The 114,478-nt window shown below is 47.1% G+C and overlaps 5 protein-coding genes, 1 long non-coding RNA gene, 1 other non-coding gene and 1 pseudogene across 13 annotated transcripts; 4 read left to right on the top strand and 4 right to left on the bottom strand.

Moving 5' to 3' along the window:
- Positions 1-14,400: 14,400 nt before the first annotated feature.
- Positions 14,401-19,620, top strand: PCSK1N (proprotein convertase subtilisin/kexin type 1 inhibitor). Its single transcript, XM_047843394.1, has 3 exons — positions 14,401-14,610; positions 18,343-18,809; positions 19,255-19,620. Exons 1-3 carry the CDS (start codon positions 14,497-14,499, stop codon positions 19,448-19,450), a joined length of 777 nt encoding a protein of 258 aa, XP_047699350.1. The 5' UTR covers positions 14,401-14,496; the 3' UTR covers positions 19,451-19,620.
- A 963-nt stretch (positions 19,621-20,583) lies between these two features.
- On the bottom strand, positions 20,584-24,029 carry ERAS (ES cell expressed Ras). Its single transcript, XM_047843395.1, has 2 exons — positions 24,003-24,029; positions 20,584-21,506 (listed from the first exon to the last, which is right to left on the bottom strand). Exon 2 carries the CDS (start codon positions 21,462-21,464, stop codon positions 20,763-20,765), a length of 702 nt encoding a protein of 233 aa, XP_047699351.1. The 5' UTR covers positions 21,465-21,506; positions 24,003-24,029; the 3' UTR covers positions 20,584-20,762.
- A 1,297-nt stretch (positions 24,030-25,326) lies between these two features.
- HDAC6 (histone deacetylase 6) lies at positions 25,327-48,619 on the bottom strand. Of its 7 annotated transcripts, none has more exons than XM_047843387.1 (29): positions 48,485-48,619; positions 47,275-47,397; positions 47,065-47,193; positions 46,838-46,926; positions 44,115-44,199; positions 43,977-44,017; positions 43,219-43,315; positions 42,976-43,073; positions 41,683-41,787; positions 41,491-41,559; positions 33,585-33,711; positions 33,414-33,479; positions 33,262-33,321; positions 33,093-33,182; positions 32,650-32,756; positions 32,499-32,566; positions 32,099-32,267; positions 31,873-32,001; positions 31,534-31,702; positions 31,107-31,240; positions 30,460-30,528; positions 30,150-30,342; positions 28,599-28,748; positions 27,183-27,357; positions 26,629-27,074; positions 26,438-26,545; positions 26,157-26,303; positions 25,931-26,059; positions 25,327-25,724 (listed from the first exon to the last, which is right to left on the bottom strand). In XM_047843387.1, the coding sequence occupies exons 2-29, from the start codon at positions 47,365-47,367 to the stop codon at positions 25,656-25,658; spliced, it is 3,411 nt and encodes a 1,136-aa protein (XP_047699343.1). In that variant the 5' UTR covers positions 47,368-47,397; positions 48,485-48,619; the 3' UTR covers positions 25,327-25,655. The 7 variants fall into 7 exon arrangements, with proteins under 7 accessions (XP_047699343.1, XP_047699346.1, XP_047699347.1 ...); XM_047843390.1 differs by lacking the exon at positions 48,485-48,619 and adding an exon at positions 48,443-48,465; XM_047843391.1 differs by lacking the exon at positions 48,485-48,619 and adding an exon at positions 48,131-48,217 and having other exon boundaries at positions 26,629-26,717.
- Positions 42,009-42,115, top strand: LOC125157978 (U6 spliceosomal RNA). The gene has a single exon (XR_007149116.1). It is a non-coding gene; the product is annotated as a U6 spliceosomal RNA (small nuclear RNA).
- Positions 48,620-50,380: 1,761 nt separating the features above from the next.
- On the top strand, positions 50,381-56,358 carry LOC125157133 (uncharacterized). Its single transcript, XR_007148866.1, has 3 exons — positions 50,381-53,226; positions 53,357-55,104; positions 55,497-56,358. It is a non-coding gene; the product is annotated as an uncharacterized LOC125157133 (long non-coding RNA).
- On the bottom strand, positions 54,444-61,224 carry GATA1 (GATA binding protein 1). The gene is made up of 6 exons (XM_047843393.1): positions 61,121-61,224; positions 57,256-57,492; positions 56,371-56,748; positions 56,123-56,268; positions 55,428-55,553; positions 54,444-54,961 (listed from the first exon to the last, which is right to left on the bottom strand). Exons 2-6 carry the CDS (start codon positions 57,473-57,475, stop codon positions 54,590-54,592), a joined length of 1,242 nt encoding a protein of 413 aa, XP_047699349.1. The 5' UTR covers positions 57,476-57,492; positions 61,121-61,224; the 3' UTR covers positions 54,444-54,589.
- A 600-nt stretch (positions 61,225-61,824) lies between these two features.
- LOC125156957 (mammalian ependymin-related protein 1-like) lies at positions 61,825-91,077 on the top strand (annotated as a pseudogene).
- GLOD5 (glyoxalase domain containing 5) lies at positions 74,618-80,928 on the bottom strand. The gene is made up of 4 exons (XM_047843396.1): positions 80,846-80,928; positions 77,979-78,116; positions 76,026-76,181; positions 74,618-74,743 (listed from the first exon to the last, which is right to left on the bottom strand). Exons 1-4 carry the CDS (start codon positions 80,906-80,908, stop codon positions 74,618-74,620), a joined length of 483 nt encoding a protein of 160 aa, XP_047699352.1. The 5' UTR covers positions 80,909-80,928.
- Positions 91,078-114,478: the final 23,401 nt, after the last annotated feature.

The raw sequence follows: 114,478 nt of genomic DNA, 5'->3' as shown, positions 1-114,478 counted from the left end.
TTATGGGAAAGAGATTTTTCTGGATGGACTTTAGCCCCAAACACTGTTTCTTCCATGCAGACCCCTACATACGAGACAAATATCGTCACCACTGGGGTACCAATGGCCTCATGGGAGACCTAAGAACGGTCTTTTCTGTGCAAGCCATTAAAAAGAGGTTATGTTCTTATCCAAAATTGCTTCCTTGGGGCGAAAGTACAGAGTCCCTGACCTCCCAGTGGCTTCAAGGCCTCAATGGTAGCAGAACAGCAACACTGCCTGCTTGAGTGCCTCAGTGGCAGACATTTTGCAGCCACCAGGCTGAAGACCTCCCGGGAAGCAAGGTGAGGGTGGACCACCAGCACTATGCACACAGCCCTCGCAGGGCCCTGGCCTCAAACTCAAAGCTGCACGAGCAGGCATATCAGCAGCAGTGGCACACACAACCTTTACGGCCCAGGTGCCCATCAGGCCCAGGGTATCCCAGGCTGTGGTCCTTTCTGGGCCTCTTTGGTCTTGCCACTTCCATGCAAGACCCTTCTTCCTTCACCACCAGGTGCCACCCCCCTGCCTCGTATTACCAGACCCCATCCAGCCCCTATCAAATACTGCCCCACTAACACCTCCCAGCCTTTCCCGTCCACCCCACTCATGTGGCCGTGGTATCCACAGACCTGTCCCTCCAGGCCCTGGCTCCTTATCTTTCATCCCTGTCCTCTAAGGCTCGTGCAGGACCTACCTGCCTTATGTATCAGCTCTGGCTCCTCTGAGGCCCCGTCCCTACTGTATCTCCTTGGTTCCCTCCAAGTGGGTTCCGCTGCTATAGGCACCTTACACCTGCAGGTTCTTCAACCTCTAGACTGAACCTCTTCCCACCTTGAGGCCCCACCCCTCCTTAAGATCCCTCCCCTTCAGGTTCTTCCAAACTCCCAGGCGCTCTGCCCTCCTCTCCCAACCCCGGGACTCTGTTCACTGTCTCTGGACCTGGAAGGCAGCTGGATTTGCGGGACCTCAGCACAGTTTGTGGCAACCTTCAGGCCTTTCTGCTCTGGCTCCTTGGGCCGCTGGCTGCGGGGGCCAGGCCAGTGCTGTCTTTCGTAGCGGAGGACCGGGCTTAGCAACCGAGGCTCAGGGCTTTGGGTGAGAGTGGCTCTGGGCGGTATCAGGCCTCTATGGGGGCCTGGCATCCACGGAGCCCCTGGACTCCTAGCTGGTCCCGGGGCGCCCAGAGTCACCCAGGTCTCCGGAGCTGGAGCTGGCCACGGGGCAACGGCCAGGTCGGGTCCGGGCCCACAGACAGCTTCTCTTTCCCAGAGAAGGGAATATGGGTTCAGATCCTGGGCGGTTTCCATCGGGAGGGACTACAGAGACCAAGAAAAGGCAATAGGTGGAGAAGGTGAGAGGCAGACAAACAGATGGAGAGATGAACAGAGAGAAATAGAAGCTTAGAGACATACACGTAGGGAGACAGACACCAATGGAGAGGTAGAAAAAGATGGAGGCAGAGAGGGACATACAGAAGATATGGGAAAAGAGAGGAGAAAAGGCAGAGACAAACTGTAAGATGCTATGTGAGGGTCAGAAATGCAGGTAGGGATGTGGGAAGACCGTCAGCACTAGATGGAGGGAACCGCAGGAAAGGTGAGGCAGCCGTTGTAGTTGTGAGCTGCGCTGAAGGGCTATCAGGTCCCCCTCCCATAACCCTCTGGCTGAGGGGCCTCAGAGAAGCAGAAAGGTACCCTTTCCTCCCTCTGGCTGTCTCTCACTCTCATCTCTAATCCCATCTGCTTCCAACGAGGATTTCATGCCTCAAGTTCTTCCTTCCTATCTTCTTATCCTGATCCCCCCACGCCCACCCCCTTAGCCCCAAGTCACCCTCCATATGCTTTCAGCTGCCTCTCAGCCCTCCTCCCCCATTTCTCTGCCACCATCCCTGGCTGGTGGCTCCCACACTCCCTGTGGCCCCTGGTTTTGCCACCCACTGATGTGCATGGGGCAGGCGGTGGGGGGAAATATTTGGTGGACAAGAAGGGTTAGAAAGATGGACAGAATCAGGGAAGTACGAGGGGGTCCAGCCATGACAGTGGGGTAAGGAATCACTGTCTAAGGCAGAGACCCTGAGAGGATGGGGAGACAGACATGGGGAAATTAGACCCAAAGAAAATAGAAAAGGACAGACACAGAGAAAGGCAGTGAGACAAAGAGAAGGCAGAATTTACAGAGACATCAAAAGAGAGACAGAGATACAGAGAGAGATATCAAGAAAGAAAAAACAGTATGACAAGTGAAAACGATGGGAAAAGAGTGTAAGTGGGGAGATAGACATAAAGATTAGGAGAGTCAGTGCAGGGGGCAGGGGTTGAAAATGGGCACAGAGAGAACAAAACAAAGCAGTGAGAGAAAGAGCAGAGAAAGGCAGAGAGAAAGCAAGAGAGATGAGAGTTGGACACATACACCTTATCCTGCGTCTGGGGGTGCTGGTCTGAGTGTTCTTATTTCCTTTGTTTTCTTTTTTTTTTAAGTTTACTTATTTATTTTGAGAGAGAGAGAGAGTACAAGTGAGGAAGGGGCAGAGGGGGAGAGAGAGACTCCGAAGCAGGCTCTGTACCACCAGCATAGAGCCCAATCGCGGGGCTTGAACTCATGAACCTCGAGATCATGACCTGAGCCAAAGTCAGACGCTTAATCGACTGTGCCATTCAGGTGCCCCTGCTTTGTTTTCTTAGTGGCAATCAGAGAACAGGGCCTGACTGGGCAGGGCAGCTCTACCAGCCCCAGCTCCCAGCACCCCACGTCATCGAAGTGGGTGGGAGGGCAGCTTCCCCTGCGGATACACCTTTAGAGAGCAAAGCTCAGATGGTGTCAAGGAGCCCATTTGGGGCCAACCTCCGCAGCGGACAATGGGAGCCACCTCTAGAAGAATCTGCAGTGTCATCAGATTACCTGCGAACATGTGGAAGAGGAAGGATGGGCCAACAATCCCTTCTGAGGGGACAGAGAAACCTTCCTTTTGTTACCCTCATTATACATAGGGAGAAACCGAACGCACGAAGAGGTAAAGCAACTCACCCATGGTCACACTGACTTGAAAGTGGCAAAGCTGGCATTTATTTATATCCTTATTTATAGCACTTAGAGTTTCCGACATGTGTTTTGCATCCTAATTTCCAACACATAATTATCAGTCATGACAGGTGTCATTTGAAGGTTTTCACAGGCCATCGTAACAATTTCTGAACTCCCTTTGTTAAAGTAATAATCTCAGTAATCTCAGTGACTCCGTGGAGATGAAGTTGGCAGCAATCTTGGGCATTCACACAGTCATCTTAGATGATCATGTGCATTCAGTTTAAGAACATTCATGGGGCACCTGGGTGGCTCAGTCAGTTAAGCCTCTGACTCGTGATCTTGGCTCATGTCACGATCTCACGGTTTTGTGTGCTCAAGCCCCGAGTCAGGCTCTGCGCTGACTGAAGAGACTGCTTGGGATTCTCTCTCTTCCTCTCTCTCTTTTTTTTTAAATTTTTTAATGTTTATTTATTTTTGAGTGAGAGAGTGTGAGCAGAGGAGGAACAGACAGAGAGAGAGGGAGACACAAAATGCAAAGCAGGTTCCAGGCTCTGAGCTGTCAGCACAGAGCCCAACGCAGGGCTTGAACCCACAAACCATGAGATCATGACCTGAGCCAAAGTCGGACACTCAACTGACTGAGCTACCCAGGAGCCCCTACCCTGCTCTCTCTTGCATGCGTGCTCTCTCTCTCTCTCTCTCAAAAAAAAAAAAATTCATCAGATTGGACTCTTCTAACATTGACTTTTATGTATGTATATCTCACTAAAGAGTTAAATTCGAACTAGAGATGTGTATCAACATGGATCATTCTCAAGCTTACAGTATGAGACAGAAGAAGGAAAGTCAAAGACTGCTATGTAGAGTATGATATTTGTTTTAAACACATGCAAACAATACATGCAGTTCATGGATCCCTAATTATATAATAAAAGAATAAAAAGATGCAAGGAAATGATCTGTAATAAACTCAGAATTGCACTTACCTCAGAGGATGAGGGGAGGATAGAATTGGGTGGAGGGACAGGTTTCAGCTGGAGCAGAAATATTTTGTTTGTTTCTTTTTAAGTTTACTTATTTATTTTGAGAGAGAGAGCAAACAGGGGAGGGGCAGAGAGAGAATCCCAAGCAGGCTCCTTGCTGTCAGTGCAGATCTCATAAACCGTGAGATCATGACCTGACCCGAAATCAGGAGTTGGACGCTTAATCAACTGAGCCAGGTGCCCCAAAATATTTTGTTTCTTAAAGAAAAAAAATTGAGGCAAATGAGAAAATGATGAGAGTTCCCAGGCATCCATTGTATCAATATCTTCTGCAGATTATTGTCCATTTGAAAATATTTCATGATTTAGGAGATGAAAAGGGATTCTACTGGTGTTAAATTGAATATATAGATTAATTCGGGGATCCATTTCTCCAGTGTTGATTCTTCATGCCTGGAACATGATACCTCTTTCCATTCTTTCAGACCATTTTTTTTTCTTCTGTAAAAATGTGTAGAGTTCTTACTTTTCTCGCTCAAGGCATTCCCAGGAAGTTGATGGATTTTCTTATCATGAGGAACAATGTCCTTTTCTATTACATTGAAAAATGTTTTAATGTCTATAAGGGAAGGCTATTCAGTTTCACATTTGATCTTATTTCTGGTCACCTTACTTTTCTTATTAGGTCTAGAAGTTTTTTTAGATGATTCTCTTGGATTTTTTAAGTAAATAATGTTATTAGACTTCAGCCAAAGACCACCAGGAGCACACCAATGATTAAACAAAGCTGGGTGTATTAGCTCATTGCAACAAGGGAGAATACACACACCATGGGGAACCATGAGCATCTCAGTTAAGGGTGTTAGGAAAGACATTACAGGATTTGGATTTGTGTTAGATGTGTTTGTGTCGGATCCCCTGAGGTGACAAGGGCTGCACAGTTGCCATTTAACACTCTGGACAGGATACATACGCCAAATGCACAAGCAGTTACCAGAAACAAGATAATGATTAGTCTTCACAATAAACCTTGGGAGACAGGGGCCTAGATGACCAAACTCAAGCCATGGAAACATGTCCCAAAGTCCAGCTGGTCTCTAAGGAGCCAGGCGGCTTTTTCTTTTCTTTTGAGAGAGAGAGGGCGCAAGTGAGCCAGGGGCAGAGACAGAGGGAGCGGAAGAGAGCGAGAGAGAATCCCACGAGGGGCAGAGAAACAAAGAGGGAGAGAGAAACGGGGCTCAACCGATGTGGGGCTCAAGCTCACGAACTGTGAGATCATGACCTGAGCCCAAGTCAGATACTTAACCGACTGAGCCGCCCAGGCGCCCCAGAGACTTTTACTTTTTTTTTTTTTTTTAATTTTTTTTCAACGTTTATTTATTTTTGGGACAGAGAGAGACAGAGCATGAACGGGGGAAGGGCAGAGAGAGAGGGAGACACAGAATCGGAAACTGGCTCCAGGCTCTGAGCCATCAACCCAGAGCCTGACGCGGGGCTCGAACTCCCGGACCGCGAGATCGTGACCTGGCTGAAGTCGGACGCTTAACCGACTGCGCCACCCAGGCGCCCAGAGACTTTTACTTTTAGTCTCACTAGAATTTGAGATCATGACCCGAGCCAAAATCAAGTCAAGATGCTTAACCAACTGAGCCATGCAGGCGCCCCAAGAGGAAAAGATTGCTTGAGTGGAGTTAAACATAGCAGCCCAACAGGCTGGAGTCTCTGAAAACAACAAAATGTCCCAAGGCTAGTTCCCATTCCTGATGGTCTAGGTCTTGCTGATAGGGTTATAATGACCTCAGCAGAAGCATTCTGTGAAGTCAATGTCCAATTTTTACAGGACCAGGGGTTGAGATTAGTTTTTTGAGGGAAATGTTAGTACCAGAAGGGACCTATAAGAAAGAAATCTACCTTCAGAGGTATTTTAATTTCTTTAATGCTTACTTATTTTTAAGAGACAGACAGAGACAGCATCAGCAGGGGAGGGGCAGAGAGAGAGAGGGAGACTCAGAATCTGAAGCAGGCTCCAGGCTCTGGGCTGTCAGCCCAGAGCCCAACACGGGACTTGAACTCACAGACTGTGAGAACATGACCCAGGCCAAAGTTGCATCCTAAACCGACTGAGCCACCCGGGTGCCCCACTTTGGAGATATTTAAAACAATAGCTATGAATGGAGCGCCTGGGAGGCTCAGTCTGTTGGGCGTCGGACTTCAGCTCAGGTCATGATCTCGCAGTTTGTGAGTTCGAGCCCCGCATCCGGCTCTGTGCTGACAGCTCAGAGCCTGGAGCCTGCTTTGGATTCTGTGTCTCCCTCCCTCTCTGCCCCTCTCCTGCTTGCATTCTGTCTCTCTCTTTCAAAAATAAACATCAAAAAAAAAAAACCACAATAGCTATGAAATTTTTGTCAGGTGGATGAGTGTGTGTGCCTGAGAGAGAAATCACATTCAGAGTAGTAGCCATGGTCTGAGAAAACAACCAAGAGCCCGGGGCCAGGCTCTGCACTGACAGTGAGGAACCTGTTTGGGATTCTCTCTCTCTCTCCCTCTCTCTCTCTACCCCTCCTCCACTCTCTCTCAAAAAATTTTATTTTTAAAAGAAGTTTTTAAAAATGTAAAAAGTCAACACGCTTCTTTTTTTTAATTAAATATAATTTATTGTCAAATAAATTTGTTTGACAGTGCTCATCCCAACAGGTGCCTTCCTCAATGCCCATCACCCACTTTCCGCTCTCCCCCACCCCCCATCAACCCTCAGTTTGTTCTCAGTATTTAAGAATCTCTTATGGTTTGCCTCCCTCCCTCTCTGTAACCCCTCAAAACTGATGGCAATAAGATCTATCTATCCCCTCTGGGGACCATCTCTTGTTAATTATTTCTGAGTTAATAACAGACCAGCCCATGTGTTTTGTAATTTTACTTGGAATTCTGGATTCTACCCTATTACAGGCCAATTTAACTTCATACCACTAGAAATTCATTTGATGCCTCCAGATGTCTCCCTAACAGGTTCGAGCTGCATTTACAAAATATCCATGTAGGGGGGCGCCTGGGTGGCTCAGTCCGTTGAGCGTCCGACTTCAGCTCAGGTCATGATCTCACAGTTTGTGGGTTCAAGCCCCGCTTCAGGCTCTGTGTTGACAGCTCAGAGCCTGGAGCCTGCTTCAGATTCTGTGTCTCCCTCTCTGCCTGCCCCTCCCCCACTCACACTTTGTCTCACTCTGTTTCTCAAAAATAAATAAATGGAAAAAAATTTTTTTTTTAAATCCATGTAGGGGCGTGTGGCTGGCTCAGTCGGAAGAGCATGCAACTCTTGATCTCAAAGTTGTGAGTTTGAGCCCCACATTAGGTGTAGAGATTACTTTAAAAAAAATTCAAAATATCCACCAGAACAAAGCTGGCATAATCAGAGGGCAAATCTCCCTCAAACTTGTTGAAAAAGACATATTAATAGGCATTAAACAGGATTCTTAGGAATTCTCCAGAAGCTGATGACTGCAGAGGTGCAGAGCTTGTCCCCAAGGTGATGAAACAAGATTAACTTTCTGATTTCTACAGCACTCCTTTTTTTCTTTTTATTCCACTGTGGATCTTGACTATTATTGTACCATGACGCCCTCTAGTATCCAACTAAAGTATCTCTCAGGATGATCTCCTTTATTCTCACCCTGTTACTTTTTTTTTTGTTTAAAGAAACACAGAGGTTTTTTCTTTAATGTTTATTTATTTTTGAGAGAGAGAGAGAACGTGAACAGGGGAGGGGCAGAGAGAAAGAGGAGAGAGAGAATCCCAACAGACTCCTCATTATCAGCACAGAGCCCGACCCAGGGCTCAAACTCAGGAACCGTGAGATGGTGACCTGAGCTGAGATCAAGAGTCAGATGTTTAACTGACTCTGCCACCCAGGTGCCCCAGATTTTTTTTTTTTTGAAGTATAGTTGGCACACAATGTTATATTAGTTTCAGGTGTACATAGTGATTCATGGTGATTCAACATCTCCATATGTTATGCTATGCTGAACACCTGCCACCATACAATGCCATTGCAGTACCATTGACTATATTCCCTATGCTGTGCCTTGCATCCCCATGACTTTTTCATTCCATAACTGTCAGCCTGTATGTCCCTCTCCCCTCCACCCCTTTTTGCCCATCCTCTTCCCCTCTGGCAACCATACAACCATCAGTTTGTTTTCTGTTGCTTCTACTTTTAAAGATTTTTTTTTTGTTATTTTTAAGTCATCTCTACACCCAACATAGGGGTTGAACTCACAACTCCAACGTAGATGAAGAATCACATGCTCCACTGACTGAGCTAGCTGGCCCCTGCGGGGAAGGGGCAGAGAGAGAAAGTGGGACAGAAGATTCGAAGCAAGCTGTGTGCTGACAGCTGAGAGCCCAATCCGGGGCTCAAACTCACAAATCTTGAGATCATGACCTGAGCCAAAGTCATGCTTCATTGACTGAGCCACCCAGGCGCCCCACTTTTATTTTTAGAATTCTATTAGGTCTCTCTACTTTTTCTGAAGATTATGGGTGATAATTCCTACCCTTACAGCAAAAGCTCCCTGGCGATGAAAGGGTCAGTTCACCTGGAAGATAAATCACAGCCAGAATGTGCTCATAGCCACTTTGGAGGTGTTCAAAGGGGCCTCAAGTCTTTGGTTCCTATCCATGTCCTACCTTTACATTCTTTGCCATGATTGTCTCATTGGAAGTGTGACATTCAAGGGGACCATCTCAGCAAGACCCTTAAATTTACCCCATCAATGTTAGTTCAGTGTCAAGGCCAATTTCTCTCTGCTACTGTGGCTAATATCATGAAGTATGTTTGCCAACCTCCAGTCTTCTTATGGTTATCTCAAATAATGGCAAGCTATGTAGAATTTCCTTCATTGGTTTGTCCATTTTGATAAGGGTTCCCATAGTGGCTTCAGATGAACATGAAATGAACACTGTAAAAAGCTAGTCATGTTCCCTCAGAAAGCAGAGGGGAAGACTTTTGGCTGCAAGAAAATACAATTTGACATAAACATACTGCAAAGAGAGTTATTACAGCTGATTTAAACAATAAATCAGGCCCTTGACAATGTCACTGAGGCATACTATTAAAAAGTCAGCACTTTTTTTTTAAGAGGAATTTTTAGGGGCACCTGGGTGGTTCAGTCAATTAAGCATGTGAGTTTGGCTCAGGGCATGATCTCATGGTTTGTGAGTTTGAGCCCCATGTCTCAAAAATAAATAAACATTTAAAAAATAAAGAAGAATTTTAAAATATGTATGTATGTATGTATTTATTTATTTTGAGAGACAGAGTGTGTGCACATGATCAGGGGAGGGGCAGAGAGAGACAGGGAGAGAGAGAATCACAAGCAGGCTTCACACTGTCAGCACAGAGCATGATGTGGGGCTCAATCCCACGAACCATGAGATCATGCCCTGAGCCAAAATCAAGAGTCGGACGTTTAACTGACTGAGCCTTCCAGGTGCCTCGAAAGTCAGCACTTTGTAATTCCCAAATACAGAAATGAAGAGAAGGACGTCTCCTTTATTAAACAAAATGATCTCTCTCTTAGATAAATGAAACAAACCATCTCTTCATATGGATTTCTGCCCTTTCGGTTCTAAGGTATCCATCAAATGAATTATCTTTTTCATAGCAAAAGTTTGGTTACTGCAATTCTGAAATCTCCCTGGTGAAATTATGCCAGTTAGAGAGATAAACATAGGTGTTGACATTTCACTGAGAAAACATGAAGGAAGCAGGTATGTGGCCAGGAGGAGGCAGTTTTAGACTGAGGAGATCCCACAAGAATTGCAATGCACCATAAGGATGGTGCTTGTGTAACTGTGTCTCCAGATTTTGGCCAAAGGCCAATCGTCACTGATCATGGGCCAGGAATAAAAACTCTCCTGACTCTGGGCAGATGAAACTAAACAAAACAATTCTCAGGGACACAAAGACAAAACTGACGAAGAAATTCATGTAAGTTTTGTTCGTTTTATTGTGGTGAAATACACATAACATCAAACTACCATCTTTACCATTTTTAAGTATACATTTCAGTAGTATTAAATACATTCATAAGATTGTGCAACTATCACCACCATCCATCTCCATAACTTTTTTTATCTTACAAAATGGAAACTCTGTACTCATTGAACACTAACTCCCTATTCCCCTTCTTCCTGACAACCCACCATTCTACTTTCTGTCTCTGTGATCTTGACTATTCTAAGTACCTCATATACGTGGACTCATACAGTATTCATCTTTTGGGGACTGGCTTATCTCACTCACTTAGCATAATGTCCTCAGTGTTTATCCATGTTGTAGTGTGTGTCAGAATCTCCTTTCTTTAGAAAAAAATATTTTAATGTTTATTTTTGGGAGAGAAACAGAGACAGAGCTTGGGTGGGGGGAAGGGCGAGAGAGAGAGTGAGACACAGAATCCAAAGTAGGCTCCCGGCTCTGAGCTGTCAGCCCAGAGACTGATGTGGGGCTCGAACTCACGAACTGTGAGATCATGACCTGAGCAGAAAGTGGACACTCAACTGACTGAACTACCCAGGCGCCCAGAATTTCCTTTCTTAAAGGCTGAATAATATTCCATTTTAGGTATAGATCACATTTTGCTTATCCATTCATCCTCTGATGGACATTTGTGTTGCTTCCATGTTTTAGCTGTTGTGAATAATGCTGCTATGAACATGTGTGAACAGATACCTATTTGAGACTGCTTCCACATAAGATTTTCTAATGGTGATCCAAGCCTTGTTTGTCCAAAGGATGCTGCTCTGAGGAAACCTGAGCTCCTTAACCTCCCAGGGCCAGCTTGAGAATAAATGTGTCAGGGCCATTTTTTTTTTTGTCTTCCTATAGACTTTTCTTTTTGTTGTGTAGTAACAATCAACTATGTAACTAAATAGAACACTTATATATTTACTATACACAATTAGACAGACCATAGGAAAAGGTGGTAGAAAGCTACAAAACAATTTTCCCAAGTAACAATACATATCTGATCAGATAACCACAGTCCCAGGGATCCTTATTCCTAGGAAAACAAACAAAACAAATAAACCCAATGCAGAGGGCCTCACTGAAATGTCTAGATTCAAGTCACTGTGAACTTCCTTCCAAGCATGGGCGGGAGGTGACTTAATTAGCTGGAGACACAAGGGGTTGCAGATAGGAACACTATTACTGAGTTGAAGGTCACAGAGCAGGGAAGTGAGGGTTTCTGCTGAACCTCCTTCATTTATGTTAATGCACATCAGTCAAAGACCATCAGAACACAGCTGCAGTCAAACCAAATTGGGTTTATTGGCTTGCTGCAATGAGGGAGCCCACACACCATGGGGAACTGTGGAGTATCTGAAAAAGGGGTGTTGGAAGTGAGCGATTATGGGATTTGAGCTTATGTTAGATGGCTTTTGTAGTTTTCAGGGTACAGTCTTGCACTAATTTTGTTAAATTTGTTTCTAGTGTTTTTATTCTTTTGGATGCTATTGCAACTGGAATTGTTTTCTTAATTTCAGTTTTTGGATTGTTCATTGCTAGTGTATAGAAATACAATTGAGTTTTATAATATTGATCTTATATCCCACAACCTTTCTGGTCTCATTCATTAACTCTAATGGGTTTATTGTGGATTCTTTAAGATTATCCACGTATCAGATCATGTCATTTGCAAATGGAAATAATTTCACTTCTGCCTTTCCACTACGGATGCCTTTTTTTCTTGCCTAAGTGCCCTGGCTAGAACCTTCAGTACAATGTCAAATAGAAGTGGTAGAAGTGGTGAGGGAACATCCTCATCTTTTTTCTTATTTTAAGTAAGCTCTACGCCCAATGTGGGGCTTGAACTCATCATCCTGAGATCAAGAGTCACATGCTCTACCAACTGAGCCAGCCAGGCACCCCTGCAACATCCTTGTCTTGATCCCGATACCTGCAGGAAAAATTTTCAGCCTTTTACTCTTAAGTATGATGTTAGCTGTGGGGTTTTGTCCTTTATCAGGCTGAAGAAGTTCTCTTCTATTTCTCGTTTGTTGATGATATGTTACTTCCCACCTTAACACAACATACTTACAAGGACATTAGCTCACAGTTCCTTAACTGGGATCTCTGCTTAGGGTCTCACAAAGCTGAAATGAAGGTGTTGGGAAGGGCTGCAGCCTCATCTGAGACTTGACTGGGGAAGGATTCAAGCCCACTCAGGTCATTGGCAGAATTCAGTTCCTTGCAGTTGAAGGACTGGGGGCTTTGATTTCTTGCTGGCTGTCAGCTGGTGGCCACCTTCAGTTCCTAGAGGCTACCTAGAAGTAAGGGAGTGGGAATCACCTCACAACGTGGTCATTTCAATAGAGTAGGCAGTTAGTTAGACATCAGCTGGAGGCAAAGACAGTGATAAATAGGTGACACATTAGAAGCCTGAGGGCAGGGGTGCCTGGGTGGCTCAGTCAGGTAAATGTCCAATTCTAGATCTCAGCTGAGGTCATGATCTGACAGTGTGAGTTTGAGCCCTGCATCAGGATCTGTGCTGATGGTGTGGAGCCTGCCTGGGATTCTGTCTCTCCTTCTCTCTTCTCCTCCCTCACTTGTGTGCGCGCTCTCTCTCTCTCTCTCTCTCTCTCTCTCTCTCAAAATAAATAAATAAACTTCAAAAGAAGTCTGAGGGCACAACACCCTGACTTTGTGGCTTTTAGCATCCTGGCCTTACAGCTTCCAATACCCCAGGGCTAACAGACCAAGAGCCTCAGGTGCAGAACATGCACTTTTCTATTCAACCTCTGCCCCAGGGTAACCTATAGCTCCATTAAAATATATTTGCATTATGGTTTCAACCCTCACACCAACAGCCCCTCCTCCCTGGGGAAAGATGGCTGTGACAGTTCCATCAAGAACCTTGTAGGGCCAAAAACTTCCCCTCCCAACTGGTAAGAGGAGTCCCTTAGATGAATGGAAAAAACCTCAGTTGGAGACCACCCAAGCTATGACCCATAACCTCTGCAAACATAAAAAGAAAAGACACCCCTAGCCCTGGAGCAGTTGTTGCCTCTGGGCTTGCCCACCCTCCCTTCTTGACAGTGTATTGTCCTTAATAAACTGCTTTGTGGTTGCTACCTTCCTTCTGGCTGTCTTTCTTTGAGCAAGGATCCTCACATGAGTCTTTCCTGGGGAATCCAAGAACCCAGACCTCCATTCACACAAATGCAGACTCTCCCATCCGTAACAGTGTCAACCTCATTTCTAACATAATTATGTACACATAAGCCCATATATCTGGTCACCTTTGGTTATGCACAATTTCAAAGGGAAGGGGATTACACAACATTGTGGACACCAGAGGGCGCCTGGGTGGCTCAGTCAGTTGAGCATCCGACTTCAGCTCAAGCCCCCCGCCCCCCTCCCCGCTGTCTGCTGTCAGCGGGGAGCCTACTTCGGATCATCTGTCTCCCTCTCTCTCTGTCCCTCCCCCCTCTCAAAACTAACTAAACATTAAAGAAAGAGAAAAAGATTGTGGACACCAGGAGGCAAGGATCATGGGAATCACCTTAAACATGTGTTCATCACACTGTGGCTGGGTATATCATCTTCAGGTCCATAAAGGGATGTGTATAATGATTTTCATTGTAAAATTGTTATACTGCAGAGATGGAGACAGAATCAATGGATTAGATATACTCACAGCAACATAAATGGGTCTTTCTTTTCTTCACTTTTAATTTATGCCGTGTTAGCATACTTTGTTTTAATTCCAAAATGAAAATAATCTTTATCTTTTTATCTAATTATAATAGTAATACATATCCATTGCAACATTTTTCAGACAGCAGAGAGAAGTGTGAAGGAGAAACTGACAAACCATTATTTATTGCCTCACCCCGAAATAACTACTAACATTCCTTTCCCAACATTTTTTGCCCAATGGATACACAAATTTTACCAGTTTTGTTTCTTTTGATATATCATTTTAAGTGACTTGAAATCCTTTCTTGAGCAATATATGGGTGAAATCTATGTATCTATGTATCTATCCTCGCCCACAGTAGCGACTAACTGTTTATCCACTGAACAAGTCATATATCTCCTCCCAGGGAGGGAGAGGTGGGGACCAGACCCCCATTCCACTCCACTGAGTCCATTTTTCTTGCCTGTCTGCTAAGGGACAGCAAGGTCTGTTGCCCCGGCAACTGCCCTCCTACTGCCATGGCAACCGCCATCGCAGGCTCCAGCTTTCCACCTTGCCCCTTGGGCATCTCCATGGCAATGGGCTGGATGGAGGGGCTGCTGGTGCTCCCAAGCTGCGCCTGCGTGGAGTGGCGGCAGAGGGGGTGGGCAGGGGAGGGCCGGGTTCCCTGGTGTGCGCAGCCGCAGAGCACCGCAGCCTTGCCCGCTAGCCCAGGTGCTGCGCATTTGCCAGCCAGTCCGCCCGTCCGGAGCCCGGCTCGCTGGGGCAGCATGGCGTGGTCGCCACTGCTCGGCGGGCCGCGGGCCGGGGGCGTCGGCCTTTTGGTGCTGCTGCTGTTGGGCTTACTTCGGCCTCCCCCTGCGTTCTGCGCACGGCCGGGAAAGGTGGGACACCAGTCGGGTTCGGGGTGGGGGTGGGGAGAAGGGTGCTGCGGGCAAGGGTCTGCGCTCGGCTGCTGGCCCTTCATCTTCGCTTGCCCTTGTTCCCGGACGTGCGGGGAGGTCGGTCAGGGTGGCCTGGGGTGCAGCCGCCAGTCGGCGCCCAGGCCATGCCGGACTCGGTCTCTGGCTGTGTGGGTGGCGGTGTGCGGGGCTCGCCTGGCAGCCGCGCCCAGCCCATCCTTGGCACTTGGCGCAGGCCGGGCCTCGCCCCGCCGTCGCCTGTGCGCTGTCCATGGGACTAGCGCGCATTCGGGAAGGGAGTGCGCGCACCGGTCTGTGTGCACGAGATGCGATGACAGGGGCGTGAGAACGTGATGGCCCTGTAAGTGTGTGTCCTTTGATGTCAGCGCTTCCAAGCGTCCATACGGAGGTGCGGTTGTGGGTCTGAGTCTGCATCGTGTGTGATGCCGGTGGTGTTCCTGCGTGTGACTTGTCTCAGTGACACCGTGTGTTGGTGAATCCTATGGTGATGACTGACCTTTGGGCGTGTCTATGTGTGTGTGAGACAGAGAGAGGGAGGGAGAGAGAGAGAGAGAGAGAGAGAGAGAGAGAGAGAGGCGGGGGGAGAAAGATTTCATCTTTTGAGAGGGAATACTTTTTGTATTCCCATGTGCACATCCCATTTGGGTTCCGTTGGACCGAGTGACTAGGATTTTGTATGGGTGTTCATGAGGCTGTTTCTCTGTCTCTTTGTGGAGCTGTGTCATTGTGGGGAGAGGAGCCATGATGTCTCTGTGCTGCATTGTGTCTTTAAGGATGGTGCGTGTCCACACATCTGGGTAGCTTGGCGATCCTAACTGCATGAGCAGCCGTGTGTGTGAACGTGTGCGGTTCCTTGTGTGTGGATGTGGCAGTGTTGCATTGCACATGTGACATCTCAACGCCTGCTAGTCCATGTGAGTGTGTGTGAGGTTGTGATTGCTGGTGAGTGTGTGGTTCCCCAGGGGCTAAGGGGTTGTGGCGCACAGGGCGCTTGGAGCACAACATCCTCCAACTCTTCAGCGCTGTCGGCGTCAAGGATGGGGGATTTAAGAATTATTAAATATTTTACATATGGCGTAATATAGTTAACATACATGTATGATGTAGCGAATAATGATAAAATAACCCCCATGTCTACCCACCACTCAGTTTAAGAAATAGAGCATGATCAGTAGTTAGAAACCCCTGGGTGCCCCTGTGCACAGCAGCCCTCTCCTCCAGAATCATTATCCTGTATTTTCTGTTCATGATTCCTTACTTTTTAAAGGAATCCTCATATAGGTATATATGTCTAAACAATATGTTGTTTTAGCCTTTCCTCATAGAAATGGAATCATGCCAGGCATCTGGCTCCTAGTTGTCACTAGGGGTCACTAGGAAGTCATCAGGATGTCTTAGGCCGCCTGAAATCGAATTCCAACCTCCTTTTTGTTTTTGTTTTTGTTTTTGTTTTGACTGTGCATCGGTTGTGAGATATGTCCACCATCCACATTTCCACATTGAAGTGCGTGGCTGTAATTCATTTACAAAAGTCAATTGCTACATATTATTTTATTTTCTGAGTACATTGCTAGTATATGAGTATATCATGGTTTTTTAAATGCATTCTCAATAAGCCCGTAGACATCTGGGTTGTTTCCAGGCTTTTGTCCTCCCCTTCTCCACTTTTGTGCTGTTTCAAACAGTGTACCACCCCAGGAGTGGGTCACAGGATTTGTGCGTCTTTTTAGACATTGCCAAATTGTTTTTTCAAAGTTATTCTGGCAATTGAATTCCCACCAGCAGTGTATGAGAGTTTCCATTTTTTCCACAGCCATGCCAACATTGGACATTATTAGTTTGATTTTTGGCAATCTTTTGGACGCACTGTGCATAGTAGCTCATTGGCATTTTAATTTGCATTTTCCTGATTACTAATGAGGTGCCCTATGACTCATATATTTAGTAACTGTTTGAGTTCACTTTTTTGTGAAATATTTGATCATCAGTTTTCCCTAGGTTTAGTTTGTTTGCCTCTTTGCTTTTTAGGCATTATTTGTGTATCTGATGCCAATCCTTCATTTTATTTGTGTTGCAGGCATCTTCTCCCATTCACTCTATTTGTGGTGTCTTGGGATAACAGGAAATCCTTAATTTGAATGGAGTCAAACGTATTCATCTTTTCCTTTCCATTGCTCCCGCATTAGGATCATTTGTTGTCCCTGCATGAGTCTTTGAAGGAGTTGATCCTGTCTGCTCTGAGTGTCCCTTCCATTGTGTAGCAAGTGTCAAGATCTGTTTGATCTTATCACTTCCTTCTGCTCTATCGAATCTGCTATTTAACTGGCCTGTTTTAAATTTTTTTTAGCATTTCATTTTCAAGTAATCTCTACAGCCAACGTGGGGGGCTCAAACTTACAACCCCAAGATCAAGAGTCCCACGCTCTTCTGACTGAGCCAGCCAGGCGTCCCTTGCCTGTTTAATTTTTAATTTCATTTAAAACATATTTCTAGGGGCGCCTGGATACCTCAGTCAGAAGAGCTTGCGACTCTTGATCTCGAGGTTGTAAGTTCGAGCCCCCCACGTTGGCTGTAGAGATTACCTAAATAAAAACAAAAACAAAGAACAAAACATATTTCTAGATGTTCGATGTGTTTCTTTTTCAACTCTTCACGGTCATTTTTATGGTCTTTTGTTCCTTACTCGCACTTGTGATACCTTTTTAAAATTTCTTTAAACTTTTTGAAATTGTTTTAAAACTGTCCAAATTGAAAATTAGTCATTGGGTAATTTATTCTAAAGAAAGACGTACACACAAGCCAAATAATATATGAACAAGATTATTTATCCCAACATGATAAAAACAGCAAAAGATTGGGGGCACCTGGCTGGCCTAGTGGGTGAAGCGTGAGGCTTTTGATGGGGCTGAGTTCAAGCCCCACTTTGGGTGTAAAGATTACTTAAAAAATAAAATATTAAAAAAAAAGAATAGCAAAAGATTGGAAACACCCTAAATGTCCATCAATTGAAGACTAGTTAAATAAAATATGTACATCCACAGGAAAACAATTCAATGCAGAGGAAAGAAAAGGAGAGGGAGAGGGAGAGAGGAGGGGGAGAAGGAGAGAGGGAGATGGAGGAAGAGAGAGAGGAAGGGGAGGAAGAGAAGGGAGAGAGAGAGAGGAAGGGAGGGAGTGAGGAGAAAGAAAAGGGATAGGGAAAAGATGAACTTAAAGGTACTGATCTAGATATAGATTCCAAAGTTCAAGGTGCAGAGCAGTCTGCTATCTCTTGGGTAACACAAGTGAACAATAAATAGAAACCCATAAAATGCAGATATGGTTCTTATAGTCCATAACATCAATATAGAAAAATCTATGGCTGTCATGTCTGCCATCACCACTCCTGTTAAAAAAAAGAAAAAGAAAAAGAAAAACTGTTCTTCAGCAGCCCTGGGGCAAATTGAATCACTAGGAAACCATTGCGGGGTTGAGGATCTATAGGAGGCTTTGGTTGTCTTAAGTGTGTCTGGAGATATTTGGGGGTCTCCAGTGGCCTTAGGGGTGTCTGGGTATATTTGCGGGGCCACAGTGCCTTTGGTGGCATCTGGGGATTTTCGAGGTCCATGGAGATCCCCTGGGGGGGGGGGTGGTCCCTGGCCTGACGGACGCTGACATCTCTTCCCCCACCTCCTCGTCCTCGTCTTCTGGCAGGAACTCCGCGGCCTGGGCGCAGCCTCGTCGCCCATGGCGGAGGCTGGAGCTCCCCGCCGCTTCCGGCGAGCAGTGCCCCGCGGCGAAGGGGCGGGGGCTATGCAGGAGCTGGCGCGGGCGCTGGCGCACCTGCTAGAGGCCGAAAGGCAGGAGCGAGCGCGGGCAGAGGCGCAGGAGGCCGAGGATCAGCAGGCGCGCGTCCTGGCACAGCTGCTGCGCGCCTGGAGCGCACCCCGCACTAACGACCCCGCGCTGGGCCTGGAGGACGACCCCGACGCGCCCGCCGCGCAGCTAGCCCGCGCCCTGCTCCGCGCCCGTCTGGACCCTGCAGCCCTCGCGGCCCAGCTTGTCCCTGCCCCTGCCGCTGCTCTCAGACCCCGGCCCCCAGTCTACGACGACGGCCCCACGGGCCCGGATGCAGAGGACGCCGGCGAGGAGACGCCAGATGTGGACCCGGAGCTGCTGAGGTAGCCCAGCAAGGGGCGGGCAGGGGGCGGTGCCTGCATCCTGCCGGGGGAAGGAAGGCGAGTGGGGACGGCTGGGGCCTGCCTCACAGCGTGGTGCCAACACCTAGGCCCTGGGACCCTAGGAGGGAGTAAGGAGCTGGACCCAGGGTGTAGGGTCAGAGATGTCTGGCTGGGGAGAAAGTGGGGGGAACGGGACTCTCGGTCCCGGGAAGGGGGCTCCAATGTCTGCTTCCTGGGGGAGTAGTGGGGGGCAGGGAAACTATAGTTTCTGGGATGGGAGGCAGGGACAGCTGGAAAGCAGTGGGCTGGGGACGACTGGGTTGGGAGGAGGCTGGTGACTGCCGGGTCCCCAGGCAGTATGGGGTTGCAGGGTCATCTGGGACCTAGGCCCGCGATGTTGATGAGCGGGCATATTCTCCGTGCCTTCCACTCGGCTCTCCTGCAGGTACTTGCTGGGGCGGATCCTGGCGGGGAGCGCGGACCCCGAGGCTGTGGCTGCCCCGCGCCGCCTCCGCCGCGCCGCGGACCAGGATCTGAGCCCGGAGGTGCCCCCTGAGGGTGTGCTGGGGGCCCTGCTGCGGGTGAAGCGCCTGGAGAACCCTTCGCCCCAGGCGCCGGTGCGCCGCCTCCTGCCCCCCTGAGCACCGCCTGAATCCTGCGCGCCCTCCGGCCCAGGACCACCCACCCCAACACCCCACCTGCTCCCCGTCGGCACACTGAGAGCGGCTTACCCCGTCAGCTGCAGTTGCTGCCCTTGGACTCCCAAGATCGCCGCCCTTGCCCCCACAATAAATGCGATCTAAAGCAGCTATTTGCTTGTCTGAGTGGCAGTTTCTAGGGGGCTGGTGGGCTGTATGGTGATGGCTGCCCTTAGACAAAGGCAGAGGGACCCCTGCCCTGGGGCGGTAGAAACACCCTCCCCCACTCTAAAGCCTCTTCTCGCAGGAGGAGGCATCCATAAAGACAATGGTAGTAACCACCCAGATCCCATGCCCCACTCCGGAAGGCTTGGAGGACTCTTTCAGGGGCCCGCAGTAGCATCTTTCTAGGGTCCATCCTTCTGAGGACCAAGGGGTGGCTGTGAGGTGGGAGCAGAGTTTGGGCTGTACGGAGGGGGGGGTGTCCAAAAGCACATGTGAGCGCTTCCAGATGCAGGGAGGGGCTCCCAGTGGGAAGAGAGGGAGCAAGCTGAAGGCCTTATCCTGGCTTGGAACTCCAAGTCTGAGAAATTAGAACCTGGGGCTCCAGGTCATTAACAAAGTGTCTTTGTCAGGGCAGAAAGCTAGGGTGCATTTTGAGTTAGCTTGATTTCTAATGTTGACATACTGAGTTACACAGTACAGAGGCTCGCTCTACCTGTACTCTCACCCAGCCCTGCACTATTGGGAGTTGGTGTGGTGGTAGCTGGTTTATGCTCCTGCCCTTTGCACTGGCTATTCCCTCTGCCCCAGGTTACCTGCAAATTTTTGCTCAAATGTCACCTACTCGATAAGGCTTTCCTCGACCTCCCCCACTTTTTATTCCTACACCTGCCTTATGTTAGATCTAGGAGGGCAGGGATTTTTAAGTGTCTGTGCCTCTCCATCCTTTGCATTCAAAGCAGGGCCTGGCACACAGTGGGCTCCCCCTGCCAGCATTTATTGAATGAAAGAAATCTCACAAGTAACATTCTCCCAGTTTCACTCCCACCCACAGAACACTTGGCACAGAGGCAGCTTTGAAACCTGAGAACACCATTTATTTTTGCACAAAATCTCTTAGCTCAACAGTAACCAGTACTATGCCCTACATTATCAGATGCCCATCACCAAAGAAAAAACTCCCCGAGAGAGAGGGATTCATCTATCCCCAGTACACCAACAGTGTCCCCACACAGCTAGCTGCTTCCGAGGTTGCATGTCTAGGAACCACCACCCTGGCCTGGGGGAGGGCCACTTTTCTTGACCAAGATCTTTAGGCCACGGAGCAGCCGCAGCGGCACATGGCCTTCTCGTGCCGGCCCTTCTCCCCACCTGGCCCTGCCACGGCCTCTTTTGCCATGGCCTCCCGGACCTTTTGGATCTCATGGATGAGCAGGGTGAAGGCCTCTTCTACACCTTGCCGCGTCTTGGCTGAGGTCTCCACGAAGGGGGCTCCCCAGCTCTTCGCAAGGGCTGCAGCGGCCGCACGAGCGTCTCCGGTGGTGGTCACAAGGTCACACTTGTTGCCCACAAGGACCAGGGGCTGGGTGTGGTGAGGGCCCCAGGTGGCCCGCATCTGCTGCAGCTGGGCTAAAGACGAGGGGTCATCCAGGGCGAAGACCCCCAGAACACCATCCCCGATCGCCACACACTGGTCACGCAGGGCCCTATGGGTGGCCTGCCCTGCCGTGTCCAGGACATTCAGAATGCAGCCCCCGTGGCCCAGGGCCACCTCCTTCCAGTAGGAATCCTGGATCGTGGGGTCGTGGTCTTCCACGAAGCACTGGTGGTTCAGCTGGATGGTGAGCGCACTCTTGCCCACGCCACTCGCGCCCACCACTACCGCCTTGTACTCAGGCAGCTGCTTGCTGACACCCTTGGGGGGTCCCTGCGCCCTCTGGCTCTCCTCCTGGGAGCTAAGGCTCCACGTGCCCAGGCCCAGATCAAACATGTTAGGCTTTCTTGGCAGTGCCATTACCCCGTGGGCAGCTCAGGGAAGGGATGTGAACACCAGACCCTACGAGGGAAAGAGAAGAAAAGACAATGGGGGCGGGGGTAGGTTAGGCAAGACCATTTGGGGGCAAGGGGACAGTTGGGTGGCATCGCATCACTTTCCCTAAGGGCCTAGGTGTGTGCGAATCACCCTCTAATATACTATATACATTATTTATGTTGCTTAATTTCTTTCTCATTCCCTCTATGTGAAGGCAGTGATTTTAAAAAGTTTTATTTACTTTTAACTGATAGACCATAAAGCCAATCCAGTTAAAGTGCACAATTCACTGTTTTTTAGTATATTCAACTGTTCTGCAACCATCACCATAATTTTTTTTTTTTTTTTTACCCTTTAAGTAATCTCTACACCCAACGCGCGACTCGAACCTACAACCTCGAGGTCCGGAGTCGCATGCGCCCCCACCATCACCATAATCTACTTTTAAAATATTTCCATCACCCGGAAAAGAAATCTCCTGCCCATTAGCAGTCCCTCCCTGTTCCGGAGGAGAGCAGGGATTTTGGTCAGTTTTTATTTGGTTTTGTATCACTGTTGATTGATCCCCAAGCCCCACATAGTGCCCCATCGCATATTATATGCTGAGCAACATTCCTGCCCCCAGGGAGTTTGTATTCTAAAAGGTGGAGACAATAAACCAAGTAAATCAGCAAATTATGAGGTCAGCTATCCATTAACATTAGAATTTAGCCTTTATTACCTATTCAGCATACAGCTATTGAGAACCTACTGTGTGGCAAGGACAAACAACTGGGAAAATTGTTACCAAACCCTGGCTGCCAGGAACTTGTCATTCTAGTCAGGAAAACAGACAACAAAGGGGAATCAGCAAAATATATCTCAACAATAGGTGATAAACATGCAGAAGGGGATTGGTTAATGTTAGGCATTCTTATTATTATTTAATTTTCGTGCATTATTTCCAGAGTTTTCCTGGCGTGCCAGGCATTGTGATGGGTGTGGGGAAGGAAGGTGGGAGGTGTGGGGGTGGGGAAGTGGCAGCGAACAAAATAGACTAAAATCCCTGCCCTTGGGAGGATTAGATTCTGGAAGTGAGAAGGAGCCGATCAACAAGATAAGCAAGTAAATTATCATGCAGTTAAGGAGAGGATGGGCACACAGCAGGCGCTCAATTAGTATTAGCTATTAATAGCAAATTACGATTAAATTTATTCAATACACATTCTGGTCTTGGTTCAGTGTGTGGCCTCAGGAAATGCATCATAATGGCTGCTACCTCGGGTCTTTCTGGAAACCCAGGGATGATGGCAGTTTGGGGACAGAGGGTGGGTTAGAGGTATCAGTGGGGGGTTCTGTTGAGTTTGAGCTCTGGAGGTCAGGGTTGGGGGGCGGGGCAGATCCCAGATGGGGATCCACCCGTGGGGTTCTCGGTAGATACGCTGGCTCAGAAAGAAGAGCGGGGGGGGGGGGGCATGATAAAAAGGTAAACTGAGGATGGAGCTCTGCGGTACCCGAAGGCTTGGGGGACAGAAAGAGGGAGAAATGTAGCAGCAAAGATAGACTGAGGGGAGAGATCGGATCGGATTCTGGTATGTGCCGACGGTGGAACTCATGGAGAGGATTTGCTCTTGAGTAAAAGGCGGGAGGGGGGGCGGTGGTTCAAGGATAACTATCAGGATTGGGGTCCGGGCAGCTGGGAATCTGAGGGTGTTCTCGCCTGAGGCCAGGGACCTATGAGACGGGCTCTGCCCCGTTGGCAAAGGGCACCAGGAGCGATAAGAGGCAGCAGCATTAGTTCCTGGGAGCTCAGCAGGTGCCAGGGGACCCGCATGACGGCCCACTCGACTCTTCCCGCCACCCTGGAGATGCTGGGCCATCACCACCATGGCTGCTTTGTCAGTGCAGGAACAGCGATGCCGGGACAAACGATTTGGCGGTGGCGGTGACCGGCCCGAGATCACAGGGCCCACGGGAGATCAACCACAGAGGGGTCTCGCGCTCCCTGGGTGATACCAAGTCACTTGCGGTGGGCCGAGACCTACGAGTGTCACCATAGGGCTTTGAGACGCTGTGGCCCCACTCGGAGCCGGCTGGCCCATGGTGTGTGGATTCGCCCAGTTGCCAGGGGTGTGCGTCGAGGGGCGGGGGGCACCTGAACTTGAGCCCCTACAAGCCAACACCTGCGCCAGGTCACCCTCCCCTGGACTAAGCTGGGGAGGTGTGGGTGGGGGACCCGCAAGTTTTACCCTAAACTGTCCCCTAACTGTGGCCAGTCCCACTCGTCCAGTTCCTGGAGTCACCCCACTCCCGCCTCTCGGGACAGCAGCCCACTTCCCGCCCGGCGCGGACACCGGCACCCAGGACTGTCTCCACAAAGGCGGCTGAGTGAGGGGCTGGAGGTGGCTCCTGACCCCTGAGAATGGGAGGCGATAGGGGAAGGTTCCCCCTCAAAGCCCACCTCTGTTGCGTCCTCACAACCCACCGGGAAAGGGCCTCCCTGCCCTGGGCCGGGGCTAGAGGCTTGGTGGCCCGACTCACCTCAAGTCCTGAGAAAGATGGTTGCACTCGGGATGCGCTCGGAAGCAAGCCGTCCCAGCTCTCACAGGCCTGACAGATGAGATGCTCCAAACCCACCCCCCCACCCCCCACCCTGGCGAGGGGGCGGGGAGTGGGAGGGTGGGGGTGGGAGCTGGAGGGGAGAGGGAGAAGCATGCGCAGTAGTCCGGGGGGGGGGGGGGGCTTCGTGGACACGCCCCCGCCTGGGGTGGGGGGCTGAGTGCGGGAGGAGGCATCCAGCCCCAGCTTACCGTGCGCAAAGGCAGCGGTCTTGGGAGTGCGCTGCTAGAGAGCTGCGGGACCTCGTGTACCCCTGCGTCCTGCTGCACCTCTCCCTTACCTTGTCCCCATCTGGGTTGTGACCTCAAGTTTTCAGTGTGCAGAGGGTGTCAGAGTTTTCACCTGAGCAGCCAGACTTGGGGATATGTATTGAGGGCCTCGTTGAGGCCATCGACCCTGGGCTGCCTCAAGCAGGCTTTTTCAAAGTAACTTGGGGGAGAACGTTGTGCCCTTGTGCCCATTTCTGAAGGGAAGGTGTTGCAGGGGAGGGATTATTCTGTCAGGGCCTTAGGAATCCGATTTGAAGTGGACAGCTGTCAAAGCATTTCCCAGACTCCCTTGCAGCTATGGCAGTCATGTGACACCATTCTGACCAATCAGATGTATGCTGAGGTTTGTTGGGGTGGGGCATCCAGAATGCTTTTTAAAGGGGGATGGCGGAGCTGGCGGCTCAGCCCCCTTCCCCTTCTTCTTTAGTTGTGGTTATCTTGGAGTCATAAGGTGGCCACGAAGAAAAGTCTAAGAAACTTCAGCCCAGACTCTGTTCTGAGTTCCCAAAGCAATTCTCATTATATGGGAGAAATAAAACGTCCAAACTATCCTCCAATTCCTCATCCCTGGTCAATGGTAGGAACTCCTTCCCCCCAGGAAGTTACCCATGACCACCAAGTCTAAGTATGTTAAACCTAGACTCCCCACCCCCAAATCAGGACAAAAAGAGAGATGGGGAGAGAGGCCTGGTGAGGACATTTCCTGATAGTTTTCTTGCTCACTCAGCCCAGGGTGTAGCTGTGACTGGCTGTGAGGCTATTTCTGAGGCAGGCACATATTTTCCTAGGGATTCCACCATTTAATCTATAGTACAACTAGCTAAGCCACCTGCCCTATTTCCAGTTAGTTCTTTGGATACTGGATGGGCAGGGGGTTGACCAGAGACCCATGCCCTCATTGCTTCGTTACTCATCAGACCCGTTGGCCAGGGGTGTGGGGTTCTGTACCCACTCAAGGTTAAAAGGCTCTCTCCAGGTTTTGTAACAGCTTGTACTTTATTACATATGCAACTCTGCTGTATCTGCCAATTGATCCCCCTCTCAACAAAGCATCAGCTTAGTGTTATCAGCCCCTCTTGGGACCACTGAGCTACCCTCCTTTCCTTCCAGGGCAGAGTAGATAGAGTCCCTCAAGCAGGCAGTGGGCAGACGGAGATTTACAATTGATCATCACAATCATCTTACAAGTATTTACGCTTAAATCAGCACCCTTGGGGAGTTGAAAAGAGTCTTCAGGATGGGATGGAGTGAGGCTGCCCTTCATCCAGGGCCTCAGAAGGTAGAGAAGAGGAGCACATCCTGGGATTCAGTGTGAGTGGGGCATGTCCTCCCCAAACTTGTTCTGGTGGGCGATGTTCTTCACTTCTAGGAGAGCCTGAGGAGGCAAGAGAGGGTAGGTAAGAGAGAGTGAGGACCCCTCCTCTACCTCAGCCAGGAGCTGCCCCTGCACCAGCCTTCAACCACCCTTCTGGGCTATCTCACACGCAGAAGGGTCTCCATTCTCCCCTTACCCAATCGCAGAGGGTATGTGTGTGAGGGTGTATGTGTGCGCATGCGTTAGAGGGTCTGCCCAGGACCCACCTGGTGGTGGACATAGGCCTCACAGCTGTAACACCAGGTAGACAGATCGGCGTAGCTGAGGACCAGCGGGTGTCCTGACCCTTCGTGGTGTTGCAGCATATGGGCACTGACATAACGACCACAGTAGACCTGGGGTTGGGGAGAGTATCGGGCAGGGATCAGCACTCACCTTCAGTTTGCTCCTGGGCCAACCTCCACTCCATCCCCTTCCTCCTCTGCTGCCTACCTGATAGCAAGACAGACACACCCAGTTCTCCTGGAGTGTTCCACAGTCCTGACAAGGTTGGGTCACGTCCAGGCCTGATTCAGGTGTGGGACATACTGCCACCAAATGGGGACACCAGGGCAGTGGTGTCACGGCATAAAAGATGGCCTGGAATGGGTGCAACTGAGTAAGCTAGGGACTCCATCTCCCTACTACATGTTCCTGCACCACATGCTCCTATCTGGAGGTGCAAATGGGCAAGAGAAGGAAGTCACAGTCTCCTCCCTGGTCCCTGAGCTCACCTGGTCAGTGTTAGCATGGACCCCAAAGCTCTGAATCAGCATGTCCTGACCTCCAGCTGCCTCTCCCAGTAGCTTATCCTCTTCTGGGATCTGAGATTCTGGTGCCTCCTGGATGTACAGAGGAAAGAGATGCATCTGAGAGGCCAGATTCTTGCCCCTTCTTCCCCCTACCTGGGTGTGGTGGGTCTTACCTGAGCCTTGCAGTTTAGTTCCAAGGTCCTGAGATTCTCAATCAGCTCACTGGGGGATATTTGGGATGTGGCACCTTGCTCAGGTGAGGCTGTGGGAGTCTGGTTGTCAGTACATAAAGCTGGAGGGGTTTGGATCATCTCAGCTCCCCCAACAGCCTCCTCTGAGGTGGTCTGGCCTGCTGTGGCCTCCACTGTGGCTGCCTGTGAGGTGGTCTGGTCCAGTATGGCTTTCTGTGTGGGAGCCTCCAAGGACTGGTCCTGACTGAGCTCCACCATAGCAGTCTCTGACTTAGGTTGGCCTAGAGTGGACTCTTCCACAGATGATGCTGAGACAGCCTTCTCTGTGCCTGCATCCAGAATGTTCCCTTCTGGTGTGGTCATCCTCTTAGCTGACCCAGGGTTGGTGACTGACTTAGAAAGGGAGGGTTCCTCCTTGTCTTCCACCTCTGGAACCATGGGAGGGAGATCCTTGAGTGTGGGTGCTATCCCTATCCTACCTCTGATCCCTGACCTCCCCTGAGCCCCCGTTGCCCCAGTTCCCCACGCCTACTCACTCATGACCCGTAAGCTGCGCCAGTATCTGCGATGGACTTGGATGGTCTCGGTGATTGAGGCCAGGGCCCCTGATAGTGGAGGCCGCGACAAGGTCAGCAGTGGTGGTGGGTCCCCAAGGAGGGAGCGGGTACAGGCAGCCATGGATTCCGAGATGGATGTCAGGTTATAGCCACCCTTTAAGAGAAAGGGGAGGAAAAGGTATGATGGGGGGCCCTCATGGAATCTGGGAGGCAAGATGTTCTGTCTCCCAATCTCCCTTTGGGGCCCTGCACGACTGTCAGAGAGGCAGCACCCATTGTGTGAGGTGGTTGTTGAGGGTGATGTAAAGTACAACATGATAATTACCACAATAATACTGAGGCAACATTAATAACAGCGGAGATTTATTAAGTGCTTGCTGTGTGCCAGACCCTATTCTAAGCACTTTATGTGTATCAACTCACTTAATCCTTACAACCACATGTGCTCAATCTGTACCGGAACCCCCTTCTCTCACATTCTATAGGAACCCCAGTCTCTGCTCTTTCTACAGATAAAAAAACTGAGGCTTAGGGTGGCTAGATGATGCATCGGAGGCCCTAACAGCTGGTTAGAGGCAGTGCTGGGGTTGGGGGCTGGGCTATCCGATGGAAGAGTTCACGTTCTTAACCATTCCCTTGCCCTGCCACAAGCATTCCTGGGCACACTGTGGGACTTTATAGCAGCCAGTTAATCTCTGTGAGTGATTGCCCTTATCTGCAAAGTAGTGAGTGATTGTCCTTATCCGAAAAGTAGTGAAAACAGCAGCACGTAAGGCTGCCAAGAGGGTTAAGCTAGTGTGTGATGACTCACAATGATGAGAAACTACTTATACATTGCTCACCATATGCCAGGCACTTTTCCACAAGTAGCCGGCCCTATCTTACAGATGAAGAAACTGAGGCATGGGGGGCAGGGGCACTGAGTAACTTACAAAAGGTCAGTGAATTTACTTTGTCTTGGGAGCTTGCTAGAGGCAGTTCAGGTAGTGATAAAAAGCTTCAATGCTAGAGCCAGGCTGCTTGGGTTCAAGCCCTGGCTCTGCCATTATTGAATGTATGACCTCTGGCTGGTCACTATGCTTCTCTGTGCCTCAGTTTCCCTGATCTTGAGAGAGGAAAATGACGAGCAGACTACTTCAGCAGGCTGCTTGGTCAAATAAGTGAATTAACAATACACACAATATTCCAAGAAGAGTGTTTTGCACATACTGAGCACTCAAGTTTGTCCAGATACTGGTATTATTAATGCCTAGTATGTGCCAACAATTCCAGGTGGGGATACTCAAAGCAGATTTTAGGAAATTGTCCCGAGTGTCACAGCCAGCCAGCAGAAAGGGCAGGACTTCAAGTTGTCCAAACCACCCTCCCACCACAGGAAGAGGGACCAAGAGTTACCTCTAGGATTAGGATAATGCGGCCATTGGCAAGGCCCATCAGCAGGTGGGTGAGGTGGGCATAGCCCTCAGGTGACACCTGGCAGCCCCCCAGTGGGTCCCCCCATGCGGCGTCAAAGCCCGCTGAGACCAGCACCAGCTCTGGGTTAAACTGGAGCAGGGAGAGAAGAAATGCATGAGTGTGAAGGTGGAGACCTGGGTAGACGGTAGGTGAGGGCGACCCAGACACACAGACACGCAAGTCAGAAAAATGGAGACACGGGACCTGGAGACTGGGAGACACAAGCCCGGAGCCCTGAAAACAGGAAGGGGAGGACGTGGAGACACAAGACAGACAGACTCAGGGTCACGGAGACACAGAAACATGGAGACAGATCAACAGAGCTACTGTGGACACACCAAACACAGACTTAGAGACACAACACAGACATGGAGACATTTCCAGAAATGGACACTTGGGGACGTGAGGCAGAGTCATAAGACTGAAACATGAAACTTGGAGACTCTGATGTCAAGAGATGGTAAAATGGGACATATGTATACAACACGGGGTTTTATACACGCGGTGGCAAAGAGAGATGCACGCATACTTCCATCACAGAAGGTGACAACGCAAGTGTCACACACAGAAAATGGTCACCTACCCACATACAATCACACAGTAGCATACAGACTGAACTAACATCGTAGTAATCGCACACACACAAACAGTATCTCACAGAAGGGACAGTGAGCTACAGCCATCCCTGCACAGATACAACCACACACCTGCCATTACCAAAGTCACAACAGGCACACACGTGATTGTGCCCACAGGAGGTGGCTGCTTGCACACACACACAGTCACACACGCACAGAAGGGAGTCACAGCTGCTGTGCACAGCCAGACACACGTACACATCTGAACATGCACGTCTGCAGAGGTCATGGAGCTGGTACTTCATCTGCCCCCCCCCCCCCACACACACACACTGCACACAGACAAGTTGGTCACCTACAGCCACTCAGGCAGAGTCAGGCAAATATATACAGGCCACTGCCAGTCAGAGACACACGAACAGCTGTGGCAAACAGGCAGAGAGATGACTGTCACATGCATCCTCCCACATGCAGAAAGCCACACACCAGCTGTCACACGGAGAGCAACGTGCAGTGACATATGGTATCACAGCCATCAAAGAAAGAAACGGTGGTGACAAAGAGCCATTGGTGCAGCCTCATGCACATACTTAAGCTCCTTCCCGCCTTGCACATTCAGTTCCACAACGATGGCTGTCTCATGGGGCCGCCATCACACACAGACAGGCACTAGTGATGCTGTATGCCTAGGACACGTATACGTATACAGCTAGGCACACGAAGACGACCCCCATGTACCCAGAAGTCCCTTACAGTTATGCACAGAGAAGGCAATCACGTGTGGCAGAAACATGCCAAGGCCATCACGATGGCCACCCGCAGGCTGTCCCACAGGATCAGTCACCCAGAAGTCAGACATGCACAGATCCGCTGTCACCCACACTGTCATCGTCGCACACATCCTGTACTGTACCTCGTAGGCAATAGGAAGCACCAGGCGATGCCACGCGGCCAGGTAGTCAGCGTCACCCACACGGGGTCCATTCCAGGCCACGTTGACAGTGAAGCCAGTGCCTGCGGCCCGGCCTATCTGGCTGCTGGCACCCTCCTCCCCCATGGGAAAGAAGGTGCCATGGTCATACCGGTGCAGGGAAATGTACAGTACGCTGCCGGGTGGGAAGGGAGACCGTGGCTGGTTAGTGCCTCCCCACTCCCCTGCATGCCTGAGGCATGGCTCACCCACCTTCCAGACCACACCCCAAACCCCTCCCCTAGCCCCTCACCTGGGGTCCTCCTCAAATATGTGCTGAGTTCCATTACCATGATGGACATCCCAGTCCACTATCAGGATCCTGGGGAGGGAACGGCTCCTCAGTTAACGTGGGACACTGGCCCCCTGGGAAAGGGCAGGGGCTACACCCGTGGGGTCTGTCTGCAGGGGCATTTATTGCTGGTGGCTGAACTCTGGGTACCTGGGGAAAGCAATGGGTGGCAGGCTTGCGGGTCCTATCAGAGTAAGGATGAAAGCCAGAGCCTGGGTCCTGATGTCTTCACTATGGGCCCAAGCAAGTGCTTAGGGCCAGAGCCCTCCCCCACCCCACCCAGTATGGGTAAGTGTGGGGAGCTGGGATCCTGGGTTTCCTGAAGTAAGCACTGGGGACCTGGACCCCAAATTCTGTCAGGATAGCCGTCAGGGGCCAGAAATGATGGAGCAGGGGGACCCTGGACCTTGTTTTGGAACTACCTGGGTGCCACAATCTGGGGGTCCTATTTGGGTAAGCTGTGCAAGGCTAGATCCTTGCTCCTTTTAGGGAAAAGTGCCGGGCAATTGTACTCTTGGGGATGTCTGGGTAAGTCCTGGGGGGCTGCACCATAGGGCCTGCTTAGTAAGCACTGGGCTGGTGGTGGAGGGGTCCCAGGGAGCCCTCACCGCAGCGCCTGCCCACTGATGGCCTGGGCATGGCGAGCAGCCACAGCCACAGAATTAAAAAAGCAGAAACCACAAGCAGCATCCCGCTCAGCATGGTGTCCTGGGGGACGCACCACAGCGGTACCATTCAAAACCTAGGGGAGGAGCAGGAAGCAAAGATTAGACCACCTGCCCTCACGGCTTTCTCTCCCCTTTATTCTCTTCTTCCGTCCTGCCATTACCCCTGGCTGCTAGGGGCCCCCAGCCTGCAGCCCCCATCTCCCCCCACCGCAATTGCCAGTAAGCAAGGTCTCTGGTGAGCAGGGGTCCTCCTCCCCACTGCAGGCCCCTCCTCTGTGCCCTCAGGCCCAGCCTCACCTCTCAGAGCCACCTCTCTCCACCCCCCCCATATCTCCAGAGCTGGCACCCCACCCCAGGGAGAAGGTACCTCTCCTGCCAGCACAGCCTCCACCAGGCGGCAGACGGCGCCAGTGGCCAGCTGCGCACAGGCAAAGGTGCTGGGGCAGATGTAGATGGAATCAAAGTTGGAACCCTCGCGGTGCAGCTCCCGGGTTTTCATCTTCTCTGTGGCCCGCAGACGACCCACGTACTCAGCACTGGAGGCACAGACAGGGCACAGGGGACAGCCAGCTGGTTCCGTCCCCTCCACGGCCCCTCCCGTGTCCCACAGCGGCTCTACCTACCAGAGAGGGAGAGCCCGTGCTCCGGCCCCCAGGAGCCTGTGTGCACTGAGGACCCACCCCCACCCCAGGCATGGGGGTCTGACCTGTGGCAGGTGAGCAGTTCGGCTTCCGTGGCGGGACGTGCGGGCAGCGCGAGGCAGCGCCCCGCAAGGCCCAGCTCCTCCAAACGCTGCATGATTCGTAAGACTCGCTGAGGCATCTCTGGGTGGTGGCTGGGGTCGGGGGACAGGAACCAGACGCAGGGCTTAGTGCTTGAGGAGGGGGAGGGATCTCCCCAAGCACTTAGCTGGTGGCCCTCCGACTGCATACTTGTCCCACAAGTTGTGGTGACCCATCATCCGCTGGTCATAGACCAGCCCTGTGCGAGCCTGTAGCATGGGCCACGTCAGGATTGGGAGCGCTGGGGGCCGCCACAGTCCCTCTTCATCCTTCTCCTCTGCGCTATCCTCCTCCAGGATGTCCTCCTCCGGGGTCTCAACTGCAACAGGAGGCCACATTCACCCCACTCCCCCACCCTGGATCCCTGTGATACTCTGGAACTTAGTTTACCCAAATGTATAAGGGGTGAGAGGCCTGAAACGGGGGTCAGTGAGAAAGGAGGGCTGACCCTCCCCCACCAAGGGGCCCCAGGAAAGGGTCTGGAAGAGAATCTCTCCCAAGGGCTCATGCCATGCTTGACCCCCCACCCAGCCCCCTCCCTGCCTCCTACCTGATCTTACAAGGACCTCCCAGAAGGGCTCCAGGGCTTCCAGAGCGCAGCACAGTGACGCCAGGGCACTAGAGGGCAGGGGAGGAGAAAAGTGACCAAACAGCTAATGGGTAGACAGTGAGGGTCCTGCTTCTCCTCCGCCTGGGCTCACCTTGGGCAGGGGGCGCCAGGGGACTCCAGTATGGGGCAAGGGTCTCCCAGAAGGGTGTGGAGTGAGGCACTGACACCCTCAGCCAAGGAGCGAAGGTTGTAGCCACCCTGGGAAAGAAGGGTGTTGGGGGGGTATTAGGAAAGAATCAGGTGTTACCAGGGAAGAACAGTAATAGTAATACTAGGGTGCTGACTACGTATCCAGCAATGAGGAATCTGAAGGGTGACTTACATTTTGTACACCAAACAGTGCTATGAGGTGGTCACAATTATCATGCCCATTTTACATAAGGAAATCAGAGGCACAAGGAGGTTCAGGGACCTAGGTGAGGTTGTCCAGCTATTAAGTAGAAATGCTGGGACAGAAACTCCTGCCTGACCTGAAAGCTTGGCTCTCACATCCTCCTGGATCCGTGGGCTGAGAGATGAAGTAATGTCACTCACCTCCAGAGACAGGATCAGTTTGCCTTCTGCCAGACCCATGAGCAAGTGGGTTAGCTGAGCGAACCCTGCTGGAGTGGTGGCCATCTCGCCCTGGGGGGGATGTGGAGGGTCAGACTGGCTCCATGCAGCCCCCTTCCACCCATGAATCATCCTAGGGAGCCTGCCTTACCTTGGGGTCCCCTTGAAGGGCATCAAATCCAGCGGCCACCAGGACCAGCTGGGGCTGGAACTGAGGGGGAAAGGGACCACATGAGGCCAGGTGCCCTCACGGCCCATCCCTCAACATCATTCTTGTCCCAACACCCCCCAGACTCCCAGGACCTCAAGGGCGACCGGCAGAAGGAGGTGCAGGAAAGCAGCAATATAGTCGGCATCTCGCATCCCCACCTGCAGACAGAGCGGCATGATGGGGACATTCTGCCCCCTGCCCCGAACTGGCTGAGAGGCAGGGGTGGGTCCAATTTGGGGGGCAAAGGGCAGGCAGACACTGACCTGGTTCCAAGGCACATTGATGGTATATCCCTGGCCATGACCAAAACCTATGGTGGACCAGTTAGAGGCCTTAAGGTGGGGCCAGAACCGACCCTGCTCATAACGGTGGATGGAGAAATAGAGGACGCTGGAGGGAGAGGAAAAAAAAAGAGGTGGGGGGCAGTTGAGAGTCAATCTCCCCCCAGACACCCCCAACCCACAGCTCCACCGTTCACTCAGCCACTTGTTCATTCTCTCATTAATTTCCTCATTAACTACTTAATCTATGCATTCATTCATCCTTCCATTTAGTCACCAACTTACCGATCCTCTGATTCACTAATTCTCCCATTTATTCATTACTCCACTCACTCATTCATTTTGATCTACCGAATGCCTCCCTTGGCAAACACTGCTGCCCTCCTCAGTGCCCACTCAGTTCTAGTTCTGAGACCCTGAGGGCTCTGGGATCTCTCCCAGCCCCCAAGGGCTCCTGCTGTGGGGGACTCAAAAATCATACCAGCCTGCCCCTACCCCTGTGACCAAGGTGGTGGCAGCAGGGCAAATCCTGTGATGTTGGAGGCCCACAGGGGACATATAGCTCTTAGCTGGCAGGATCCAACTAAGGTGGAAAAGCATCAGGCCCAACTGGGAAACTTAGCGTTTCCCCTGAAGGAAGTGTGGGGACTCAAGGGCTAGGGGCTAGGAGGCATGGGACTTGGTTCTGTGTGTGTAGCTGAGCTCAAGGGGGGTGCTGGCGGAGGCTTCCTGAGGCCAGTGAGGGGATCTGTTCCTTCTCTCCAATACTTTACAGGGCACCTCTACTACTTCTTGTATTTTATTTTATTTTTTAATGTTGTTATTTATTTTTGAGAGAGAGAGAGAGAGCGCATGCACATGAAAGAGCAAGTGGGGTGGAGGGGCAGGGGGGAGTGGGAGGGAGAGTCAGAGAGAGAGGATGATAGGATCTGTCAGAAGCGGGCTCTGCACTGACAGCAGACAGCCCAATGTGGGCCTTGAACTCACGAACTGTGGGATCATGACCTGAGCTGAAGTTGGTCACTCAGCTGATTAAGCCACCCAGACGCCCCTACTTCTTGTATTTTATAGGTGAGAAACTGAGCACCCAGAGGAGTGAGGACTGATACACGGAACGGACACTGAAGACATGAAGGTACATGTTCTGATAGAATGCCTAGCAGGAGGCTTTGTGTGGGAGGGCTTCATTCTGACTGGGGTGATCAAAATGAATAATCTCTCCTCTATCTATCTATCTATCCATCCATCTATCTGTTCATCCGCTCCCTGTCTTGTTCCAGAAAGAATTTAAAGCAGCAATTTTTTTTAGGGAAATACAAGAAATAGTGGTAAGCAATAAATCTAGACCAACTTAGTCACATTTTAATAAATGTGGTGGTGAAATTTCATGCAACCGATATAGAGACATTTTTGAAACTGAATTAAAATATCTAGGAATTAGGGAATGAAACCCATGTCAATGTTCTAGTCTTGAGTAGGTGGGAGATGACTGTTTTACTTTTAGCTCTGATAAATATCGGTCTAAAAAATTTTTTTAAGTTTATTTTGGGGCATCTGTGTGGCTCAGTCAGTTAAGTGTCAGGCTCTTGGTTTTGGCTCAGGTCATGATCTCATGGTTTGTGAATTCGAGCCCTGAACTGGGCTCTGTGCTGACAGCGTGGAGCCTGTTTCAGATTCTCTCTCCCTTTGCCCCTCCTACTCCCTCCCTCTCTCTAAAAAAAACCAAAAAAAACACTTTAAAGCTTATTTATTTAGAGAGAGAGAGAGAGAGGGAGAGAGAGAGAGAGAGAGAGAAAGAGAGAGAGAAAACATGAGCAGGGGAGATCATAACCTGAGCCGAAATCAAGAGTCAGATGCTTAACTGACTGAGCCACCCAAGTACCCTCTAAACTTTTTTTTAAAGTTTATTTATTTTGAGAGATAGAAAGCGAGCATGAGTGGGAAAGGGGCAGAGAGAATCCCAAGCAGGCTCCAAGCTGTCAGCACAGAGCCTGACTATGTGGGGCTGGATCTCACCAATTGTGAGATCATGACTTGAGCTGAGATCAAGAGATGGCACTTAACCAAGTGAACCACCCAGGGGCCCCTAAACCTTTTTTCTTTTAGTATGTTAACCAGTAGAGGAAGAGAAATACACAGTAGGACAAAAAGATGGTTATCAGGGGAAAAAAGGAATAAAGAAAATATTGGAAGAAAGCCAACCCCATGAGAGCTACCAGAGCCAAAAGAAGAATGAACACCCAGGAAAACTAAGTTTATAAAGCAAATAGCAGGAGGAGGTTTTAAAATAAGTTCCACTAATTTCCAATGAAAGAATGATGGACTGATAGCACAGGTTTACCTCCTTGCTCTCCCACAATCCCAGTCAGAAGATAGTAAAGGGAATTTTAAACAGGTATCCCAGAAAGACAGATAATGGAAGAAAGGATGTTAGACAATTAGAGACTTCAACAAATCTCTGGAAAATAGTCTTTGAGGCTCCAGGGGCCCTGGGGGGCCCTCTCTCGTGCTGAGCAGGCCAGCGAGGGCACCCCAGATAACCTGAGGTTTCCCTTCTGGAGAAATCAAGTACAGATCCAGGTCAATGCACACAAAATCAATTCTGAATAGCTAATTCACTGAATGACCAATTCACTAGGTTTACTTCTTTTTTTAAGCATAGTTTTTTATTTTGAGAGAGAGAGAATGAGTGGGGTAGGGGCAGAGAGGGAGGGAGAGAGAATTCTAGGCAGGCTTTGCACTGTCAGTGCAGAGCCCTACACGGGGCTTGAACTCATGAACCATGAGATCATGACCTGAGCCAAGTTCACGAGTTGGATGTTTAACCCACTGAGCCACTTAGGTGCCCCTCTTTATTTCTTTTAACTACTTAACTTTAGTTTACCTGTTTTTGTCATCTCTGTAATAGTATTTTAAGGCCTGATCAATTTGTCTCCATCCAGGACTCTGCTGATGGAGTTAAGAGCCTGAGGGATGGGGAACTAGGAGATTGAAGGGGATGAATAAGTGGTTTTTTTCATTTATACATTCTTATTCATGAGAAAGAATGCATTGAATATATTCACAATTTTTCATATCTGTGGATATCATCAATGATATATCCACAAAAGAACACAGTTATAGCCTCCAATGCATTTACTAAAACAAAAAGAATGATTAATGACATTAGAGAATTCTTGTTAATTTGCTTAGAAATGATACTATGGCTATGCTTTTTTAAAAATTCAAAATATATGCTCTATGTTTTAAAGGTACACTCTAGAATATTTAGAGAAAAAATGATATGGTATCTGGGATTGACTTCAAAATATTACAGGAGGATGGCAGTGAGGGCAGGTACTGATGGCCAATTGAATTGATAAATGTTTTTTCTTAAGTTTATTTATTTTTTGAGAGAGCAGGGGATGGGCAGAGAGAGAAGGAGAGAGACAATCCCAAGCAGGCTCCACTCTGCCAGCGTGGAGCTCGAGGTAGGGCTCAAACCTTGAGATTATGACCTAAGCCAAAATCAAAAATCAGAAGCCCAGGGTGCCTGGGTGGCTCAGTCAGTTAAGCATCCAACTTCGGCTCAGGTCATGATCTCACAGTCCGTGAGTTCAAGCCCTGCATCGGGCTCTGTACTGACAGCTCAGAACCTGGAGCCTGCTTTGGATTCTGTGTCTCCCTCTCTCTCTGCCCCTCCCCAACTTGTGCTCTACCTCTCAAAAATGAATAAATGTTAAAAATATTTTTTTTGGGGCGCCTGGGTGGCGCAGTCGGTTAAGCGTCCGACTTCAGCCAGGTCACGGTCTCACGGTCCGTGAGTTCGAGCCCCGCGTCGGGCTCTGGGCTGATGGCTCAGAGCCTGGAGCCTGTTTCCGATTCTGTGTCTCCCTCTCTCTCTGCCCCTCCCCCGTTCATGCTCTGTCTCTCTCTGTCCCAAAAATAAATGTTGAAAAAAAAATATTTTTTTTAATATTAAAAAAAAGAATTGGAAGCCCAACCAACTGAGACACCCAGGCACCCCAAGTTGACAAATCTTGAAGCATTCGATTCAAGAAGACAGAAATGGACAAAAGAACACAGGATGAAGAAATTAATAAAGATTAAACAGAAAAAAAAATGAAATAAAAAAAATAAAACAGTGGAGATGGCCAAAAAAGCCAAAACCTGGATTTGAAAAAATAAGTACAATTGACAAGTGTTTGGCAAGGCGGAGGGTAAAACAAAGAGATGCCATCTCAAGACCAGACCTCCTTTTCTCTCTCTCAAAAATAAACTTGAAAAAAAAAGGAATTATAGGGGCACCTGGGTGGCTCAGTCAGTTAAGCATCTGACTTCAGCTCAGGTCATGATCTCACAGTTCGTGAGTTCCAGCCCTACATCCAGCTCTCTGCTGTCAGCTTGGAATCTGGAGCCTGCTTTGGATTCTGTGTCTCCAGCTCTCTTTGCCCCTCCCCACTTGTACTCTGTCTCTCTGTCTCTCTCTCTCTCAAATAAATACATATTTTAAAAAGATGAAAAGAAAAAGAACAGACCCCCATTTTTCTGGCATTTGGAAGGACCCCATCTAATACATGGCTTCCTGCCCACACTCCCTAAAGTTGAGACTTGTCAGTGGACACTTCCTGCCCCGATCCTAGGAAATACCTTTCAGGAAACAGACTCCCATGCACCACAGTAGAGCAGCCCCACGACTGCCACCTTCAACAGTGCTTTATTCTTTGGTATAAATGCCCATTAAGAATTGCTAGATATTCGAGGAAAACTGAGGAAATCTTAAAGCATATCTTTCTCTTTCCTTATAAAAATTTTTAAAAGTTTTATTTTTGGAAGAGAGAGAGAAAGAGAGGGGACAAGGGAAAGAAAGAGAGAGAATCCCAAGCAGGCTCCACGCTCAGCATGGAGCCCAATGTGGGGTTTGATCCCATGGCCATGAGACACAACCCAAGCTGAAATCAAGAGTCAGATGCTTAACCAACTGAGCCACCCAGGCACCCCTCTTTTCTTTCTTTTTTTTTTTTTAATGTTTACTTATTTTTGAGAGAGAGAGAGACAGAGACAGAGTGCAAGCAGGGTAAGGGGAGAGAGAGAGGGAGACATAGAATCTGAAGCAGGCTCTAGGCTCTGAGCTGTCAGCACAGAGCCCAATGAGGGGCTTGAACTCACAAGCAGGGAGATCATGACCTGAGCCAAAGTCAGATGTTTAACCAATGAGCCACCCAGGTGCTCCTCTTTCTTATTTCTTCTTTATTTTTTAAAGTTTATTTATTTTTGAGAGAAAGAAAGAGCATGCACAAGTGGGGGAGGGGCAGAGATAGAGAGGGAGACACAGAATCTGAAGCAGGCTGTAGGCTCTGAGCTGTCAGGACAGAGACTTACATGGGGTCTGAACTCACGAATGGTGAGATCATGACGTGAGCTGAAGCTGGATGCTTAACTGACTGAGCCACCCAGGCACCCCCTTTCTTTTTTTAAAAAAATCTTTAGGTTTTATTTTTTATTTAAAATAGGCTTCACATCCAGCATGCAGCCCAGTGTGGGGCTTGAACTCACAACCCTGAGATTAAGACCAGAGCTGAAATAAAAAGTCAGACACTTAACCGACTGAGCCACTCAGGTGCCCCAAAGCACTTCTAATTACTATTATATAAAAACATGCTAAGAGGGGTGCCTGGGTGGCTCAGTTGGTTAAGCATCCAACTTTGGCTCAGGTCATGATCCCATGGTTCTTGAGTTCAGGTCCGTATAAGGGAGCTTGAGCCCTGCTCTGGGTGAGCTCAAGCCTCTCTTCAGGCTCCATACTCTCGTGATCTTTCTCTCAAAAATAAATAAAAATGAAATAAAATAAAACAAAATTAAAAAGCATGCTAAGGAATGAGAGGGCATAGAAAGAGAGAGGAAGAAAGTGCTTTTGGAGATTAAAAGAATGTCTAAATACCGAATTCAACAGAAGGGCTTGAAGGTAAAATTGAGGAACTCTCCCGGGACACAGAGCAAAAGGAAAAAAAACACACAAGAGAACACACACACAAAACAGACCAGACAGAATACAGTAGAAGAAAGCATCAAAGAACTAATAGAAGAAAACGTCTAAGGATTTCAGAACAGCATGAGTCTTCAGATATAAACTGTCTACCTACTGCTAAGCAGAATGAAGGGGCCAGGGTGAAACTTCAGAACACTGGGAATAGAGAGAAGAACCTATAATCTTTGGAGAGGGAAACAGATTACTCAAAAAGGAATAAAAATCAGACATCTGTCAGCAACATCGAATGCTGGAAAATAATAAAGCAATGTCTAGAGAACAGCCAGCCTAGATTAAGTAATGGGCCACAGGAGCTCAGAATCTATGGGGGAAAGGGGGATTTTAGGTAGTCGGTATGAAAGAAGGGAGGATAAAACAACTATTTAGCAGTGTCCCTACTGACAAGGACCTGCTCAATCACTTTCTGCAGGAAGGGTGAGCTGGTACCACCTTTCTGGAGGGAAGTCTGGCTGTAGACCCTAGACTTTTAAAGCACACCGACCCTCTGACCCAGCAATCCATTATTGGAAATTTTACACTCAGAGAAGTATAAAATTATGTATTTTTAAATTACATATTATAAAAATTACATATATATGTGTATGCATATGTGCATACACACATATACATGTGTGTGTGTGTGTGTGTATATATATATATATATATATATATATATATATATATATAGTTACATATTTTGCTGTAGAACTGTTAGTAGCAAAAAATGGAAAGCACCATAAATGTCCCAGGGATAAATGACCAGAGGTACAGCCATAAAATGGAATACTCAACAGCCCTTATAAAGACAGAGGTGTTTTTAAGAGGCACTAACCTGGAGAGGTGTGCATGACGTGGCTAAATGCAAAAAGCAAGCTGCCACAGAACACACAGAGGATTGTCCCATTAGGCAGTGTGTTAATGATAATAATGAATAGTCATACATCTAAAGGAAAAATTCTGTTTTAAGAATATAACCTAAACTATCAACAGTTATTTTGGAGGTTATAGGAATTATAGGAGACTCACTGCTTTAGACATTTCTAGATTATTAACTTTTTAAAAGTTTATTTATTTATTTTGAGAAAGAAAGAGCATGAGTGGGGAAGGCACAGAGTGAGAGGGAGAGAGAGAATCCCAAGCAGGCTCCGTGCTGCTAGCATGGAGCCCAACACAGGACTCTAATTCAGGAACTAAGAGATCATTACCTGAGCCGAAACCAAGAGTTGGATGCTCAACTGACTGAGCCACCCAGGCACCCTTGTATTATTTAGTTTTTTAAATAATTTTTCAAAAATGTTTTATTTATTTTTGAGAGAGATAGAGACAGCATGAGCAGAGAAGGGGAGAGAGAGAGGGAGACACAGAATCCAAAGCGGGCTCCAGGCTCTGAGCTGTCAGCACAGAGCCCGACATGGGGCTGGAATTCATGACCCGTAAGATCATGACCTGAGCTGAAGTCAGACACTTAACCAACTAGCCACCCAGGTACCCCTATTTAAGTTTTTTATAAAAGCACGTTGCAGTAGTCATAATCAGAAAGATAAAGTACTAATTTGAAGTTTACTCCAGCTCCAAGGTAAACTGGTGAACAAGATCTCCCAACATCTGTTGACTCAAATCTCATCTCTTCCACTCCTTCTCTGTGTGACCTTGTAACCTGTAAGCCTCAGTTCCCCCAGCTGTAAAATGGGGGACCCAACAGATCCTGCCTCAGACTGACCTTAAGAGAGAAAGCAGACACGCAGAGAGCAGCACAGAACCTAGTTCCAAGTTGGGCCCAATGAGTATGAATGCCTTCCCTTCCTGGGCCCCTTCTGGCTGGGCCCGTAAAGGTGGGGGGTGGCTGGGAGTCTAGCATCTAGGGTGTCACTTGTGGCATACCTGGGGTCCTGGTCAAAGGTGAACTGGGTTCCTTGACCGTGGTGAACATCCCAATCCACGATAAGGACCCTGTGAGGAGGACAGAGGAGGATACTATGTAAAAGAATCAAGATGTATCTGGGGAGGTGCCCAGACCAGAATACTCTACCCCATGCCACCCCCATCATACTCTCCCTGCTACTTGCTGCTGACCTCTGAATGTCATGCTTCTGTTGAGCGTAGCGGGCAGCCACGGCCACGTGGTTGAACATGCAATACCCATCCATAAGACTGTGCTGGGCGTGGTGTCCAGGAGGCCTGGGGAGGACAGGGAAGGCCACAGATTGGGGGTAGGGGGTCCTCCTCTGCAGAGATGGACTCTTCCCCCCTCCCCAATTCTGGACCACCAACTCCCCCAGTGTCGATGCCTGCAAATCTGCCAGGAACTGAGTAATTGGGGCCCCCAGACTCTCACCCCCACTCTACTGCTCTCTCCCTAAAGGATATTTGACAACATTCATTAAAATTATCAGTGCATAGTGCTCACTTCAGCAGCACATATACTAAAAGTGGACCAGTACAGAGAAAATTAGCACGGTCCTTGCACAAGGATGACACACAAATTTGTGAAGTGTTTCTTCACTATATTGTACACCTGAAACTAATATAATGCTCTATGTTAACTACACTGGAATCAAAGCTTCAAAATATAAATAAATAAATAAATAAATAAATAAATAAATAAATAAAGTAAAAATTGTCAATACAGACACCCTCACACCCATTCTGCTCTTGGGGATGTAGCCCACAGTTCATATAACAAAAAAGGTGAAATAACATATTTGCCATGACGTGTTTTGGAAACAGCAAATGATTGGGGAGAACCAAAGTGCCTATCGCTAGGGGGCTGGTTAACTTCCTGTGCATTTGCAGTGGCATTCTATGCAGGTCTAAGCTATCTACTGTTAGAGGAAAGCTTTCCAAAGTGTAGAAGTGAAAAATGCACAGTATGGAAGGAAGCGTGTTTATGGAAGGGGGCATGTTGAGTGCAACTCCATTTGTGGCTAAAAAAGGGGAGGGAGGGGAAAGGCTGTATCTTCTGCATTTCATCAATTCTAGGATGCCAACGATGCTAAGATGTGCAATGATTTCACATGCCAATGATAAAACAAGATGCTGCTAACTGAATTCTGAGATACCATTGTTAAGATGAACCGGGATTTCAAGATGATAAAATCTAGATCTTAGCATTGATGGAATATGGCATTTACTCCATGAACAGGCACAGAATGTTTCTGGGAGGACACATGAGTCACTGGTTACAATGACTACCTCCAGGAGAGGAAGCAGGTTGTGTGGGAGGATGGGGGTTGAGGACTTTTTGTACCCACTTTTGTACCTTTTGACTCTTGAACCATGTGAATATACTACCCATACCAATACATTTTACATTTGAGGGAAAGAATTTATTTCAAATATACAAAGCCAAATGCTGGTGGGTCCTACCTGATGATGGCCATGCCATTCCGTATCTCCTTCCCCAGGACAGCATCCACCAGCCTGAGGACAGAGCCTGAGGCCAGGCAGGCACAGGTATAGGAGTTCTGAAGAGATAATAGGAGCCATAGAGAAAGTAAGGGGGAGGGCAGTCCTGTCCACTCAGCTGCTCCTCCCCCGGATGGGATGGGCATGGGGATGGGAAACCCCAGGATTGCCACCATGCTCCGTCCTCACAGCTCTCATCCATACCGGATGTAGATAAACTGAGTCATAGGTGTCTGCTAGGATGCGGAGCTCTCTCTCATTCATGTACTGGGTCGTCTCCATCAGATCAATGTATTCTAGGCTGGCGACAGAGGCAGAATGAGATTCAAGCGCCTGCCTCCCTCCTGGGCCTGAGTCAGGGCCCTGTCCCTTCCCCATATGAGCCCTGGTCAAGTCAGGCCCCCTCAAATGTCAATGAAAGGGAATAGCTGGGATATAGGACACATCCCCTCCTTCTTCCCTAGCCTGCTTAATTTCTAGTAATAGCCCTTGCCCTCTGCTCTAGCCACAATAAATCCTACTCCTAGGCCACTGGCCATACTGTTCCAGCTGTCTATACCTCCCTTCCCTCAGCTTCCCTCTTCATCTGACTCACTCTTTTTCTCAGCTCAGATATATCCCCTCTGCCAAGCTAGCTTTCCTTGAATCACATCACACGAGAGCCCTTACTCTGGGTTCCTACAGCTCCATGGGGGAAACCCCTGATCACCCTGTCCACACATCCAGCATATGTTTACACACTAGACTATAATAACAACAACAGCCTATCATGGGCTGATGACCTAGCAGGCCCTCTGGAAGAGCTTCCATTTACTAGTTCCTATGTGATCGGCAATGACTGTGAGATTAGGAGAGGCTCAGCCACTTGCCCAAGGCCACAGGGCCCATGACATTCCTTCCCAAAGAATCCAGCATGCCCTGGCAGCCTCCTCCCCATCCCTACAAAGTTCCGAAGCCTTCACCTGTGAACCAACATCAGTTCGTCCTTTTCAGCAAATCGAGCCTAGGGAGACATAAGAAATAAAGCGCTAAGGCACTGGCCACACCCAGGCTCTACCAGCTTCCGCCCACCACCCAGTGTGTCAGCTGGGGGGACTCACCTGAAAGGACACACAGCGGTCCAGGAGGCCCTCCTGGATCAGCTGTTCCTTGATGGCATGGAGCCGTTCAGGGCCTTCAGGGAAGCTGGGTTGACAAGAGACACAGTCATACACACACACACACACACACACACACACACACACACAGGGACACTGGTGAGCACCACATCTGCTCCTGTACATCTTCCTCATCTATCCTTCCACAGCTGCTTGTGCCAGAATCTTCAGAGTCATCCCTGGCATTTGTTGGCTCTGCTCTTGTAATATATCCAGAACCTGCCCTTCTCCTTGTTGCCCCCACTGCTGCCACCAGAACCTCCCACCTGTGCTGCTACACTCAGCTCCTCACTGGCCCCTCTGCTTCTGCGCTCGCTCCCCCAGAAGCCCTTCCTCCACACAGCAGCCAGACATTGATTAAAACCCAAATCAGGTCACGTCTCTCCTGTACTTAAAACTTTCTCATGATTCCCCTCTCATTCAGAGTCAAAGCCGAAGTCCTCTCCATGCCCCAGAAGGCTGTGAAACACTTGCCCCATAGCCTCTCAGATGCTAGGCTCTCCCCCCACTCTGCTTCTCCTGCACTGGTCTCCTCCCTGTTCCTCACCCAAACCAAAGTACTTTTCAGCTATCTTCTTTCCCTGTGTTTTTAAAAACACTCTCCTCCCAGGAGAGTGGCTGGGTGGCTCAGTTGGTTAAGCACCCAACTCTTGATTTCGGCTCAGGGCAAGATCTTGCAGTTCATGAGTTCAAGACCCACATCGGGCTCTGTGCTGACAGTTCAGAGCCTGCTTGGGATTCTCTCTCTCTCCCTCCCTCTCTGTCCTCCCTTGCTCTCTCTCTCTCTCTCTCTCAAAAAATGAATAAAAAACCAAACCACTCTTCTCCCAGATGTCTCCATGGTTCACTCCCTCACCTCCTTCAGACCCCTGCTCAAAGATCAGCGAGGCCCTCCCTGACCATCTTATTTAAAACCGATTCCCCTTGGGCACCTGGTGGCTCAGTCGGTTGAGCGTCCAACTTTGGCTAGTGTCACGATCTCATGGTTTGTGGGTTCAAGCCCCGTGTCGGAGCCTGGAGCCTGATTCAGTTTCTGTGTCTCCCTCTCTCTCTGCCCTCCCTGCTCACTCTCTCTCTCTCAAAAATAAGTAAACTTAAAAAAAAATGGATTCCCCTCAACCACATTTTCTGCCACTCTCCTTCTTGCATCAGTGTTTCTATGCAGCACCTCTTTCTAACACACTCGACATTTGCCTTTTGTTTACTGTCTTCTCCCTTCAAAATGCAATCCCCATGAAGGCAGGGGTTCTGTTTGTTTTGTCTACTGTGGTGTCCCTAGCTCTTCAGAAGATGGTAGGTATGTATTCAATAGTGAAGTCTTTTGCCATCATGAGTCTTCTGTTGGGACAGAGGAGACCAATACTAACCTGCTAAATACATTAAGTATGACAGTGAATGAACGATGACACAAGCTGGGAATATCCCAAAGATCAGGTGGGTGGCCAGGCAAAGCCCTCCGTGAGGAAGTCTCTTTGAGAGGTGAATGTTAACAGGGAGAGGAGAAGGTGGAAACGAATCTCTGGAAAAGGGACCAGCCAGGGTAAAGACCCAAGCTGAGAAGGCCTGGCATGTTGGAAGCCCAGCAAGGGGACCAGTGTGGGTGAAATGAAGAGAAGCGAGTGAGGGGGAGGATTGGCTAATGAGGTCACAGAAGTGGTGTGGAGCCAGATCATGTGGAACCTTAGAGGCCAGAATGAAGAATGTGGACTTTACCTTGAGGGCAACGGCAAAATCCTGAAGGATTTTAAGAAGGAGAACATCACTGAAACTAACATAACATCGTATGTCAAACGTACTTCAATTTAAAAATGTAATTAAAAAAAAAAGAAAGAGGGGGCACCTAGGTGGCTCAGTTGGCTCAGGTCATGATCTCATGGTTCATGAGTTTGAGCCCTGCATCGGGCTCTCTGTTGTCAGCATGGAGCCTGCTTTGGGTCCTCTGCCCCCCTCTTTCTTTCTGCCTCCCACCCTCACGCTAAAAATAAATAAAAACACTTTTAAAAATTAAAAAAAAAGAATGATAACATATATTTTTTTTGGCTTCGTTGTGAAGAACAGACAGCAGGGCTGAGGGCTGAGGATGGAAGCAGGGGGCCAGTGAGGAGGCCTCCGGAAGTCTAGGGGAGTGATGGTGATGGTGGCAGTGGAGGCAGTGAGGAGAGGTCAGATACTGAATACATTTCCAACACAGAGCCAAAAGAATTTGCTGATGGATTGACATGTGTGTGCAAATTGGAGGTATAATTCTTCCAGTTCAGCATGAGTGTCCTTTCTTCAACAAAGCCTTCTGTGAACCCTGGATGCTAGTCTAGGGACCTCTATTAAACACTCTTGAATACCCTGGTCTTAGGTCATCCTTCATTAAACACCTCACACCACTGTTGGCTGTTTAATGATTGGCTCTCCTACTCAGCTATAAGCTCCATTAGAAGGGACCCTGTATGTCTTGTCTGATGTCGGTGTTACCAACTCCCAGAACACAGTGAATACTCGGTAAGTGTTGGCTAAATGGAATCTTTTCAAGCCTACGCCTCACCTCTCTAAATCATGGGCTTCCAGTCTCTAGGCTAGCATAAGAATGGATTCATTCTTGCTAATGGGCTCTAAGTGTGTCTATTTGTGTGTTTGTGTCCCTCCAGGGGACAGCCTGGAGGAGCCAGCCTCACCTGTCATCCCAGAGGCAGTGGAATTCATTTAGCTGCTCATCGAACACCAAACCAGTGCCAGACAGTGTCTTGGCCTCAAGGTTCAGATCCTGCAGGGAAAAAAATGGGAGACACCAATCCATTCAGGGCCTGAGTCAGAAGGAACACACTATACTGTCCAGGAGGGTGAATCACAGGGTTTTGATTGTCACAAGAGGTGAAATCCATTGAGGCCAGGCCACTCTCACCAGCCTTCGCAGGTCCATGATTAGGTCTTGCTCTGCTGCTTGGCTGAGCTTCTTCATTCTGCCTTTCTTCTTTACCTCTGCTAGACTAGGGCTGGAGGAGAGTATGGCACCCTTCTTAACACCTCGCTTCTGCCAAACAGAGAGAAGGGTCAGATTCCAGTGCACGGCCCACTGCTCCTCCCCCCGGATCGGGCAGGTCTGGGGCCTCACCGAGGTGACGCTGGAGTCGTGGGGGGGCGAATGGGGGTTATGCCTACTCCTTCGCTGCCTGGTTGAGGTGGAATCCTGGCCCGTGGAGGTCATGGTGGGGGAGACTTCACCCCTGACGCGGTTCTGGGCGGTGGGATGGAGGTGACCATGAACCAGCTGGAGTGCCCGGAGGACCCCACACCCCAGCCCCTTCCCAGGCCCCGCCCCCTATACAGTCTCCATCCCTTCTGCTATCCTATTCCCCACTGCCTTCTAAGCTCCGCCCCTTTCAAGGCCCTCTCCTTCCACTGGGTTGTCAATTCCACCTGGTCCCGCCCATCCTACCAGGCTCCACCCCTTTAACACTATTCTTTCCCCTCGAAAAGTATTGCCCCTTCGCTGAGCAATAAACCCCTAGGCTCAGTGCGTCTTAGGGCCGGCCCTTTTCAGCTAATCACCACCCCTTCCGCTCCCCCAAGCCCCATTCCCAGACTCTCATTCCTCCAAGCCTCGCCCAGACCCCACCCCTTCACAAATCTGCCCCTTCCAGCTAATCTCCGAGGATAATCACCCACCCTTTCACTCAGCCAGACTCAGACCCAGCTCCGGCCCGGACTCCACCCTTAACGATCCACTTAACTCCACCCCTTATCGGGCCGGACCCACACCTTCCACTTGGCCAGATCCCGCCCCTAACGTTTCCACAAGCCCCACTCCTCAGGGGACTGTCCCTTTCCAAGATCCCGCCCCCTGCCCAAATCCTACCCCTAAAGCTCCATCAAACCCCTACAGCCAGTTTCGGGCCGCCTACCGTCAGTCCCCTCCCCCTTTCCGCCCCCTGCTGTCGACGCCGACCAATCGCTTCAGCTCCACTCACTGGGCGCGGCCCTTTTCTCAAACTCCGCCCATGGCTCACGCTGCGAAATGTCTGGCGACCCGCCGGGCAGCGAGTGCTTGAGGCCCGCTTTTCCATTGGGCCGGTTTCCCTACTACCCGCCCAATCCCGCCCACACTGCGTCCCGGAAAGCAGGGCTGCGCCTCTCCTGCAGGCCACACCTCCCGCGAGCTCACAAATGCCGTCAGCGCGTCAAAGCGCCGACGCTAGCCGTGCGGCGCCTGCGTAAGCCTGCGCCAGCGGTTCGAGGCGGTGCTCAGGCTCGCCCCTCCCCCAGCCACTGCCGCCGTCGACCTGGTTGCCGTAGGTGCTGTGCCTCCGTCCTTGTCCAGTCACCTTAGGAGTCCTCCGGACCCGAGCCTACTGTGCCGTACGATGACTCGAGAGCAAGCAAGCAAACAAGCGAGAGAATTAGGAAGGGGCGTCCCGTCTTCTCCCGGCGGCTTCCCGCGTGGCGCGCTGTGATGACGTAGCGCAGGCGGACTGGCGGCTGGGTCCCGAGCGCGGTGGAAACTGGACGAGGGCTGGTGGCGGCCAAAATGGGTGTGGTGATGATGTTAAATATTGTGAGGGTTTTCTGAGTTAATATTAACTAAGGCGGTCCACAGGAAACACTCAATAAATGTTAGCTATGGATATTCTGCCACGAAAATGGGGGGGGGGTAGGATGGAAGGATTCTTAGTGGGGGGCAAATAATTGTGATGATAGCATGTAATATGTGACAGGCATTATCGTAAGTCACAATTTTGTGAAGTAGTTCCTATTATTTTTAAATTTTATTTTTTTGAGACAGAGACAGAGCATGAGCAGGGGAGGGGCAGAGAGAGAGGGAGACACAGAATCCGAAGCAGGCTCCAGGCTCTGAGCTGTCAGCACAGAGCCCAACGCGGGGCTCGAACTCACGGACTGTGAGATCATGGCCTGAGCTGAAGTTGGACGCTTCACTGAGCCACCCAGGCGTCCCGAGGTAGTTCCTATTATTAATGTTGCTTCGCAGATAAGGAAACTGAGGTTACACGACTTAGCCATGTGACCTTGGGCAAGTTGCTGAACATCTCTGTGCTTCAGTTTCCTCATCTGGCAAATTATGATAATAGTGCCCGGGGCTGGAATGGACTCAAGGAGGGGAGTTGTTCTTGCACAGCAGTTCTTTCTCCAGCTCCCTCCACTGGGCAACCTCTGCCCCCAAATTCTAATATAAAATGTGTGCCTGGGAAGTAGGGGGAGTTTCACCCGTGTGCCCCTCCAGCTCCCTCACATGCCTTGTCTAGATGTGTAAATATCAGCCCCGCAGGAGGCCCGTTTGCCCTCCTAATCTCCCTCTCTCATTCTTCACCATTTCCTACCGGGCTGTAGGCTGGGGCTGAAGAGATAAGCCGTCTGGGGTTCAGCATCGCTGACTAACAAACAGATTGACAGCCCCATCGCCCAGTAGCCTGGCCCTATGACCATTTTGAAAACCCCAGTTCCACCCTTCTCCTTCCTTCCACTCTTTTCCTACCAGAACATGGGTTGTTTTTTTTTTTTTTTTTTTTGTCCCAGTGGAAGAGGATCAAGTCCTAAGACCTTTAAACCCCCACATACACCAAAGAAAACATTTGATACACTGGGAACATTCTGGGGTTTTGATGCCTGCAGACTAATAGAGTAGGGAACCCTGTAAGACCCATGGCCCATTTTTCTGTATAGTCAGAAGACAGGTTCCTGAAGAGCAGAGGTCAGTAAACTTTCTCTGTAAAGGGCCAGATAGATAGTAAATATTCTAGGCTTTGCAGGCCTTATAATGGCCTCTTTGGCATATTCTTTCTTTCCATTTAAAAATGTAGAGATTGGCTGAAGTCTGGCTTTGGCCTGAAGGCTGTAGTTTTCTGGTCCTGCTGTAGAGTGTCAGTCTTTGATTTCCTTTATCTGGCTGGGATTCTTTTACAGGAGGAGTGCAGAGTTTCCATGCATCCTGAGGAGAGGTACTCCTTTTGTGTGAGGACTGGGATTCATGGACAGGATCAGGTCACTTCTGGTGTTCTACTGGGTCAGCCTGGACATAGTGTTCCTGGACATAGTGAAGACAGGGATTCCTGTAGTTTCTATAGTTTTGTTCCTCTACTGAACCAAGCAGGGGTTTCTCTTTTTCATTTTTTTTTATGTTTATCTATTTTTGAGAGAGAGAGAGAGAGAGAGAGAGAGAGAGCGAGCAATCAGGGGAGTGGCAGACAGAGAGGGAGACACAGAATCTGAAGCAGGCTGCAGGCTCTGAGCTGTCAGCACAGAGCCTGATGTGAGGCTTGAACCTACGAACTGTGAGATCATGACTGAGCCAAAGTTGAATGCTTAACTGAGCCACCCAGGCGCCCCCAAGCAGGGGTTTCTACAGGACAAGACAGTTGTTTCTGGAGAGCTCCAGACTGGAGGATCCCGTACAAGTTCAGGATGGTACTCCTTAAACTGCATTATGACAGTGTGCTACAAAGAGACCAGGTGGTCCAGATCAGGGTCAGCACAGGTGTTTCTGTACAGGTTCAGAGCTGTGTTAATGTAGACCATAGGAACAGGTGTTCGTGTCTAGATTCAATCAAGAAATTGTTATCAATAGGGCTAAATTATGCTAGCTCCTGTAACAAACCCAGAATTTTAGAGGATTAACAAATAAATGTTTATTTCTTGCTCGTACAAAGTCCAATGTGAATATTTATTACTGGTCATTCAGGGACTCAGGTAGCTTCCATTTTGTGGCTCTGCTCTCCTCTGAGTCTTTGGGGTTCTCACTATTCAACTGGTATATGGGGAAGGAGAGAGAGTGGGGGATTCCATGAGAGGTTTTTATGGGCCAGGCCTGGAAGAGGTGTATATCATTGCCCATATGCCATGGATCAGAACTCTGTCACATGTCCACATCTAACCATAAAGGAGGTCAGAAAAGTGAATGAGGTTAGGAAAACAGGTTTGATGAGCCAATAGCAGTGCCTGCTACAGGATTCTATAAACCCCAAAGAGCTGCAATGTCCAGTGTAGTAGCCACAGTCAGAATAGTGGTTCCTGTACTGGGTGAGGGTGGGACTTCCAGGGCAAGGCCAGGGCCAAGGCTGTCAGGGTCACATCAGGGCTTCCTGTTCGGAGTCAAGAGAGTATTTCCAGAAAGCAAGGTTAGAGGTTCCTGTGAGTCGAGTTATGGGTTTCTATTGATAGGAAAAGGTTTTCTATAGAGTCCAGTCAGAGGGTTCCAGTATAGTTGTGGGCAAGGCTTCCTGTAGAGGCTCAGGGCTGTGAAGCTAACACATGGTAAGGATAGGAAGCCCTGTACGGTGTGTGTGTGTGTTGGGGGGGGGGGGGTCCTGTGCCAGGTGAGGCTATAGGTACCTGTAGAAGATGAGGTCTGGGCTTGAAGTAGAGGGTCAGGAAAGGATTTTTTTTTTTTAAGGAAGGGGATTTCTATGTAAGTTCAAGACTAAAGTTCATGTTAAGAGTGGGAACACGGGTTCTTGTGAGATCAGGAATTGTGTAGAGTGACATGGGGGTGGGGGCGCTCATTGTCAACAATGGAGGCAAGAGATCGTATATTCAGTCAGTTCCTGGAGAGGTTGAAGATGGAATTTCTGCAAAGAGAGCCAGGTAGGGGTTCAGAACCAGATTTTATTGGGGCACCTTTTATTACTAAGCCTAGGTGGCTTAGTCGGTGAAGTGTCCAACTTTGGCTCGGGTCATGATCTCATGGTTTGTGAGTTTGAGCCCGGCATCGGGCTCTCTGCTGTCAGTACAGAGCCTGCTTTGGATCCTCTGTCCCCCTCTCTCTGTTCCCCTTTCCTACTCATCCTCTTTCTCTCTCAAGAATAAAAATTAAAAAAAAAACCTTTTCAGAACTAGATTTTATTGTGATTGAAGCGTTTCTAAAATGTTATCTGGAGGGCTAGGCTCCAATACAGTGTGAAGACAGAGGTGTCCTGTGCAAGGTCAAGGCAGGATTCCTATAGAGAGGTCGAGGCTAGTGAAGAGGGTCAGGACAGGTGTTTCTAAAGAGATGGTAAAAGGGCTTCCTTACAGTATGAGTTCACAGATTCCTAACTAGGGTTAAGTCAGAGGTTCCTGTGCCATGGGAGGACGGGGTTTCCTCCTATTCAAGGTGAGGGCTGATATTCCTATCCAGGGTCATGATGGGTTTCCTGTTGCTAAATAGAGAAAGAGTTCCCTTAGAGTATCAGACTAGGGCAGCCATTCTTCTAGGAGGTGAGGACTGGGGCTCCTGAACAAGGTGGGAGCAGGCACATTTCCAGCACAGGTTCTGAAAGGGGTTTCCGTTCAAGACGAGGACAGGGGCTCCTACAAGGTGACAGGGCTGAGGTTCTATGGGGTGACCAGGCAGGCAGGAGGCTTTTATAAGGCCAGGGCAGTTCTGGACAGCCCCTGTAATGAGCATAGCCTGCTGTGATTCCGCAGTGGGCTGGCATGGCGACTAGCTAAATAAGTGCTGTTCTAAGGACAACTGCTTACTCCCTACTGTGTTTAGGACATGTGCCCCCCCCCCCGCCCCCGCTCCTTGCAGCCCTTTTCTCTGGGGCTCTAGGAGAAAGCCATAAAGAGAAGCAGCCCAAAAGCAAATTCAGCTGAGTATATTGAGGAGTGAGTGATGAGAGGGAGAGAGAGGCCAGTTAAGTGTGAGCAAGACTCACATCAGGGGAAGCGGCCCCATCCAAAATCCACTCCTTAAACTCAGTGTGGTCAGGGGGAGTTACTCCAGTTCTGAGCCTTACTTTTTCATTAGTAAAATGAAAATGTAAAATAAGTATCCTTTCTTTGGAGCATTTTTTTGCAGGCGTTCATGAACTAAAGCAACTGAAGCCTCCCAGCCATTGCCCGATCCACACAAACACTCAGCAAGTGGTGCTGCTTGCTGTCAGGAGCTGCTGGGGAGTATGGACACTAAGGCTCAGAGCCTGGCTTTGGCCCCGTGTCACCAGTTGTGTGGCCTCAAACGAGCCACTTAACCTCTCTGGCTTAGGATGCCACCCAACTCAGTGCATGTTCCTATGTAAGGGTTTCCTTTTTGGAAGAACAGATCCCACTCTGGGCAGAGCCATTCACCCAGGTGAGTAGGTGTGTTAGAGAGGGAGTTGGCACTACGGGGAGCTCCCCCACCTATGGGGTCTAAATATTCACCCCCAGATGCTATTTTGTTCTCCTAATCTTCCCTTCTCCTTCTCTTCCATTTCCCACAGAGCTGCAGGCTGAGCTGGGCCGAGAGAGATAAGAGATGAATGACAGGGAAGGCCCACGGACAACCCCATGGTCCTGCACTGGCCATCTGACCTTCTTGCCAGCTACCATTCCAGCCCCAGCCCTCCCCCTTTCCTGTCCTGCACATGCCTTTTGTTCTCTGGAAGGGGGTCCATCATTTAGACCAACTGAAACCATACATGTTGATACTTCTGTGAATAAGTATACACAGAGCTGCTTACATCGTCAGGCACTCAGAGACACTGTGACATGGCACATACCACATGATATATGCTCACACACACAGAGACTTGCGTAGGAATACTTACCAGCCCCACAGAGATACCCTGCCCTGTGGACCTTCATCATCACATTGTTATGCCACCACACCCCACCACACAGTCTTTGTTCAACATTCCAAAAGTGTTTATCAATCAAGTTCTCTTTTTTTAAGTTTATTTATTTATTTTTGAGAGAGAGAACAAGCTTTGGAGGGGCAGAGAGAGAAGGAGAAAAAGAATCCCTCACTGTCAGCGCAGAGCCCGATTCTGCTGGAACTCATGAACTGTGAGATCATGACCCGAGCCAAAATCAGGAGTCAGACACTTAACTGACTGAGCCACCCAGGCACCTCTCGATCACGTTCTATGCCCCCTACGTGTGCCATCATACTGTCTCAAAGATCACAGCGGTGCACAGTCACACCAGCACAACACCACATGTTTCTTCTGCATTTGCCATCATACATGCACTTCCACATCCTCTCATGCAGTCACCTGTGCCCTGCCTCTCTCTGTCACCTGGTGTCATGCACACCATATTGCAAAGCCTCACCCCCTTGGTCACACACTGCATCTTATGCCGTGGTGTGTGACTATCTCACAACCCAGAAGCTGTCACACAAAGTTTCCTATACACTATTTACAACTGCACATCATAACGCACCATCGTGAAGTGTCACATATGTTACCTCAGCCTCACATGGCCATACATTGTAGCCCTACACTGTCATCAAAGACTCCCAGACAGTGCCATGCACCCTATCTACCATTGCCCTTTATTCAGTCCCACACAGACTCACATCTCCAGTTTTAGGACTCCAGTGGTTTTATTTTACAAAAGCTTTGAAGGTCCAGGCTGGGGGATGTCTTGGGGCCCAGAGGGTTGGGTTGTACAGACTGCTGGCTACATAGGAGAGGGACACCACCTCTGCCCCAAGCCCATGATCTGTGTCCTCATGAGCTGAGTGGGGCCACCACAGTGGTGGTGGTGGTAGTAGGGACAGGGCCTGTGGGGAAGGAGCCTGTGGGCGAACCCAGCAGTGGTCCCGGGAAAGGCATGAGGTGGCTGACAGGCCCTGACAGCACCACGGGGCCCAGGCCCTGGTAGAGATGGGCAGTACTGGGTGGGCCCAGTGTCAAGCCTGGGGCCACCTCCCCACAATTCCCACTACCGCTGCCCCCGGCCACCACCATGAAGCCACCAGCTGGTCCTTCAGCTGCTCCAGTACCTCCCAGAGTTGACCCTCGTTTCTTTTTCCCTTTTCCAGATGCCTTGCGGTTTCGAGTCTGAATACCATCCTTCCGCATGGTCAGTGGTCGGTTCACCTGCCAAAAGGGAGGCCATGGATGTTTCCCAACTCCACATCTTTGCCTCTGTGTCTTGACAAGGGAGGCCATCTCTACTGCACTTCTTTAAGGATAGAGAATTGGTTCAAGGACTAGGGAAGCATGACCCTGGTGTGGTACAGGTATTGTCCTAAGAAACCCCAAGGTTGTGAAGCCCTGGGCTTGGGAAAGCCTCTGGGGTTGATGGAGCTACAAGGCAGGGGAGTGGCAGCTGATGGCTGGGGAGGAGGAAGAGGGAGATAAAGGAGGGACAGGAGGGAGTGGAAGGGAGTGAGGAGATGAAGAAATGGAGCAGGGAGGGTTGAGGACCAAGGAGGAGGGGAATAGAGAAGGAAGGAGGGGGGAGAAAAGAAAAGAGAGAAGGTTATGAGGGGAAGCAAAGGTGGGGGCGGAACAGGAGCAGGGAGGAGGGAGGCTCTGAGGGGCAGGGCAGGGCAGGGCGAACCTGGTGTAGCTTGTAGTAGAGGCCGCAAGCATTGCACACAGGGTCCCCACTGGCATTTCTTCGCCACAGTGTCGTGGTGGTTGTCTGGCAGTTGGTGCACTGGGTACCTGCCCGTTTGCTGACAATCTGGGGGAGAGAGAATATGAGGATCAACCCACTGCGGGGTGGAGGACCCAAGAGGTAAGGGTCAGGTTGAAGGCCGGGCTTCCTGTGCAGGGCGAGAACAGATGTACTTGCAGGGTGATGACTGTGGGTTCTGAATGGGGCAAGAGCGGGGCCTCCCGACCAGAATAGGGGATTTTGGTATTGGGGGTGAGACTCCATCAGTGATGGCCAACTTTGGCCATACATTGGAATCACTCGGGGAGTTGAAAACCTGATGCCCAGGCAGCACCCCTGACCAATGAAATAGATACGTCTAGGGGAGTGCCCAGGCCCCTGTGGTTCAGAGCATCCTAAGGTGATTCCAGTGTGAAGCCAAGGAAGAAAACACTGCCGTGCAGGGAGAGGACAGGGTTCCTGCATGTAGCCTATGAAGGTAGGTTGAGGATAGGCATTCCTATGCAAAGCTGGGTTCCTGTATGGATGGGGAAGGGATGGGGGCTATGGATTCTCATAGAGCATGAGGACAGGGATCCCTGCACAGGGTGAGAACAACAGTTCCTAGGTGGAGGCAGACAGGCCTGGGGTCTTACCAGGCGCTTCTTGGGCCGGATGAGGGGCCTGTTCTGTCCATTCATCTTGTGATAGAGGCCACAGGCATTGCATAGGTAGTGGCCCGTCCTGTCCCGCCGCCACAGTGGAGTGGCTGTTGCTCCGCAGTTCACACACTCCCTGGCCTCTGATGGGGTGGACAAAAGGGATGGGGGATCCCAGGCTCAGCCCAACTTTGCTTTGCATGCCACCCTACCTCATCCTCCCTCTCCCTTTTTGGAGATCTCACCACAGGGGGGCAAGGGCAGCGTTCCACGAAGCTTGGGAGAGGAATAGGCCGCTGGATTGAGGGGGCTCCCGGTGGGAGAGAAGAAGGTACTGGAAAAGTCAGGACCCCCATAGGCACTGCTGGGGACAGGGATTGATGAAGGCAGTGCAGGCCCCAACGTCAAGAGGTCTGGACTTAGCCGCTCTGTCTTTAAGGTCTCCAGGAAGCTGCTGCCACCTTTGCCTTCTGGGTCTTCTGTGGCCTGGGGAGGGGAGTCCTCGCGGGTGGGGCACACAGTTGAGGCAGGGTAGAGCCCAGTCTTGCCATAGGTCCAGCCAGCATATGGTGAGCCGCCTGGGATCCCCTCCATACAGTTGAGCAGTGGGTACACCTGAAAGACTGTCGTGGAGGGTGGGTATGGGAAGGAAGGAGGGATCAGTCTGAAGCCATCCTGCTGTCAGGATGCAGTGGTGCCCAAGAACCCCAACATAGTGGCCAAGTTTCCAATCTTCCCACAGGCAACCAGAACAGCTGCTGGCCATTGGGTAACTCCTGGGTCCTGAGCCCCCCTGGTTACTTTGACAGCTGCAGTAGCCTCCACCTATTTCCAAATGGGCTTTGAGGGTGACTGTTGGGATTTGGAGCCCCGGGGATCACTTGACAACTAGGGCTACCACAGCCTGCTTCTAGCATTGCTTTCCAACATGGCTACCCCAAGACAGGAGATGGGGAGCATTGGCATTCCCTGGCCTGGACCTAGCTGGGGGAAGTGGTTAGCTCATCCATGTGAAGGTTTCCAGCTATTTTCAAGATGACCTCCTAGTGGGATTCTGCCCCAGCTAAGGGTCACCATGGCAGCCCAGACAGCATGGAGCCAGTGCTAAGACAGCCACCCAAAGGAGTTACCTGGGGAGTGCCGGTAGGCCTCAGCATCCCTGTAGTAGGCCAGTGCTGCAGCCGCGGGGGTGGTGGTGCTGGGGGCAGTGGAGGAGGCCGCTGCATCCAAGCCCTCAGGCCCAGAGGGGAAGAAGACACCCGACTCTGGTGGCGAGGATACCAAGGCAGGGTCCACAAATTGGGGCAGGGACTCGGAAGTCCCCAGGGCCCCTAGGCCAGGGAACTCCATGGGGCCTCGGGTTTGTCCTGTGAGAACAGGAGGGGCTCTTCAGACTGCAAAATTCTCCCTCCCTTCCCACTCCTCCTTACCTCCTTTCTCCCCTTCCTGTTCGATTCCCTCAATCTTCATAGCCCTCCTGTCTTCCTCCCTGGCCCACATCTGTCTCCGTCCTTCCCTCCATCATCTCCTCCTTCCTTCTTCCCCTCTGTCTTCCCTCCTTCCTCTTCCCTTTCTTCTCTCTCCTTCGTCCCATCTCTTCTTTTCCCTTTTCCCACAATTTCCCTTCTTTCTCCTCTCCTCTTCCCCCTCTTCCTTTTCCCACTCCTGCCTCCCCCTCCTCTCCCTTCCCCTCACCCCCTCTCCCTGGTCCCACTTCTCTTCTCTACTTCTGTCTCTTCCCCCTCCTCCTCTCCTTCCTCCTTCCTCAGCCCCCACCTCCTCCTCTTCCCCTTTCTACCTCTCCGCCCCTCCTTATTTTCTCTTTCCCTCCTGCCTCTCTCCTTCCTCCTCTCTCTTTTCCTCCTTTTCCTTCATCCTTCTTCTCTTCCTCTCTGTTCCTCTCTTTCTCCTTGCCTCATTTTCTCCCCTCCTACTCCTCTTTCCCCCTGCCACCATCCTCTCTGTCTCCTTCCCCTCTAGAAGAGTCTGGGTGGGGTGGACTGGGGTGCAGGACCAGAGTCCCTTGAACAGCTTGTCACCCCTAGGACCTTGGGGTTCACCCTTCTGTGCTCCCCAACTTCATCCCTATCTGTTGCATCTTCTGACTTTCTCAGAAACCCATGGTTTCCGGCTTGACTCCTCCCTCCCTAACCTCCGTTGGGTCTGCAGACAGAGGGCCCCCTCAGTTCCTCCCTGCCATGGGGGGGTCAGTACCCCCCACTGCTTATCTCTGCCATCCCCGCCCAACTTTTGAAATCACCCCAAGGCCACTGGCTTCCTCTGAGGAGGGGGACAGGTGGGAGGTGTTCCCCCTACTCGTACCCTCTGCCCTGGGGAGGTCTGCCATAGTTCTGCTTTCGGGTTCTTTCAGTCCCCACCAGCCCCAGTGCTCAGTTTCCCCATCTGCCAGATAGGAGGTGGTGACAGGGGCCCAGCTAAGACCTGTGAGATGGCGGCTTGGTCTCTGTCCTTCCCTGTGTGCATATCTATGTCCCTGTGTCTCTTTCCTGGTGACGCTCTCTCTTGTCCAGCCTGGCCCTCTAGATTTCTCTCCCATCTTTCTATGCTACCATGATGTATCTTGCCCTCTCTCTTTCTGTGCTTTTGTAAACATATGATGTTTTCCTTCCCTCTCTCTCTATTTCCATGTCTCTGTTTCTGGTTGTCTCTCTCCATCTTTATCTCTGTGTCTTTTATCTTCTTCTGTTTCTCTTTTCCTTCTCTCTCTAGTCAGTCTCTGAATGTCTCTGCTTCTCTCCCACTCTGTCTCTTTCTGCTTGTCTCCTTCCTCTTTCCCTTTCTTGATCTCACTCTTGCTTTCACTCTCTCAGCCCTCTGGCCTTATTTCCACGTCTGTCTTACTAGTCCCACATCTTTGCCCAAACCCCACTCCACACAGCCCAGGTGAGGAGCCAGAAAACCTACCCCTGCCCCTGACTTGCCCCCATGGTTCTGAAAGCCTCAGTTTCCCTGTCCTTGGGGTGGAATGACGGAGATAGAGTAGAAGGCCATCTTCAGACACCCAGCCTATGTGACCTGCTGTGTGAACATGCTAAAGGTTGGGCTCAGCAGTGGGGGTTGTGCTGGCAAATAGATTAGCCTGTAGTTCTGTCTGCCACTAACTTCTAGGCCCCAGAATCCCCGCTGACTGTGCCCGAAGAAGGTATCTTGCCTCTTTTTCTCAGATGCCATCTCTTTCCTCTCTGACTCTCTGTGGTTCTTTCTGTCTGTGAGTATCTTTCCTTCTCCGTTCCTGTCTTGCTCTTTTTCTTCCCCTGGGTCTCCTTTGTTTTCCTTCCATCTCTGTCTCTTCCTTTGAGTATCTCTTTCTCTGTTTCTCCTTTCTTTTTCTTCATGTCTGTCTCTTGCTCTTTTTCTTTGTCTCTTTTTCTCCCCATGTCTCTCTCTTTCTCCCTTCCTTCTCTGTCTACCTGTCTCTTGCTCTTTTCATCTCTGTCACCACTGTTCCTTTATCCCCCCTCATCCTCACCTCACCCTCCAGCCCTATGACCTCCCCCCAGCCCCACTGTGCCACATCACTGCACCTAGCACCTTGGCGGGTCCAGGGCTGCCCACCCCTCCTGTGGCAGGGGCCCAGCCCGCCCTCCCCCCCACCCCAGTTATCACTCTCCGGACAGAGATAAAGTTTATCTCGAGGCTGGGGGATATGAAAGCTCCTTATCAGCTGCCCCACTAGAGTAAGTGCTGCCCCAACGGGCAGCAGGCAGCAGGCTGGCACCCTCACCTCTCCCTTGGCCCAGCCCCTCACCCCAGGTAACATCCCTATCCGAGCCCTCAAAGGAGGGTCTCTTGGGACTGAAGGGAACAGAGATGGGGTCTGGGGGCAGATGAGTCTTGGGAGGCTTTGCGGTAGAATTTGAGAGTCAGATAGGGGGTTGAGTCAGGGAGAGGTTGGGGGTATAGCTATAGAGTTTGGGGAAAGCAGATATGGGGTTTGAGGAGGAGAGACAAATTGGAAAGGTCACATTGTGGGATCAGAAATTGGTTAGAAAAGCAGAGACAAGATTGGGAATCTGAGGTGAAGCTTGAGAGTCAGATAAAGTTGAGAAGTTAGGATGTAGTTTGGGGGACAAAGATGGATTCTGAGGGTCATGGACAAGTTTGGGAATTCCGTGGGTTTCGCTGGAGCAGAGATGGAGTTTAGTGGTCAGAGATGGGCTTGGACAGGCAGAATATGTCTGATAGAGATGGGTTATGGAAGCAGAGGAGGAGTTTAAGAACCAGGATGGAATTGTAGTGGAGAAACATTTGGGGCCAGAGGAGATCTGGGAGGGCCAGAGACATATTTTGGGGTTGGGATTGGGGTTTAGGGAAGCTAGGCATGAGGATTCATTTGGCAGAAAAGACTTAGGGGAGTAGACTTGGTGTTTGGAGTGACAGACATTTTGGTGTGCAGGCCAGGGGTTGGTGGAGAGTAGTGGTTTGGGGGAATCAGAGAAGTCACACAGAACAAAACGGGGTTTGAGAGGCACAGATGGGGATAAGAGGATGGAGTTAGGGTTCAGGGGACTGGAGAATTTGGAGCAGAAAACAGGATGGGGAGCGGACAAGGGCATGGGGAGCAGAGACAGACATGGGGAGCACAAGTGAGCTTTGGGGGAGAACTCAGAGATAGAAACAACTCCAGATGAGTGAAAAGCAGATTCAGGGCAGAGATGGGATTTGGGGGATAAGAGATGGCGTATGGGGAGCAGAATTAAGGCATCAGGGGAACAGATATCTTGGAAGGAGAGGATGGGAATCAGGGCAGAAGGAGGTGGGTTTTGGGGAGTGGGTTCAGGGTAGAGATGGGGGGTTGGAAAGACAGAGGTGGTTTTAAGGAGCTGTGAAGGGTTTCAGGGGTGGTAGACACTTTGGGGACCAGCGGTAGATTGGGGAGCCTAGAGTAGGCTGGAGGAATAGCCTTGAGGTGAGGGATAGCAGGCCTGGGGTTTGCCTTGCTGGGGGCTCTCGGGGGGGGGTGCTGAGACTGACCTGGGCTGGTTGGTGCGGAGGGTTCAGCCGCTTTGGGGATGTGGCGAGTTCAGTGTGATCCCGGGGGGTGTCCTGGCTAGCCTTGGCCTTTGAGGCTCCCTTCCTCCTTCCCTCCCTCCCTCCCTCCCCTCTCCCTCCTCCCTCCTCCCCAGGGAGTGGCTGGTGCCCCAGTGGGTGGAGCGGACGAGGGGAGGGGGCGGGTTCCTTGCTGGTGGGGAACCTCTTGGGCAGTGGGGCCTTCTTGTGCCCCATCTGCCCACCCTGTGGATTCTTGGACCCTGTTCAACTTGGGCTCCCATGGACTACAGTGTCCAGCCAAACAAAGGCAGGCTGAAGCCAAGATAAAGTGACAATAGCAGATACAGTTTTATGACTGTACTAAGCCTATGACTGTACAGTTTTATGACTGTACAAAGTTCCTACTGTGTGCTAGGTCAGGTTCAGGTTTGGCCCTTATGTATGTGAATCTTCCTGGCCACAGGGAGAGGAGGGATGTGATTGTACCCATTTTGCAGTCAAGAAGAATGAGGCTCAGAGATGTTCGGTGGGGTTTGAACCAGAGGCCATGGGACATCTTGACAACCCAGGCTCAGCCTGGGGGCCAGCCCAGGCCAGGACTGGCAGGAGGCAGGGGCACACTCAGTGCCCCACTGGGGCTTACGCCAGCTCCGGCCTGCCCTGGGGCAGCAGATAAGTCTTATCAGATGGAGGAGACTGTGGCTGTTGGCTCCGCGGTAACAGGCTGTCTTGGGATGGGGGGCGGGGCTCGGGGGGCCACCCAGGGACAGTGGCCTCAACTTATTGCCCGCCATGCTGCTTTGGAGGCGGGAAACAAGTGGGACCCAGGGTTGGTTTCTCTGCAGGTTCTTGAGGAGTGGGATAGGGTGGGGGAAGGGAAGAACTGAAGGGATAGAGAAGGGAGGGGGCAGAGAGCAAGAGACAGAGAGAGACAGAAAGAGATGGAAATGGGAAGACACAGAAAAAGTGACAGAGCTGGAAGGAGGCAGAGAGGGGCACAGAAAGAAAGGCAAGACAGAGAGGAGAGAGAGACACCAAGAGAGCCAAAACAGTGAGGGAGACGCAAAGAGAAGGAGACATAGAGAAGGACAGAAGGCAAAAGATATGGCCTGAAAGCAACAGAGGCCAAGGACACAGGTGGAGAAACTGAGAAGGGAGACAAAGATGATATTGTAGAGAGGGAGACAGAGACAGAGAGGTATGCACAGAGTCTGAGAGGAAGTCCATGAGACCAGGTGTCAGGCTGGGGTATACCCTGGGCAGGTGGTGCTGGTGTGGGTGGGACAGGGTTGACGTGATCCCTGTGATCTGTGGCTCTACCCTCAACTTGCTGAGAGGGACCTCCAGAACTTCTGCACCTCAGTCCCTACCTTTCTGCCCTTCCTCCCTCCCCAAATAGTAACAACAGTGACAACAACCAGTGTCTCATGCTGACATAGACCCCAGGCCAGTCCTGTTCTGAGCACTTTCTCCATGTAAAATCAATGGATGCACGTGCACACAGTAGGTGTCCAACTTGGGACCCACAGCTTGGGTAAGTTGTGTCCAACTTACCCCATAGAGCAGGGGTGAGACTACCCAGTTGTGGCCCCAGGACTCCACAGGACAGAGCACTCTCCTGACCATCCATTCCACAGATGGGGAGACTGAGACCTGCCAAGGGCACAGGGCAATGATGCATCCCTGGGCCCATGGGGCTTGCTCACCCGCTGGCTACCCCACAAGGAGCTTGCCATCCCCATCCTGCCTCCACGGGCTTCATTGTCCTTATAAGCAAAATTGGAGGTTAGAGGAGGAAAGAGAGCAGGGCTATGACTTTGCATTTATTGAGCTCCCACTGTGTGCCACGTCCTGTGCTGAGCCTTCATGAGTAAGAAGGGGTATGAAGACCCCTGGGACTTAAGTGGCAATGCTTTCAGGACTTCCACTCTGGAGCCAACTTGCCCTCATTTATAGACTGCCCTAACCACCGACTGGCCATGTGGCCTTGGACGAGTTACTGGCCCCTCTGGACCTCAGTTCCTCATCTGTAGAGATGGGGTAATAATAGTGGCTACTCCATATGGTGATTGGGACAGCTACATGAGATTTAATCCATTAAGTGATTTTAACTCACTTGAATCTGAAATCTCAATAAATGTTAGGTATTCTTATTTATTTACTGAGTGCCTACTGCATACAAGGGATAGTACTTGAACCTTTTTTACTAGCACTACTAATTCTAGTAATAATGCTGATAATATGCAACACCAATATCAATTTTAATTGATATTTAATCCTAATTCTGATATTGATGTTAGCACTAATGCTAATCTTAATAGTGGTAGTAATACTAATTTTAAATCTAATAATTATTATTCCAATTCTAGCCACAGCCATACGAATACTAATTCTGATACAAATACTTCTCTTAGCACTAATACAGTAATAACAACAGCAGTATTGTTGGCTGAGCCTCCCCATGCACTGTGCGAAATGCTCTCCGTGCCTAATTTTATCCCATTCTCACCAGGTCCTGGTGGTATAAGTGCATATAATTGCCCGCATCTTCCAGATTGGGAGTAGGCTCAGAGAATGAAGATGTTTGTCCGAGGCCCTGTGTTCTTGTCTCAACTCTGACACTGATTTGCTGTGTGATTCCTGGGCTGGCCACCCTCTGAGCCTCACTTTCTTTGCCTGGATAATGGGTACAATCATAGAACCCACAGCAAATGTTGTCGAGGGGCCACTCAACACAGGTCCTGCCTGGCACACCATAAGTGACAAACTCTGTAATGGTAATTCTTCTCATTGTTATTTTCATTAGAAACAGCAGTTGCAGTATTGGGAGCAAGGTAGGGAAATCTGTCCTCCTCAGGAAGGACAGGCTGGAGGCACATCTCAGACAAGAGTTTGGCCACTGGACGCAGCCTATTTCTTCATAACTGGAGCAGAGAAAGGGCTTAGGAAGGGAAGTAAAGGGTGGGGAGTGGGGGCCTCAGAGCCCTGCCTCCATCAAGAGCCAGAAACCCTGAGGCTCTGAAGGCAACCTTCACCCCATTCCCTCCCCCATCCCCGTGGAGGGGGCACAGGCCCAGAAGTCTGTGGGCGACAGTTCAGCCAGCAGGGAGGCAGCTGGGAGTGGGCAGATAAGGGAATCGGCAGGGCCAGGCCAGGCTTTGGGAGAGACCCACAAGGGTGGGGGTGGGGGTGGGGGTGGGGTGTCCAGGCCAAGCGTCCTCTCTGTCAGGCCTCCATTTAAGACTCAGCTCCAACATCCTCTCTTCCTAAAAGGCTTCCTTGACTTATTCCCTTCTTCCTGGCATCTTCTAGAGCTTTCTCTGTGCCCATAGCATGTGGACTATTTGTGCCTCTTCCAGACTGGAATCCACCAAGGCAGGGGCAGAACCTAAGTCTCCTTGGTGTCAGTAGTGCAGAGAGGAAACATCAAAGCCTGGCTGAGGAGTCAAATGTTTGTCTCAGAACCGAACTGTTGGTTTTTCTTTTTCATTTTTCAAAAATGTTTGTTTTTTGAGAGAGCACGTGCAAGCTGGGGAGAGACAGAGAGAGAGACAAAAGGTCCGAAGCGGGCTCTGCGCTGATAGCAGAGAGCCTAACGTGGGGCTCAAACTTATGAACATGCGAGATCATGACCTGAGCCAAAGTCAGGCACTCAACCAACTAAGCCACCCAGATGCCCGTTTCATTTTTTTAAGAGAAAAGTATAAAGGATACTTTAACAACCATTCACCCTTGTCAGACATTAGTATTCTGCTTCATTTGTTTCAGATACTTTTAAAAGAAATATGTTATTACAGATACAGTTAAAGTTCTTACACAAATTCTATTTTCCTTTCTCCTTCCACTACCTTGAGTTTGGTGTTTATCTTCCTCATGTATATTTTTATTCTATTACTCCATATGTATGTATCCATAAACAGCATACAATAGTGGGGTTTTCGGCTTGCTTTTGAACTTCATATAAATGGAACCATATAGTTATGTTTCTTTTGTTCTACTTAATGTTTGTGACATTCATCCACATTGTTGTATGTATTAGTAGTTAATTCTTTTTTATTGAGATGTAATTCACATACCACAAAATTCACCCTTTTACTTATTTATGTACTTATTTTTAAGTATTTATTTTGAGAGAGAGAGTGCATGTGCACGTGTGAGCAGGGGAGGGGCAGAGAGAAGGAGAGAGAGAAATCTCAAGCAGACTCTGTGCTGTCAGCATGGAGCCTGACGTGGGGCTCGATGCCATGAACCATGAGATCATGACCTGAGCTGAAATCAAGAGTTGGACGCTCAACCAACTGAGCCACCCAGGTACCCCAAAAGTCACCCTTTTAAAGGGTGCATTTCAGTGGTTAGTACAGTCACAAGGTTATACAACTACTACCACTGTCTAATTCCAGAACATTTTCATCATCCCAAAAAGAATCCTGTACCTATCAGCAGGCATTCCTCATAATATTGTCTGTCTCCCCTCAATCCCTGGAAACCGCTAATCTACTTTCTGTCTCATAGATTTGCCTATAATGGACTTTTCATATGAATGGAATCATATAATATGTGGCTTTTTGTGACTGACTTCTTTCACTTTGCATAAAGTGTCCAAGGTTCATTCATGTTGTAGCATAGATCAAAACTTCATTCCTTTTTATGGCTGAATAATATTTCATTGTATGAACATTCTACATTTTGCTTGTCCATTCGTCTAATAAGTTGACAATTTTGGGGATCGTGAATAATGCTGCTATAAACATTCATGTTAAAGTTTTTACGTGGGCGTATATTTTCAGTTCTCTTGGGTATATATCTAGGAATGGAGTTGTGGGGCCATACGGAGTTCTGTGTTTAACTTTTTGAGAAATTGCAGAAGGATTCTCCACAGCAGTTGTATGAGGATTCTAATTTATCGACATCTTCTCCAACACTTGGTATTGTTTCTCTTTTTTTACATTTTTAATTTTTTTTTTGGAGAGAGGGTGCAAATGATCGAGGAGCAGAGAGAGAGAGAAAATCCCACGAGGGGCAGAGAGTGGGAAAGAGAGAGAAGTGAGGCTCATCTGAAGTGGGGCTCAAGCTCACCCAAAGCAGGGCTCATTCTCACCCAAATCAGAGCATGAGCTCAACTGAAGCAGAGAACAAGCTCACCCAAAGGGGGGCTCAAGCTCACCTGATGCAGGACTTGAACTCACGAACCATGAGATCATGACCTGAGCCAAAGCCAGATGCTTATCTGACCAGGTGCCCCCTCTTTTTTTTTTAAGTTTATTTATCTTGAGAGAAAGAGAAAGAGAGAGCAGGGGGAGGAACAGAGAGAGAGGGAGAGAGAATTCCAAGTGGGCTCTGCGCTATGGGGCTCAAACTTACCAACTGCAAGATCATGACTTGAGCCCAAATCAAGAGTTTGACACTTAACCAACTGAGCCACCCAAGCGCCCCATATATTGTTTCTCTTTTTGATTCTGGTCATCCCAGTTGGTGTGATGTGACATCTCATTGTGTTTTTGGTTTGATGTCCCTAATGACTAATGATGTTGAGCATCTTCTCATGTACTTGTTGGACATCTGTAGGTCTTCCATAGAGAAATATCTATTTAGATCCTTTGCCCATTTTTAATTGGGTTATCTTTTTGTCGAGTAGTATGAGTTCTTTATATATTCTAGATGCTAGTCCCTTATCAGATATGTGATTTGAAAATATTTTCTCCAACTGTTGGGTTACTTTTTTACTTTCTTTTGCCCCTTGAAGTGCAAAAGCTTTTAGTTTTTATGAAGTCCAATTTATCTAGTTTTTCTTTGGTTGCTTATGTGTTAGGTGTCATATCTAAGAAACCATTGCCTCGTCCAAGGTCACAAAGATTTATGCATGTTTTCTTCTAAAAGTTTTATAGTTTTAGCTCTTACATTCATGTCTTCTCTTTATTTTGGTTAATTTTTATATATGGTGTGAAATAGAGGTCCAGTTTCATTCTTTTGCATGTGGATATCCAGTTGTCCCAACACCATTTGTGGAAAAGATTGTTCTTTCCCCATTGAATTGTCTAGGCACGCTTGTCAGAAATCAGTTGCCCATAATGTATGAGTTTATTTCTGGACTCTCAATTCTATTCCATTGACTTATATATCTTTTTTTTTAAGTTTATTTATTTTGAGAGAGACTGAGACAGCATGAGTAGGGGAGGGACAGAGAGAGAAGGAGAGAGAGAATCCCAAGCAGACACCACGCTGCCAGCACAGAGCCTGACACGGGGCTGAAGCCCATGAAACCATGAGATCATGACCTGAGCCAAAACCAAGAGTTGGATGCTCAACCAACTGAGCAACCCAGGTGCCCCATTTATTTATCTGTTTTTATGCCAGTACCACATCACCTTGATCACTACAGCCGTGTAGTACATTTTTAAATCGGAAAGTGTGAGTCCTCCAAATGTGTTTTTCTTTTACGAGATTGTTGTAGCCATTCTCGGTCCATGCCATTTTCATATGAATTTTAGGATCAGTTTGTCGCAAGCTTGGATTCTGATATGAATGGCACTAAACCTGTAGATCAGTTTGGTGAGTATCGCCATATTAATGCTATAAAGTCTCCAATCCATGAATTTATGATATCTTTTCATTTATTTAAGTCTTATTTAATTTTTTAATGTTTATTTGTTTTTGAGAGAGAGAGAGAGCAAGCAGGGGAGGGGCAGAGAGAGAGGATCTGAAGCAGGCTCCGCACTGACAGCAGAGAGTCCAATGTAGGGCTCGAATCCACAAACTGTGAGATGATGACCTGAGCCAAAGCTGGTCACTTAACTGATTGAACCACCCAGGTACCTCAGTGTTATTTAATTTCTTTCAACAGTGTTTTATGGTTTTTAAGTATACAAGTCTTACCCATCTTTTGTTAAATTTATTACTAAGTAGTTTATTCTTTTTTATGCTATTGTAAATGGAATTGTTTTCTTCATTTTTGGATTGTTTGTTGCAAGTATATAGAAATATGATTAAATCTTGTATGATCTAGTATCCTGCAACCTTGCTGGGCTCATATATACATAAAACGTAGTCTCACATATATATGTAATGGTTTTGTTGTGGGTTCCTTAAGATTTTCTCTGTATAAGATCATGTCACCTGCAAATACTGATAGTTTTACTTCTCTTTTTCCCCCAATCTGGATGCTTTTTATTTCTTTTTCTTGCCTAATTGCCCTGACTAGGACCTCCAGTATGTTGTTGAATAGAAGTGGTGAGAAGGGACATCTTTGTCTTGTTCCTGATCTCTAAGAGAAAGTTTTTAGTCTTTCATCATGAAGTATGATATTAGCTATAGGTTTTTTGTAGATGCACTTTTTAAAAATTTCAGTGTAGTTTTTTTTTTTAAGTAATCTCTATATCCAACATGGGGCTTGAACTCACAACCCTGAGATCAAGAGTTGCATGCTCTACCGAGCCAGCCAGGCACCCCATTTTGTATATTCACTTTATCAGGTTGAGGAAGTTCTCATTTGTTCCTAGTTTGTTGAATACTTTTATAAATGAAACGGTATTGAATTTTGTCAGATGCTTTTTCTGTATCTGTTGAGAAGATCATGTGGTTTTTGTCCTTTATTAATATGGTATGTTACATTGGTTTTCTTATGTTGAGCAAATCTTGCATTTCTTGGATCAATCCCACTTGGTTATGGTGTATAATCCTTCTTATATATTGCTGAATTCTATTTACTAGTATTTTGTTGAAGATTTTTGCATCTATATTCATAAGAGATACAGGTGTATAGTCTTCTTGTTGTGTTTGTGTCTGGTTTTGGTATTAGGTTAGTGCTGACCTCATAAGTTTATTTCCTTTTATGGCTGAGTAGTATTCCATGGAATGGATGTATCATGGTTTGTTTAACCATTCATCTGTTGATGGACATTTAGGTTGTTTCCAGACTTTTCTGTGTTACAGCACACCTGCAATTTACAAACTCATACTTCTCTGTCTGTGCACACACATGTGAAAGAGTTTCTCCGGGGGCAGAGGATATTAGTCCATCTTTCCATTCATTCACCCACCCACCCATCTATCCATCCATTCATCTATGTACATATTCATTCATTTACCCACCTGCCGCCCACTCTCCCTCCCTTCCTCCCTCCTTTTCTCCTTCTTTCCCTCATTTCTATTTCCTTTCTTCCTTTCATAAATCATCTATCTCCAGGCATATGACATCTGGGTCCAAGGCAAGCTGTCTTTTTTTTTTTAAGTTTATTTATTTATTTTAAGAGAGAGAGCAAGAGAGCACGCAAGTGAGAGCAGGGGAGGGAGAGAGAGAGAATCCCAAGCAGACTCCTCTCTGTCAGTGCGGAGCCTTATGTGGGGCTCAAAACCACAAAATGAGATCATGACCTGAGCCGAAACCAAGAGCTGGACGCTTAACCAACTGAGCCACCCAGGCACCCCTCCCCCCGCTTTTAAGTTTATTTATGCAAGCTGTCTTTTAAAAATAGGAAGCGTGGCCCAGGCGGCCCTGGGTGCCTAGCTGCTGGGTGGCCTCTGGGTCTGGGTGGCCTCTGTAGCCTGGCTGTGGTAGTGCTGGAGGTGGCAACCAGCAGTGCCCCAGGGACCCTGTACCCTTGCCAGGCACCACAGCAGTAGGAGGGCCACTAGTTTCTGTACTACAGAGCAGCAGGTACAGTAGCCATGCCCTGCTCTCCTATGATGGGATCAACCATTAGAAGGTGCTAATCCCCTGCAAGAGATTATTTGAAAAATTTTGTTCTATAAGGATGGAGTGATGTTTCAGATTGAATAAGCCACCAAGCAGTGTGCCAAGATCACCCTGATGGACCCCTGGGACCCTCTAGACATTCCTCAGAATGCCACCTTTGAGGACTAGTTGACGACTAGTTCTCCATAGGGGGCCCCAGGATCAGATCAAGGTCCAGAAGTGGTCTGACAGAAAGTCAGCTAGATCATATGAAATCTGAGTTGGCATTTATACAGTTAAAAATGGTTATCCTGTCCAGAAAGCCTTCACCAAAACTGTGATACTGTGCATGCAGTTTTTCAACATGCAGCTGGGCATTAAAGACCCCTGGGTGTTTACCCCGCTAAGCACCTGCCAAGTGGCCCAGCCAGAGAGGATGAGTGTGAACTGCACCTGGTAAGCCCATGAATGCAGAAGTGGCAGCATTGGGCATCATCCCCAGCTCAAGAGGGATTTGAGACTTGAGAAATGAGAAACATCATTGGCGATAAATATCATAATTGAAGGAAGATAAACATTGATGTGGGGTTTTTTTTGTATGTATGATTTTGACTACTCAAGCTACGTATACAGAATGGGGTGGAATGGAGAATGTGTAGTAATATGAACAGAAGAGATAGCTAAGATGGAGATTGCAGACGTTTGTATAGTTTGTGTGGGTGCTGTGCTTTCTGCATATGCAGGTGTATCTAAGTGTGGTGGCACACGTGGGGTGAGCATCAGCACGAGCAGTTTGCCTTGGCAGGGAGGAGGGTCTCATTACTGACATTGCTGAGAATTGCTGAATTGCTGCCCTGTGGTGATGATAAAATGCAGAATGATTTTAATCAGTTTTATTATTAATTTTTGAGTTCTCTGCAGATAATGGCCCCTTTATTGCCTGTGCCAGGGTGGTGACTGTTTCCCCTGCCCTGTCTCCTGCTCCCTTGGCCACCGACAAAGTGATTCCTCAAAAATCTCTTCCAGACTTAAGAGCTTTGTGACATGATCTGATTGATGTAAGTTTGGGGAGGAAATGAAAGGCTATAATACAGAGTAATTATTCCTCAAATAGAAACTTAAAAGTGTTTATTTATTTTGAGAGTGAGAGAGCACATGTGGGAGGGACAGAGAGAGGGAGAGAGAGAATCCCAAGCAGGCTCTGTCTGTGCTGTCAGTAGAGAACTCCATGCGGGGCTCCATCCCATGAACTGTGACATCATGACCTGAGCCGAAATCAAGAGTCAGATGCTTAATCAACAGAGCCACCCAGGTGCCCCTCAAAGAGACATTTTATTTTATTAAATTTTTTTAATGTTTATTTATTTAAATTTTTTTTTTTTTTTTTAAATTTTTTTTTCAACGTTTATTTATTTTTGGGACAGAGAGAGACAGAGCATGAACCGGGGAGGGGCAGAGAGAGAGGGAGACACAGAATCGGAAACAGGCTCCAGGCTCCGAGCCATCAGCCCAGAGCCTGACACGGGGCTCGAACTCGCGGACCGCGAGATCGTGACCTGGCTGAAGTCGGACGCTTAACCGACTGCGCCACCCAGGTGCCCCAAATTTTTTATGTTTTTATTTTATTTTTGAGAGACAGGAGAGAACATGAGCAGGGGAGGGGCAGAGAGAGAGGGAGACACAGGATCTGAAGCAGGCTCCAGGATCTGAGCTGTTGGCACAGAGCCCAATGCAGGGCTTGAACCCACGGATTGTGACATCATGACCTGAGCCAAAGTCAGACATTTAACAGACTGAGCCACCCAGGAGCCCCTCAGAGAGACATCTTAAGCAAGATCGTTTGAAAATCTTAATGTCTCTACGTAGGTAAGCATGAGCCACGTATGCTTCCTTTTTTCTATGCAAGAATGTTGATATATGTGCTTAATCATCACAGACTTGTCAGGAGACCTAGAAAGGCAGATAGTATTCTAAAAATACCATTGAACTGGGAGTCAGTAGATTGTTGTCTCCAAAGTCCACGACTGGAATTCCCTTGTACTTGAACTCCTTTGATTAACTAAATGCACTATGCTTTCCCTCACCAGGGCCATCCTGGAACATTGTTTCACTGCCTCTTTATCTATGTAACTCCTGTGCATCCTTCCTAGGTCAGCTCACGCTTGACCTTTGCAGAGCTGCTCCCGAACCTGGATTGGGTGCATCTTGTAGCTTGAGCATGCTGTTCTCACAATACTGATTAGACTGTGTGTTAATTTCTTTCTTATTGGACACCATTGCCCACTAGCCTGGCTATGAGCTCCTTGAGTACAGTTACCATGTTCTGTTTACTTTTACATGACCCGCACCAAGTAAGTGCCTGGCACATGGTCAGTGCCCTAAACATTTGTAGAGAATGCCAGCTTCTCTGGTCATTAGTTTACTCATCTGTGAGTGGGTTAGGTTTGCTGACTTCTAGGAAGACTCCTACTAACAAAATTTATTGTTCTAGATTCTTCTACTGTTGTGATTCATCTGGCTATCATCTGTTACTAGAAGAAATGTGTGCTATCTGTATTATGCTGAAAATCTGTATTAGAGTTTATGTTATCTTAATACGTATTTAATTGCCAAAATAAATAGTAAAAAATTAAAAACAGGCAGGAAGCCTGCTACAGCTTTTGGCAAAGCCTTTCACATGTTGAAACTCACATCCTTACACATCCTCTCTTTCGTTTGGGGGGGCTCTTTGGGGGTTCACTCATAGGGTCTGGCTGAACCACCAGCTGGGGACTGTTTAGAGACTAGAGTCCACAAGACTAGAGGCTTGCTCACATCAAAAGACTGTCATACATGCTCCTTTATCCATCACTCATTCATTCAGGATGCTGTACTCTTTCCTTTTCCTCACTGCCTGCCTCATTTGCTGGTTAATCCTTGTTTCAGAACTCTAAATGTCTTTGGACCTCTTCTCTAGTTGACAGTTTCTCTTTTGGTGAACTTATCCAGTCTCTGTCTTCAGAGTATCTCCATAATCTAACCACCTTTTATCACCTCCCCTGCCGGCACGGCACCGCTTGCCTGGACCACTATAGTAGCCTCCCCCTCACAGTCCTCTGTTCCTGCCCTCACACCTACAGCCTATTTTCTTCACAGCAGCCAGAGGGAGCCTGTTAAATCCTGTCAGATCATGGCCCTCCTCTGCTCATGACCCTTCCGTGGCTCCCCTGTCACTCAGAGTAAAAGCCAGAGTTCTCTCCATGGCCCATGATACCCTACACGATCAGTCTCCCACCCAGTGTCTGACCTCACCTCCTGCTGCTCCCCCCTCCACTCACTGCTCACTTTGCACTCGCCTCACTGTTCCTCATGCACCAGGCACGTTCATGCTTCAGGGCCTTTGCACTGCCTGTTCTCTCTGCTTGTTATGCTCTTCCTCCAGCTATTGGTGCACCTCCTTCCCTCATCTTGGATCTGCATGCAAATGGCTTCTCAGTGAAGTTTCCCCCCACCATCCTATTACACGTTAGAAACTGCCCCAGCAATTTCTATCTGCATTCCCTCTTTTCCATGTTGTCTTTTGCTCCAAAGTATTTATCATCCTCTAATATACTTCATATTTCCCTTACTGTTTTTTTTAAGTAGGCTTCATGCCCAGCATGGAGCCCAACGTGGGGCTTGAAATCACAACCCTGAGATCAAGACCTGAGCTGAGATCAAGAGTCTCAGAGGCTTAACCAACTGAGCCACCCAGGCAGCCCTTCTTTACTTTTTTTTTAAGTTTATTTATTTTGAGAGAGAATGCACACGAGTGGTGGGAGGGGCAGAGAGAGGGGGAGAGAGAATCCCAACAGGGTCTGTGCTGTCAGCATGAGCCCGTTGTGGGGCTCAATCTCCTGAGCCCTGAGATCATGACCTAAGCCAAAATCAAGAGTTGGACACTTAACCAACTGAGCCACCCAGGTGCCCCATATTTTCCTTACTTAATTTTATTTATTTTGTCTCTTCTACTAGAATGACAACTCCCCAAACCTAGGTATGCTTATCCTTTTTGTTCAACACTGTCTCCCCAATGTCTGGAACAGGGCCAAGCACAGAGTGGGTGCTCAATATGTGTTTATTAGTTGATTGAATGGATGGTGTTGGGAGGGGGAGGCAGAAACAGATGAAATTTGTCCCAGTCCTGTCTACTCTGTCAGGAGCTGAGCCTCAGTTAAGATGAATCTGGACCTACCAGATCCAAAAGTAGACAGCACCACATACCCAGGGGGTGAGATCAGGTAAGGCATTCCAGGAGGAGGTAGTATCACTTGGGGTGGTCCTTGAAGGTTCCGTGGGACTCACAGAGATCTTGAGGTTCAGTGAAGCCTATGGGGTGGAGGACACAGGAAGCAGCACTTGGAAGGGATGAGGTGAATTCCAAAAGGATGAGAAAGGATGGGCTCGCTAACAAGGACAATCTGTCAGGGGCCCTGAATCCCAAGGGGATGACCCTGGATTTGGTCCTCAGAGATGTCATACCCTGGTCACTGACCCCCAAACAGCTCAGAGACCTCACACCCTGGACAAACATTCATACATAGCACTGAGACAATAATAATGAAGAGCTCATATTAATCGAGAGGTTGTTAATTTATTAGGGGAGCCTTGGATGGAGGACATTCAGACATGTAATTTTGGTCCCAAGCCCAACTCAGGTCCCCCCAGTATGAAGAATGAAGTGCTAAAGTCCTCAGTCCTTGGAGATCTCTGGGCTTGGGTGAGAGTTTGCAGGCAGAAAGGGAGAGGGAGACATCACAGGGAACAGAATGGCAGAGGGCCAGCCTCAATCATGAGGAGATATAGTTGGACACCTCAATCAGGTTTCTGTCAGGGTCTCGGAAGTAGATGGACATAATGGGTCCTTTGGCCCCTGTTCTGGGGACTGGACCTTCCTCAATGGGGACATCACAAACCTGAAGTGGGAGGAGAACACAAAAGTCATTCATCACAGTCCATGTATGAGACCAAAATTCAATTCTTAGAAGACCCCTGATATCTTTCTGACTTCATCTCCTTCCATTCTCCCCTCCCTCACTCTGGCCATTTACCAGCTGTGTGGCCTCGATCATGGTACCTAACTGCTCTGTACCTCAATTTCCTAATCTGTAAAATGGGGATGATAAAATGGTGCCTAGTATTATCTAGTAAGTGGCAGAGCCAGAATTCAAACCCAGGTAGTCTGGGCCAAAGCCCATATTCTTAGCCCCTATGCTTTCCCCCACTTTACTTCCAAACTAGACTTTTTCACTGATACTTTCCAAAGAAAGAAATATATGCAAGACCTTATTCTGTGTTCCCCAAAAGGGGAACCAATGCTTCCTTTACATTAAACCATTTTAAGTGTTAGAAATACACCAAATTAAATATTCCCTCTTCAATCCTATTTCAATCCTCTTTTTCCTTTTTTTAAGTGTTTATTTTTGAGAGAGAGAGAGAATGAGTGGGGGAAGGGCAGAGAGAGCGGGAAACACAGAAGCAGGTTCCAGGCTCTGAGCTGTCAGCACAGAGCCCAACACGGGGCTTGAACTCACAAACTGTGAGGTCATGACCTGAGCTGAAGTTGGATGCTTAACCAACTGAGCCATCCAAGTGCCTGTTTGTTTGTTTGTTTTTATTATTAAGTAATCTCTACACCCAATGTGCGGCTTGAACTCAGGACCCCAAGGTCAAGAGTTGCATACTCTTCCTACCGAGCCAGCCAGGTAGGTGCCCCCTATTTCAATCCTGATTCTATCAAGAAGAAAGTCTCTGGTGGATGCTACCAAGTCCTTAGCACCTCCCCAACCATTTGCCAAATCTCCCTTTGTAACATCAAGCCCAGAGGGTTCAGAGAAAGGAAGTGGATAGAATCTAATGACTGGTGTTTTTATAGCTGTTTGTTTTTACAGTTAACTTCCCTTTGTGTCAAGATATAATGGTCTGTTCATGTACTTGGTTGAACATGTGCTTTTTACATAAATGCATTTATGTAAAAAGAATTTAGGTTTGTATTCTTTACAAGAGTGATGTAAATGTATTTGTTTACATGAAAAAATGATGTCAGGAAAAAGAACGAGCAAATGGTTGTATACAGGCATGATCTGGATATGACAAAACCTGTTATGTCTGAAGTTTGAGGAACACCCAGCTGGGTCATGCATTCTGTTTTCACCATACCAGCAGCAGCTTCTCAAAAAGAATGGATGTCCAACTCACCTTGAGGTGCTGGACCATTTCCTCCAAAGGTACCTCTGTGATCAGACATATGTCCAGGGAGCCAGGAACTGGGTGAGCAGCTTTGGGTTCAAATTCCTTTCCCACCTCATGGAGGTTAAATTTCTGGTCTCCAAAACACAATGCTTTCCGTTCACCCTATTTGGGAAGGAAGAACAACTGAGAACAACCTCCAAGGTTAAAAAAAAAAAAAAAAGGTAAAATGGGGCTTTTAATTAAAAACAACCTCCCTGGGGCACCTGGGTGGCTCAGTAAGTTAAGCATCTGATTGTTGATTTTGGCTCAGGTCATGATCTCGCAGTTTGTGAGTTCGAGCCCCACATGGGGCTCTGAGCTGACAACACTCAACCTGCTTGGGATTCTCTGTCTCCCTCTCTCTGCCCCTCCCCTGCTTGCTCTCTATCTCTCTATCTTAAAAATAAAAAAAAAATTTGTGCGGTGCCTGGGTGGCTCAGTTGGTTTTAGCATCCACCTTGGGCTCAGGTCATGATCTAGCAGTTTGTGAGTTTGAGCCCCACATCAGGCTCTTTGCTGTCAGTACAGAGCCTGCTTCAGACCCTCTGTCCCCTTCTCTTTCTGCCCCTCCTCTACTTGTTCTCTCTCTCTCTCTCTTTCTTTCTCTCTCTCTCTCTCAAAAATAAATGACTAAACTTAAAAAATATTTTAAAAATTTTAGGGGCGCCTGGGTGGCTCAGTCAGTTGAGCGTCTGACTTCAGCTCAGGTCATGATCTCATGGTTTGTGGGTTCCTGCCCTGCATATAGCTCTGTGCTGTCAGCATGTATCCCACTTCAGATCCTCTGCCCCCCCTCAAATGAATAAACATTTTTTTAAAAAAAGTAAACTCTCTACATCCAACATGGGGCTCAAACTCACAACCCTGAGATTAAGAGTCTCAAGCTCTACTGACTGAGCCAGCCAGGAGACCCATATATCTAAGAATGTTTTACTCTACACTCACCTTGATTAATAGTTTGGTTGCACATAGAATTCTAAGTTGAAATTTTCCCCTCAGAACCTTGAAATTTGGAGTGCCTAAGTGGCTCAGTTGGTTAAGCATCCAACTCTTGATTTTGGCTCAGGTCATGATCTCACGCCTCGTGAGTTTGAGCCCCAGGTCAGGCTCTGTACTGACAGTGTGGAGCCTGCTTGGGATTCTCTCTCTCTGCCTCTGCCCTGCTCATACATGATCTCTCTCTCTCTTTCTCTCAAAATAAAGTTAAAAAAAAATCTTGAAATTGTTCTATTGTCTTCTGGTCTCTGATGTGACTCATGGGCAATCTGGTATCTGCATATTTCTTTTCCCTTTGTAGTTGAACTACTTTTCTTTTTTTTAATATAGTTTTAATTTTTTTAAATATTTATTGAGAGAGAGAGAGCAAGAGTGAGCACACAAGCAGGGGAGGCGCAGAGAGAAGGAGAGAGAATCCCAAGTAGGCTCCACACAATCAGTGCAGAGCCCGATGCACAGCCCGAACTCATGAACTGTGAGATCGTGACTTAAACTGAGATCAATAGTTGGACGCTTAACCGATTGAGCCACCTAGGTGCCCCTAACTACTTTTCTTTTTAACTTCTTTGAAAGCTCTTACGATATTCATTTCCACTTTGGTGTTCTGTAACTTCCCAAGAACATATGTAAGTGTCAATGTGCTGGATACTCTTCCACACAAAGACTGGAAAGTTCTCTTGCGTTACTTTTATGACAGTTTCCTCCCTACCTTTTTCTCCATTCTGTCTCTGGAAGTTCCACTATTTAGAATTTGGAATCTCCTACATTGATCCTTTGCATTTTTCTCACAGATTTCCTCTGAGGTTGTTTTTTGTTTTTTTTGTTTTGTTTTGTTTTGTTTTGTTTTTTTGAGGGGAAGGGGGCTGAAAAATATTATAACCAAATTCTACTTCACTTGCAATTTGCATATGGGAAAGTGATTACCTTGAAAGCTGTGACTTCCATGCCCAGGATCTTGGAATAAAACATCGTGGTGTCTTTGATACTCTTTACTGTCATCACAATGTGGTCCAGTCTATGGATAAGACATGGGGAAGGAGTCTGACTGCTGTTCCTCCATGACTTAAAAAAAAATTCAAAAGAGATCACATTGCCACTGGTCACACCCAAATTTCCTGTTTCCTTCTCAGCTCCCCTCATCTCCACAATGACTATACTTCCTCCTCAACCCCATTTCCAGGGAAAAGTCCTGGGAAAAAACTTGAGGAGAGTCTTATCACCCATGTGTAGATTCACAAGAGTCTGCCATGATCATTCTCTACTGTTTTCTTATTCTCTTTCCCCCTCTAGAGGGCTAGAGATGAAGTTTAGGGAAGTGGAGACCAAGAAAAAACCCTCTCTTGTTGTCCCCAAGCTGGAATTCATATCTTTTGCAAGGAATGACAGGACACAGAGGAGCCCCAACCCCTAAAAGTACAAGCCCTCTGTTGGCCAATTTTACTCAGTACCCTTTTTTCTCACTCCTCAGCTATGCCAGGACTGGAAGGGAGCATCTCAGATGAAATAAATGTTTCTAAGGCATGTGTATTTCCAGAGTCACCTTGATACCTAGAGGGAGGGCACACCTCCCCCCTTCTTACTTCCTGCCCTCAGCACACTTCCCACCTGACCTTTCTCTTGATTTGCATTCTTTAGTAATTTGTACATTTACACTACATGTGCTACAGGATTATAAGGTGCCTGTGGTCTGGCACTATAGCACAATATAGTGGTTAATAGAACAGATTTGGGGAGCCAGACTGATGTTTAATTAATCTTGCTGTGCCTTGGTTTCCTTCTGTAAAATGTGCATGATTATATATATATATATATATATATATATATATATATATATATATATATATGGTTATTGTGAACATTAAAAAAAATTGTATTTTTAAGGGCTTAGAACCATGCCTGACACATAGCAAGTGCTATAAGAGTCAACGATGATGATGATGTTGTCATGGTCATCTTGTTAAATTTCAGATTCCCTTCCATGGCCCTTAGTCTCTACAGCCCCATCCATTTCTTTTGAACTCCAAGCTACGTTGTCTTTTGCCTGTTCTCATAAGGGCAATCTTTGTATCTTTGGCCTCAGGGCCTTATGCATATCTAATGCATATGCTATTATCTGTCTCTAGGACTAGAATATAAGTTACATAAGGGTAGAGATTTCTCTCTGTTTTGTTCCCCACTGTGTCCCAAACAACTAGCAGATGTTCAGTAATATCTGTTAAATTAGTGGATATCTACTACAACAATTAGGCCCAGCGCCTAGCACAAAGTCTGACTTCTACTCCACTCTACTCTACTCTACTCTACTCTACTCCATTCCATTCCATTCCATTCCATTTTACCCTATACTATTATATTCATTCCATTCCACTGTGTTCCATTCTATTCAAACCATTACATTTTAAACAATTGATTTCACTGAGCCCCAACTGTAAAAAATGCTGTGCTGTTGTATTTTCATGAGTGGAAGAGGTGTTAGCAATGTTGCTGAGTTTTACTGTCCTGGTGGATACAGAGGATCCACTGGGACACAGAAGCAGTATAATGAGAAAATGACTGGCATTTGGGCTCCATTGAAAATAAAGTAGAATGCTAAAAACCTTTTAATGTCTGTAGGGTCTGTAATAGCACCCCCTTCTCATTTCTGATATTGGTAATTTATATTTTTTTCTGTTAAAAATTTGAGAGAAAACAGACATTACTAATATTTTATTAATCTGTTCAAAGAATGAATTTATGACCTTGTCAATTTTCTCCAATGTATGTTTGCTTTCTATTTTACCAGTTTCTGCTCTTTATAATTCCTTCCTTCCACTTTCATAAACGTAAATTTGCTGTTCCGTTTCTAGCTTCTTGATAAGGAAGCTCAGATCATTGGTTTTCAATTTTCCTCATCTCTGCATTTAGAACTCTAGATTACCCACTAAGCACAGCTTTAGCCATAACCCCCAATTTTGGTAGTCTATTGGAAATCAACTCAACCCATTCCTCCCATTTTCAGTGCCTGCCAGCTCAGACTCACTCCCCAGATTCTGGTTTGCAAAGAAGGAACTCCATCCTCACAAATTCAAGGATGAGCAGGGCTGGTTCTCTTAAGGACCCAGAAGAAGGCCAGTGTGGTTTAGAATCCAAGAGTGAGTGAGGCATGAGTAGGTGGAGAAGGCAAGGGCCAGATAGTTCAGGGTTGTTGAGGCGAGGTGAGGGAGGCTGGTTTATAAAAAGTTCATCAGGACATAGTAATCATATAAGGCTTACTCTTTGCCAAGCCCTGTTCTAAGCACTACATGAAATGTAATCCATCTTATTCCCCACAGCAAATCTCTCTATATAATAGAGTGCCCAGAACACGATGTCCTCCCTCCTGCCTCCTCTTTTTCTACAGAATCCTCTACAAGGTCTCCTTCAGGGTGTCAGGGGCCCCTGGAATTCTCCTGGCAAAGTTCAAGGTCAGTGCCCTGTTTTCTGGCCCCTTCCCACACTGCCCCATCTTGATGTTCCTGGCCAAACTGGCTCCCTGGAGCCACCCTGAGGGAGCAAAGCAGTCATCCCTCAGCTCAGGGCCACTCCTGCAGACGTGTTGCAGTCTGACTGAGTTAGAACAGGGCCTTTCCATGTCCCTCTGCTGCCGTCTGCTTGTCTTTGAAAGAGGAAGAGAGAGGAGGACCGGGAAAATGGATGTCCGCACTTCAGGATAGCCCACAGAGAAAGGAAACCGGTTACCAGGCCTGGGCTAGGCAATTCCCAGCCTTGGGGCAAACGCCTATGCCCCAGGCCCCTGGGATCACCCCACTCACCTGCTTCTCCAAAGTCCTGCCCCACATCCTGGCTGGCAGCCTGGAGGGCAGACGGCACAGCATGGCAGGCTAGGTGTCTTTGCCCTGGAGCCTCCAGACAACCCTTTGGCTCAGTGCCTAGAGATCAAGGGGCAGAAATGGGAGGGCCCCAGGCTCAGGACTGCTGGTAGTAACAGAAGTCGGCAGTATAAGAACTCTGATATAAAACTCAGGGCCGTGAAAGTAAAAGCTTAAGGTGTGACTTGGTCAGCTCAGGCCACCATAACAAAGCACCACAGACTGGGGGGCTTAAACAACAGAAATTAGTTTTCTCACAATTCTGGAGGCCCAAAGTCTGAGATCAGGTGCTAGCAGGATCACATTATGGTAACATCTCTCTTTCTGGCTTGAAGAGGACCACCTTCTCTCTGTGTCCTCACATGGTGGAGAGAAAGAGCAGGCTCTGGTTTCTTATAAGGGCATCAATCCCATCATGAGGACCCCACCCTCATGACCTCATCTAACCCTAAACACCCCCCCAAAGGCTTCACCTCTGAATACCATGACACTGGGGGTTAGGGCTTCAACATAAGGATTTGGGGGGACACAAACATTTGGTCCATAACAAGGTGTATGTGTAAGGGATTGCTTTGTAATAACACAGAAAAATCACCCATCCCAAGTATGGTGGGGGGATCTTTATTCTAGGGTGCGAGACTTCTGGTCTCCTTAGGCTTGTGTCCCCAGAATATGAGACCCCTGATCTATTTGGGAGTCAGAGTTTGTGTCCAGGGTGTGAAGTTAAAAGCTGTCTGGGTTAAGATATGACCACTCTGGCTTATGGGTCTGTTTCTGAGCCGAGATCTCTAAGCTGTTAAGTGCTCTGTGTCCCAGGGTGCAATGTTTCTGAGTTCTTTCAGGGTGTGAACTCTCAGATTTTCCCCATCCCCAGTCATCCCTTTACCATGCCCTCTCCCAACACTGCTGAGAGGGAACATTCATCAGTCCCACTGTTGTTTACCTTACCCTGAACTGAGTTCCCTGTGTGTGGTGGTGGTGGTGGTGGTGGTTTATTTGTCTAGCTCCTGGGGCATGGGGCATATGAGTTTGAAATTTTCCTAGGCACACCCCAGATATACCCCCCCACACACACACAAGTTCTCTGTGCTATGCTTATTGACTTTAGCATATGATTTTCCCCTTATAATACATGAATATAGGTTTGCATAAAAAGTTTCAACAGTACATCAGTATATGGACTACAAGGACATCCTCCAGTCTGCAAAAATTACCACTGAGGACAGTTGCTGGTGTTTCCTTACACTCGCACACACGTGTCACCATAACCAGCCCCCACCTGCTTTTCTTTGTCAACAGCCTGTCCTGTGGAAGGCACACACAGGTCTCACTCATTCTGTCTCACACCCAGCGGGTGCTCTGTGGTAGAATATGAACCCCCAGCATTCATGTCACTGTGAAAGTCATTGGCTATATTATAGGTGCACATTTACAAGGTTGTCCCAATTGTTGGCTCCTACCAGCCTTATGCACACAGCTCTGAAAATGTACATGCATGTTAGAGTTAGAAGTGGAATTGAGGGGTCAGAGGGTTCATTCATTCACCAAACACCTAATGAGTGCGTTCTGTGTACTGACTGCTGTTCTAGGTGCTGCGGTGACATTAAAGAACTAGATGGACAAATGTCCTTGCCCACATGGAGCTGACATTCTAGTTGGGGAGGAAGAGGGTGCAAAATGTTGATTTCCATAAATGTTTCACAAGATCCTGGAAGGTTTTACTCCCATTAATGGTGCCTTTACTGGCTTCCTCTCCACTACTCCCTGCAGGCTGGAGTCTGTCGCGGGAGGCTAGCTGTCTTGGTCTTTGCTCTCTACAAAATCTGCAGGGTCTCGGGCTGGGATGGTCTATTTGGGAATGTGGATATATATATGTGTGTGGTTGGGGAGGAGGCTATGGGAATTGAATGGTCCACTGGAGAGAGTGAGGGGAAATAGGAATAGAAGAGGTCACTTGGTGGTGTGGGCCAGAGCTAGGGACACAATGATCCGCTGAATTAGGTATGAACATCCACTCTCAGGTCACATCCACAGAGGGTGTGGGGGAGTAGCAATGCTGAGGAATCCAGTACTGTCTTAGAATATACCATCGTGTGGACACCCTTCAGGTCACAGAGATAGTGGTGTGCATAATTCTGGAGTCACACAGAGTGGAGTGTGAACAGTCGTGGAGCCACATAGATAGGGGTGTGGCCACCACATGAGGTAGTATACTCTAGGGGGTGGACAGCCTTGGGTTACTCAGATGGGGGTCTGGGCAATACAGAAGTCACACACTGTAGGGAGTGTTTACTCCTTGAATCATACACACTGAAGTCTGCACACTCTTGAGGTCATGCATAGTGGGTAGTAGACACTTCTGGGGTCAGATTGACTACCATGTTGACACTATAGTAGTCAAACAAAGTGGGAAGCAGATGGTCCTGGGGTCAAACAGATTTGCATATGGACACTTCTGGGGTCACACATGCTAGGGAGTAGACACTCCTGAGTCACCCAGACTGGCTAATAGACATTCACAGGGTCACACATGCCAGGGTGTGGACATTCCAGGGGTCAGATAGCAGATTGGATTGTGGAGATTTTGGGGTCATTCAGACTGGGATGTGGGCACTCCTGGACTCAGCCTAAGGTGTAGACGACTATGAGGTAAGAATGGATAGGTGTGGACAGACATGATGTCACAAAGATGGGGGTTTGAACATTCCTGGAGTCACTCATGCTGGAGTGTGGACAGACATAGGGTCACTCAGAGGTGTGAACACTCCAAGGGTTCTGTTACACACACTGGAGAGTGGAAATCTCTGGGGTCACAGGGGGAGTTTGGGACTCTTTAAGTTAAAAACACTGGGAAATGGAGACTCCTAAAAGCACACATATTGTGGATTGGGCATTCTTTGTGTTACATAGACTGGGATGTGAACATCTATGGTGTTATACAGACTGAGGAGTAGACACTCCTGGGATTGTAGTGACTGAGGTAGGGACAGTTACCTGGTCAAATAAATGATGTGTTGGCACCCCTCAGGTCAGAAACTGAGGTGCAGACACTCCTGTGGTCACAGAGTGATTGATGGATACTCCCTGGTGTAGACTTAGGAGTGGACACTGCTGAGATCAGACTATAGTGTGGATGGCCATGGGATCACACAAACCAGGATGTGAATTGTCTTGGGGTCACACAGACTGGGTGTAGACATCCCTGCAGTCACGCAAATGGATACTTGGACACTAATGGGGTCACACGGAAAGGAGAACAGACTGTCATGGAATCACACATGCTGGGGACTTGACACTTCTGGAGTCACTCACATGAGGGTTTGAATACTCACTGTCATAGACTAACGTGTGGACACTTTCAGTGTCACACAACTTGGGAGGTGGGCACTCCTGGGATTACACATACTGGTGTATGGACACAACTGTGGTCACACAGATTGAGTTTTGGACACTGCTGGAGTTACACACACTGGGATGGGGACACCTCTGGCATCACACACATGGGTGTGCACGTTCATGATGTCACACAGAATGAGAGGACGCTCCTGGGGTCACACAGATTGGGGAGGGAATGATGCTAGAGGTGTGCATTTGTTGACCCTGATTAAGGGGAGAAAGTTTAGGAGTGCCTGAGTGGCTCAGTTGGTTGAATGTCTGACTTTGGCTTAGGTCAGGATCTCACAGTTCTTGGGTTCAAACCATGCATCAGGCTGTGCTGACAGCTCAGAGCCTGGAGCCTGCTTTGGATTCTGTGTCCCTCTCTCTCTTAGCCCCTCTTCTGCTAGCACTCTGTCTCTAAAACATGAATAAATGTTGGAAAAAAAGTTTTAGGGGCGGCTGGGTGGCTCAGTCAGTTAGGCAACCGACTTTGGCTCAGGTCACGATCTCACGGTTCATGAGTTCCAGTCCCCCATCAAGCTCTGTGCTGACAGTCTGCTCCGGATTCTGTCTCCTTCTCTCTCTGCCCCTCCTCTGCTCACACACTCTCTCTCTCTCAAAAATGAATAAACATTTAAAAAATTTGTTTTCAAAAGAAGAGAAAAATTAAGGTGCCTGGGTGGCTCAGTCGGTTGAGCATCGGACTTCGGCTCGGGTCATGATCTCACGGTTCATGAGTTCGAGCCCCATGTTGGGCTCTGTGCTGACAGCTCAGAGCCTGGAGCTCAGATTCTGTGTCTCCCTCTCTCTCTGCTCCTAACCCACTTGCATTCTGTCTCTGTCTCTCTCAAAAATAAATAAACATTAAAAAAAATAATAATAATGAAAAGAGGAGAAAGTTTGAATACCACCTGTTAAAAGTACTTAAACAAGGAGGCCATTAGACTGAGGTGGCTCTGATGCCTTCGTAGCCTCAGTAAAGCAAACCAAAACCTAAGCCAGAATTTGTATCCAAGAAATCGAAATTTAAGAACAACCAATTGCAAATAGCCAAGTAGGCTTTCCCCTAGAAGAGCAACCGCTTCAGCTATAACCAATCAAATAATCTCCCTTTGCTTCCAGTTTGTCCCATAAAAGACTTGCACCTGGCTCCTGTCCACTTCCTAACCACTTCCGGTTTGGCCCTGCTTAGTTCCAATTGACTTCTGCTCCAATAAAGTCCTGAAAATTTAAATGTGCTTCATCTTATCTTTTAACACACGTGAGCCATGCACAGGACAAGCTCTAGAATGTGGGGCTCGCTATTAATTGCCTTGGAAGACCCCAAAGACAGACTCTTTTCAGGGGTGTTGTGGATGCCTGAGGAAGAGAAATATCTATAATCTGTTGCTTGGAAGGTCTGCAGTGCCTATGACCTAGAGTTTCTCATTTCTCTTCAGAGTTGATCTTATTCAGTTTCCTTACCTGTGAAAGGGGGATCATTTGTGTCCCATCTCCTTTGCCAAGACAGTTTTAGGGTGAAGTTCTTAAGCTGAAACTGCTTTTTTTTTTTTAACATTTATTTATTTTTGAGAGAGAGAGGCAGATCATGAGCGGGGGAGGGGCATAGAGAGAGATACACACACAGAACCCGAAGCAGGCCCCAAGCTCCGAGCTGTCAACACAGAGCAGGGCTCAAACCCACGAACTGTGAGATCATGACCCGAGCTGAAGTCGGAAGCTTAACCCACTGAGCCACCCAGGTGCCCTGAAATCACTTTGTAAAATAAAGCACCAGGCCTAGGACTCTTCCTAAAATTCAAGGCAGTGAGCTGGCTGGTCAAGGTGGTATGGGGCAAGGAGCTGGGAGAGTGGACACCTAGTTTGTAATCATGGATCTGTGTCACCTTGAGCAAGTCACATGCCTGTACTGATCCTCAGGTTTCTTGGAGATAGTGCCCATCTGACAGCGTGTCACAGTGACAGCTGGTTGTCCCCAAATGTTATGCTTAATCTGCCCAAATGTTGAGTTGTTGCAGAGCACTGCCGAACCAGAAATTACATGACATTTCCCACACACGCACCCCCTTGCACCTGGGTAGGGCTACGCGACCAGTCCTCCCAAGTGACTTGAGCTAAAATGATGTGTGTCCTTCAGGAACAGGGGTGTTCTCTCCATTTGCTCTTGGTCCATCTTTTGGAGGTCTACAGCTCCAGCAGAGAGTGAAACCGCTGACATTGTGGCATTGGTCCATTATTGAAGAATGAATTCCTGCATACACATGTAGTGTCGTGTGGATCAAATCCTCTGCAGAAATGGGCTCTGTAAGCTGAGGACCTCATGGGCGGGGGAATACTCTCCCAGGAGGGCCTCCTGGCTTCTAGGAGCTGGTCTTCCTTCTTTTACAGCAGGCAGAGCTCTGGCCAGGGTGAAGGGGCTGGGAGGACATCACCTGCACCTCCAAGCTGCACTGGCTCCACTGCAGGGGGCCCTGGATGCAGAGCCCTGTTCTTCAGAGATCTACAGGAGAATGAGGCTCTGTCGCTCTGTGGCTTGGCATGGCTTTATTTTTTTTTTTAATTTAGTTTTTATTTTTTCAAAATGTTTATTTATTTATTTATTTTGAGAGACTGAGAGAGGGCATGAGCAGGGGAGGGGCAGCGAGAATCCCAACGTGGGCTCGATCCCCATGAACCATGAAATCGTGACCTGAACTGAAATCAAGAGTTGGACGCTTAACCGACTGAACCACCCAAGTGCCCCATTGGCGTGGCTTTAATAAGGGGCTTCAGGGTACATCAAGGGTTGGTATAATTCACCTACTCCTTTCCGTAGATGGATTAAAGATAGCTCTGATTTCACTAAATGTCTCCAATAGAGGATTTCTTTTTCTCCTTAGGTTGTGGCACCTGCTGCTGAGTGACTGAGACCCAACATGCTTCCTGCTCACCACTGGTCCAAGCACTTCTCCCAGGACAAAGCCCCAGAAGAACCAGTGGGGCAGCAGCCAGGGCTTCCCAACCATGGCCACGTTCAGGGCCATTTGATGTTCCTACAAACATAGGCCCGTGCAATGTGCTGCGGCAGTGTTTACTTAGGAAGTATACTTTTACCCCCAAGGAAAATGCCTGCCTTTCCACCAGGTCCAGTTTGTGAGGACTTCAGGGAAGACATTTAAACCACATAGGCTCTGTGGCTCAGTTTCCTTGTTCGTAAAAATGGTGTGCTATGACCTAACCTGGCTGTCCCAAAAGGTAGTTAAGAGATTATGTGAAAAGGGTCTTTCTCAGGCATTCTTCCCCCTGTAATGAACAGAAAGCTCTGCCAGAGTGCCTTCCAGTGAGAGGGGTTTATTTTTTCCCATTACCAGGAAATTTGAGATTGACAGTCTCAGGTTCAATAATATTGTAAGAGGAGTCAAAGTTTCCTTCACTTTTCATCATGACCATCTTTAAGCCTGCTGACCTTTTTCTTCATGTTTCTTGCCTCGTGGTCCCAAAATGGCTGCTGTACTTCTAGATGTCACATCTACATCCAATGCAGGAAAAAGAGATCAGAACAAAGGCTTTCTCCTAATGAGGCATTGTCTTTTTATTTGGTGTGGACAGCCCTCCCTATAGAATATCCCTTATATCTCATTAGCCAAAACTGCACCAGATTCCCTCCACAGTTTGTCACTCTCCAAAGGAAGCAAAATTGCTATGACTGGTTTAAACCAATCATAATCCATCCCCTTGGTCCAGGGGAGGGACTTATGCTCCTTAAGAACAGGGGCCCTCCACTTACCACCTGAAGAAATTGGGGATGGAGTAGTGGAAAGGGAGGGAATGGGGGTAAGGATTATAGGGAGGCAGTGGAAAACATTGGCTATAGAACCACAGAACTGGAGGCAAGGTGAGTTGAGTTCTAGCCCTTGCTTTGCATTGGAGCTGCTGTGTGGTTTGGGTTCTGTCCCTTGCCCTCTCTGGGCCTGTTGCTTCTTTGGTACAGAAGGAGTTGAGCTCAGTGGTCTCAAAATACACTCTAAATGTTGGTGGCCGTGTGGCCTTGACCTGGACATGGGGTCTAGGCTGTGGAACCTAGCAACATGACAGGGAAGGCCCACTGAGTCTTGAAGGGGGGAGGTCCAAAGGCTACTTGACTCAAGTCTCCTACCAATGGCTGGGGGCAAAAATCTCTCTTCCCTCTGTGATTAAGGTCATTTTAGTTGTCTTTGAAGTTACTCTGAGTGTTTACAAGGGACTCCTTGTAAGACAGAGCAGGGGCCCACATCTAGGTCCAGTTTCCAGGCTTAGCTCTGTTGCTGATGTCATGCTGGGTGAATATGAACAGATTCCTGCCCCCCCCCCGTGCCTCAGTTTCCCCCATTTGTTCAATGAGGAGGTTAGATAAAATGGTCCCTGCTGGACTTGATAGTCCTAAACTCCTGAGGCTGAGTGGATTTAAGAAGGACAGAAGGAATGGAGCACCTGGGTGGCTCAGTCGGTTAAGCGTCTGACTCTTGATCTTGACCTCGAAGTTTGTGAGTTTGAGTCCGGAGTTGGGCTCTGCGCTGAGCGTGCCGAGCCTGTTTAGGATTCTGTCTCTCCTTCTCTCTTCCCCTTCCCTGCTTGTTCTCTCTCTCTCTTTCAAATAAACTTTAAATTTTTTTTTTAAAAAGGACAGAAGGGAAAGGTGAGGTCGCTGCTGGAAGCAGCTGCTGGCGTTCCTTGGCTTATGGCTGCATCACGCCAGTGTCCACCTCTTAAAAAGACAGTTGTGGTTATATTTAGGGCCCACCCATACAATCAAAATAATCTCCCCGTCTCCAGACCCTTAACTCCTTTTTCTTTTTTTTTTTTTTCTTTTTTTTTTTTTTTTTTTGCCACCAAGTGAACATTCACAGGTTCCAGGGATTAAGAGCTGGATACCATTATTCAGTGGTGGGTACCAGAAAGGAGTCCTCAGGGAGGTGACATCGCAGTTAAAATCTGAAGGATAAGGAGTTAACTGAGCAGAAGAAAAAGAGACAGCATATGCCAGCAGGAGGAACAGCATGTGTAAAGCACTTGGAGATGAGAACTAACAGTAGCATCGTGGGGGAAACTGAGCAGTTTAGGACAGCGAGCCCTACATCGATGGGCAGTTGCTGAGGGTGCTGAACTGAGGCTTATGGCATACAAGCCTTCTCCACCCCGCTCCTTTCTAGGCCCCCGGGGCCTGGCAAGGTTCTGGGTGGAGCCTGCTCAAACCTCAGCACCACCCCGGCTTCCCGAGGCCCAGGCACTAGTCCAGTCAGGCAGAGGACAGATAGGGAAAAAGGCAGCCTGACAATGTGCCCGTGGTTCGCAGGCCACACGGCTCCCTAAGTCGTGCCTAATGGACAGGCTGCGGGCTGGCCTGTGCCTGAGAAGTGCAGGCTCTCGCCAGGCCTGAAGACATGGGCAGCCAGCTCCAACTCACTCACTCACTCAGGAAGGCAGGCCTCTGGGCAAGTGTGTCCCCACTGGCACAGGTCAGCGTGGACTGACAATGGCTAAGAGCCTGGTTGGGCAATGTTTGGGCAGGCTGGGCTGGGATTGCAGCTCTGTCGCTCACTGGCGGGATGGCCTTTGGCCTCTCTGGAACAAGGGTTGAGCCCACCTGAAGCCATTTCCTCTTTTGTGAGTTCGTCCATTCTCTTATTGGTCAAGCTGGTTCAAGTTGGTTTCTGTTACTTGCAGACAAAAGCATCTCAACCGATAAAGGTTTTTCATGATTTTTTTTTTTACTTAGGGAATTATGAAAGATTTAAATGTAGAGGATGTTGTAATGAAACCTGTAGCTGAGGTTCAGCAGTTTGTTACATTTTGCATCTAGTGCCAGGCAGCGTGACTCATCCACCCCAAAGATGCCCACATCCTAATCCCCAGAACCTGGGATTATGTTAGGTTACACTGCAAAGGAGAATTAAGGTTGATAATCAGATGACTTTAAGATAAGGCAGTTGTCGGGGCACCTGGGTGGCGCAGTCGGTTAAGCGTCCGACTTCAGCCAGGTCACGATCTCTCGGTCCATGAGTTCGAGCCCCGCGTCAGGCTCTGGGCTGATGGCTCAGAGCCTGGAGCCTGTTTCCGATTCTGTGTCTCCCTCTCTATCTGCCCCTCCCCTGTTCATGCTCTGTATCTCTCCCAAAAAAAAATAAATAAACGTTGAAAAAACGTAAGAAAAAAGAAAAAAAAAAGAAAAAAAAAGATAAGGCAGTTGTCCTAGATTATCTGGTGGAACCAATATATCCACAAGTATCCTTAAAAGTAGAAGAGGGGGGCACCTGGGTGGATCAGTGGGTTAAGCATCCAACTTCAGCTCAGGTCACAATCTGCCAATTTGTGAGTTCAAGCCCCATGTTGGACTCTGTATTGACAGCCCAGAGCCTTAAACCTCCTTCAGATTCTGTGTCCTCCCCTTCTCTCTGCCCCCTCCCCTGCTCATGCTCTGTCCCTCTCTCTCTCTCTCTCAAAAATAAATAAAACATTAATTTTTTTTAAAGCGGGAGAAGACAGGAGGGATGTGATGTGAGAAGAACCCAACTACAGTTGCTACCTTAGAAGATGGAGGAAGAAGGCCATGATCCAAGGGAGGTGGGGGCCTCTCAAAGCTGGAAAAGGCAAGAAAAATTTCCCCCGGAACCTCTAGAAGGGAACCCAGACCTGCTAACAACTTGATTGGAGCCCAGTGGGACCCATGCCAGACTTCTGACTTCCAGAACTTGAAGGCAGTAATTGGTGTTGTTTTGAGCCACTATGTGGCAATTTGTTATAGTGGCAAAAGGAAACTAATACAACAGCCATTTATTTTTCTTCTGTTACTTTATTTTTTTTAATGAAATTTATTGACAAATTGGTTTCCATACAACACCCAGTGCTCATCCCAAAAGGTGCCCTCCTCAATACCCATCACCCACCCTCTCCTCCCTCCCACCCCCATCAACCCTCAGTTTGTTCTCAGTTTTTAACAGTCTCTTATGCTTTGGCTCTCTCCCATTCTAACCTCTTTTTTTTTTTTCCTTCCCCTCCCCCATGGGTTCCTGTTAAGTTTCTCAGGATCCACATAAGAGTGAAACCATATGGTATCTGTCTTTCTCTGTATGGCTTATTTCACTTAGCATCACACTCTCCAGTTCCATCCACGTTGCTACAAAAGGCCATATTTCATTTTTTCTCATTGCCACGTAATATTCCATTGTGTATATAAACCACAATTTCTTTATCCATTCATCAGTTGATGGACATTTAGGCTCTTTCCATAATTTGGCTATTGTTGAGAGTGCTGCTATAAACATTGGGGTACAAGTGGCCCTATGCATCAGTACTCCTGTATCCCTTGGATAAATTCCTAGCAGTGCTATTGCTGGGTCATAGGGTAGGTCTATTTTTAATTTTCTGAGGAACCTCCACACTGCTTTCCAGAGCGGCTGCACCAATTTGCATTCCCACCAACAGTGCAAGAGGGTTCCCGTTTCTCCACATCCTCTCCAGCATCTATAGTCTCCTGATTTGTTCATTTTGGCCACTCTGACTGGCGTGAGGTGATACCTGAGTGTGGTTTTGATTTGTATTTCCCTGATAAGGAGCGACGCTGAACATCTTTTCATGTGCCTGTTGGCCATCCGGATGTCTTCTTTAGAGAAGTGTATATTCATGTTTTCTGCCCATTTCTTCACTGGGTTATTTGTTTTTCGGGTGTGGAGTTTGGTGAGCTCTTTATAGATTTTGGATACTAGCCCTTTGTCCGATACGTCATTTGCGAATATCTTTTCCCATTCCGTTGGTTGCCTTTTAGTTTTGTTGGTTGTTTCCTTTGCTGTGCAGAAGCTTTTTATCTTAAGGTCCCAGTAATTCACTTTTGCTTTTAATTCCCTTGCCTTTGGGGATGTGTCGAGTAAGAGATTGCTACGGCTGAGGTCAGAGAGGTCTTTTCCTGCTTTCTCCTCTAAGGTTTTGATGGTTTCCTGTCTCACATTTAGGTCCTTTATCCATTTTGAGTTTATTTTTGTGAATGGTGTGAGAAAGTGGTCTAGTTTCAACCTTCTGCATGTTGCTGTCCAGTTCTCCCAGCACCATTTGTTAAAGAGGCTGTCTTTTTTCCATTGGATGTTCTTTCCTGCTTTGTCAAAGATGAGTTGGCCATACGTTTGTGGGTCTAGTTCTGGAGTTTCTATTCTATTCCATTGGTCTATGTGTCTGTTTTTGTGCCATGTTACTTTATTTTTTAACATTTATTTTTATTTTTGAGAGAGAGAGAGACAGAGACAGAGCACGAGCAGGGGAGGGGCAGAGAGAGAGGAAGACACAGAATCCGAAGCAGGCTCCAAGCTCCAAGCTGTCAGCACAGAGCCCGATGCAAGGATCAAACCCACAAACCATGAGATCATGACCTGAGCCCAAGTCGGATGCTTAACCAACTGAGCCACCCAGGTGCCCCTCTTCTGTTAGTTTAATTGAACAAAAACTCAACACCTTTCACTTAAACCAACATGTGTAGTGCAAGCCCATTAATATAAATTGCTTTTGTTTCTTTCTCTCTTTCTGACTCTCCATGTACCAATCTTGCCTCCTTGTACATGGGCAGAAGGAACATCATAAGAAAAATGGTTATTTCTTGGTATTAGGATTTAGTGATTTTTTTAAATTTTTATTTTTAAAATACTTTATTTATTTATGTATTTATTTATTTATTTAGAGGCAGGGTGAGGGGCAGAGGGAGAGAGAATATCTTAAGTAGGCTCCACACTCAGCGCCCAGCCCAGTGCAGGGCTCGATCCCACGACCCTGGGATCATGACCTGAGCCTAGATCAAGAGTCAGATGCTCAACTGACTGAGCCACCTAGGTGCCCCTTATTTTAAAGTAATCCTACACCCAGCATGGGGCTTGAACTCACAACCCCAATATCAAGAGTTGTATGCTCTACTGACTGAGCCAGCCAGGCACCCCTAAAGTGATTTTGTTTTAAAGTTTTTATGTTTGTGCTTTTCTGCACTCCCCCCTATTTTTTGTAATTATTGGGCATTACTGTTATTTTTTTTAACCAAAACAATAAAGTCATGATGATGCATTTTCATTGAGAAAGCCTGTACCAAGCAATGAGCCGCCATTGAGCAATCTTTCCATCTTGGGTGAGGCTACCATTGAGCGATCTGCCCATCCTAGCTGAGGTCTCCCCAAAGCAAACTAACACATCCCAGACCTAAACTACTCCCTCCTCTTCTTCCCCCACCTCAGACAAATAATTAAAATTCATCTCTGGCTGTTATGGGCTGAGTTTTGTCCTCCTCAAATTCATATTTTGAAGCCCCCATCCTTAGTATTGCAGAATGTGGCTGTATTTGAAGACAGGGCCTTTAAAGAGGTGATCAAGTTAGAATGAAGTCATTAGGGTGGGTCCTAATCCAGTGTGACTGATGTCCTTATAAGAAGAGCAGATCAGGACACAGAAAACAGAGAAGACTTGTGAGGACACAGGAGTAGATGGCAATTTGCAAGCCAAAGAGAGAGGCCTGGGGAAAGACCAACTCTACCAGCGTCTTGATCTGGCCTCCAGAACTGTGAGAAAATTAATCTCTGATGTTTAAGCCACCTGGTCTGTCGTATTCTGTTATGGCAGCCCAAACCAACTAACACAGGTGTTACTTTGCTCCAAAGAAACAACTTCCGTGTGATAATTTTGAAATGTGTTACGTTCTGAAAGAGCTGATTTAATTCCTTAAAGAGACTTCATTTTCACTGTCTTGTGACCTCTCAACAAACCTGTGAACTTGTGTTTATTTGGCAGAAGGAAAAACTGAGACCTGTGGGGGACATATGACTCAGCCAAAGTGACACAATCAGAATGCAGATCTCAAGATTCCAGTCCAGAACGTGGCATAGAAGCACTAAGATCAGGAATATGTGGAAAGGGGGCCAAGCTTTCCATCTTCCTGTCTAGGGCATAGTCCATCAAATCAGTTTTCTTTTGTAAGAATCACATTTGATCTTGGCTCTGATCTCTAAGACGCCCCCATCCCTATCTTCAGAGAGCCTTTTATAAGTAACAAAAAAACATTTAATCAATTGTTTACAAGTTGCTAATACTACTTTTACAGATATGAAACCAAGCTGAACCCTTGCTGGCTCTTCCCATGAACTGAAATTTATGAAATTTTAATGGATTTTTTAAGACATTTCTATTAATGAAAATAGGGCTCAATTTTTTTTAAGTTCATTTTTATTTTGAGAGAGACAGAGAGAGTGAGCAGGGGAGGGGCAGAGATAGAATCCCAAGCAGGCTCTGCACTGTCAGTGCAGAGCTCAATTCGGGGCTGGAACCAATGAACTGTGAGATCATGATCTAAGCCAAAATCAAGAGTCAGATGCTTAACTGACTGAGACACCCAGGTGTCCCAAATAGGGCTCAATTTTTAAACATTAAAAACATTTTTTTCATATTTATTAGAGAGAGAGAGAGAGAGAGAGAGAGAGAGAGAGAATGAGTAGGGAGGGGCAGAGAGAGAGGGAGACTCCAGGTTCTGGAGGGGTGGGGGAGAATCTGAAGCAGGCTCCAGGCTCTGAGCTGTCAGCACAAAGCCCAACTCAGCGCTTGAACTCACAAACTGCAAGATCATGACCTGAGCCAAAGTTGGATGTTTAACGACTGAACCACCCAGGCGCCCCTATTTTTATTTTTTATTTATTTTTTTAAATGTTTTTATTTATTTTTGAGACAGAGACAGAATACTAGTGAGGGATGGGCAGAGAGGGAGGGAGACACAGAATCCGAAGCAGGCTCCAGGCTCTGAGCTGTCAGCACAGAGCCCGACACGGGGCTCAAACTCACAAACTGTGAGATTGTGACCTGAGCTGAGGTCGGATGCTCAACCGACTGGGTAGCCCAGGAACCCCCAGGCGCCCCTGTTTTTAAATGAGGATCCAAGCCACCAATATTCCCGTTAGGACTCTTTCTTAAACTGAAAACATATTCACCAATCACACCCAGGTGGTACAGCTGGAACTCCTTGTACAATGGTAAGGTCAGGGGGCATGCAGGGCCCTGGGGCATCAAGGGATGTATGAATGTCTGGGTGGGAGCAGGCCATTTGGAGAAAGACTGCAGCACCTGCTTGAGAGCCACTGCTCCATGTTGGGCACGAGGAATGTGGGGGTTAGTGCCAACTTCCTATCTAGCTGTCATTTGGGAAACACTTACGTTTCTCCCCGACCCTTCCAGGTTTGCAGAGTCCAATTGGCAGGGGAAGGTGGAGATAAAGTCAGGAGTGGTTTCCCCAGCATGTCTCACACCCTTTTATGAAGTCGTTCTGACAGTGGGTACAGAGGGCATGGGGTCACCAATGTACCATCTAGAGGAGCAGTCACTACCCTGCTCCCACCCATTGCTGCTATATGGGTAGCCAGATCTTCCAATATCCCAACAGTAGCCAGGCACTGTAATTTAGTAGAGAACCTTTTACTTTTTAAAGGCTGACCACTAGTTACATATTTTGAAAAATCCTTTGCAGCCAGTAAAAAAGGGGGCAAAGATTTGAACTTGCACACTACAGAAGATGATGCCCAAATGTCCAATAAACATGTGAAGGATGTTCAACCTCATTATTCATCAAGGAAAAGAAAATTAAAACCACAAAAAAGGAACATCACAATAATATCGTATTGGTAAAACAATTTTTTAATGTAATACTTTTTTAAAAAAGTTTTATTTATTTTGAGAAAGAGAGAGAGAGCACAAGTGAGGGAGGGGCAGAGAGAGAGAGAGAGAGAGAGAGAGAGAATCCCAGGCAGGCTCTGCGCTGTCAGTACAGAGCCCGATGCGGGGCTCAAAATCGCAAACTATGAGATCATGACCTGAGCCAAAATCAAGAGTCGGAAGCTCAACCGACTGAGCCACCCAGGCTCCCTAAATGTAACACTTTATATACTGTTGGTGGGAGTATAAACTGATGCAACCACTTTGGAAAAGCATTTGGGATTATTTAGGAATGTTTAAAGGTATGTGTCCTCTATGACCCAGAAATGACACTCATTGATATGCACTAAGAGAATGGATAAACACATTGTGATCTATCAATGGAATACAGCAAAGCAATTAAAACGAGCAGATTGCAGCGACACACAACATAGACGCATCTCATAGACATAATGTTGAGGGGAAAAAGCAAGACACAAAATTACATAATGTATTAGTTCATTCATATACTTCTCAAAAGAGGCAAACTAAACTCTTGTTCAGGTTCACAGATGTGGGTGGTAAAGAGCAAGAAAATCAAGGTAATCAGGAAAACAAAAACCAGGGGAGTAGTTGCCCCAGGAAGAGAGAATGATATGACAAGGAGGGGGCCCAGTGAGGGTTTCTATAGTTCTGGTCATCAAGGGCCAGCGAACTACAACCCATGGGCCAAATCTAGCCTTTGCTTGTTTCTGCATGGCTTTGGCCTTGAGCTAAGAAAGGTAAGAGCTTTTTACCTTTTAAAATTATTTAAAAAATTTTTTTTCAACGTTTATTTATTTTTGGGACAGAGAGAGACAGAGCATGAACGGGGGAGGGGCAGAGAGAGAGGGAGACACAGAATCCGAAACAGGCTCCAGGCTCTGAGCCCTCAGCCCTGAGTCTGACGTGGGGCTCGAACTCACGGACCGCGAGATCGTGACCTGGCTGAAGTCGGACGCTTAACCGACTGCGCCACCCAGGCGCCCCTAACCTTTTAAAATTATTTTAAAAACACAAGAAACAACAAGTGTTGGCGAGGATGTGGAGAAAAAGGAACCTTCGTGCACAGTTGGTGGGAATGCAAACTGGTGCAGCCACTGTAGAAAACAGTGTGGAGGTTCCTCAAAAAATTGAAAATAGAACTACACTACAACCCAGTAACTGCACTACGGTATTTACACAAAGTACATGAAAACACTAATTTGAAGGGATATTTGCACCCCTATGTTTTTGCAGCATTATTTACAACAACCAAATTATGGAAGTAGCCCAAGTGTCAACTGATTGATGAATAGATAAAGAAGATGTGATATATTCTTTATATACCAGTGGAATATTACTCAGCCATAAAAAGAATGAGATCTTGCCATTTACAGTAATGTGGATGGTTCTAGAGAGCATAATGATAAGCAAAATAAGTTAGTGAGAGAACAATAAATACCATCTGATTTCACTCATATGTGTAATTTAAGAAACAGAATGAAAGAACAAAGGAAAAAGAGCCACGTCAAAAAACAAACTCTTAACTATAGAGAACAAACTGGTGGTGCCAGAGGGGAGGCAGGTGGGGGGACGGGTGAAATAGGTGAAGGGGATTCAAAGTATGCTTGTCTTGGGGCGCCTGGGTGGCTCAGTAGGTTGAGCATCCGACTTCGGCTCAGGTCGTGATCTCACAGTTTGTGGGTTCAAGCCCCGCATCAGGCTCTGTGTTGACAGTTTGCTCAGAGCCTGCAGCCTGCTTCAGATTCTGTGTCTCCTTCTCTCTCTCTGCCCCTCCCCTGCTCATGCTCTATCTCTCTCTGTCTCTCAAAAATAAATAAATGTTCAAAAAAACATTAAAAAAAAAAACAAAGTATGCTTGTCTTGATGGGCACTAAGTCATGTATAGAATTGTTGAACCACCATATTGTACACCTGAAACGAATATAACACCATATGTTAACTATACTGGAATTAAAAAAATTTAAATAGTAATAGAAGGATGAACCTGGACCACTTTCTTACACCATACACAAAATAAACTCAAAAAGGATGCAAAACCTAAACGTAAGACAGGAAGCCATCAAAATCTAGAGTAGAAAACAGGCAACAACCTCTTTGACCTTGGCCGCAGCCACTTCTTACTAGGCATGTCTCTGGAGGCAAGGGAAACAAGGGCAAAAATGAACTATTGGGTCCTCATCAAGGTAAAAAGCTTCTGCGCAGCAAAGGAAACAACCAGCAAAACTAAAAGCCAACTGACAGAATGGGAGAAGATATTTGCCAATGACATACCAGATAAAGGGTTACTATCCAGAATCTATAAAGAACTTATCAAACTCAACACCCAAAGAACAAATGATCCAGTGAAGAGATGGGCAAAAGACATGCATAGACATTTCTCCAAAGAAGACATCCAGATGGCTAACAGACACATGAAAAGATGCCCAACATCACTCATTATTAGGAAAATACAAATCAAAACCGCAATGAGATACCACCTCACACCTGTCAGAATGGCTAACATTAACAACTCAGGCAACAACAGATGTTGGCAAGGATGTGGAGAAAGGCTAACCCTTTTGCACTGCTGGTGGGAATGTAAACTGGTGCAACCACTCTGGAAAACAGTGTGGAGATTCCTCAAAAATTAAAAAGAGACCTATCCTACGACCCACCAATGGCCCTACTAGGTATTTATCCAAAGGATACAGGAGTGCTGATTCGAAGGGGCACATGAACCCCAATGTTTATAGCAGCACTATTGACAATAGCCAAAGTATGGAAAGATCTCAAATGTCCATCAACTGACAAATGGACAAAGAAGATGTAGTATATATATATACACAATGGAATGTTCCTCAGCGATCAAAAAGAATAAAATCTTGCCATTTGCAACAACGCAGATGGAACTTATGCTAACTGAAATAAGTCAGTCAGAGAAGGACAAACATCATATGATTTCACTCATAGGTGGGATTTGAGAGAACAAAACAGATGAACATAGGGGGAGGGAAGGAAAAATAAGATAAAAACAGAGAGGGAGACAAACCATAAGAGACTCTTAAATACAGAGAAAAACTGAGGGTTGCTGGTGGGCTGTTAGATGGGGTGATGGGCTAAATGGGCAATGAGCATTAAGGAAGGTGATTGTTGGGATGAGCACTGGGTATTACATGTAAATGATGAATCACTAAATTCTATTTCTAAAAAAAATAGTAATAAAATAAATTCTAGGGGCACCTGGGTGGCTCAGTCTGTTAAGCATCCAACTCTTGATTTAGGCTTGGGTCATGATCTCACACTGTGCTGACCGCTTGGAGCCTACTTGGAATTCTCTCTCTCCCTCTCTCTCTCTCTCTGGCCCTCCCCCACTCGTGCTCTCTCTCTCAAAATAAATAAATAAACTTTTAAACTTTTTATTTTTTATTATTTTTTAATGTTTATTTATTTTTATTTTTTATTTAAAAAAATTTAATGTTTATTTCTGAGAGAGAGAGACAGAGCATGAGTGGGGGAGGGGCAGAGAGAGAGGGAGACACAGAATCCAAAGCAGGCTCCAGGCTCCGAGCTGTCAGCACAGAGCCCGACGGGGGGCTTGAACCCACAAACCGTGAGATCATGACCTGAGTCAAAGTTGGACACTCAACCGACTAAGCCACCCAGGTGCCCCAATAAATAAACTTAAAAAAAATAAATTCTAAAATAAAATGATTAAAAAGAACAAAAATAGTTTGTTTTTTAAATTTATTTTTTATTATTTAAAAAAATTTTTTAATGTTATTTTCGAGAGAGGGAGAGTATGCACGTGTGCGCAAGGGGCAGAGAGAGAGGGAGACAAAATCCAAAAGTGGTTCTGTATTGACAGCAGAGAGCCATCTGATGTGGGGCTTCAGCTCACAAAGCGTGAGATCATGACTTGAGCTAAACTCGGACGCTTAACATACTGAGCCAGTGAGGCGCCCCAGAACAAAAAAATATTTTGCGACATGAAAACTATACAAAATTCAAATTTCAGTGTCAGTGAATGAAGTTTTGCTAGAATACAACTGCTGTTGTTCATTTATGTTGTCTATGGCTATTTTCACCACAATGGCAATGGTTGACTAGATGTGACAGAAACCATATGATGGGGGCGCCTGGGTGGCTCAGTTGGTTGAGCATCCGACTTTGGCTCTGGTCATGATCTCATGATCTCATGATCTGTGAGTTCGAGCCCCGTATTGGGCTCTCTGCTGTCAGTGGGGAGCTTGCTTCACATCCTCTGTCCCCCTCCCCTGCTCATGCATGCTCTCTTGAATATAAACATTAAAAAAAAGAGAGAATGGGGCACCTGGGTGGCTCGGTCAGTTACGTGTCTGACTCTTGATTTTGGCTCAGGTCATGATCTCACGGTGCATGAGTTCATGCCCCGTGTCAGGCTCTGCGCTGACAGCGTGGAGCCTGCTTGGGATTCTCTCTCTCCCTTTCTGTCTACCCCTCCCCTCATTCGCTCTCTGTCTCTCTCACAAAATAAATAAATAGACTTAAAAAAAATAAAAAAGAAAAGCAACTTTATGGTGTCTCCCAAAGCCTAAAATATTTACTATCTGCCCCTTACAGAAAAGGTTTGCTCACATCTTCTATTCTATTTCTTCACCTGACAGGCAGTTTGGTTGGTGTTCGCTTTATACTATAGTACATCAATTCTATGAAACACATTTGTGTGTGTGGCCTCTGGGACCAAAATAGGATTGCCAGGTGTCCTATATATAGAGGGCATTTCCTGTGTTTAATTAGTTTGTGCTAGGAAATGCATTACCTTTGTCAGGATGCCCCCAAATCTTGTATTTAGATTTTTCAATGAATTGCAAAAATTTGACAGCTGGAGCTACTTTTTTGCCACAGTAATTGGTTCTTAAATCACCAAAATGGCAACATTACTTAAAATCATACCTCCTTTTGGGGCGCCTGGGTGGCTCAGTCGGTTAAGCGTCCGACTTCGGCTCAGGTCATGATCTCGCGGTTCGTGAGTTCGAGCCCTGCATCCGGCTCTGTAATGACAGCTCAGAGCCTGGAGCCTACTTGGGATTCTGTGTCTCCCTCTCTCTCTGGCCCTTCCTATCTCGAGCTCTGTCTCTCTCTCTCTCTCTCTCTCAAAAATAAATAAACATTAAAAAATTAAAAAAAATCATACCTCCTTTTTTATTAAAAATTGTTTTATAGAGTCGCCTGGGTGGCTTAGTCAGTTAAGGGTCTGACATCGGCTCGGGTCATGATCTCACGGTTGGTGAGTTCCAGCCCCACGTCAGGCTTTGTGCTGACAGCTTAGAGCCTGGATCCTGCTTTGGATTCTGTGTGTCCCTCTCTTTCTGCCCTTCCCCCATTCACATTCTGTCTATGTCTCTCAAAAATGAATAAATGTTAAAAAAAATTTAAATATTGTTTTATAATGTTTATTTTTGAGAAAGAAAGACAGAGTTCAAGTGGGGGAGGGGCAGAGAGAAGGGGAGACGCAGAATCCGAAGCAGGCTCTAGACTTTGAGCTGTCAGCACAGAGCCCGATGCAGGGCTTGAACCCATAAACCATGAAATCATGACCTGAGCTGAGGTCGGACACTTAACCAACTGAGCCACCCAGGTGTCCCTTAAAATCATACCTCTTTAAACAAAGATATGGAACATCTCTTATGATGTCTCCTGTAAGTTTGGTTGAGAGAAAACCAAAAGGGGTGACTGAGAATTAAAAATACATATTGAAGAAAGGAAAAGTCTGTTTTGTGGCCAAATTCCCAAGTTGTGAACAAGTAATCACGGTTTAGAAATAACTTTGGATCTGTACACGTGCTCGGGAAATCAGCCAATCGGTGATAGCCTCACTGCAGTGACCACACTTCTGAGGGTTTACAAATCAACCACAAGCTGAAGCTTGTGAAATTCCATGGACAAATGGGCAAAAGAGTTGAACAGGCAAGTTACAGATGAGGATAGACAAATGTTCAATAAATGAAAGAGACAGGGCACCTGGCTGGCTTGGTGGGTAGGGCATGAAACTCTTGATCTCGAGGTTGTGAGTTTTAGCTCCACGCTGGGTGTAGAGATTGCTTAAAAACAAAAACAAATGCAAAATAAAATATCTGGGGAGCTTGGGTGACTCAGTCAGTTGAGCATCTTACTCTTGATATCTGCTCAGGTCATGATCCCACAACTCTGCACTGAGCATGGAACCTGCTTAAGATTCTCTCTATCTCTCTCTAAAATAAAAAATAATATGGGGCGCCTGGGTGGCTCAGTCGGTTGAGCGTCCGACTTCAGCTCAGGTCACGATCTCACGGTCTGTGGGTTCGAGCCCCGTGTCAGGCTCTGGGCTGATGGCTCAGAGCCTGGAGCCTGCTTCCGATTCTGTGCCTCCCTCTCTCTCTGCCCCTCCCCTGTTCATGCTCTGTCTCTCTCTGTCTCAAAAATAAATAAACGTTAAAAAAAAAGAAAAAAAGATAAAAATAAAAACTAAAATAAAAAAAAAACTTTAAAAAATGTGAAGACATTCAGCCTCATTTTTCACTGAGGAAAAGCAAATTAAAATCACTATAAAGAACACCACATAATATCAGAATGGTAACAAAAAATATTTTTAAATGTTTATTTTTTTTGAGAGAGAGAAAGAGAGAGATAGGGCAATCAGGGGAGGGGCAGAGAGAGAAGGAGAGAGAGAATCTGAAGCAGACTCCATACTGTCCGCACAGAGCCTGATGCGGGATTGGAACCCATGAAGTATAAGACCATGACCCTAGCGGAAATCAAGAGTTGGTGGCTTAACCGATCAGCCACCCAGGCACCCCATAATGAAAAATATTTTTAAGAGATTTCTTCATGCACAGCTGGTCAGAGTGTAAAATGATTCCACCCTTAGGGCCGCCTGGCTGTCTCAGTCAATGGAGCGGGTGACTTTGATCTTGGGGTCGTGAGTTCCAGCCCCATGTCAGGGGTAGAGATTACTCTTAAAATATATTTTAAAAAATGATCCAGCAGCTTTGGAAATCATTTGGAATTATTTAAGACAGTTTAAAGATATGCATCTTTTGTAATCCAGAAATTCCACATTCTCTAGGCACAACTAGAGAATGAATAAACACACTGTGGAGTACATCCAATTGTCACTGGGTGATAAATGCCCAGTCCTCAAATCCAGCCAATCAATGATAAGCCCTCCTGAAAAGTCAGCCAATCAGTGACAATCCCATGCTTCTAGAAGACATCCAATCAGCCTGTGCTCACTCCAGCCGCCAATTCTGAAAGTTGAGGCTTCACAGCAGCCTTACTCCAGTGAGAGTAGGAACACCCTGAAAGTCCTTCAGTGCTTTACACTCCCACTTATCTATATCCATCAATCCTTCCCTGCACATGTGGTTCCCCAAAACCTTCCCAAAGCTCTGGCTTTGTTCTGGAAAAGGTACAAGTACAGTTCACCCTTACAGGTAAACATGAAGTTTACCTTATTTACAGCAGATATCGACTACAATTTATTGTTAGTTCACAAGTTCACAGGCCTTTCACAGTTTGTTATGCATTTGATGTGTAACTGATGTACTGTGAGATGATCAAATCCAATTATAATTGTGGTGGTTACTATTATATATATATTTTTAAATTTTTGTTTAAACTCCCAAATGTTAACATGCAAATTTTGTGGTAAATTTACTAAACAGTAGACATTTATTAAATGAGGAAACGTCTTTTTGAAGTTCTTTGAGCAGTAGCGATCCTTCTTCAATATCAAAAATGGTAGGAAGGGGCGCCTGGGTGGCTCAGTCGGTTGAACGTCCGACTTCAGCTCAGGTCATGATCTCACGGTTCGTGATTTCGAGACCCGCGTCAGGCTCTGGGCTGATGGCTCAGAGCCTGGAGCCTGCTTCCGATTCTGTGTCTCCCTCTCTCTCTGCCCCTCCCCCCTTCATTCTCTGTCTCTGTCTCAAAAATAAATAAACATTAAAAAAAATTTTTAAAAAATGGTAGGAAGTCAGATATAAACCAGCATAGTACAGCTAAGCATGAGAGATGTATGATTTCCTCAACTTGTACCAAAGAAACTGATAAAAGACTAACATTTTTGTTGAGATATTCAGCTGAAGGGGCGTCTGGGTGGCTCAGTCGGTTAAGTATCTGACTCTCGATTTCCGCTCAGGTCGTGATCTCATGGTTCGTGACTTCAACCCTTGAGTCAGGCTCTGCGCTGACAGCTCAGAGCCTGGAGCCTGCTTCAGATTCTTTGTCTCCCTCTCTCTCTGACCCTCCCCTGCTTGCGCTCTGTTTCTCTGTCTCTCAAAAATGAATAAACGTTAAAAGAAAGAAAAAAAGATATTCAGCTAAATAAGATAAATGAATCACAGCAGAAGTTGTAATGGCTTTCCATACTATCATCATTAATTTTCAGCTCAAATGACTGCATGAACTTACTACTACCACAGTATTTTTTGATTCCAAAATTGCAAGCTAACTTCTTTTTTAAGTTTATGTATTTATTTGAGAGAGATAGAGCACGTGCATGCACGCACACGACTGGGGGAGGGGGAAACAGGGGTGGAGAGAATCCCAAGCAAGCTCCGCACTGTCAGTGCAGAGCCCAACTTTGGGCTTGATCCCACGAACCCTGAGATCATGACCTGAGCCGAGACTGAGTCGGACACCCAACCAACTGAGCCACCCAGGTGCCCCCCAAACTGCAAGCTAACTTTTTTTTTTTAATTTTTTTTCAACGTTTATTTATTTTTGGGACAGAGAGAGACAGAGCATGAACGGGGGAGGGGCAGAGAGAGAGGGAGACACAGAATTGGAAACAGGCTCCAGGCTCTGAGCCATCAGCCCAGAGCCTGACGCGGGGCTCGAACTCACGGACCGTGAGATCGTGACCTGGCTGAAGTCGGACGCTTAACCGACTGCACCACCCAGGCGCCCCGCAAGCTAACTTTTAAGTGCCAGGATGAAATCTACTGCAATAGTAAAAAAATGTAACAGTTCCACTTACTATTACAAATACTATGAAAGATCTAAATGCCTCATCTTTTATGAGTGCAAGTAATCACAATTCAAAGAAAAAAATTCCTTTGCTTATACAATATTTTTTTTTGCATGAAAAAGGCTTGCTAATTAGGCTGTTTTGAGTAAAATCCCTTTTAGCCAAGACTTCAGAAACAATAGAAAATTGTTACGGAGACTCTCTTATTGATTTAGAAGTTAAGGAAAAAAAATTGTACTGTTTTCAGTGCTAGAGACTTCCAATTTTTTTTTTGCTGTTACAATTATTTTTATTTAATTCATTTTTTAATTTACATCCAAGTTAGTTAGCATATAGTGCAACAATGATTTCAGGAGTAGATTCCTTAATTCCCCTTACCCATTTAGCCCATCCCCCCTCCCACAACCCCTCCAGTAACCCTCTGTTTGTTCTCCATATTTAAGAGTCTCTTATGGCTTGTCCCCCTCCCTGTTTTTATATTATTTTTGCTTCCTTTCCCTTATGTTCATCTGTTCTGTATCTTAAAGTCCTCATATGAGTGAAGTCATATAATATTTATCTTTCTCTAATGGACTAATTTCGCTTAGCATAATACCTTCTAGTTCCACCCATGTAGTTCCAAATGGCAAGATTTCATTCTTTTGGATTGCTGAGTAATACTCCATTATACATACATATACCACATCTTCTTTATCCATTCATCCATCAATGGCTCTTTCCATACTTTGGCTATTGTTGATAGTGCTGCTGTAAACATGGGGGTGCATGTGCCTCTTCAAAACAGCACACTTGTATCCCTTGAATCAATACCTGGTAGTGCAATTGCTATATCGTAGGGTAGTTCTATTTTTAGTTTTTTGAGGAACCTCCATATCGTTTTCCAGGGTAGCTGCACCAGCTTGCATTGCCATCAACAATGCAAAAGAGATCCTCTTTCACCGCATCCTTGCCAACATCTGTCGTTGCCTGAGTTGTTAATGTTAGCCATTCTGACAGGTGTGAGGTGGTATCTCATTGTGGTTTTGATTTGTATTTCCCTGATGGTGAGCGACGTTGAGAGATGCTGGTTGGCCATCTAGATGTCTTCTTTGGAGAAGTGTCTATTCATGTCTTTTGCCCATTTCTTCACTGGAGTATTTGTTTTTTGGGTGTTGAGTTTGATAAGTTCTTTATAGATTTTGGATACTAACCCTTTATCTGATATGTCATTTGCAAATATCTTCTCCCATTCTGTCGGTTGCCTTTTGGTTTTGCTGATTGTTTCCTTCGCTGTGCAGAAACTTTTTATTTTGATGAGGTCCCAGTAGTTCATTTTAGCTTTTGTTTCCCTGCCTCTGGAGATGTGTTGAGTAAGAAGTTGCTGTGGCCAAGGTCAAAGAGGTTTTTGCCTGCTTTCTCCTCAAGGATTTTGGTGGCTTCCTGTCTTACCTTTAGGTCTTTCATCCATTTTTAGTTTATTTTTGTGTATGGTGTAAGAAAGTGGTCCAGGTTCATTTTTCTGCATGTTGCTGTCCAGTTTTCCCAGCACCACTTGCTAAAGAGACTGTCTATTCCATTGGATATTCTTTCCTGCTTTGTCAAAGATTAGTTGGCCATACGTTCGTGGGTCCATTTCTGGGTTCTCTATTCTGTTCCATTGATCTGAGTGTGTTTTTGTGCCATAGCAACTTTCAATTCTATTGATGTTTTCCAAGAACTTGCATTTGGTTCCATTGATTTTTCTCTATTGTTTTTTTGTTTTCAGTTTTACTGATTGCTGTTTGTATCTTTATTATTTCCTTCCTTCAGGATAATTTTTCTAGTTTCCTGCATTGGAAATTTAGATAATTTATTTGATACCTTTCTTCTTTCCTCTTATAGGCATCTTATTGCTATTAATTTCCCTCTTGTCACCACGTTAGCTGCATCCCACCAATTTTAATTTGTTGTATTTTTATTTTTATCCAATTCACAATAATTTCTTATTTCCCTTCAGATTTCCTCTTTGATTCAGTGATTATTTATTTATTTACTTATTTGAGAGAGAGAGCAAGCAGGTGAGTGGCAGAGGGAGGTTGAGAGAGAATCCCAAGCAGCCTCCACACTCAGCATGGAGCCCAACTCAGGGCTCAGTCCCATGACCCTGGAATCATGATCTGAGCCAAAATCAAGAGCTGGATGTTCAACCAATTGACCCACCCAGGTGCCCCTGATTCACAGATTATTTAGAAGTGTGTTATTTAGTTTTCAAATATTTTGAGATTTTATATATATGTATATATACATATTTCAAATATTTTGAGATTTTATATATGTATATATATCTGTTGTTGGTTTTTAGCTTAATTCCATTATGGTCAGAGAACATGTTTTCTGTGATTTCAATTATATTGGTTTTTTTTTATATAGGGGTTTTTAAAAATCATTTCATGGCACAGAATATGGTCTATTTTGATGAATGTTCCATGTGCATTTGAGAAGAATTCATATTCTGCTCTTGTTGGTTAAAATGCTCAATAAATGTCAGCTAGGTCAAATTGTTTGATAATATTGTTCAAGTCTTCTATATCCTTACTGATTTTCTGCCTACTTCTTATTACTATATTACTAGATGACAAACATTGACATCTCCAACAATAATTGAATTTGCCAGTGGCTGCTGTTAGCTCTGAGCCTGCTTCAGATCTTCTTCCCCACCGCCCCCCCCAACCCCTCCCCTGCTCACCCTCTCTCCCCCTCAAAAATAAACATTAAGAAATGTATTTTTAAAAAGAATTGTCGTGATTCTCCTTACAGTTCTATCAGTTTTTGCTTCGCATATTTTGAAGACTTGTTAAGTACATGTATATTTAAGATCGTTTTATCTTCTTGGTGAATTGAGCACTTTGTTTTTACATAATTTCCCTCTTTATCCCTGCTAATTTTCTTGTCGTGATGTTTACTTTGTCTCTCCATCTTTTTTCCATCCTTTTACTTTTCACTTATCTATACCTTTATATTTAAAGTGGGTTTAGTGGTGCCTGGCTGACTCAGTTGGTTAATTAAGCATCTGACTCTTAATCTCAGCTCAGGTCTGGATCTCACGGTCATGAGTTCAAGCTCCACATTGGGCTCCATGCTATGCGTGGAGCCTACTTTTAAAAGTGGGTTGGGGTGCCTGGGTGGCTCAGTCGGTTAAGCGGCCGACTTTGGCTCAGGTCATGATCTCGCAGTTCGTGAGTTCGAGCCCCGTGTCGGGCTCTGTGCTGACAGCTCAGAGCCTGGAGCTTGTTTCAGATTCTGTGTCTCCTTCTCTCTGACCCTCCCCCGTTCATGCTCTGTCTCTCTCTGTCTCAAAAATAAATAAACGTTAAAAAACTTTTAAAAGTGGGTTTATTATAGAAAGTATATAGTTGGATATTGTTTTAAAACATGTATTTATAATCAGACAACCTCTGTCTTTGAATTGATGAGTTCAAGCCAGGAGTCATGAACTATAGCCTGCAAGCTGATCAGCTGTTTTTGTAAATAACATTTTATTGGAACACAGAAAACACGTATCCATTTACAATGGTCCACAGTTGCATTTGCACTACAAAAGCAGAGTTGAGTAATTGACAGAGACTATATGGCCCACTGGCCTAAAATGTTTACTTCTCTGGCCCTGTAAGCAAAACTTTGCTGACCCCTGGTGTGGATCATTTACATTTAACGTTATTATTGATATGGCTACATTTAGGATTACCATTTTATTTGTTTTCTGTTTACACCTTTCTCTTTTCAAAAAATTTTAAATGTTTATTTATTTTTGAGAGAGAGAGAGAAACAGAGTGTGAGTGGGAGAAGGGCACAGAGAGACTGAGACACAGAATCTGAAGCAGTCTCCAGGCTCCAGTTGTCAGCAGAGAGCCCGACAAGGGGCTTGAACCCACATACTGAGATCATGACCTCAGCCAAAGTCAGACGTTTAACCAACTGAGCCACCCAGGCACCCCCTCTTTCTCTTTTGTTCCACTGTTCCCCTTTCTTGTTTTCTTCTGGATTGTTTGGATATTCTTTAGTGTTTCATTTTAATTTAGCTATTTGATTTTTGGGTGTATTTATTTGTAGTAGTTTTTAGTGGTTGCTCTAGATTTTATAAAACATATAATCTTTCACAGTCTTTTTAGAGTTGATATTTTACCACTTCAAGTAAAATGGAGAAGCCTTGCAAACATATAACCCCCTTTGCCCTACCCCCTTTCGTCATGGTTGTTGTATGTATTACATCTTCATACAATTAAAACGTTAACACACAATGATAACATTTTTGCTTAGAGCAGTCATCACATTTTAAAGAATTTAAGAGGAGAAAATTAGTCTTTTATATTTACCCAGATATTTACCATTTCCGTTGCTCTTCCCTCATTCTTGAAGTTCCAAGTTTCCCTCTGTTTTTATAAACATAAACATAAAGTTATTATTATTATTATTTTATTTTTATTTTTTTTAGAGAGAGCATGAGCAGGGGCAAGGGGCAGTAGGAGAGAAGGAGAGACTCCCACGCAGCTCTACGCTCAGCATGGAGCCCAATCCCACGACTCCCTGATCATGACCAGAGCCGAAACCAAGAGTTGGACGCTCACCCAACTGAGCCACCAGGCACTCCCCCTCTGGTATTATTTTTCTTTATCATTTCTTGTACAACACATCTGCTGTTGACAAATTCTCTTAATTATCCATTATCTGAGAATGTCTTTAATTTTCATTCATTTCTGAAAGTCATTTTCACTGATTGAAATTCTGGGTTGACAGTTAGTTACTCTCAGCATTTTAAAGATGTTGTTCCCCTGTCTTCCAGCCACTATATTTCTGAAGTGAAATCTGTGTGATATGTATTGTTTTTCTACTATGAATAATATGTTGTGCTTTTTTGGCAATTTGATTATGATATTTCTTGGCATGATTTTCTTTGAGTTTATGCTGCTTGGGGATCACTGCATTTCTTGAGTCTGTTAATTTATGCCTTTCTCTCAAGTTTGGGGGAGGTTTGGTCATTATTTCAGTTTTTTCCCATGGCAATATCATCCTCTCTTTCTGAGACTCCAATAGTATAAATATTAGTCCTTTTTAAAATGGTTATTTATTTTTGAGAGAGAGATGGGGGGAGGGAAGGGGCAGAGATAGAGGGGAACTAAAGCTCTGAAACGGGCTCCGTGCTGACAGCAGACAGCCCCATGTGGGGCTCAAACTCATGAACTGTGAGATCATGACCTGAGCTGAAGTCAAACGCTTAACTGACTGAGCCACACAGGGGCCCCTTAGACTTTTAATATTGTCCCATAGATCCCCTGAAACTCTCCTCACATTTTTCAGTATTTTTTTTGTTCAAGTTAAATAGCTTCTATTGATCTATCTTCCAGCTCACTGATTCTTTCTTCTGTCATTCTGCTATTGAGCCTATCCACACAATTTTTTATTCAAATGTTATGTTATATTTTTGGATCCTAGAATTTCCAATTAGTTCTTTAAAAAAAAAACAGTATTGGGGCACGTGGATGGCTCAGTCAGTTGAACATCCCACTCTTGGGGTGCCTGGGTGGCTCAGTCAGTTGAGCATCAGACTTTGGCTCAGGTCATGATCTCACAGTTTGTGGGTTCAAGCCCTGCGCCGGGCTCTGTGCTGCTTGCTCAGAGCCTGGAGCCTGCTTCAGATTCTGTGTCTCTTTCTCTCTCTGCCCCTCCCCCACTCACACTTTGTCTCACTCTGTTTCTCAAAAATAAATAAAATGTAAAAAAAATTTTTTTTTTTAAAAATCCCACTCTTGATTTTGGCTCAGGTCATAATCCCAGGGTCATGAGATTGAGCCCTGCTGTCAGCATGGAACCTGTTCAAGATTCTCTCTCTCGGGGCGCCTGGGTGGCACAGTCGGTTAAGCGTCCGACTTCAGCCAGGTCACGATCTCGCCGTCCATGAGTTCGAGCCCCGCGTCAGGCTCTGGGCTGATGGCTCAGAGCCTGTAGCCTGTTTCCAATTCTGTGTCTCCCTCTCTCTCTGCCCCTCCCCCGTTCATGCTCTGTCTCTCTCTGTCCCAAAAATAAATAAACGTTGAAAAAAAAAATTTTTTTTAAATAAAAAAAAAGATTCTCTCTCTCTCTCTCAAACACTTTTTAAAAAATTATTTTAAAAAAACAGTGTTTTAATTTTTAAAAGTAATCTCTCTGCCCAACATGAGGCTTGAACCCACAACCCCGATTCATGAGTTGCATGCTCCACCGACTGAGCCAGCCAGACACCCCACCAACTGGTTCTTTTTGATAGTTTCTCTATTGTCTTTATATACTCTAAAGAGTATTTAAAACTCTATAGTTTTTAATTATATTTTTCTGCTGAAAACATCTATCCTACTGTTCCTTTCAGTTGCGTTTACCTTTGTTTCATGAAATATGATTGGCATAGTTTTTTCCAGTCTTCTAAAAAGACGTTGAAAATTCTAACATGGAGTCATTTTATGTTAGTATCTGTTGTCTCCTCCCTTGAGAATTCTCTTGAGAATTCCATTTTCCTGGTTCTTTGTATGTATAGTAACTTTAGGTTTTACCCTGAACACTTTGAATGCTCTGTTCCTTAGACTCTAGCTATTGTTAAGTTTCCGAAAATAATAATTTATTTGTTTTATTAGGCAATCAATTTGTTTAGGTTCAAACCACAAATTTTGCTTCACCTCCTGTGGACAGTAGTTTTGAGGTCCGGTCCATTTTCTTAAAAAAAATTTTTTTTAACTTTTTTTTATTTTTGAGAGAGAAAGACAGAGCATGAGCAGGGGAGGGGCAGAGAGAGAGGTAGACAGAACCCAAAACAGGCTGTCAGCACAGAGCCCAATGCGGGGCTCAAACTCAGGAACTGTGAGATCATGACCTGGGCTGAAGTCGGACACTCAACCGACTGAGCCACTCAGGTACCCCAGAGGTCCATTCCCTTTTCAAAGCCACTGCTATCCTTTTAGGTCTGCTCATATATGTACAGCTCAGGAGTGAGCCTCAGACCTGTGTCCATTTATGCACAGAATTAGGGGACTCCTTTCTCCAACTCTCTCCTCTGTGGAATTCCCCTCTGTATTCTCCAGCCTTCAGGGGCCTGTTTTCTCGGGTCCTCTGGCAAGAATGTTATCATTTCTCTTGGAGATTTAGTTGCCTACACTGCTGCCATAATAGTTCTGAACTGGCACCACCATTAGGATGAGGTTAGGAGAGAAAGAAGAAAAAAATCCCCAGGTTCCCCCCATCCCTACCCACACTATTCAAAGTATAGTTGGGTATTGTGGTTCTGGGTGGGAGATCCTCTTTTTTTAAAGATTTTATTTTTAAGTAATCTCTATACCCAATGTGGGGCTCGGACTTAACCTCAAGACCAAGGGTCACATGCTGTACTGACTGAGCCAGCCAAGCAACCTGGGTGTGAGATCCTTATACTGTTTGAAGATCATTCCCCAAGATATGTGGTCTCTCAGCTCTTTGGGGGTTTTATCTGAATTTAGATTTATTTTAAATATTTGGGCACCTGTGACAGAGAATTTGAGAACTCTGAACTCTGTGTGTGTGTGTGTGTGTCCCATGGATGAGGTCTCTGAGGACCTTTGATTTCTGTGTCCCATGACACGATGTCTCTAGGTTGTTTTGGGTATATTTCCAGGTGTGAAGCCTCTGTTCCTTTTGGGTATCAGTCCCAAGATATGATGTTTTTGACTTGGTAAGGTATTGTTTCTGTAGTCTCTGAGCCATTTATGAGCCAGGATCCCAAGGAATGAGATCTCTAAGGTGTTTGTAGGTTAGGTAACTGTGCGTGAAGTCTCCGCGCTGTTTTGGTGTTTGAGTCTTAGGACATAAATTCTCATAACTGTTTTGGCATCTGTCTTGCATGGTGTGAGGTTCCTGAACTACTTGGGGTATGCTTTTAGGCATGATGTTTCTGTTCTTTTGGGAAAATCTCACTTCCAGGGCTGGTGTCTCTGATTAACTCAGGGCTGTGTGATTAATCAGAGTATTAGTTATCTAGGCTCTTCATCAACTTATGGCACAAGATATGTGGTCTCTGGAAGATTTGGGCTTTGTGCATCAGGTTATAAGGTCTCTGGGGGTATATGTAGATCTGGAGTGTGATGTATCTGAACTATAGAGGTCCGTGTCCAGGGTGTGAAGTCTCTGGGATGCTTTGTGGTTGCTATCCTAGTGAATGAGATCACTTGAAGTGTTCCCAGGATTGGAGTATGACATTTCGGAGATCGCATGTACCAGGCTGTGAGGGTACACACATTTACTGGCTCTGTGCCTTCTTGTACGTGGCATCTGAGCTCTTTTGGGATGTGCGTCCAGGGTATGTGATCTTGAAATTTGTAAGCAATTTTTTTTTCTCAAGAGTTTGAGGTATTTGAACTGTGTGTAGGATTTTGTCCCAGAGTGTGAGGTCTCTGAGGTGTCAGGGGTGGGGGCTCTGTCCCAACATGTGAGGTCTCAGGGGTTTGGAATTACTATGTCTCTGGCTGTGTTCCACAGTGTGATCTCTTGGAGGTGGTTCCATGTCTATGTCCTAACATATGAGGTTCCTGAGTTTCTCTGGATTGTGCTTCTCCATCGTACAAAGATTTATATTATTATTTTAATCTGTGTCCAGGGAGTGAGGTCTCTTAGCCATTTGGGGACCTGAGCTGTCTGAAGGGTATGAGGTGTCTGAGTTCTTCTGGGCCTGTGTTCCATGCCATGCAATCCCTGTGTCATCTGGGGTGTGTTACAAGGTGTGAGGTCTTTCATATCTTTGGTGGTTCCTGTATGAGTGTGTGATGCCTGTCACCTATTAGTTGTCTGTTCCTAGGGTAGGAGGTCTCAGACATTTATCATGTTTGTGTCTCAAGTAGGAGATTTCTTTTTTTTTTTTTAGCATTTATTTATTTTTTGAGAGAGAGAGAGAGAGAGAGAAAGAGTAAGCACAAGCAGGAGAGGGGCAGAGAGAGAGGGCTACAGAGGATCCGAAGCAGCTCCGTGCTGACAGGAGACACCCTGACACGGGGCTCAAACTCGGGAACTGCGAGGTCATGACCTGAGCTGAAGCCGGGACGCTCAACCGACTGAGCCACCCAGGCGCCCTTCAAGTAGGAGGTTTCTTTGCTAATTAGTTTCTATGTAGTTCATGGGCTATTTAGGACCCTGTTCAAAATCTGTTACCAATGTTAAGAGTTTCTGAATAATTTTGTGGTCTGTGTCCTGGGTGTGAGGCATCTGAACTCTGCATAACTAGTGGCTGTTTGCAGGATGCAAGGATTCTTTTTGGTGTCTGTACCCCATAGTTGGATACCTCTGAGAGTTTGTTTTTGTTTTTTCTGGATCTGGGTCCCACCACATGAGACCTATGAGCTCAATGGCGTCTATGTTCATGGCATGGGATTTCTGAACTGTTTTCTGCCGTGTGTCCAGGGTGTTAAGCCTCTATGCTGCTTTGGATTCTGTGCCACCTGATGGGAATGCTGAGCCATTCAGGATATGTTTCCAGGTGCGAGGAACTCTGTTCCTATGGACACTCACTGTCAAGGGTATGCTGT

Source organism: Prionailurus viverrinus, chromosome X, assembly GCF_022837055.1.
Source record: "Prionailurus viverrinus isolate Anna chromosome X, UM_Priviv_1.0, whole genome shotgun sequence".
Classification (NCBI taxonomy): domain Eukaryota; kingdom Metazoa; phylum Chordata; class Mammalia; order Carnivora; family Felidae; genus Prionailurus; species Prionailurus viverrinus.
This window is presented reverse-complemented; position numbering and strand designations above follow the sequence as displayed.

Excerpts from the sequence above, each read along its gene's own strand:
- PCSK1N (XM_047843394.1), top strand. The coding sequence starts at position 14,497 with ATGGCGTGGTCGCCACTGCTCGGCGGGCCGCGGGCCGGGGGCGTCGGC. Across the intron at positions 14,611-18,342 it reads TCTGCGCACGGCCGGGAAAG|GAACTCCGCGGCCTGGGCGC; the intron begins GTGGGACACCAG and ends GTCTTCTGGCAG. Across the intron at positions 18,810-19,254 it reads GTGGACCCGGAGCTGCTGAG|GTACTTGCTGGGGCGGATCC; the intron begins GTAGCCCAGCAA and ends GCTCTCCTGCAG.
- ERAS (XM_047843395.1), bottom strand. The coding sequence starts at position 21,464 with ATGGCACTGCCAAGAAAGCCTAACATGTTTGATCTGGGCCTGGGCACG.
- HDAC6 (XM_047843387.1), bottom strand. The coding sequence starts at position 47,367 with ATGACCTCCACGGGCCAGGATTCCACCTCAACCAGGCAGCGAAGGAGT. Across the intron at positions 27,358-28,598 it reads GCATTATCCTAATCCTAGAG|GGTGGCTATAACCTGACATC; the intron begins GTAACTCTTGGT and ends TTTCTCTTAAAG. Across the intron at positions 26,546-26,628 it reads AACTAAACTGCAAGGCTCAG|GAGGCACCAGAATCTCAGAT; the intron begins GTAAGACCCACC and ends CTGTACATCCAG.
- GATA1 (XM_047843393.1), bottom strand. The coding sequence starts at position 57,475 with ATGGAGTTCCCTGGCCTAGGGGCCCTGGGGACTTCCGAGTCCCTGCCC. Across the intron at positions 56,269-56,370 it reads GCTGCCCTTGCCCCCCTGTG|AGGCCAGGGAGTGTGTGAAC; the intron begins GTGAGATCTCCA and ends CCACCCCATCAG. Across the intron at positions 55,554-56,122 it reads TCCGGCCCAAGAAGCGCCTG|ATTGTCAGCAAACGGGCAGG; the intron begins GTAAGACCCCAG and ends TCTCTCCCCCAG.
- GLOD5 (XM_047843396.1), bottom strand. The coding sequence starts at position 80,908 with ATGCTGTGCCGTCTGCCCTCCAGGCTGCCAGCCAGGATGTGGGGCAGG. Across the intron at positions 78,117-80,845 it reads GCAGGACTTTGGAGAAGCAG|TCATGGAGGAACAGCAGTCA; the intron begins GTGAGTGGGGTG and ends TTTTTTTTTAAG. Across the intron at positions 74,744-76,025 it reads AAATGGTCCAGCACCTCAAG|GTTTGTGATGTCCCCATTGA; the intron begins GTGAGTTGGACA and ends CTCCCACTTCAG.